The following is a 137,286-nucleotide window of genomic DNA, read 5'->3' on the forward strand; positions in this document are numbered from 1 at the left end:
GGACGACAGAGGACGAGGTGGTTGGATAATGTTCTCGAAGCAACTAACATGAGTTTGACCAAACTGCAGGAGGCAGTGGAGGACAGGAGTGCCTGGCGTGCTCTGGTCCATGGGGTCACAAAGAGTCGGACACGACTAAACGACTAAACACAACAACAAATGTGCAAGATTGCAGCTTTATTACCTCTGATTTTGACCCATTGCTTCTGCTGACTTTAAAATTATTTAACGACTTTAAAATTATTTATAGACTGCTCCAATTGCTTGCATCCTTATTAAAGAGCAAAACCGTGGCGTCTGCTGAGTCATGATCAGTCGACTGATGTCTCGAGAATGCAGCTGTTCCATAGGTTCCCTGTAGGCTTAATGGCTGGACCATTCCAATCCTAAATTAGAGCATGCAAAGGGAATTCTGCACAGCGATGATGCACAGGAAAATAAGTGTCAATTATACGGTAGAGTGCTTAGTGATGCTAGAGGGCCGCGGTGTGCCAAGAATCCTGCACACTGGCCCATTCCTCTGCTATTGGGTGCATCTGCCCATGAGGCTATTTCATTTCCAACTGGGGTGGGAAGGTGCCAGCCTGAGAGATGGCACAAATGATAATGACAGATCAGGAGGCGTCCCCCCAGCCAGTAAATGCCACCTGCCACCTGAGGGCACCTGCTGCGGGGCCCAGGGCGGGTTAAAAGCATGTGGCATAGGGAAAGGCCAGCAGTGAGTCAGAGGCTACAGGAGCCTGGCCATCGGCAAGGAGACAAGCTGCTGGGAGGTCCTGCCAACAGAGGGTTGCATCCCGGGGATTCTGCTTTTAAGCTGGTAAGCGCAAGGGGAGGTGTTACTAGTGATAGGGGAGAAATTCAGCTTTGTTTGTATTTCGGTGAGAAGCAACCTAATTTGAACTTCCAGAAGCAATAGGCAAACCAAAACCTTTGAAATTTGCACTTCTACAAATTCTGCAACATGGCTCTGCAACCAAAGAGCGTGTGTACCATTGCACGTGCTAATGAAAATAACTTACCAAAATGCATTATATTGGGGGGGGGTGCTTGCAAAAATGTGCTTTATGTGGAGTAATTCCCTCTAAAATGCTGACAATTTTCCTGGCAGATAATAATCCAGTGGTACCTCGGGTTACAGACACTTGAGGTTACAGATGCTTCAGGTTACAGACCCCGCTAACCCAGAAGTAGTACCTTGGGTTAAGAACTTTGCTTCAGGTTGAGAACAGAAATTGCACAGCCGCGTGGTGACAGCGGGAGGCCCTATTGGCTAAAGTGGTACCTCCGGTTAAGAACAGTTTCAGGTTAAGTACGGACCTCCGGAACGAATGAAGTATTTAACCCGAGGTACCACTGTATATTGAGGGACGCGGGTGGCGCTGTGGGTAAAACCTCAGCGCCTAGGACTTCCCGATCGCATGGTCAGCTGTTCGAATCCCTGCGGCGGGGTGCGCTCCCGTCGTTCGGTCCCAGCGCCTGCCAACCTAGCAGTTCGAAAGCACCCCCGGGTGCAAGTAGATAAATAGGGACCGCTTACCAGCGGGAAGGTAAACGGTGTTCCGTGTGCTGCGCTGGCTCGCCAGATGCAGCTTGTCACGCTGGCCACATGACCCGGAAGTGTCTGCAGACAGCACTGGCTCCCGGCCTTTAGAGTGAGATGAGCGCACAACCCTAGAGTCTGTCAAGACTGGCCCGTACGGGGTACCTTTACCTTTACCTTTTTACCACTGTATATACTATGTCAAGAATGAAACTTGAATGTCTCCCTCACCCCACTTTTTCTGTTCCTGTTTTTCTATTTCTCCATTTTCTCTTCTCTCTCTCTCTCCCTCTCTCCCCACCTCTCTTTCCCCCTCAACCCCATATTACCTACAACAACAAAAATGTTTCAAACTGACTGCAGTTGGCTTCTATGAAGGACTCTACAATTTGAAACAGAGACAATGAATGTACCTTTGTTACTTATGGAAAACCTTTCATTAAAAACATAGGGGGGGGGAGAGAGAGATATGACACGGATTGGCAGTGTTTCTCCAGGGATTCAGGCAAGGAATCTCTCTTGGCCCTAACTGGAGATGCTGGGAACCAAACCTGGGACTTTCTGAACACAAAGTTGGTTCTCTAGCACTGAGCTACAGCTCTCCCCCTGCATATCATTGCGCCAGGAATTTTGTTCCCCTCTTGCTCAGCTTCTGCACATCAGGATGCTGTTTCAAGGTGTGCAGGAGCAAGATGGAGAGCAAATTTGGCAACACATCCGCTCTGCCTCTGAGCTTCAGCCCTTCCCGCATGCTTTTCCACTGAGTCACGGCACCTCCTGATCTTAGGAACTGCCGCCTTACAACCTCCCACAAAGCTGCCACAAGCGGCGCTCTCTACAGCCAGTTTTCAAAGCCCTCCCTTGACTTGGTGCCCAAGCTATGCCAAAGTTTTTATTGGTGTTTTTTTTGGGGGGGAGACTCCTAGGAGTGTTTTTGGGGGGAAAGACTCCTAGGAGTGCTTGATTTGTAATAATAATAATAATAACAATAATAATTTATTTCTATCCCACCCTCCCCAGCCGAAGCCGGGCTCAGAGCGGCTAACAACAGTAAAATAATACAGCATTCAATCAATCAATCAATTTATTTATTACGGCCGTGGGCCCATACAGGAAAAAACATAAATAACAGCTTGTGCACGTGGGGAAAGAAAAAAAAAAAAAAGAAATAAACAGCCACTAAAGCGCCACTATAACAATAAAATACTATAGGATGGAATGGCATGGGTATCCTTATCCTGCAAGATTTGGGCAAGGTGGAATGTTGGAGGGGTACCCATTAGTTTCTGTATGATTGATCCCAGCAAATTTGCCCGTAGCACATTGAACAAGGGGCAAGAGAACATAATGTGCTGGAGCGACTCCGGCGACACCTTATCACATTCGCACATAGCGGGGACTTGGCCCTTTGAAAATCTATGTCTCAGGACATTGGAGGGAAAAACGTTAAACCTCGCTTTGGTGAAGGCCAGTCTATGAGCAACAGTCGAAAGGGAGGAGAGGTATGATGGAACGCAGTAAGTTAAAGTGATACCAATGCTCTGGGGCGAACAAACACCTCCCCCCAGCATATAATTTCGCTGTAAGTCGATATCATCCAGTCTTTGGCGGATCAGTCTTTGAGCTGTGATTTGATCTAATTTTAGGGAATCTGAGGGAGAGATTCCATAACTCAAGAGTTTGGCATGAATTCTACTAGACCAAAGGCTAGAGAATTCGTCTCGCCATAGGCATTGGACAAGGTAATGGTTTGGTAATCTATGCCACAATGATAACCAGTAATTGAAGACTTGCTTCCACAGGCAAGTTTCTAAGGATGCGATCTTCAATTCTAGTCACATGGCTGCGTTGCTTACGCACCGAGGGAGCATTAGGAGCCGACGTAGGAATTGGTTTTGCAGAGTCTCAAGGGGAGCAAGATCTGTCGACAGGGCCCAGAGCGGGGCAGCATAAGCGAGCACAGCCACCACTTTTGCCTTGAACACCTTTAGGGCCGAGGGAACATGCAAAGCTCCATCCGAAAAGAAAAATCGGAGGAGCGCATATGACAGAGTTTTGGCCTTATTAAGTAGGTGTTGAATTTGAGCTTTCCACCCCAGATTGTATTGAAAAATAACTCCTAGGTATTGAAATTTTAAGACTTGCTCTATTTTTGCTCCACCAAGCTTCCATATTCTACAGCATTCTAAAATCAATTCATTATAAAATCAGTTCAGCTCAAATTGATGGCAACCATTGGGCTAGAGTTCTGTGAAGAATTACCAAAGGAGAGGGTCAGGCACAACTCAGAGCACAACTACTTTATAACATGATCACAGGACATCCAGAAACAATTGTTCTGATATTAAACTGTGCCACACTGAAATGTTCAAATGTTTATTTGATTGTCCTTGAATCTTCCTGCCACACTTGCCACACCCTTTGAGAACTGCTGCCTTAGACCATGCAAAGGATGCAGCTGTGGCTCAAGAAGGCAAAATGTCTGGAGCCTCCTGAGCTATCCAGTCCAATGCAAGTCAAGAGAGTCCTCCTGATGATTCCGGATAACAAATGTTTGGTTCTCCTCCCTCCGCAGGACGGATCCTTGAGAGGTCTCCAGCCACACTCCACTTTGCTTGTGACAATGGCGGGCGTGAGGCAGCTGGCCGTTGCATTGCTCCTTGTCTCTGCTGGTAAGTGCAAAGTGCAGGCACAGCGAGGGGTGGGGTGGAACCAGTGGCCTCGGGATGGGGCTGGACCACAGCTCCCATCAGCCCCAGGCAGCCTGGCCAGTGATCAGGAATGATGGAAGTTTCTAAGCAGAGGTTGGATGGCCATCTGTCATGGATGCTTTAGCTGAGATTCCTGCATTTCAGGGGGTTGGACTAGATGACCCTTGAGGTCCCTTCCAATGATTCTGTGATGGGGTTGTGGCCCAGCAACATCTGGAGGGTTACAGGTTCCTCACCCTGTTCTCTGCCCGAAACTACAATTTCCAGACTGAATAATAATAATAATAATAATAATAATAATAATAATTTTATTATTTGGCTGGGTTTAACATTCAATCCCTCTTCCCAGGGGACTCTGAGAACGATAGCTCTGTGAGGGGGATAGGGGCATCCCAGCAACTCTCAGCACCATTAACAAACTACAGTTCCCAGGATTATTATTTTAAATGTGTAGTGGAGGTGGGGCCAATATTTCTCTTGACAGTTTAAAAGGAGCACCATGCTCACTTTTCTGGCTTTTTAAAATACCCAGACAAGAAATCCCAGCAGGAAGTGATGGATTGGAGCAGATAAGGAGTCCCCCCCCCCCTCCGCGAAGTGTAAGGACTGAGGAGCAAAACCCTGGCTAGATATATATCTATATAAGTTCTGAAAATGCTCTGCAAAAAGCAGTTGTAAAGCTCACAATGGAAAAATATCGTTGAGTTGCGATTTCAGCTCTGCAGCGCCATCTGGTGTCAAAGTGTTATAACACATTTTGACCAATGTACATCTGAGTCCCCTCTTTTCTCCAGCTCTTTCTCTCTCGATCCCCTACAGCAGGGGTGACCAACTCCCAAGAGACTGCAATCTACTCACAGAGTTAAAAACTGGCAGTGATTGACCCCATTTTGTGGGGTTCAGGTCAAAGATCTTGAGCTTTTTTTAGGGAAGCCAAAGTTGTTGAGGTTCTTTGGGGGGAGCCACTGATCTGCCAGTGATCTACCACAAATGTCCACTGATCTACTGGTAGATCACAATCTACCTGTTGGACATGCCTGCCCTACAGCAAAAAGCATCCTGGAACCACCTGATCCAGTAAAGATTCCATAAAAATGGCTAAAAAGAAGGTAGGGCCTGCAGCCTGATTGTTCCCTCCCTGTTCCTCAGAGTCTCCAACCCTACTTTAAATAATTTACTGATTGGAATAGAGGGACAGTGTTACATAGTGGTTAGGGCGTTGGGCCTAGGACATGGGAGATCAGGCTTCAAATCCCCACTCAGCCCAGAAGCTCACTAGGTGAGCTTGGGCAAGACAACTCTCAACCTAACCTACCTCGCAGGGTTGTTGTTGTTGTCGTGCAGAGAATACAGAGAACCATGTATGCCCCTTGGAGCTGCTTGGAGGAAAAGTAGGATATAATGCAATGATAATGTTGATGTGTTTTTGCAGTGTGCACCCAAGATGACGAGGGAAGGATCATTGGAGGCTATCCCTGCCTCCCCCATTCTCAGCCCTGGCAAGCATACCTGACTGGCACATACACTTGTGGGGGGACTTTGATTGCTGACTCCTGGGTAGTCACTGCTGCGCACTGCTATGGTGGGTGAGTCTGACCATGCACCGGAAATAGTCTTCTACTGAGTCCAACTGGCCCGTCTAGACCTGCCCAGATGACTGGGAGCAGACAGAGGCAAACGAAGGCGTCGTGGCACCCGGGGCAGGGCATCGCTACGTAGGGCGCATGTGCGGCGTCGCTACGTATGATGCATGTGTCATGCGTAGTGACGCCGCACATGCGCTGTACATAGCGGTTTGCCAGCGGCACCACTCCAGAGCCATACGGACAGTGCCGGGATATCTCCATTGCCGCTACAGCCGCAAATAGAGGGATCCCATCGCTTTAGCGGCGCCAGCAGCAAACCGCTATGTACAGCGCATGTGCACTGTTGTTACATACTGTGCATGCATGTGACGCCGCACATACGCTGTACATAGCGGTTTGCCGCCGGTGCCTGGATCCTCTGCTCACGGCTGCAGCTGCGAACGGAGGATCCTCCACATGCAGCTGCGGCGGCGCAATGGCTGCTTGCGCTGCCGTGAGCCCTCGCTGGGTGCCTTCTTGTCACCCTCCCAGACATGGCGCCCGGGGCGCACCGCCCCCCCACCGCGCCCCCATTGCGATGCCACTGGGTGCAGATCTCCAGGGACTCAGGGCAGATGTCTTACCCTGCCTTGCCACAACCCTGAAATCTCTTTAATGGAAGATGCTGGGGGATTGAACCTAGATCTCCTGTATGACAAGTAGTATGTGCTCTGTCACCGAGCTTTAATCCCACTCAAAGTGAGAAGAGGAAAGGACAGCCATGTGCTCAGCTTGATAAGAGGACAGCCCTCAATCTCAAGGGCTGTCAGATAGGGATGGGTGGCTCTGCCCGTTTCGGTTCTTTCTGTTTCTCTCCCCACACCCCACACCCCCATCTTAAATTCAGTCCCCCACCTTGATGCAGCAATTTGCAAAAGGAAGGAAGGAAGGAAGGAAGGAAGGAAGGAAGGAAGGAAGGAAGGACCTGGTCAATGGTCAAGGATGATGGGAGTTGTGGTCCAGCAACATCTGGACGGCCACAGGTTCCCCATCCCTGCCGCAAGGCTTCTTACCATTACAATCCTGCTGAATCAACCATGTGATGAAAAAGACACTGCTGAGAGCAAATGCAAAGCTTTTGCAAATAGGTCAGGCAGAGGGTTGTATTCTACACAGGCGAGCAGCGCCATCTGGTGGACTGATTTTTACATCGCAAATCGTTACATTATTATCCAAAGGCTTGCAATCCGCTGGGTTTGGAATATTTCATCGAAACATTCTGTACTGCAGTTTGCTACGTATTTGAGTGATTTTCAGAAAGAAACCATTTCCCCACAGAGATGTTCAAAAGCAGCAATTTTTTAAAGTTCCTATACTTTATGATTTGGCTTCAGGGTTTAGGGTGGTGATTTTTCCTTCCCTCTTTCTGCAATTTTCACTGGGACAGGAAGCAGTTGACGGTGGAAAAGAAGTCTCTCAAAGCCAGTTTTGAACAGGAAATAAAGCCACAGTTGCTTTGCAGGCGCAGATCTAATTTTTGTGGGTGAAGCTGTCGAATTTGCATTGGCTGCAATGCACATTTGAAATTCCACCTGCGTTCTTACACTGTAGCGAACTATCTCCTGTATCAGTCTGCCTTGGCTTTACGAACAGCCTCAGAGGTTAGGACCAGCCCTACTGTTAGGCAGAGCGAGACGGCTGCCTTAGGCGGCAGATGCTTGGAGCACTGAGCAGTTGTGAGATGTGGGAAAGGCTGCATTTCCTAAGCAAACATGGTGCCCTCAGGTGCCCTCAGTTGCGCCGTTATGCAGTGGCAGCTCCCGTCTTACATACTGCAACTAGGTGCAATGGAAGACACTGTCCTGGCACTAGATTTGAATGGCAATCCTTCCACTTCTGTAGGTGGACTGGAGTCTGTGGGTGCCCCTTTGTCCTTTGTGTCAGGCAGCAAAGAGTCTTGGGCCCTGCCATCATCCTGAGCCACCTGGAGAGTGAGCATGAAACACGGGGCCTCTTCAGTGGTGGCACCATAATTCTGAAATACCCCGCCAACAGAGATCCATTCTTGCCATCATTTAAAATCTTCTTACCAACAGGCTTTTCATGCTCAGTTGTAGTGCAACCTGGCTTGCAGTGTTTCAGACTTCTGCTTTTCATTTAATCTTTGCAATTTTATTTTATTTTTAATTGTTACATGCAACCTCCGTCTCTGAACAGTAATAAATCTCTGGGTTTGGTTTCCTTGGAAGGAAGGTCACTGGAGGGGGGTGGCATTAATAAGGGTTATTTACACTTATATGAAGGATGGGTGCAAGATGGAAGGTTCCCAGCATTAGCACCCTATCAGATCCTGCTCCCATTTTAGGTATTGGGGGAGAGCACTGGGTTCTCGCAGAAAGCAAATCTGGCTTCTTAGTCTCCTTCTAGCCCAGTTCCAGGAGAAGACTGCCAGGTTATTGTTGCTTCACATCCACACACCTTGGTGACCATATGTGGAAACAAAATCCATTTCCGGAAAAGGCTTTCTCCTTCCAGAAGAGCCCATCAAGGTACACATGCCATATATTTAAAGCACCTTTAAAGGACTCCCCCTTCCCACAAATCCTGGGAACTGCAGCTTGTTAAGGGTGTTGGCAGTTGTAGCTCTGCAAGGGGTAAACTATAGTTCCCAAAATTCTTTAGGGCGGATTAATGTGCTTTAAATGTACGGTTCGTGCACAGCCATAATCTCTAGCAGCCCTGCTGGCTCTGTTAAGACTATCCAATCTTAATCAAGAATCACAGAGCTGTAAGGGATGCCTCAGACATTGCATGGACTACACTCTATCCCATTTCCACCCCACAATGCACTTTAAAACATATTGATCCTATTGTGTACCTACTTGGGGAGCTTTATGCTGCGAGCAGAAAAGCGGGGAGAGCAATGCGATGAATGATTTACTGATGGCAAACTCTGGTTGGGAGCCAGGGACAGCATGTACAGTGGTGCTCTCTGTACAAACCAGCTTTTCTTCTCTCCTTGTTGCCTAGCAATATAATTGTGCGGCTGGGGAAACACAACCTGGCGGTCCGGGAAGAAGGGGAGCAGACCCGGAGGGTGGTCAGGTACTTCCGCCACCCGCGTTTTGACCCCCGTACCCTCAACAATGACGTCATGATGCTGAAGCTGGAGAGGCCGGTCCCCTTTACACAGAATCTACATCCTCTGGAGTTACCCAGAGGTTGCTCTGCCCCTGGGACGGAGTGCCTTGTTTCTGGCTGGGGCACCCTCACTACGCCACAAGGTACACGCACGGGCGCAAAAGAACCAACTCTTTTTGCTCACCTTCATTGCAAAGCTGGGGAACCACTGGGCCACCAGATGTAGCTGGACCACAGCTCCCCATCATCCCTAACCATTGGCTGTGCTGGGCTAATGTAAGGTTGCCATGTGTCCTCTTTTTCTAGGACATGTCCTCTTTTTCAGGGGTAAAATTTCTGTCCAGGTAGATTCTTTAAATTTTCCAAAATATGTCTGACTATACTTTCTGGATGAGACATAAGACACATAATTGGTGCTTTCCTCTTCTTCTCTTCTCCGGCTCCCCTCGGCAACATATCACAGCTTCTATAGCCTACATATAGTAGGGGTATTTAAAATGAGAGTCGTCATAGTCGTCTTCTTTTTTGCTCTTCAAAATATGGCAACCCTAGCTGATGGGAACTGGGATCCAGCAACATCTGGAGCGACAAAGGTTCCTCAGCCCTGCCTTAATGCACAGGCTGCCAATGCACTGCTCACAGGCACACCTGCAAGTGCAGAGACCTTCCCTGGTGCACAAAGTGGGGGGGGGGATTAAATGTTGCACTATGCTGATCATTCAATCATTGCAAGCATCTCATGGAACAATCTCCCCTCCCTCTACATCCTGTTCTGTGGGTTCTCCCCCCCCCCAAAAAAAAACCTAGAGCCAATTTCCAGGGGCACATAGGAGTGGGGTGGGGGGGACCCATTGAGCAAGTGGTCTTCCTTGTGTGGGCTTCAACTGGTGGGACTCATTAGTTAAATCTTGCCCAGGATCCCGACTCCCAGCTGAAATTAATTTTGAAAGAGGCCCCAAACCTAATTGTGGTGTCTGTGTGTTGGAGGTCCTGGAAAATGCAGCTGGAGAGAGAAGATTCATTTTGCAGGGAGATGGCCCTTCATTAACCACACACACACTTTTCTCCAGCCTAATTATTGGCAGGACGAAGAGAAGGGGTGTTATGTGCATGCGCGTAGTATATGGGGTGCCCCATGGCAGATTCTCCCGTTCCATGGGCCTGTAAAGGTTGGTGACCCCTTAGAGCTCCTCCAGACCATCTGCTTATACATCCCAATTTGCTTGCATAGTGTTTTCCGATCTCCTCATTCTTGAGAATTCGTTCTGGTTTGTTTACAGGGTGGGTTATGCATCCACAAGCATTCATCCCAATTTGGTGGCCAGGTGTTTACACATCTTCCCATTAACCATCCACCCATCCCATACTTTTCAGTGCATTGCCCGTCACTTTCCTAACTGAAAAAAGCACGGCTTTTTAAAGATAAGCGGATTTGCGTGTGCTAAAGCGACAGAAAGCTTTGATCCACTTTTACCGCGCAGACCTAAATTTTGGGCATGCGCTTGAACCAGTGCCGCAAAATAGTGCCGGTCCACAGGCACCCTTTGTGCGCAATCAGAAAATCACTCTGTCGTTAAGCGTTGGGGATAATTTGGACACAGAGCAGCTATTAAATGGGGAGCGGGTGGTGTTGTCTTTTCTACAGCCACTTTCCCAAACATCCTGCAGTGTGGCAACGTCAGGCTTATCAGCTCAGAGAGATGTTCAGCTTCTTATCCTAACAGCATCACGAATGGGATGGTTTGTGCTGGTGTACCAGAAGGTGGAGTGGACTCCTGTCAGGTAGGTTGGAGACATGGCTTTGCTACCAAAGGCCAGCTAAAGAGAATTCCCCCCCACCTTCCATTCTTGCATGTTCTGTGCCCATTCTTCTGTGTCATGCCTTGTCCTTGCCTCTTGGGCTTGCTGATCGGAAAGTTGGCAGTTCGAATCCCCGCGACGGGGTGAGCTCCCGTTGCTCTGTCCCAGCTCCTGCCAACCTAGCAGTTCGGAAGCACAACAGTGCAAGTAGATAAATAGGTACCACTGCGGCAGGAAGGTAAATGGAGTTTCCGTGCGCTCTGGTTTCCGTCACAGTGTTCCGCTGTGCCAGAAGCAGTTTAGTACTGCTGGCCACAAACGCGGAAAGCTGTCTGTGGACAAACGCTGGCTCCCTCGGTCTGAAAGCAAGATGAGCGCCGCAACCCCATAGTTGCCTTTGACTGGACTTAACCGTCCAGGGGTCCTTTACCTTTTAACATTGTCCCCCCCACCCTGGCCCTCCTGCTGACACCATCCTTTTCTCTCTCTCTCTCTCTCTCCCTCCCATCCATTGTTGTGCAATTATCTATCCGGCTTGCTTTCCCCTGCATTTTATTCGCTGTGCATGCTTTCATGTCTTGTCAATGATGCCAACCAGGGCAGGACTTTGGGGCAGACACCTGGGCTCACATCTGCAGGGCAGCATGCTGGCCACTCATAAGACTATGCTTATATTTCGTACCAGTGGTTTGCTGGTGCCCAGTGGGACTTGTAGGGCAGACCAGCAGTAGGTGGAGCCAGAGTCAATAACTGGCAGGACCACCACACACACATACCCCAACTGGCTGCAAAGTAAGATGGCAGGCAGGTGGGGACCGGCTGAGGGTACCCTGGTGTTGGTGGGCGATACTTCATTTGCCAGCCTGCCATAGCAATACCACTGTTCTAGCCAAGTGCCCTGCTCTGCCACAACGCTGCCCCCTGTAGGTCGGATGGCAACAATGCAATGTCAGGAACTGTGCTGCCTTTCACAGGGCGACTCCGGAGGGCCTCTTGTCTGCAATCAGCAGCTGGAGGGGATCGTCTCCTGGGGCTTGGAAAAATGTGCCCAGCCCAACCGGCCAGGGGTTTACACCAGAGTATGCAAGTATGTCAACTGGATCCAACAAATCATGTGGAACAACTGATCCTGAGGAAAGAGCTCGTCTTATCCACATTGGTGTTCCGGCAATAATAAACAATTTTTGAGTGCAGGGGTTTAAAGTCTCTCTTTCCATGAATTCTGCAAATATATATATTCTGCAAGTATTACAGCCAGTGGTGGGTAGAACAGGATAGCTTCCCCTCTTTGAAATAAATGTATATATTGGCTCTGCTTGTTTCTCTCTTCTCCAGTGCAATGCTTTTAAAGCATTCCTCCCCCTACCAGCAACTTCTGGAACTAATTGCAGAATACCCAAGAGACCTCCATGGCTTTGCTGGTTGGAAGTGCATTACAAGTGCATGAGAATGTAGGGTGTTCTTTCAGAAGCTATAACCAGGAGGAGTCATCATTTTACGGTGCTGTGAAGAACATACTGGTTAAAGCAAGTGTCTCTAACATTTCCAAACCCAGGACCCACTTTTAGTCCAAGGATGCATTAGGGAACCCATTTCCCAACCTTTTCCGATACATTTGCATGGTGGTAGGGCGCCTGTGGGGACCCACCTTGGATCAGGCTGTGACCCAGAAGTGCAGAGCTTTCCAAACTTTGCATGTTGGTGGTGCACTTTTTTAGACAGGAATCATTCCACAACACAGTAATTCAGTTTCACTAGCAAACCGAAGGTTAAACTTAACTTTTTTCCCCAAACCACAGGAGGAGCACAGGGAGCGTTTGTGTGACACACCTACACACTGCAGCCGACACGCTACTGTCACGACACAGAGTTTGGAAAGCTCTGCACAAGTGGCTCCCACCCATCAGCTGAACCAGTGGGTTAAGGGACCAACAGAGAAAAGGTGACTCTTGCGTACGGGTGTCAGAGGATTTTGACCCAGGCTAGATTTGCTGTGACTCCCCCAACTCACCATTCATATATCAAAAAGTTATTAAATTTGTATACCGTGATTCATCCAAAGAGCTCCGGGTGGTTCACAGCATAAAAGTACAGTGGTGCCTCGCAAGATGAAAAGAATCCATTCCGCGAGTCTCTTCGTCTTGCAGTTTTTTTCGTCTTGCGAAGCAAGCCCATTAGCGGCTTAGCAGATTAGCGCTATTAGCGGCTTAGCGGATCAGCTGTTAAGCGGCTTAGTGGATCAGCTGTTAAGCGGCTTAGCGGATCAGCTGTTAAGCGGCTTAGCGGATCAGCTGATAAGCGGCTTAGTGGCTTGGGAAAAAGGGTGGGGAGGGGAAAAAACCTGCAGGAACTCGCAAGACATTTTCGTCTTGCGAAGCAAGCCCATAGGAAATTCGTTTTGCGAAGCACCTCCAAAACGGAAAACCCTTTCGTCTAGCGGGTTTTCCGTCTTGCGACGCATTCGTCTTGCAGGGCACCACTGTACAAACAAAAGCACAAAATACATAATAAGAACAAAAACAAAACAAAACAATGCCACTCCCAACTGCCGTCCTCAGAATGAACCAAAAATCTGCCATTTAGTCCATCGAACTTAACAAGGTTAATTGTCCCCCCACCCCACTCCCCGGTGTTTTAAACAGTGCAAAGCTGCTTGGAGCAGCTTCAAAGTGCGGTACATCTGCAGTGCAGGGTAAAAATACTTTTTAAGATGCTGTGGGAAGAAACTGCACTTCCTGTGTAATTCTATACACAAAGGTCTATTGTACATACAACAAAATGGCTGCCCTCATTAGAACAGTAGCCTTGGTTCACTTTCTTAATGCTCCTTATTTGCATGTGTGTGTTTATGACTGCTTAGACGTGTGAATTTTTTAAAAAGGATTTCCCTGGAATTCTCCTTTATAAATCCACAGATATAGGACAAGGAGGAATCATTCATCCCTCAACTTTTGAGGGTGACGTAGACATGTTGGTCCTGTATATTTGCCTAAACACTCTCTTGTGTTTAATCCCTCACTTCATACAATACCAGCAGTTTATTTCCTTTTAAAATCTCAATTAATAGCCCTTCCTACACTAGGGCTTAGGTTCACCAAGATTTTTTTTGTTTTGTTTTTTAGGCCTGTGGGCATATTTTTATTTTTGTGCAAGTGTTGTGGGTACCACCTTCCCAAAAGGGACAAAAAAAAAGTGCACCTGCATGGCTAATAAGTGTGTATAATATGTAAGTTAGTATGTGCCGAGTACAACCTACTTTGTCAGATGCATCTAACAATGTGCATTCTAGTCTACAAAGCTTAATAAATCTGTTAAGTCTTTAGATCACCCCAAAAAGTCAGACAAAAAGTCTCACACACACACCCAAAGTCACCTCAAATGTAAAGGATGTTGTGTTGGCCCACAAGAAACATTCCTAAATCCATTAGGGCAAAACCCTTATTAAGCACCAAAAACGTCACAAAATAGACCCAGGCCAATTCCCCATTACCCACCCACCCCCCACAGAAGATGCGCTGCTGCAGCCAGTCAGTGAAATTTACTTCTTTTTAATCAGTGTAAATTCATTTGACTGACTTATGATACCGCCAGTTTACTGGCAATCAGCAGAGCAATCTGCTTTCAAGTTGAACCGGCTATATACTCCAAAAGATTATGACAGCTGCCTCATTTCCACCTTCAGCCAACTACTGCCCTGATTTCTAAGATTGTGTTTACCAGAATGAGAGCTAGAAACATGCTTCCCCCCCACCCCTTTCAAATAAAACCTGAGATTTATCAGGACATCACAAAAGCTCAGAACAATACACAAACTCAAGCCCAAACGGACACTAGACATACTCTGGAAGAAAGAGAGCATTTGCAACTTTAATACAGTCACTGAGCAATTTGTTTTATTACATTTGTTGTGTTTGCAGAACACATACAGGGATCTCAAAACAATTCTTGTGAGAGACAGGCAAAAAAAATCTATATAAAGTAAAAAGGTGTGTGTTTAAATAATAAATGCATTTAGCTTCCATATTCTGCCATCGCGGGGGGGGGGGGGGACATGCATACAAAAAGCAAATGATGGAATCAACTGCAATTCCACATGAGCTCAATTGATCAGGAATAGTCACACTGCACTTCCATGGAAATGTAACAAACACACACAGCTCACTGCTAGTGGATTTTTTTTTTAAAAGGCACAGCCAGATTTCTTTACAAGAGAAAATAATGTGAATTTATTTGTGCTATCTACATCTGGGGTGATTTAGGAAAGATCTAGTATCAAGGGGTTAAAAAATTGTGGGGTGTTATGCTATGTAACGTGTCCCCAAGTTAAAGTGTGTGTGGGGGGGGTGTTGTTAGCTATATTTCATTCCAGCATTCTTCCCTCCCCAAACGTGCTTGTTTACAGCATTACTAGAAAGCAGCAAGCATTATTTGCATACATTTGCATAGTGAAGTACATCCAGTGTTTTAACAGATTTATAAGCATTCGAGAGGGGCTATCTAACACAATCACTTTATGAATTTCTCTCCCTTCATACAGCTGTTGTGGGGGTGCCACCGCAGGTTGAGTGGACTAGCGGCAAACTGATTAGAGGAATAATTTTACTGTACCAACCCCACCGTTTTCATCACCCTATTTGATAGGGTAGCAAAAGTGTGGGGTGTGTGTGCGTTTTGGTTACTGGGAAAGGTTCAAGGGGCGCCCAACTCACTGGTGCTCCTTCTGCTTCCTGTGCTGCCGGCTGCCATTTTGAATTTCCCACAATGGCCCTGAAAGATGCCATGTCAGCGCAATGCCATCGGGGGCGGGGAGCTCACGTTGGCATCCCACGCCACGGGAGCCAGAGAAGCACCGGTGACTTTCGTATAAAGGGCTTCCCAATTTGCTCCTCCCCACCACCATGAAAGGGGATGCGATTTTGTGCACCCTCTTTTGTCGTGCCCTCAACCTCCTGCTCCCAATTCAGGCCCAAAGTTCTCTTTTGAGATCTTGTAGGCCAACCTAGAAAAGGCTTCCACTGATACACCTGAATGGTTCTTAGGCCAGGTGTTGGATGGGAAAATCCACCCAGCTGGTTGGAGGCGAGCGATTTGTGCGGCTTGGGTCAGTTTCAACCAACAGTATTGTCCCACACGGCAGGCCCTGAACCCAGAACCTGGCCAAAGAAAGAAACAGCAAGGTGATAGGCCACAAACAGGTCGTGTGATGAGGCCTAATTACTATCAAAGTTCGCAGGTCAGGGTTATCTGCTTGTCAGAGCTTAGGGGTGGGAGGAATCTTCAGTTGCTTTGGAAAAACCCTTTGGTTCATCTATCTCTATACTGTCTACACTGACCGGCAGCATCTCTCCGGGAGTCTTTTCCCTGCCCTACCCAGGGGATTGAACCTGGGACCAACCTGCTTGCATAGCTCTGTCACGGAGCTATGGCCCGTCCCTAAGCCCCTGCTCCCGTTCTAGCAGAAAATAGGGTCTGATACCTGCACATTCATGCCAAGCAATGGCGGAGGGAGAGGGCCATAATGAGTAGTAATAATAATAATAATAAAGGCCCCCAAAGGGACACGACTTCAGCCCTGAGAAGTGCAGAGAACCACCATTCAAAACAAGCAGCAGAATATACACACAGCAGCTTCATAAACGTATGAGGCGTCTCCCTGTGGTAACTTGGCAAGGCATTTTATTTCTTCATGCATTTTGCTCACACGCCTGGAGCAAGCAGGAAACAATTGTTGGGGGGGGGGGACAAGCAGTATAAACAAAGAGACGTAGAAATACATATATATATATATATATATATATAGGCACTGAAACTTAGGATTAAGTGAAAATTCTCCTAAGTGAAAATTCTCCCCTCTTCAGCACTGAGCACCGTGCAGATTTCCAAACACCCTGAGTGCAGATTAAGGCTTCAGCATATGTATGTGATGAAGAACATTATTGCTTCACGTGATGAAGAACACTGCATAAGAAGCTAGGTGTTACTGGATCTTGGTTAGATCGGCTTGTTTTAGTCATGTGAAACATGTATCCATTGCTATGTGAGAAGCATTCCACTCGCGCAATGCAATTGCCCCTTCCTCTACCCTCAGGAAGAAGGTCGCCTGACCCTCTGAAGCAGATTTTGAGGGTAAGGTCTGCAGGAGAGAGGAGTTGTTCTGCTTCACAAATGGAAATCTGCTGCGCGGGTCAGACAGATATATAATAAATACCGTATTTTTTGCTCTATAAGGCTCACTTTTTCCCTCCTAAAAAGTAAGGGGAAATGTGTGTGCGTCTTATGGAGCGAATGCAGGCTGCGCAGCTATCCCAGAAGCCAGAACAGCAAGAGGGATTGCTGCTTTCACTGCACAGCGATCCGTCTTGCTGTTCTGGCTTCTGAGATTCAGAATATTTTTTTTCTTGTTTTCCTCCTCCAAAAACTAGGTGCGTCTTGTGGTCTGGTGCGTCTTATAGAGCGAAAAATACGGTAATTGAGTTCGCTTGTTCTCAGTTCATTTCAAGATCTGCCAAGCAGGGCTGTGAATCTAACTCGCAGTTTTATGGGAGCATCTGATGTAACAATGCGCACAAATCCAGATTCCTGGGAATCTCAGCTTTTCAGTTTTAAACCATGTTCACAAGTTTCTAGCCCTTATGGGTGTGATGATAACACTTGGAACGCCGCAAGTCACGCCTGTTGGCATGCTGAGCATTTAAGTGAGAGGGGAAGAAACCCAGACTCATGTGCCATGGCTGCTTCTCCAGATTTCTCATCACAAGTTGGGATTCAAGGATACTATAGCCAGAGGCACCCATAAGCAGTTTTAATTTGTGTCATAAGTTTGGATAATGATTTCACTGACAAAAAAGAGGGAAGCAATCACCAGTGTAATTCATAAAAAATAGAAATGCGTATAGAATGGTTGGGAGCAAAAATAGCAAGTTACTAGCTATTTCATTTTAATTTTCCGTTATCTATTCAGGACTGCTGTAGTTTCCCAGAAAACATAAAAGCAGATCACGCTGCTTTGGGAAACACATTTTCTGTTAGCAAAATGAGACAGTTGTTCTTTGCACAGCCTGCCTGTCCTATCAAAAAATCACAATCTGGTAACACTTTTTCATTGTTTCAAATCACTGGTTTTCAAACAGCCATCTGGGAGAAGCCAGGGTTTTTTTGGAAGCTTGTCACTCAGTGAAAAGTGAACATGAAAAAGTCTCCTAATTTCATAACGCAGTTCTCCAGCTAAGCAATGTGTACAAATATATATATATATATACTGGGGTAAAGTGTACGTTATTATGCACTATATTAGGGGAAATTGCTCTGCAAAACTGTGTGTTTAAGGGGAAATTGCATGCAATTTTCTGCATATTAAGAGAAATCCACGTTAAAATGCTGATGATTAAAAAAGAAAAAATCACACACTGAAGTAGAAATGTGGAAAACTGAACCTAAGACTGGGAAAAAGTGAGAGGAACCAGAACTGTCAGATTTCCCCATCCTTACTCTTTGCATCTTGCTGGGACTCAAGTCTCCTACCAGCTCCAGCAGCCACTATGATCACTGATCAAAAATCCTGGGAGCTGTATTGTAATCTAACAATTTCTGGGGGTCCCAGTTTCCCCATCTCTACTCCCAAGACAGCTTACAATGAAAATCCTACTGAATCAACAATGTGATGGGAAAAAACACTGCTGGGAGTTCATGCAAAGCTTTTGTAAATACATCCATCAGAACCGGGGGGGGGGGGGGGGGAATCATATACCATGAAATAGAGATCATAGCAGAAATCTCCCAAAGTAATTAGATGAATTATGAGGTCGAATTCTGAACACCATTAAAATATATGCAGCAATTTTCCATAAATGTGCTCCATATGCATGCTTCCTTCTGCATTCCTGTTGAATTCTGCGACTTTTCCAGAATATTCTGGCAAACTAGCAGCTTAGAAATGGGAGATCGTCTATGAAGCGGGCCGTGGAGGAACATTTGGCAATGGGGAGGTTTATCAGAAATCATGAAAGACATCCATCCATTCTCCAAGCTCTGCAGCCTCATTTTGGGCATCTGTAACCATGACAGCTAGAACCTTGCATTTATAAAGTAATTTGAAGTAATAAAAACTAAGATCCTTAGGAATCCAAACTGCAAAATTCTACAGGCACAGAAAGACAAACTACTTGCAGCTTTTTAGCTGAGTTTGGCCAGGAGTTCCAGAATGCTATGCTAAAGACACGGTAGCTTCTGAACTCTGTAATCACAAAACCTAAACTGAGGGTGTAGGGGAATTAACCAGATAATGAGAATTTGCAAGCTCTACTAGTAGTTGCTATACTTTTACATGCCACTGTGTAATAATCTGCAGCAAGCGTGGTTTCTTTGGTTGTTTTAAAAAGAAATTCAAAATTCAGAGTTCAGTTGGTTTTCGAGGCACTAGACGAAGCCTGGATTAAGGCAAAAGAGGTGTGGAGTCAGGGAGAGAGGCTGATTATTATCCTAAATGAAGCCTCACATTTTCTTACCACCTGCAAGGGCTAGAAATTCAGCATTGGTTTAAAGGTTTGGGTTCCGTTCAAGTTTCTGGAGCCGGCTTCAGATGCCATTATTTTGTGCAGAGCTCCTATCAACAACTCTTGCATATTCTGGTTTATATAGACCATGTGCAGAGAAATGCTTTTTGTCTCTCTACGTGTGTGGGAAGCCTGTGGCTTTCCAAATTCTGTTGAATGCCAACTTCCAGCAGTCCCAGCCAGCATGGTCAATGGTTAAGGTTGAAAGGTGGTTGTGATCAAGCTATAGATCAAGGTCCACAGGTTCCCCAGCCCTGCTCTCTTCCATTCCTAGAGTTACAGATCTAAAGTTTGGTGACAGGAGTTTCACATACAGACACTGTCCCAGGCAGTCGCCTAGGCTCTTCCTGCTACAGAAGGACAGCAGTGTAACCTAAGAACAATGTACATCTCTTGAGTGTTATGTACAATTCCTAACTGCAAGGCAGCCAAAGATATATATACATATATATATATGTGAGCCTTGGTCTCACCCAAGCATGTACAGTGGTGCCTCGCAAGACGAAAAGAATCCGTTCCGTGAGTCTCTTCATCTAGCGGTTTTTTCGTCTTGCGAAGCAAGCCCATTAGCGGATTAGCGCTATTAGCGGTTTAGCGGCTATTAAAGGCTTAAGGGATTAGCGGATTAGCTGCTAAAAGGCTATTAGCAGCTTAGTGCCTTAGAAAAAGGAGGTGGGGAGCAGAAAAAAACCCCCCAGGAATCGCAATACATTTTCGTCTTGCGAAGCAAGCCCATAGCAAATTCATCCTGCGAAGCACCTCCAAAACGGAAAACCCTTTCGTCTAGCGGGTTTTCCGTCTTGCGAGGCATTCGTCTTGCGGGGCACCACTGTACATATGTGTGCGTGTGTGCTTGGGTGAGGCCAAGGCTGCAATCCTAAGCATACTTGCCTAGAAGTAAGACCCACTGATCTCAACAGCCTTCTGAGTTAACATATACAGGATCAGGCTGCAGCTTACACTGAGCAGCACAACTCAGTGCACACAGCGTGTGTTGACCTGCGCAGCCCTTGGAAAACTGTACAGCTAAACTCTCCTAGGCTTTAAATCAAGAGACTTGTGTCCTTATTTTCAATGCACAGAATAAGCTTCAGTACAGTAGCATGATCTGCTTGGATGCACACGGGGCTGAGCAGAGATCTCCATTCTTTCCTCTTAGACAGAAGTTTTAGAACCACAACAACAACAACAAAAGAAACCCATCCATTTTTCACACATCAATTGCATTATCAGGAGGGGGGTTTAGAAAACAACAACAACCTGCTGCCACGACCATCCTGCCAGCAAGAGGTTGCGCCCCATAGCGGATGGCTCTCCATGCTCCTTACATCCCCGAATGAGGTGGGGGGTTGCCTGGGGTAGGAGGAGCGGCAGCCGGAGGGTTATGCAAGTTGGTTTCCTTGTAGACAAACCAAGCGTTCCCTGCCCAGAGGATGAGGTTGAGGAAACCAATGACCTAGGAGCAAGAAAAAGGGAAAAGAGATGGAGGTTTTGGCCTAAGAAGGAACTAGTGCACCTGCCTGATCCTACCAGCTGCATCCCACAATTTGCATTTCCGACATGAATTCCGGGGAGAAAATCACGAAGTGTTAGAATCCCAGAACAGACCTGCTCCAGCCCCTTCCTCCCCATCACTCCCATGAGGACTACAACTCCCATGATCCCTGACCACTGGGCCATGCTGGCTGGGGCTGATGGGAGCTGTAGTCCAACAACCCATGGAGGGCTCCACATTAGCTGTCCCTGTTTTAGCTGTTAACCACTCAAGGTCAGAAGAAAACATTTCCCCCCGAGGAATGTTGTTTTAACCCCAAAGAGCTGCAGGAAGTTGCTATCCGGACTGGGTGTTTGCCTCGGGGCAGGACGCAATTATCTCTTTCCTCTTGGGCCAGTTTTCTTATTTTAAAAAATTAAGTCTCCCTTGAGCTTTTTGTCCTGCAGAAGAAGAGGTAAAGGTACTCTTGATAAGAAAAACTGTACGATTCACAGAAACGGGGGGGGGGGGGGGCACCTAATCTACCCAGATACTTCCGATTGAAACTGCAGCTTCCTGCAGCTGTTTTCTTTTTTTAACTTCAGGGGAAAATATTTCTGCCACAAAGCAGACTATGCCATTTAACCCAGAGTGTTCAGGAAAAGCATTTTACTGTATCATATTAAACGAGAACCTCCTCCAACTTCAAAGCTATTGTCACCAAGACCTCAAAACCCTAAAAAAAAACAGAGTCACGAAAGTTCAGAATATGAAAATTGACCGGTCCCAACACATCTTGCTCTGAAGAGCTGTGTATGAATCCAAACTGATGCACTGGGATTAATATTTTTTTATTTGAGGATGTTTGATTCCAAATCAATCTACAGGAAGTACGGCAGCATATATCACCCCTGAGGGATTTGGGTGTGCACAGAAGTGTTTTCAGCAGGCTGCAACAGGAAGAAGCATATAATATGGCATGTAAATCCTTCCAGGATGGACGAGTGGTAGGTCAAGGTTAAAACCCTGTTAGTGAATGTTGAATTCAGAGAATAGCCAGCCTACACTCTAGTGTCTTAGCCAAAAGGTTGAGATGCCAAGGATTGAACCTGCGACCTTCCGCACCTAAAGCAGAGGCTCTATCACTGAGCTATGGTCCTTCTACATGCTCTGAAGAAATTATGTGAAGCACAATTGCCTTGCTGGTTCCTCAAGACCAGGGACAGCTTATGTGGTGCCCTAAAGATGCTTGTGGGACCACAATATTCAGTGGTCCCAGCCAGCATGGCCAACAGTCAAGGGTGATGGAAGCCGTAGCCCAGTAACATCAGGAGGTCGCCATGTTAGCTATCCCCAAACTAGACCAGTATTCTGTCTCCTGGGGACAACTCTCAAAGAACGAAAACATGAGGATCGTGGCTATTTCTGGTTGCTTGTAGTCCCAGCATCTAGTAATGCATACATACCACAGAGACATTCAAGGAGCCCAAGCTTCTGATGTCATTGAATTGACATCGATTGGTTTTGCTCAAGCAAGGTTGAAGTTCAGTTATGCTGTGTCCGGTGGATGTTTTGATGTCTGTGAGGGCCTTAGCCCAGGCTGATGTGCTCACCAACCACAGGAAAGAGACGACTATTGTGATAACAAAGTCCTGCATCAGGAGAAAAGACAGGCACCCTTAGCGTTCTTTTCTTTTCTTTTTTTATTTATTTATAAATAAACTTTTTTATTTATTTATACTTTTCAAGTTTATACATTTCATTAGTTTTACAGTCAATTTAACATTTCAAAGTTTGACTTCCTTCTCCCTCTTTCTGCGGTTCCTTAAATTTATTTTTTAAAAATATCTTCTCCATATCCAAATTCATTTAATTTGGATTCATTTAATCATCTACTTTAGATATATACTCTTATGAAACTGCAGGTTATTACAATAATCCTGCTAATGTTTCTATCTGTTTTGCAATTTATCTGTAAATATTCAATAAACCATTTCCATTCTTTTATATAAAACGTTTGTTATCCTGATTTCTTAATTCTTCCGGTAAGTTTCGCCATTTCTGCATATTCCATAAGTTTTAGTATCCATTCTTCCTTTACTGGGACACCTGCTTCTTCCCACTTTGGGGCAAGTAGCATTCTTGCTGCTATAGCAGCATACACAAATTTCTATACAATTTTGGTAGTTCTGTCCCTATAATTCCCAAAAGAAAAGCTTCTGGGTTTTGGGTTTTTTTTTACAAAAGTTGTTAGCTGTCTGTTCTGGAGGGGACGGTGGAAGATGCACACAACTGGTCACCAAACCAGGTCGCTGCTAAGGGCTACCCAGGGCTGATCCACACATACACCTTTATTATTGCTCAGTGACACGGCAGCTGAACATGTGGATTGCTTGCAACCCTATGTGGAGATGCCAAGGATGGAATTTGGGGCCTTCTTTATGCAAAGCTGATGCTCTACCAATGCACTAAGGCCCTTCCCCATCGCTCCCTTTGACTGGAGAGGTCTAAAGACTGCACCTCGGACCTTGTACATGTTGAGCACCTGCCCTGCCACTGAGGAACAGGCCTTAACGTTTCTGTGCTTAAGAAACCCCGTAAAGAAGAAGGTTGGCAAGCTGGAGTGGGTCCTGTCTCGGTGTTCAGAATGCAACTCAACATGCGAAAGGAATGCCACACTCACCAGAGCTCCTGCAATCCCAGCGGCAAGGAGAATAGGAAGAAAGAATCATTGTATCATAGTTAGAACATCTGGAGTGCACCACACCTGCCCAGCTTCAAGGGTAACCTCTCGGATACATCCAGAGGTCAGGTATGGGCCCTGGATGCTTCACACCCGGGAAAGGCATATTAAAAAGTACAAAATGCCCATATGTTGTGTATTAAAATAGCTTTTAATTTAATCAAAAGTTAACTTTTGAGAGATCTCTAGGGTTTTAAAGAGAATTCCTATCTTCCAAAACAATCCACTTCCTAACACTTTTTATAATAAGGATTTAAAAGTGTTTCGTTTGGTAAAATATCCAGTTAGTAACCAAGAAGAACACAGAACAATCTCCAAAGCTGTGCAGACCCAGCTATGTTGACTGGGGCTGATGGGAGATGGAGTCCAATAACCCTTTGAGGGTCACCGGTTCCACCACCATCTACCACTAACAGAAATGGTCCACAAACAAGTGACAATCTGAATGTAATGATATTAAGAATAGGAATCACCAATTAAAATATTTTTTTGTGTGGTGGTTGGATTGTTCCAGACAGTGCTTTTTTCTGGAGGGACGCAGGGGTACACATACCCCTAAACATTTTGGGAATCTTTTGTCCATTTACTGTATTTATTTTCCCCAATTTGAACAATAAAATTGTGATTTTCTTGAGTGAAAATGAGAGTACCCCTAAACATTTTTTTTAAAAAAGCACTGGTTCTAGATATAGCAGCCCATTTACAGCTCTCTCTTGGAGCATGGAACACACAAATCAAGTACACTCAATGTATCAAGTAGACTCAATGCCCAACTGATAGGCAGCACACATATCCTTATTGAGTCCTATAAATTATGGGGAAGCAAGGCGTTGCCAACTTACAATCATGGGGAGTTTACCAGTGCCCCGATACAAGTGTAAGTAACCCACGTAGAGCACCAAGGCAGCCATGCAGTACAGGAACACGAAGACTGCAAAAGTGACAAAAAATTGAGCGGGAGAGGCGAAGTCTCCCACCAGGTAGTAAGTAGTGTTCCAGATGCTGAGACACTGCTTGCTTGAAGGAATGTCAAACGAAGACTGGTGCAACCTTGAGTTCCAGAGAAAGAGAGAGAGAGAATGCTGAAGCTCAATTCTCCAGTCACAAGAATCCCAACCAAACAGGGGGAAATGCAAAATCAACCCCCATGCAGCATTTCAGCTTGCGCTTCGTAGCTGACAATTGTTCTTTCCATCAACTTAGAAAACCATAGTGTCAGGGAACTGCCATCGGAGTGGGAGGCGGAGAGGAGGCTCCAGAGAGATGGTGGAGAGGGTCCCAGTAGGGCGAGAGGTAGCCCATCCGCTGGGGAAGGAAATCAGCGTAACACCAGTGGAGAAGGGGGGCAGATGGGGGAATCGGAGAGGTGGCTCCAGGACTCTTCGCCGGAGACCAGCGGAGAGGGCACGAGTACTCCGCTGCCCACACCCACTTTGCGCAGAAAACTTCCGCGCAGGCAAAGGGGGAGGAGACTGGGCGTCAAACAGCTTCTATGCTGGAAGAGGTTTAAGAAACGCCCACTGACGGATCCTGCCAGCGACTGAGGCAGCCACGGAACGTGAGGCTGTCCTGACAGAAAGGGTTCAACCAGGCAACCTAGCCAGGAGTAACGGCAACTTACGCACGAGCAACCCCTAGAACCATTACACATAGCAACTTTAAAAACTCTTTAAGTTTAAAGCAATCTTGCCCAGAAGCTCTCACTCTGAAGAAGATCCCCCTGACATTTCTCAGAGGAAGGAGGACGTTGCCTAGGTAGCAAAGAGCCTTGCTTCACTTGGTGGGTAGGTGGCCAAACTAATATTAAGGTAAACAGGGGTGGGAGGGAGGAACCAATTCATCATAGGGCTCTGCCATAGGACTGCAGCCTTAGTTGCAAAAAAAAAAAAAAAAAAAAAAGGATAAGAGCATCTGTAGTAGCTAATGTTGGGTTTTTAAAATTAATTTAATAATGTTAAAACACGTAAAGAGGAAAAGGATTACAGCTGTCAAAACAATACCATGCACTTCAAAGAAACAAACGCAAGGCTGCAGGCCAATAAAGTACTGAACACCTTTTAACACCACATATTAACCAGAGATGTGGGTGCTCAGGAATGATGTTATATGGTCTAAAATGTTGTATGGTGGTTACTCGCCCTCCCTCGCCCTCAGGGCCCACCTTGCTGCTGGACTGGGACCTCTTCTTTCTGGCCCAGGGCTCCAAGCAACATCGGACACCAGAATAATCACTGCCATTTGACTTTCCCAAGATGGCCCTCCATGATGCAACTCCGGGGGATTGTGGGAAACTGAAATGGCAGCCAGACCCAGCTGTCGTTGCTGCGCTGCTGTAAGAACTGCTGTGGTCTCCCAACAAAGTCAGCAAAAGGCAGTTTGCTGCCCGAGGCAGATCAGCAAATGGTGCCACCTTCCTATTGCCCAAAGCCAGTCAAGTTATTTTGGCACCTGAGGCAGAAAACCCCACAAGCCACCTCATTCTGCTCAGCAACAAGGCTGGCATTGCCTCTCACGGTGAAGTAAGCTCTGAAGGTCTTAACGACAGGTCCCAGCTTCGAAAGGCACCTTGCCCACAGCCTCCTCAAACCTGGAACCAGCCATTCCTGTCCACACACACGACATTCCCCAAGTCTAGGGCAGCTCTTTGGAGAGAGACGTGTTTGTTGCATGGAAAGTTAGAAAGGCCTCTCTCTTTGTGCCACAAGTGGCAGCGTTCCTCAAAGGGATAGATGCTCTTACCTGAAAGGATACGCAAAGTTGGCTTGAAGGGAAGCGTTTGTGCCATTGTAGCAGTTGAGGATAAGGGAGGTTTTTCCACTGTAACCTCCACAGGTGGCAAATGCAAAGATGGCAAAAATCTGCAAAGAACCAAGACAAAAGCAAATGTACGCATTAGTGCAGTTTTTGGGCGCATAGGCACGTACATCATGGAGGAGGGAATGCCCGCTTTCTGGGGGCCCTTTTACATCATAAAAAGTTCCTGTGCTCTGACAGGGTGATCACTAATGGGTGATCTTAAATTGTGGACCTTCTGGGAGCCTGTTTGTTCCCCTCCGTTTGGATCCACTGCCTCTCTGTGATGCTATTGGGCTCAAGAAGCTTTGCCACCCTTCTGCCTGATTATCAACGTGATTATAATTGTTGTGACTGTTAATTTATAAAGTTGCAGATCATTCTAAATCAGCTGGGGCTGATGGGATTTGAAGTCCAGCAACATCTGCAGGGCTGCAGATTACCCAACTAAGGTAGATAGACTCTTGGGGCACTACTACTGTGTACTCCAAGCAGGGGGAGACAATTCTTAATACTCTTCAGATTTATTTTATCTTAAAAACTACAATAGATTCTTCTGGCTGATCAGAAAGAAAGGCACCAGCCCATTCCAGACTCTTAATATTAACGCTATCGAACTTGAAGGGAGGATTTTTTTTTAAAAGAACTTTATTTTTTAAGAATTCAGAAAGATGACTCCCCACTTGCAGTCTGAAATGGTACAACGCATTCTACCGTTTCAAGAATCTTAACACTTTTATTTGACAAATTTATAGCAAATAAAGTGGTCTCAATTGCTGGTTGAAAGATAAAGTCCAGAAAGGACCAATAAAACAACAGCAATGAAACAATGAAACACTGTTAACGGGGCCGATGGAAAAGCAGCTGGCGTTAAGACAATATCTTACTCATAAAAGGGCTTCTGAGAAGAGAAAAGTCTTGACAGCTTGTTTATAAAAAGAAAAGAAAAGAGGCTAATCTTCTGGGTCCGCAACACCAGATTCACTGATTCGAGAATCCGATGGCTAACAGTGAAAGAGTTTGGGGTCATATCCGTACCCTACATTCAAAGCACATGGATACCACTTTAACAGTCATGGCTTCTCCCAAAGAATCCTGGGAACTGTAGTTTACACCTCACCATTCACAAACAACAGCTCCCAGGCTTTGGGGATGGGACCTCCAGGGAACCTCTCTTTGCCTCTACAATCCACCAGTTTGAAAGGAAGGTCTAACCTTGCAGAAATCAAGCTTCCTTTCTCATTCAAGAGGCCCTGAGCCTGCCATGATCCTGCTTGCAGAGAGACATATATATATTTTTTGTGCCACACAAGTTTCACATGAACTGCGCCAACTGGGTTGACCCACAGTCTGTGGCCTGCTAGGTGAAGCAAGCAGAGAATATCCTGGAAAGCAACCGTGGGCAGCTGTACCATGGAAGTGTGGTAATTAGCCTCCTAGAAATGCCAGCTCTTATTGTATAAACTGCAAATTTTATAGTCCTAGGTTGTTACACAGGATTAGCCTTCCTGTAATCTCAGCATACACACTGACTTGCTTTGGTGAAGGTAAACTGTCCTTCTCCACCAGTTTATTTAACACACAACTTACAGTAGCCTAAGACGAGCTTTTCCCAACCTTGGGTCTCCTCCACCTGTTGTTGAACTACAACTCCCATCATCCCAACCTAGCAGGACCAGTGGTCAGGGATAATGGGAGTTGTAGTCCAACAACAACTGGGGAGCCAAGGTTAAGAAAGGCTGGTCTAGACTACCTTATAGCAACACAATCTACATGGGACTAATTATGAAGTTCCTTTGGGAACTTCCATTGATCCCAGAATGCAGCAAGTAAGTAAGCGGGCACTGACTCATACTACACTGATCTTGCAGTAGCTCCTCTGGCTATCAGTTTCTGGGCACAATTTTAAAATGTTAGGAAATACCTTTTAAGCCCTAAATGGCTTGGGTCCATACCTAACGGACCACCTCCTCCTGCATCAGTCTACCAACTCCCTAAGTGCTAGTGAAGAGACCTTCTCTGTATCCCATATACACTGAACACATGGTCATCAAGGCCTTCTCAGTGGTGGCACCCAAATTGTGGAACATGAGGTTCAAGCGACCCCTCCTGAGTTGTCATTCAGGAAAGATCTCTTCATTCCATCTGGCTTTTATCTGAAGATGTTTTATCTAAAGATAAACCGAGTTATCAGCCAAGTTCTAGTCGGTGTCCATTAATTTCAATAGGTCTGCTCTGAGTTATGACCAATACTGGATATAAAGTTGTGCCTTATCTGCAATGCCCATCTCTACTTGACCTGTCCAATGCCACTTTTATTGAACAATCCCTGGCATGTCAAGGCAAAGACTCCTTCCTGAAACCCTTGAGATTAAGGCTGGGCTATATCTGGTTTTCAACATCCTGATATATCACCAGCTGTTAACTCAGTCGGCTCAGCTCTCCCCTGCCACCTGCATGGGGCGACAAATCACAATAGCAAGCAATGGCAAAAAACACGTTTTCCCATGCATCGTGATTTGTATAAATATTCAGTGTCACTTGGGATAGGAAGTGATGGCCCTAGATTGGCTGATTGCTATCAGCCACATGCTAGTTTGAAAATAAGCTATTTCCAGTTAAAAAAATTGGGGGAGGGGTTTTGTTGAAAAAGGCTGAATTCATTGTATAAATCTTTCGCAAAAAAGGAGGGTTTCTGTTTTGAAATCTTAACTGGCAGTCATCAGAATGCACTTAATGCCCTGGGGAAACTGTGGATTCAACAGACCAGGTTCAATGGAACTGCCTTGCAACCATTTCCGGCCTTGGGGGTGATATATTGCCCCATATCTCACTTTTTATGCAGGCAGCAGTGAAAGAGTCAATTCATTTCCCCATGTCTCTATGTACTTCCTCCTCAACCCAATAGATTTATTACCCAATGTCAGTAGTATTACTAGAAGCATGGAAATGGCATTTATGAAGAACACCACCAGCCTAGCCTATATCAAAAACAGCAGAGACACAAAAATGATAGCCTATGTTTGCAGAGCCCAGATCCAGCAACGCAGGCAGCAAATTAAATTGGCCAGATCCTTGCTGCCTTGCTTATTTCATATTTGGTGCCCCAAATGTTGCTGCTTACATGTTGCCTTTATGTTTAGCATTCCAATAGGCAGGATATTTTTGGTACTCCCATCACATATACCAGGGGTTGTTCAACCTGTGTCCCTCCAGGATGTTATTAGACTCCAACACCCATTAGCCCCAGTCAGCATGACCTATATGGACAAGGAGGATGGGACTTGGGTGTCAAGCAACATCTACAGAGTCAGATTTCCCAGCCCTGATGTACCCATACTGAATTTGACTCTCCCACTGCTCATCCTTGCAGCCAAAATGGTACAGTTCCCGAATGCCTCGTACGTTTTGGCTCCTGAACGCTGAAAACACAGAAGTAAATGCTCTGTTTTTCTAACGTTTTTCGGAACCCAAAAGTCTGACACGGTTCTGCTTGAGTGCAAGGAGCTCTTGCAACCAACCGGAAGCCACGCCTTGGTTGTCCAACATTTTGGAAGTCAAATGGTCTTCCAGAACGGATTACGTTCGACAACCGAGGTTTGACTGGGCCATTCATACATACACAAGAGAGAAACATCCAACAAGCCTGAGAGAAACCCAAGGTTTGTAAATGTAAAACTATTTCCAGGGAGGTGAGAAACCTAACAGGGGAAAGGAAACTCCCAAAACAACATAGTGAAGACTGAGCATTTTCAGTGGGTACAGAACACAGTATAATGTTGGACGAGGATGATGACAGAAAACGGGGGGGGGGGGGTGATAATGCAATACAGTATCCTGGACAGGAACACTTTGCAATTTACTGTAGGCCTCACTTGGTAAATTTAGATCTGATCTTGTAAATGTTACCCTATCCCCCATCTGTACATTTATTCCTGTAGGTGCTTTAGAGAGCTAGTGTGGTGTAGTGGTTAAGAGCGGTAGTCTCGTAATCTGGGGAACCGGGTTCGCGTCTCCGCTCCTCCACATGCAGCTGCTGGGTGGCCTTGGGCCAGTCACACTTCTCTGAAGTCTCTCAGCCCCACTCACCTCACAGAGTCTTTGTTGTGGGGGAGGAAGGGAAAGGAGAATGTTAGCCGCTTTGAGACTCCTGAAGGGGAGTGAAAGGCGGGATATCAAATCCAAACTCTTTTTCTTCTTCTTTTATCTTGGGACTAAGTGGGTTTTTAGTGTACCTCCACACCATCCGATCAGCTTAAGAATTTGTTTAAATCCTCAACAATTTTAACGACTGAGCATTGTCATGAGGAGGCCTAGCAAGGCTTCAATGGCCCGCAGCTCCTCCTCTCTCACACTCAGGAGGAGCCAGTCATTCAAGCCGTGCTATACTTGGTTCTGCACTCAGCCTCCCTGCCCTCACAATACTGAGGCATGGGCATAGCCGGGGGGGGGGGGGGAAGGGGCAGCTACTCCCCCTAATATTGTTTAAAGGGAGCGCTGAGCAGAGCCTGTATGCATCCCAGGCTCTGCTCAACGCACCCTTTCACGAGCCGCGTGGAGCGCACGTGCGGCGCTTGCAGGCTTTTCGTCAGTGATGGGCTGCCCTTCTCCCTCCTTGGGGAAAAGCCCCCAAGAGCCGCACACATGCTCTCCGCGGCTCGTGAAAGGGAGCGTGGCTCTTGGGGACTTTTCTGGGAGGTGGGGAAAGGGACAGAGCCGCACGCTCTGTCCCTTCCGCCACCTCCCACAAGAGACGCACGCTAAGCCAGAAGCCAGGACAGCAAGCGGGATCTCTGCACAGTGATCCCTCTTGCTTTCCTGCCTTATGGGATAGCCACACGCAGCCTCTCCCAGGCAGCGGGATGAAGGCTCCCTTTAAAGAGCGCACGGAGCATGTGTGCAGCTCTTGGGGGCTTTTCCCCGAGGAGAGAGAAGGGCAGCCCTTCTCCCTCCTCAGGGAAAAGCCCCCAAGAGCCGCACACACACTCCACATGGCTCTTTAAAGGGAGCGCTGAGCAGAGCCTCCCACCTGCATTCGCGCCATAAGACGCACACACATTCCCCCTTACTTTTAAGGAAGGGGAAAGTGTGTCCTATAGAGCAAAAAATACGGTAGCGGAGGTTCTGCCCCCTCCCCAACAAAAGGCCTGCCCCCCACTAACAAAAATCCTGGCTACATCCATGCACTGAAAGGGTCCAGGGCCCCCCCAAGAGATATTGGGGGAGACAAGACCCCTTGGTCCCAAAGAGCCCACGTCCCTGCTACCAAATGGTACCCCCACCAAAGGTGTGACTCTTACTCTGGTGCCTAAAACCCTTCATTCATAACTCAAAGCTGATTCAGTCCCTATACCAGATATAATTGGGACTGTTTCCATTCCTCTTTTTGGTATGCTCGAAATTCTACGTGGAATCCCAAGAATGTCAGCTTTCATTTGAGAAAGAGAAGCCTTGAGGAATCTGTCTGCTCTATCTGTTAACTGTTCTCCAATGACACCTGGAAGGAACTCTTGCAACCGTCTTAGTCACCGTTGTCTCCGAAGCTGCGTACACACAATATACTTAAAGCATACGCCCCACAAAAATTATGCAAAGTGCAGTTTACCTCTCATGGAGCTACAATTCCCAGCACGCTTAACAAGCTAGAGTTCCCAGCATTCTTTGGCAATGTGTTTTGAACGCATGGTGTGTACACAACCTTGCAAATTTTACTGTATGGTCAAAGACCCCGTAAAACAAATGAAAACACCAAGATCATACAGTTTCCAACACAAAGCATTAAACGGTACATTTCCTATCCTGCAGGAAATTGTTCTTAACGGAGAATATCCAGTTTCCGGTTCCTCTCTCGCGGCCACCTCCTGTTCTAACAAAATAGTTACCCCATCATGAAGCTTAAGCCTCAAAATGGCTACTTGTGGGGAAACAGGAGTCTCAGTCAGAATGGAGGGCAGGAAGCACTTCAGATTCCTATAGTCAAGAATCCCCTTTTTAAAACACCAGCATAAATATTTTCGCCTACACCTTTATAACTATGGTTTCTCAGAGGTCTACATTATTTTTGATCAGCCTTCATCAACCTGGTGCCCTCCACATGTTTAGGACTATGGGCACCTCCAGACTGTCAGGTTTTTTGCAGGAAAGATTCTAGCGTATACCAGAACTTTAGGCTTCCAAAGTAGATTAACGTGCTGGTGCCTTGTGCAACAAATCAACAACAACAACAACCACCACCACCTGTACTTTTTCCAGTTTAGAAAGTAAGGGTGGAATGCACTGAGAAGTGTGGGATAAATGATTAATAGGGAGGCGTGTTAGAGCGTGGTGCTGATAACGCCAAGGTTGCAGGTTCGATCCCCATACAGGACAGCTGCAAATTCAGGTTGGACTAGATGATCACTCTATGTCAGGGGTCAGCAAACTTTTTGAGCAGGGGGCCGGTCCACTGTCCCTCAGACCTTGTGAGGCGGACGGTGGACTATATTTTTTTTTTGGGGGGGGGGGGGGGGACGACGACGAAATCCTTTTCATATAAAAACACCAGGCAGGCCCCACAAATAGCCCAGAGATGCATTTTAACTAAAAGGACACATTCTACTCATGTAAAAACATGCTGATTCCAGGATCGTCCGCGGGCTGGATTGAGAAGGCAATTGGGCCAGATCCGGCCCCCGGGCCTTAGCTTGCCTACCCATGCTCTATGTAAACACCCTGCAAACAAAATACGAGGAATTCTCACTGCCTGGCAAACAAATCGGAGCAAATACTCAGTCAACACCAGACATTTTGTAACCGGCATGTAAGCTCTGTGCAAGCAAGATTCGGAAGAACGCTCAATAAGTAAGCTGCCTGGAAGAGCCCTGCCTCTCTCCATCAGCCACAGGCAACACGGCTGTGCTAGCTGAGGCTGATGGGAATTGCATGTCAAATTATCCAGAGGGCGCCATGTTGGCAAAGGCTGTTTTAGATGCTTTTGGCAATAGGGAGCTCCCCTGGCTCCAGCTCTTCCAGAAAAGTTGAGCACGAAATGCTACTATGCTGCAGAAATGAGACTTTTAATTCCCCAGCAGTGTAATTCTTTGGGGGGAGAACGTGCAGGTATTCATGCTACCTTCTGTCCTGAAGTTCAGACCACACAAACAGCAAATGAAAGTTGGGAGATGAGATGCCCTGATTCTTTTTACTTTCCTGGGTGTGGCATCTTCAGAAGGATCAAGAGGAGAGTCTCAGGAGACGTGTTAAAAGTCCATTTTCCAGCTGTTAAAATTGCTTGCGAAGTTACACCACCAAACGTACGAAGTACACGTCAGGCTTTTTTAAAAAAGACAAGCTGCTTAGACGCAACCATTCCGTTTCTTTCAACACACACAAAAGCTAAAACAAAACAGCAAAACAACAACACACCCTTCCCAGACACATTTAAAAGGCGGTAGAATATTAATCAGAATATTAATCAGCAAACGGCCAGGTTGAAGAGGAATATTTTATACAATTAATTCTATGGAATTCAAATTGTAATACCGCATGAGAAATAAGAGAAACAATAAAAAAATACAATTAAAAAGTCATTCAGCAGAGCCCTTTACAATTGTTATAACAGGCAGGAACATTATTAACCGGTTCAACCAAGGCCCGCAACAATATTCAAATGGTCACTGCGGGGCCGGAGGAGCTTGGGAACTCGTAATTTAAACTGAGGGAGTGTTGGCCCTTCCATGCATGCCAATGATTCAGCCAGAAACACCCCGATAGTCCTCTAACCTAGTAACAGTCTTATTCCTTTCTATTTATGCTGTCCTCTTCTTAATAAAGTTCTTGCCGGTTTTACCAGATGTTGACCTCAAACGCACCCATCTGCATATCTGGAAGAATTAATTTGTTTGTATGTTACATTTCCAGGCACTTAAAACATCTTGCACACTCTAATTTTCCAGCATACCCCATAAGTCTTTGAAAAGGAAAGACAAGGATTTTGGAATAAACCTGCCGCCAGCATTGCTCCAGCAACCAGAGAGGGGGAAAAGGCTATAGGGTGGGTGACTTTCAACAGAAAGCAAGGAGGGAAATCCCATTAATTCAACATTTCGTTCTGCCTACCTAAGCATGTATCGAAGAATTCGTGCTATTAAAACAAACATGTTGCAGCTTGAAAAATGTCGTTGCCTCCCCCTTTCTGATTGCTACTAGCTCTCTTGATCTCTCAGGGTACTTGGGATATTTTTGCACCAGAGCTGGCGCAAGACAATTTGCTGTCTGTGGCAAAGGCTAAGACGGCACGCTCCCTTCATTTCATGAACAGAAGCTGATTGGGCTGGCAGCTGAATCTTAGTTCAGCACTTGCAAGGAGACAGGCTAGATTAGGAGGTATAGGGCAGGCCATGTGGAACGCACAAATGCACGCCCTCCAACATTCCTCAGATGAAAATAGGGTCATTTCTTACTCCCCTCCCAACCCTCCATGACCTCCTCCTGGCCCACAGAGAGGCCATGAGATGCTCCCTCGCAGCCACCGTCACTCAGGCCAAACTCCGCCTCATCCTCCTCCCTGAGCTCGGCAGTGGCAGCACTGGCAGGGGAAACAGGGACATTCCGGAATAAATCAGAACCTGGGATGGCTTTCATAATTCGGGGACTGTTCCTGGAAAATCAGGACGTTTGGAGGGTATGCAGCCATCCTCAAAAACTTGCCAATGATCTCCACATCTGTTGACTGAGGCAACTGCAACACTCTACCTAACGGTAGGGTTGGCCCTGCCTTCTGGACTAGGAGGGCACCCTTGGCTACTCCAGACAGGCTGTCACAGCTGATAGGCCATTGGGCCACATCTGTGCCAGAAATAAATGCCCAGACTTCATCAATAGGCTCCACAATGCATACCCGTAAAAAGGTAAAGGCACCCCTGCCCGTACGGGCCAGTCTTGACAAGGGTTGTGCGCTCATCTCACTCTAGAGGCCGGGAGCCAGCGCTGTCCGCAGACGCTTCCGGGTCACGTGGCCAGCATGACAAGCTGCATCTGGCGAGCCAGCGCAGCACACGGAATGCCGTTTACCTTCCCGCTGGTAAGCGGTCCCTATTTATCTACTTGCACCCGAGGGTGCTTTCGAACTGCTAGGTTGGCAGACGCTGGGACCGAACGACGGGAGCGCACCCCACCGCGGGGATTCGAACCACCGACCATGCTATCGGCAAGTCCTAGGCGCTGAGGTTTTACCCACAGCGCCACCAGCGTCCCCAAATGTATACCCGGAAAGAGTTTCAAATACCCTCTGGCTTCTCCCCCGTCCCCTGCCTCGCAACCCTCTGTTAAGGGCTCACAAGAGGAGTAAGATGTCCGCGGTCAAACCAAATTAAAAGCAACTGGATTGCAGCATATAATACACTTCACTTCCCAGCATCTGACTTCAGCTCCAATTATCTACAATTCACAGGAGCTACGTTGTTTTTGTGCTAGATCCCTCAGGTCTGCCAGCTGGAGTCAGGTGCAAAATACTATCAAGGGGGGGTGGAGGCAGATGCAAAATGGTGGCCCGAGGCAAAGCCAACTGCCAGCTGAACCAGAATAGCTTGCATATGCAGGGACAAATCTATATCCAATTTGCAACTAGGGATGGATGAATCTGTCAATTTCAGGTTCTCCCAGTTTCTTTTTTCCCCCAGTCTTCAATTCTTTGCATTTCCAGCTTGTGCTTTTTTTAAAAAAAAAAAAGTCATGAAAATGCAGCAGCATTTTTAGTGTAAATTTCTCCTAATATACACGTATTTGTATGAAATTATGCTTAACATGTGCATTTTTGCAAAGCAATTTCCGCTAATGTGATGCGTTTTTGCATGTTAAATTTGCTAATATATGCATTTCCATGTACACTTTATCCCAGTCTATACATTTTTGTACCCATTACTTGGCTAGAGAACTGCACTGCAACGCTTGGAGAATTTCAATTCTCGTACTGTTTCATAAAGGTGTGATTTAGGCATGTTTGCATTTAAGCGCAAACTGAATCAAATTTATCCGCCATCCCTACCTATAAAAAGATCAGGGTTTCTAACAGGCCGCTAATTGGTAAGAGGGAAAATCTTCCGTGTTGCTGTCCTTAAACAACTGGGAGTCAGCAAGCTAGACTAAACTATTGCAAAATCACTCAGCTCTATGAGTAGATCTAGATCTGCCTCCCCCACCACCTCACTATGCAAACACTGTTGTGCGTTTCCATAGGACACGAAAAATTCAACCTCATCTCACAGGAGACTGAAAGTGAAAGTAGAAGAAGAAGAGTTTGGATTTGATATCCCGCCTTTCACTCCCCTTCAGGAGTCTCAAAGCGGCTAACATTCTCCTTTTCCCTTCCTCCCCCACAACAAACACTCTGTGAGGTGAGCCGGGCTGAGAGACTTCAGAGAAGTGTGACTGGCCCAAGGTCACCCAGCAGCTGCATGTGGAGGAGCGGGGAATCGAACCCGGTTCCCCAGATTACGAGACTACTGCTCTTAACCACTACACCACACTGGCTCTCTAGCAACTCTCTAGTACTTTCTAGCAAAGGTATACTTCATACAGTACTCTCATTATAGCCCTATTTGAAACTCAAACTTTCTTCCCTTTTTAATATTATTCCCTCCCCCCCCGGGTCATTTTTATGCAAAGTATTTTTTAAAATTAATTTTAATGAATTGGTACATAAACATACATTTGAGAATTAAGCTTACACTGTTGCAGAGCCCATCAATAATGTACACTCACATTAGGAACCATGTTTCAGTATATTAGAAATGAATGGGGTATAGATTGGATGCTGCATCCAAGTAAAATTTAATGGGATAATGTGATTCATTTATTTTTTTAAAGTGGATTTACCAGATCAAATAATAAGTGAAGGTAGGAGAATATTTATGAATTTTGCAAACTTAACTACACGTCTTACAATCCTATACAATATGTATACAATCCTATACATATTTACTTAGAAGAATATCCCCACTGAGTTCAATAGATGTAACTCCCAGGCTGAGCATATCATTGCAGCCCTAATGCTGTAAGGTTTGTATTTTTGTGCCTTTGCCCCAGTTTGCAGGCAACACTCAACCCAAACCATGGCTGAGCATGAATGAGCGAGCCAAGAGAAAAATCACTGCCACATTTCTCCTCCTCCAATCCTGTTGGCTGCTGCAGCTGTGCTTACACAAGAGCTAAGCCATGGTTTGTGACTTGTCTGTCCCAGACAAACCATGAGCAGTAACCCAAGAACAAACCTTGGCTACAGCTCATACAGTCATACCTCATGTTGCGTCCGCTTCAGGTTGCGTGTTTTCATCTTACGTCCCGCGGCAACCCGGAAGTACCGGAACGGGTTACTTCTGGGTTTCACCACTCGCGCATGCACAGAAGCGCTAAATTGTGATTTTTCCTCTTGATCTGTCCACTCACTCATTCATGTTTAAGCCATGGTTTGGCTTAAGACCACATATAAACAAGGCATGCATGTTTAAGCACCTACTAATTTAAACCTCAGATATAAAAATGCCTGCTGTTGCCAGACTTAAGCAACTGCCCACAGTAGCTAGAGACTCATAACCTTTCTCTCCTCCTTTGTACTGCAACTCCAAAGCGATCACAATCTATCGAACAACTTTGGGAATCCCTGGAAATGCCTATACAGTGGTACATCGGGTTAAGAACTTAATTCGTTCTGGAGGTCTGGCCTTACCTGAAACTGTTCTTAACCTGAAGCACCACTTTAGCTAATGGGGCCTCCTGCTGCCGCTGTGCCGCCACTGCATGATTTCTGTTCTCATCCTGAAGCAAAGTTCTTAACCCGAGGTAATATTTCTGGGTTAGCGGAGTCTGTAACCTGAAGCGTCTGTAACCTGAAGCATCTGTAACCTGAAGCGTATGTAACCCGAGGTACCACTGTAATCAATGTCATGAAAAATCAGTACTATTTTTCTAGAAAAAGAGGTGCCGGAACTCACCATGAACGCCTCCCTTGTTGTCTTTTAATAGTTCCTGCTGAAAAAACTCCTATGAAAAACTATTTAACCCCCTCCTCCCCATTAGTGTCCAAAGTTTTTCCAACTCCCGCATCTCCAAATAAAAAGCAAAGAATAGAGCTATTGTGCAAATTCCAGATGTTGGGTTTGCCAAAGACCTACAAGACGGCTAAGAGGTTTGGGGGCTGCTTTGTGATTTGGGGGTTTCTCTCTCTCTCTCTCAATTTACTTTAATGGATATTTATGCACACTTTCATGGGCCCGACCAGGAGTGCTTTTCATATTTTGAAAATAAATGCTCAAAATAGCCAGCGGCACCATTTATGCAAGCCTGCAGCACGCAAAATGCAAGGAGGAGAAACTGAACGATTGCATACTGCCTTGGGTCTAAAAACAAAACCAAACCTCAACCTTGAAAAGCCATGGTGTGTCAGGAAGACGAGTTGCAGACCAGCCTTGTTACTGACACGATTGTTTCCTATGCCCAAATGAGAATTGGTTTTCACATGGAGAAGCCTTCAAGCATGCCCTCCACACCTACATTCTGCAAGTCTGTACCTGTCAGAATACAGGTGAAATAACTGTGGTGGAGTGCTTCTCGTGATCCAATAACCCTATATATACAGTATTGTATGCATTTTCCTTAATGTGTAGATGACTTCTCTCCCAGTCTTGGTGAGAGGGAGGTATAGTGGTACCTTGGTTCTCGAACGGCTTGGCTCCCGAACAAATCAGCTCCCAAATGCCACAAACCCGGAAGTGGGTGTTCCAGTTTGCGAACGTTTTTTGGAAGCCGAACGTCCAACACGACTTCCGACTGAGTGCAGGAAGCTCCTGCAGCCAATCGGAAGCCACGCCTTGGTTTTCGAACCATTTTGGGAGTTGAACAGAATCCCGGAACGGATTAAATTCAACAACCAAGGTAACACTGTATTCCAGAAACCCTTGTGGAGTTTGCCCCCCATCCCCGCTCGTAAGGGGAAACAGTGCTTGATGCTCCCGTTGTTTTTTTTTATATATAATTTTTATTAATTTTAACATATAAATTATAATACATACCACAAAGCTTCACCACTTATACAATCTTTTTTTTTTTGGACTTCCATCAGCACCTCTGATGATCCACCATTTTAACCACTTCTTATGCATTTCTTAAATTCATATTGCCTTTAATTATCTTAACTAACCATCCTCCCCTTTATCCATTTTTGCAATAGTTCCAATAATTCACCTCACAAAACTTCTTGCAAACCTACAAACGTAGTCTGATCATCACAATTACTTTTCAAATACAGTGTTTTTCGCCCCATAGGGCGCACCTAGTTTTTTTTTTGGGGGGGGGGGAAATAAAAAAAAATTATTTCCCCCCCCCAGGTGCGGGGGAAGCCCGAGCTTCCCCCGACCCCAGCCCCCAGAATAGGCTGCTATCCCGAAGCCTGGGGAGCACTGAGCTCAGCACGCCCCAGGCTTCGGGGTGCAGGCAGCTCTCCGCAAGCCGTGGAAGAGCTGCGCGAGGTCGCGCAGCTCTCCCACGGCTTGCGGAGAGCTTCCTGAAGCCTGGAGAGCGAGAGGGGTCGGTGCACACTGACCCCTCTCGCTCTCCAGGCTTCAGGGAAAGCCTGCATTCGCCCCATAGGACGCACACACATTTCCCCTTCATTTTTGGAGGGGGAAAAGTGCGTCCTATAGGGCAAAAAATATGGTAGTCTGTAAATTTACACCAGTCTTCTGTGAATTTCTGGTCCTGCAGATTTCAAATCCTTCCTGTTAATTTATCTAGTTCTGCATAGCTCCCGCTGTTCTAGGTGCATTTCGCAACATGGAATTTCATTAGTGTGAGCCGTTACTGAGCTCTAGGCGCAGTTCTGCGCCTAAATTTTCAAATTAAAACTGCAGAGTGGAAGGAAAGGAGGACCTTTTTCTGCCTCCCCACTTCCATCTACTCTCTGAAGACTGGAGACGAGACTCTCTTAAGAATATTATGGGTGAGCAGGGGAAGGACTAGACCATGTGAAAAATGAACATAATTATTTTAGGTGCAGTTCATTCATTTTCAGCTTTGTATTCTTGTTATTTAAAAAGTGTACCTAGACATTCTGTTGTTGCACCCATAACCTAGGTTTAAGGTGCCATTTAGCTCCTAGCTTTCCTATCTTAGTTTCTAACACTGCTTACAGAGGCTCACATGCTGCACCTCCCCAGCGTGGGGAGCCTCAAGCGCCAAAACATCTCAGGCCACAACCTGTTCCTTCCTGCTTATAGGAACATAGAAAACTGCCTTTTAACTGATAGTTCAGGGTGGTCTCCTCTGATTGACAGCAGCTCTCCAGGATTTGCAACAAGGATATGCTAAGGTCCTGCATAGCACTTCCTTGAAGGGACTTGACAGAGACCGGCCTCTAGTACAGTCATTGGGTTCCCTTTTGCCCCCAGAGTAAAAACTCCTTTGAGCAAAAATAATCCTCAGTCTGCATTATGAGAGTGGGCCAGTTCCTGGTCCACTGACCTAAAGAGACTGGATCTCCTCCACACCCTGAAATTCACCCGCTGCAATCCCGCTAAAAGTTTATTACGTTGCAGGGCATAAAACTACAAGTCACTTTTGGCACACGTGCTGCTCCTTCCAACTTGACGCACGGAAGGAAAGAGTCCAGGTTTTGCACCAGTGGCTGAGAGCCGGAAGGCGACATTAACCTGCCTGCGTGAGTTTATGCGTGATCTCTCGCTCCCCACCCCCTCCAGCCTTCCCATGACCAGATCCCCACTCTGAAGCACATGGTTTGTTTGGAAATAGAACACAACAGACGTCCCCGCCCTGCACCAACTATGCAAGGGTGTGTGTGTGTTTAGAAGCGGCCCAGAATAGATCCCTGGAGCGGGGTGGGCTGGAAATACTGTACACGAGTCCCCTGCAAATCTAAGCGAGCTTCGAAAAGTACAGGCCGGAGGCCACGCCTGTGTTTATGAAGGGAGGAAGGCAGGAAGAAATTCCAGCGGGAGAGCCAAACAGGGCTCGCAGCCAATACCTGCCATGGGGGGGGGTTGGGGTGGGTAGGGTAGATCCTGCCAGGAAACGCGGTGATCAACCTCCCCCACCCCCACCCCCACAAAAACCGTTACCCCTCTGTGGCCACTGGCCCAGCCCCGCTCTCCGATCCCCCTGCCGTCGAGGACTCACCCACTGGAGGACTTTGATGAAGCCCAGCGGCTCCTTCACGGGTCCCAAGTTGATCTGCAGCCCGGACATTTTCTGTGCGAGGAAAAGAGAGGCGGCGGAGAGGTGGCTCAGTCAGTCTCTCTCTCTCTCTCTCTCTCTCTTCCACCGAGAGGGGAGGAGCGGAGCAGAAGGGGCGTTCACAGCCCGCCAGCCTCCTACCTGACTCACCCGCTCCAGGCTGGGCTTGGCCCGACGCTGCGCGCGCCCCGCCCCGAGAGCGCCCTGCGGCCGGAGTGCAGTCCCGGCCGCCCCAGGGGAGGGGCGCGGCTGCCCCGGCCCGCCTCCTCGGGGCGAGCTCCGCGCGCCCGCCCGCCCCAGGTTGCCATCTTAATCTCCGCAGGAGAGCTGCTTTTGCCCTCGACGTGGAGCGCAGCCGCCGGACGGGAAAAGCTGTTCTATGGCCGGCTTGACTTCCCTGGTGCTGCGGCGGCGGTTCTCTATGGCTGGCTCGCCTTCCGCGCTTCTTTCCTAGTTTTTGTTGTTGTTGTTGTTGCAACCGCGCGGTAGAAATCCAACAGGTGCTGCTGCTTGCCCAAAGTTGGAAAGACGACAAGGTCCCTGCCAGAGTGGACTGGCAGACTAAATGAATGGATTGTGCAGAGATGGCAAGAATGGCTGGGGAAATCAGAAACTAGGAGGACCAAAACTTCAAAGAATGGGAGAAATTTATACAGTATTATATTTGACATAGCACTGTAAACACTTTAATCCTTTGGCAGGTCTTAAATAACTCTTTTAATATTACATAGACTTTGGATATAATGGAGGACTGAAAAATTAGGAGGACTTATAGTATGCAGTTGAAAAGGTTAACTAAGAACCCAGGAAGGGCAGGAGGGAAGTCTAAAGATTCAAAAGAACCTTGTGTAATTTTTATTATTTGTGATTTTGAGTGTGAATGAATTTGTAAAATCAAATAAAAATCATTTTCCAAAAAAAGGGAAATAAATCCAACAAGGGCAGCAAGCTTTGCTACCTGTGGGATTTCAGCCTTTCCGAAGGTGCAGCCCTGCCCAAAGATGAAAGAGGCATCTGCTTGATGGTCTACAATTCTGGGCCAGGGGTAGGGGATAGCTGGGAACCTCCACATGTTGCTGGACTCCAACTCTCATCAGCCCCACCCATTGTGGCCAATAGTCAGGCATGATGGGGGCTGTGGTCCAATGGCGTCCATCCCTGCTACAGGAACATAGGAAGGTGCCTTGGCTCCAGTCAGGCTATTTATCCATCAAGCCCAGCATCCTGACTTCAAGATCTCTTCTTTACTACATAGTCTTTACTATGAATTCCTTCCTTCTGGAGATCCCTGCAATCGAATTTGGCATCTTCTGTATGGAAATCACATGTCCTTGTCACTGAGCAATTGATATAGGATCTCCTTTCTAAGCTGAGGCAAGGGTGTAAACTTGAATAAATTATTGGGGGGGGGGAGAGAAAGCACTACCCCGCATAATCCATCACATGACACTGTGCATGGACACCATTTGAATGGCAATGCCCATCAACTTTGTGGTGGGGGTGTTGTTGCTGTTTAGTCGTTTAGTCGTGTCCGACTCTTCGTGACCACATGGACCAGAGCATGCCAGGCACTTCTGTCTTCCACTGCCTCCCGCAGTTTGGTCAATCTCATGCTGGTAGCTTCGAGAACACTATCCAACCATCTTGTCCTCTGTCGTCCCCTTCTCCTTGTGTCCTCCATCTTTCCCAACATCAGGGTCTTTTCCAGGGAGTCTTCTCTTCTCATGAGGTGGCCAAAGTATTGGAGCCTCAGCTTCACGATCTGTCCTTCCCGTGAGCACTCAGGGCTGATTTCCTTAAGAATGGATAGGTTTGATCTTCTTGCAGTCCATGGGACTCTCAAGAGTCTCCTCCAGCACCATAATTCAAAAGCATCAATTCTTTGGCGATCAGCCTTCTTTATGGTCCAGCTCTCACTTCCATACGTTACTACTGGGAAAACTACAGCTTTTACTATACGGACATTTGTTGGCAAGATGATGTCTCTACTTTTTAAGATGCTGTCTAGGTTTGTCATTGCTTTTCTCCCAAGAAGCAGGCATCTTTTAATTTAATCTCTCTTTAATTTAATCTCTCACTGCCTCCATTTCTTTCCCTTCTATTTGCCAGGAGGTGATGGGACCAGTGGCCATGATGTTCATTTTTTTGATGTTGAGCTTCATACCATATTTTGTGCTGTCCTCTTTCACCTTCATTAAAAGGTTCTTTAATTCCTCCTCACTTTCTGGTGGGGGTGGCCCTCTCAAATATTTTAGGGGGAGGCAAAGGGACTTTGGCCCTTTGGAGTTGGCTCCTATGCACTGAGGCCTACTGTGTTCACCCAAAGGTGGACTGTTCCAGAAGCTCTGCTTATGCCATGTTGTTAGTCAAAATGACCCCGTCCTTAATTGGTAGTAGCTGTAGCACTTAGCTTAGCTTAGTTGTAGCACACAACTTGCTTTGATATCCACTAATTGGCCTGTTGGGATGGTACACTTATCTGTGGGCCTCGGAAGTTGGGCGCAGAGCCCAGAAAAGAGAAACATCGGTAATGTTTGAGGTATTGGCCACCTGTTTTCCCATGTGAAATATATGCTGTTCTATTGGACAAAGAACGGGAGTATCATCAAAAGAGTCATCTCCTTGCTGTGAAGTCCATCCCACAGGTGCTGGTTATCAGGGGCAAGGGGAGCTGGCAGATTGCTGTTGCTGTAAGCCTTTTCCTTTCTCTTTAATAAAGCACTAGAGCAGATCGCTCTGGTCTTTTAGACTTCTTCCTGGGTTCTTCTGCAAAATCCGAACTCCTGTGAACTCTCCAGCTCTGCAGGATGCAACACCTACCAGGTCCTAAACATGGTTCTTCTCCCACACTCGGGCCCAATGTTTGGCCTCGTCGACACCACACATTTAAAACAGTATCATACAACTGTAAACAGTCATGGCTCCCTCCACAAAGAATCCTGAGAACTGTAGTTTGTTAAGGGTGCTGAAAGTTGTTAGGAGATGCCTGTTGTTGATGATGATGATGATCAACTCCCCACAGAGCTACAATGATCAGAGTAGTTTAACAGTCAATTCCTCTTTCCAAGGGAATTATGCAAAGTGTAGCTCTGGGGGGAGGGACAGGGGTCTCCTAGCAACTCTTAGCACCCTTTACATTTCCCAGGAATATCTGGGGGAAGCCACAACCACTTAAAAGTGCTCTGATACCACTTTCACTGTACAGTGCAGACGGGGCCCTATACCTGAGCTCAGCCCTGAACTTCTTAATCCAGGGGTGTTCCTCAAAGCGTGTGGAGTCATTTCAAAGTGTCCGCGGGCATGTGCAGAGTGGTCTTCCCTCGCAGAAGAGTGACCACAGCTAGTCTGCCCCCTCCCACATATGCACACGCTCACATTGGTTTGATGGTGGTTTGCAGACACATAATAAGCCCCGACACCTCTCCTTTAGAGATCCGCACTTATTTTTCTTCATTTACTACATTTATGTACTGTTCTACAAGAAAGCTCTTTGAACAGTTTACAATAAGGTGTCTTTTAACAACAAGAAAGGGGAAGGAGAACAAATCTGAAGAATGGCTTTACACAATCAGAATGGCTCCCGTTGAACTCAGTGGCATTGACTTCCAAGGAAATACATTTTGTAAATATTTAGATTAGATTGTATAAGGTGACTTATACCACAATCTCTGTCTTTCCTCTCTGTCCTCTGACTCACACAGTGCTGGGATTCCCCCCCCCCCAGCCCAAGGGCCACATTGCCTCATGGGTAACCTTCTGGGGGCCACATGCCAGTGGAGGATGTGGCCAGATGCAAGAGTGGGCGGGGCAATGGATGTCACTCTTACTATAGGCTATATCCAGGTGAATGTCACAGTTCAAGAACACCATTAATCTCTGACATTCCCCTCCTTGATGCCATGTTAGTATACCCAAACCATCCTTTGGTAGGCAATTAAATACATTTATTTCATTGCACCATTTCCAGACATCTTTAGGGCTTTGTTTTCTTTTTACTTGCTTTGCTTGCTGGTTTCATGCCTATCAAAGCTTTATATTGTTTCAGTAGTTACTATATTTCATTTTCCTTCTTGCAAACTACTTTGAGAACCATGATGGTCGAGAAGCAGTATACAGTGTTACAAATTGCCTTCTCCTGTGTGAACTTCTCCAGTTAATTGAGAGAGCCTCCTCAACAATTTATAGTGTTTTTACTGCCTGCTGTTTTTAGTGTGTACAACTCCCCCAAAGTCTCATGCTAAAGGGTAGTCTAGATGTTTACTAAGCTGGGGCAACTAATGTAGTTTCCTTCAGATGTTTTGGACTGCAACTCCCATCAAGGAGTTGCCTTGAGATGAAAAAGCAGAATATCAGTATTTTAAAGGAATGCCTTTCTTCCCCCTGGTGGGAAAAGATTTGTGGGATTTTATCTCTAGGGCTGCAATCTTATGCACTCTTACTTCCAAATTGTTGCATCTGTTTATTATTTGTAGTGTTTTGCTTTAGTGGTGTATGGAAGTGAGAGCTGGACCATAAAGAAGGCTGATCACCGAAGAATTGATGCTTTTGAATTATGGTGCTGGAGGAGACTCCTGAGAGTCCCATGGACTGCAAGAAGATCAAACCTATCCATTCTTAAGGAAATCAGCCCTGAGTGCTCACTGGAAGGACAGATCGTGAAGATGAGGCTCCAATACTTTGGCCACCTCATGAGAAGAGAAGACTCCCTAGAAAAGACCCTGATGTTGTGAAAGATGGAGGACACAAGGAGAAGGGGATGACAGAGGACGAGATGGTTGGACGGTGTTCTCAAAGCTACCAGCATGAGTCTGACCAAACTGCGGGAGGCAGTGGAAGACAGGAGTGCCTGGCGTGCTCTGGTCCATGGGGTCATGAAGAGTCGGACACGACTAAACAACAACAAGTGTTTTGCTTAGCGGCATTGTAATGGACCGATAGCTGCTCTGATCCCATTTAGAAAAGAACTGAAGACTGATTAGTATTTTAAATAAAAAATAAAATAAGGTGTTTCAGAGGGCAAGTTCAAAGAGTAATTCTATGTATCTATTAAGACTTAGGAGTAACAATGTGATTTCCAAGAGGAGGATTAAAATGTAACTGGCACGTTATGTAGCAACCTTGGGTCTATCGGAAAAAGCCAGGTTAAAAAAGAAAAAAGAAAGATGACACAAAGGAAGCCAAACAAATTTTGGCAAACATGTCCTTAAACATCGTGGGAGACGTTCTGCTCAGGTAGAAAAATTAACAAAACGCTTAAACGCTCCCTTCCCTCTTTCAGTTTGACAGTGTGTTGGACTGGTAACTGTGCAGTCTGATTCTGTATGAGTCTGCTGAAACCGTAAACTTGCTAGTCTGCATCTGCATCATATATTTAAGGCACATGCCTTCCACCAAAGTATCATAGGAACTGTAGTTTATTAAGGGTGCTGGGAATGGTAGCTCTGTGAGGGGAAATCTACAGGATTATTCTCAGGATATTTCTCAGGATTATTTTTTTTTGGGGGGGGGAGTCATGTGCTTTAAATGTATGTTAGATACACAACCCTAGCTAGGGCTGCAATCCCATATACAAGCTTGCCTGGGAGTAATCCTCTAGGATTGTGCCGCTGGATCTGGTTTACGCAGACAGCTGGTGGAGATGGAGAATATGCGTTAGCATTCTAGGGGGTCAGAAAGAAATGTATGACTTCAGACGGCAGGTGGTGGTTGGTTTTTGTTTTGTAATGCTTCCTTGGGTTTTGTGTTTTTAAGCACCCTATGCCTGGTATCATAGCATATCAGGGAGCGAGGTGTGCTAGAAGCTTTCGCCCTGGGGTTTTCTTTCCTTAAAGAAACACTTGTAGGTCATGTTTTGTTTTTAAACAAAATAGCAATTTTTAAAGAGCAGCCTGACTTGCAGCCAAAGTGGTGCAGTGCATTCTGGCATCTTATTTGGCTTAGAGAGAGAGACAGCGATACGTTTCAACATGAGGGAAGACCGGTTTGGGAGTTGGCTGATCCTTTGAAACATAAATGCACTTGTAAATGTTTCATTCGGCCTGAACACGAAAGTGGCCAAAAACTTGCGTTTCCCCGAGGGAATTGGGAGGGATGAATAGACTGAAAGTGTCTCTCCCTCAGCCTCCACTCCGCACCTTCGTAAACATTCCTGTCCCTGGTTCGTGAAATCTTTTGTATATCCAACAACATGATAAAGATCCTGCTTTTTCAGGTTTATCTGCTTTTTCGGGGCGGGAGAGCTGTTGTACCATTTCCTCTCCAAATTCTCACTCTATCCCGCAGGACCTACTCGCGCGTGTCTCACTCGCACAGCCCCAAATCTAGCATGCAGAGGCATTCAGAGTTTGGGTTTGTCTATCCCGTCGCTGCAGCTTCTTTACTTCGTCGCGTTCAGGGTGCGCGCGCGCGATCTTCATTCATTCATTCTCCCAAAACTTCGGCAACATTTAAGTTCAGAGCGGGAGGGGACTTGTCGGCTTAACGTGGCTTCTCTACTGTCAAATGGAGGGAAACTGTCTGTGTTTCTTTCTCCCCACCGCGTTAAAGGGTCGCGGCGATGCTCTGTCTGCTGCAGGACGCTATTCCTCAGGGCTGCTCGCTGGGGCAGTGGCGCCCTTCTTTCATCGTCCCTTCGGGGATTTCTCTCTGTGACAGCATTCTATGGGCCGCGCCGTCCAGCCCCACCCCGACTACAGCTCCCAGGGTGCATTCCAAACGAGACCGGGCCTCGCGCTGCATGCTGGGAGCTGTAGTCTTGCCGCCGCCGCCGCGCCTTCCCTCTCGCCCCGAACGCGAAATGGACTCGTTCCTCATTCGCTCTTTCAGGCCTCCCACCTTCATTGCCCGGGCTGAACCCGACTCTTTATCCCTCAGGCACACGAGCGGACCCGCACCCCACTCTTCACCCCTTGCGCGAGCAGCCATTTACAGCCGCCTCAGTCGCCCACCACGCCGGAGGGCAGCTTTGCTCGGGTGTCGGCCGCGGTGCCTGACGGGAGATGTAGTCCCTCCCCTCCGCCCTCTTCGCTTCACGCGGCGGGGCTCCGTCCCAGCGGCGGACTTCCCTTCCCATGGTGCGCGGCGGCGACAGAGGGCCACTTCCGGGGCGCGGCGGCCGACGGGAAGCGCGGTCCCTTTCCCTCGCGCCCTCCCTCCCGTCGCATTGCACAGCCCCCCTCGGCGGGACTCGGGCTCCCAGGCTGCCCCGCGCTCGGCGCTTGAAGGCTCCTGCGGAGGATTGTTATTGTGGCGGCCCGGCCCCCCTGGGCTCCTCTCAGTGTTTAAAGATGGCGGCGGCGGCGGCTTCGGCGGGAGGCGGCGGCGGTAGCAGCGGCGGCTCGTCCGGGGCCTCGCAGGCGCGGGGCCGCTTCCCCGGCCGGCCCGGCGGGTGCCGCGCGCGGGGCGCAGGGGCCGGCAGCCGCGCGAGGGTCTCGCTGCTGGCGCCGCGTCTGCTGGTCTGGGCCGCTCCTGGGGACGGGGAGCGGGCCGCGACGGACACCACCCTGGGGATCCTCCTGGGCCTCAGCCGGAGCTGGCGCCGCCTGCAGGGCCTGCTGGGGGACAGCAGCAGCAGCAGCAGCGGAGGCGGCAGCAGCGGGGGCGAAGAGGAGCCGGTGAGATTCCCTGCAGCTGGTGGGGCTGGGAGGCCGGGGCCCCGTCTTGACAGGGGGCGCGGGAGGCGCTGCGGAAGCCCACGCACCCCGTGGGGTGGGGTCGCGCCGAGTGCACCCGAGCGATGGTGCTCAGCTGTTCAAGGGGGGGGGGGCGCAGACGCACTGGAGGAGTCCTCTTCTCTGGCTTGGACCGCATTGCTTTTTCACTCCCTTCATCGATGCATTTATTCAACAGGAGCGCGTGTTCTTGGTTGGTTTAGTTTCTTAATTGTAGTGGGGGGGCTTGTTGTGGCTGATGCGAACCCTGCCACAGAGCTCACCTGCAAAGTAGGGCAGGATCCCTGGAGTTTGCGCCCCTCCTCCTCTCCATTCTCCTGCTTCCTGGGCTGCAGGCTGGAAGCTGGCCTTAAGTCCCATGCTTGTGCTTCCTGGGCTGAGCTTAGATGCTCTTCACACCCCCCCCACAGGAAATGGGCTTTGGGGGTGTGTGTGTGAGGGTAGCGCTGGTGGTGGGAGTCTAGCTGGCTTGTGAGGATGAGCTGGGCCTCCTTGCAGGGGAGATAAGTTCGTCTGCTGGCACATGGTGACCCTGCGACGGCCCACTGGCAGTGTGGGATTTGAGGCTGCAGTCATGTCCAGGAGCAAGTCCTGTTGAGCACAGAAGGGGTGCTTCTGTGTCAACAGACCTGGACTATAAGGGGGTGTGAGGGATCAGCTTTGTTCAGCTGTCAGGATCGGCTTCTCCTTTATGCAGGCTGTGCCTCCCACTTTGGATTGCTGCATGCAACACTTTTATCAGGTAGCCATGGTGAACAGATGCTGCCCTCCTTGGGGGGAGAGACAGAGGAGGGACTGCCTTTGAGCTTCCCTGTTGTTTGCACACAGCTTCTTCAATAGGTGCTTTCAAACTTAAGGCGGTTTGGGCAGAATGGCCCTGTCTCTGGCTAGGCAGGGGTGTGGTGCGATCAGACATATGGGGCTTTTGTTCCTACCTTGGTCCTTGAAAGCAGAAAGCTGACAGCGCTTAGTCACCTGCTCTGCTGTCTCCTCCCTGCTCCTGTAGCATTAGACACATGGGAGAAACTAGCCTAACCAGGGATGGCCTTCACCATACAGAGATTCTTCCAGCAATTTGGGAAAATAACTTCACTCTTCGAAGGTTTCAAGCTGCATAGAGGTAAATTGTTGCTGTTCACCAGGGAACAAGGGGAATCAATATGACGGTGATGGAAGGCTTGTGTTGGAAGAATGGATCTTGGGGTTTTCTAAGGTGGGGAGGATGGGTGTTTGGGTGACTTTCGAGTCCCCGGAGAAATATGCTAGAAAGGATTGTAAAGAAATGTCAAGAAAGGAAGCAGTTATGACTGAGCTGGGCTGCTGCTTGTCTTTCACTATTGTACACCTATCTCAGCTGATTGCAAATGAGAGTTAAAAGTTAATCTCTTGAAATCTTGCTGCAGTGCAACATGGGACACAAACATTTAGTAGAGGCTGAGAGTGAAACTGAGGTAAGGGACAAGTTATCGGCTGACTGACTAGCTGGTATCTGGGCTTTATTTAAGAAACTATTATGTTTTGAGTTTTGTTCTTCTCTTAGTAGTTAACCAAATTTCAGACGCTGGTTTTCTCTTGAAGGATTTCAGTTTCTGCTTTGGAAGATTTGCATCCTATAGGTCTGACTACCTCTGCCACCAATGGGAAAAGCCTAGCTTCCAGAATTCAGTGTCTTTGGCCTGGATGAAGTTGCCAATGACTACCTGTTGTTTCATAACTGTAAAAGTGATGCTGTTTATGTATATTGCTAGCACATGGGGTGGTCCCTTCAAGAAAAGCACTGGCATTGCAATGGGGTGATCTTTTCTGTGTTCCCAGGCGCGTATCCATACTCGTTTATGTTGTGTGTCCTGGGACAGCTGTTTAGGTGTGCCTCATTTCAGGTACAGTAAAAACAAATTGCCAGTGCTTGGTCTGAGAGTCTGTTCAGTCTGTGATTTATGGAATAGCATAAGAAAGCAGGAAGACTTATTTGTGGTAGCTGCAAGTTTTTTCTTTGCCCTCAGTTGGAAAATCTGCTGGGTGGTGGTAGGGAGCTTGATCAACTCTCTGTATTAAAACAAAATACAAGTATATTTCAACAAAGAGAACTTGGGTATTTGGCAGCGGTGATGGGGGCAGTTTCAAGCCTTACCTATTCCCTGGCATGTCTTGTACATGTTAGGACTCTCCTTTTTTTTGGTGTATGAAGAAGCATTCTGTCATGTGAACCCCCATCTGCCCTATGAAGTGTCCACTGTAGATGGAAGTGTATTCACACTGTGATCACATCTTACATCAGGGTTCGGTTGCAAGGGTTCTGTGTATACATAAAAATTACACATACCCAAACCCTTGGAGCCACCTTGCGGCTACTGGGTGATGGGAAAAGAGAAATAACCCTCTCTGCCCCAGTATATTCCCATAGCTCGCACACCAAACAGGCCTTGCCTCGCAAGCAAGGCAGAGGTCTTAAAAGCTATTTTTTCACACTGGGTTACCCCCAGCGGACCCAGTTCCAAAGAGCTTTTAACTTTCCACCTTGCTTGGATTTAACTTGTGCAATTTCAGCTATCTATCTTCAACCATGTATGGTTGAAATTGTGCAAGTTAAATGCATGTAATATGCGATTGTACTGTGCTTTATCTATTCAGTTTATATTCTGTCCTTCCAAAGGAGCCCACCCCCTTTGTTTTGTAAGCATCTCATCTGACTAGACCTTTGCAGATTGTCTCCTTTCTGTTGTTCAAGGGAAAGCCCAGGATGGGTATTTTTAGATGGCAGATTTTGGTCCCCATGTAAGTTAAAAATTATGCAGGTTCCTAGCAGTTAGTTTTCCAGAAGATGCAAAAAGGACCAGTTTTGAAAGCGCCCTAAGCTAAGAGGTTTGAGAACTGTTTGGCACAAATTTGGCTTCTTAGGGTGAGATGGCCTATTTTCTAGGAAGACTTGGAATGTTTGTAGGAGAAAGGAAGAGGGCTACTCAAGGTAAGAAAGCTTCAGCTTGACCTGCCCTTAGCACTAGAAACTTGGCTGAAAGCACACAAGGACAACTAGTGACCAGAGATACATGTTTTGACACCTTGATAGATTTTGACTGGGTGGGCAGAATATACTGGAATGCCATCACCTTGGCAGGGAGTGACTTCAGCCTGTGGAAAGAGGGCTTGGTGAAATCACTTGGGTAATCAGCTTTCCTTGTGATTAAATCCATCTCTTGCTAGTGGCTGTTGCTGTCTTTGGTCAACATGGGGAACCTCCAGATGTTGCTGCATTTGCACTTCTGTCAACCACAGCCAGCATGCCCAATGGCTAGGTTATGATGGAAGTTGTAGCACAGCAACCTGTGGAGGGCCACAGGTTGCCACCCCTGACATAGGCACTGGAAACTGATATGTGGTTCTCAGCACTTGTTGGGCTACACAGTTTGGGTTCATCCATAGAAAAAGCATTGATGGCATTGTAAGGTTTCCTTGGTAAGAGGTTTCCGACAACCACAGATTGTCTTGTAAAGCATGCAGCCACAAAGGGAGTGTTGGATGCATCCTGGAGTACAGTTCCAGTCAACATGTCTTGGTGTGTGCACTCGCTTCATAAGGCTGGGGAACCTTAGGCTCAGGAGTCAAATGTGACCCTCCAAGCCTCTCTGGCTCTTGAGACTGTCCCCAGGGTGCACACCCCCACTGGCTCTGCCTGGCGCCCTCCTTGAGTGTGGTGTTTCTTGTTTTTTTGCAAAGTTGGAATGTGTCCCTGAACACAAGACCCTTGCTTGCCTGGGTGGAGAATAGAGAGGGAAGTGTGAGTGTAAAGAAACAAGCATACTGTACAAAGGGGGAAATGTGTATTCATTGTTCTGCCCACTAGGCAGGTTGTCTAGAAGAGAATGTAGGCCTCTGGCTAAAAAAATGGTTCCCCAGCTCAGATTTAGAGCAACAGGCACCTTGTGTAAATGCAGTGTGCCATAGAATGCACCCCAGAATCCTCTGCAATGTGCAGGGGATCCTGGGCAGACAAATTACTGTAAAAAGAAACTTTGGAAGCCTATGGCAATAAGAATTGGTCACAATATTTAGTGTACAGTGGAACCTTGGTTTTCAAACTTAATCCGTTCCGGAAGACCATTCGGCTTCTGAAAAGTTCGAAAACCAAGGATCAATGGGCTGGCTCCAAAATCAATGGAAAATGAAAAACGTGCCTTGGAAGCCATTCAGCTTCCGAAAATCATTCAAAAACAGAAGCATTCAGTTCTGGGTTGTCGGTGTTCAGGTTCCGAATTGTTTGGCTTCCGAAGCGTTTGATAACCGAGGTTCCACTGTACAGGGGACTTGCATGCTTCCTGATGACAAAGGAGATGTGAACTGGGAATAACAGCTGAGGTCGCTTTTAAAACACCCTCTAATTTACAGGCAGTGCAGAGAAGAGCAGATCCCTCCATCGTGTCTACAGCTGGGCATAAAATCACCGGCTTCTCCTGCAAGTTTAGGTAATCCCTACCATATGAGTACTAAGAATTCCACCTTCACCCAAGGGGAAAAAAACACCCAACCAAATACTAACCATAAAAGAACTGGTGGTATGTGTACCCACATATTTCTCCCTTGTTGAGTATAGAAGCACAGTTATTTTCTGTTTCTTTAGTTGGTTAAATAGCTAATATCTCAGTACTTTTAAGGAGAAAACACCACTAGTGGTATTGAGGGAAGGTGTTGTTAGTCACTTTGAGTTGTTGTGGCAAAATAATAATAATAATAATAATAATAATAATAAGTGTTCCAGTAAGCTATTAACGATGCTTGGTATACCAGTCCATAATGTGACCAGTGTCAGAAATGGCCATGGGAGGTTGAATGGCATTCTTCCTCGCAGCCAGGTAAGAGCTAGCTCCAGTTACTGCTGCCTTGATAACTATCGTAACAGACACATGGGAACTGTCAGGAAACACTTCCCCTGCTTGCTATTGTGTTGAAATAAAATATTCTTTAAAAAAACACACACCTGGGAAGCCCTTCAGTAACCTTTAGTGTACTAAATGTGTACTAAATGTGTACTAAAAGTGTAACACTGGCACACCTAGACAGGCCCTTGTTTGCCTCTGTTTCATCAATGCCTGTTTCCTCCACTTTCTGTGTCTGCAATGGACAATTACCCACAACAGGTCAGGGAGGGTATGGGTGGATTAAGACACTCTAGAGCAGGGGTAGGCAACCTAAGGCCCATGGCCAAAAGCAGCCCACAGGGGTTGTTTAACTGGCCTACGAGCTGCCCCCGAACCGAGCTGCCCACTCAGTGAGTCCCCGAGTGCTGCGCTAAACCAACGTGGCGCAGGGACTCGCTTCCGCAGTGCCGGAAATTGTGTCTGCGCATGCACTGAAAAGCGCTTCTGTGCAGACGCTGGAAATCGCATCTGCACAGATGCAGATGCCAGAAATCGCGGGCGCGCATGCAGTCCAGCCCATGAAGGGCTCTCCACTGGAGTGAACCGGCCCAGGCGAGGTAAACCTTGCTCTAGAGATCAGTAGTTGGCTTGAGACATATTTGTTGATTTTTTTTTTTTCAGAATCACAAATCAGGGATAGGGAAAAATACATTCTAGGATTGCTCCTCAAAATATAAGGATGGTTGGTTCGTCGTCTTGCTGTTCTTGAGTCCGGGTTCAAGCATTCAGCAGGAGGCGTTATGCTGTGTGTCTCAGCTTGAGCATGCATATGAGCGATAGCCTATATGGAAGCATCTTTGCATAATCTCCCTATTTTCCATCAGGGAAGGAGTTTTGACAGGCTGCCTGCCCTTGGAGTGCCAGTTGCATGCGTGCAAGAAGATTTCGACATTGCATTTAAGTGTGCAATATCCCTGTGCCTTCTGTGACAGCAGAGCCTTTGTGAACCCAGTCCTGCGTGTCCTCTGTGATCTGTGAACAATGTGACCTTCACATCATCAACTATGGAGTTAGCTGTTTCCCCCCCAGTAAAGCTGTCCACCCATTCAAATAAATGTTGGCTGATTAATTGGATGAGTTTTGGTTGGTTAATGGATTAAGATCCACCCCAGGGTACATGTCTGATGGGGGTCCATGACAACACAGCCACCTTGCTGAAGCTAAACTGGACGATGGCCAGGGAACCCCACAAACATCGCTTTGAGTTCCACGAAGGAAGGAAGGCAAGATACAGGTGTGCTAAAATAATAATAAAAAAATCTCAGAAACTGGTGTGCAAGAGGTCAAGCGATCGTTTGTAACAATAAGCAGATGTCTTCTGTTTCTAGATGATGTGTGAGCATACATTGCATCAGGTGTTCCAAAATGCATTTTTTCTTTCTCCCACTGGGAAGAATCTCATGGCACCTTGAAGGCTGGAACATTTATTATGGCATATGCTTTCCTGGACTAGCATCCTCTTCACCAGATGCCTGAAATATAATTGGGATTGTGTGTGTTTTAAGGTCCCAGCCACACCATACATTTAAAGCACATTTATGCCACTTTTAACAATTCTAGGAATCCTAGGAACTGTCGTTTGTCTCCCCCCCAGCTTACTAGTGCCAGGAGCTTTGCATTATTGCCAACCTTGTCTTGTAATGGTCACTCACTTAGGTTTTTTCATAATTTCTCTGTCTGTTATTTATGCATTTTGTTTCCTTCCGGCTTCAATGCTCCCTACCACTGCTCTCAAAAAATGTACATACGTCTCTACCAATTATTTAAAAAAATGCTTCATACATCTGACAAAGTGGATTCTAGTCCATGAAGGCTTATGTCTACCTTAGATTAGTCTAAGGTACTACAGCGCTCTTTGCTGTGTTTGCTGCCCTTCTGGAACTGCCCTATTGTGATGGTCATCTGCAATTTTTATGAACACGTGTGTTAAAGTAATATTAAAACAATTCACTTTCTTAATCAGGGGCACCTTTTTAAGGCGATTGTTCAGTTCCATTTCCAAAGTTTTAATCAAACGTTGCCTCCCTAGTGTTTTATATTGATAAATGACACATGTAGGGGGGGATTCGTATTAGGATGTGTGGGGTTTCTTGTCTGGAAGGAGGGCTTGCCAACCTGCCAGTGGGTGCTTGGCCATCCAGGTCTGGAGGTGCCCTTATTGTGAGGATAGGGAACCTTGGGGCCGATGTGCCCCCCACAGCCTTCTCTGTGTGACCTTCAAGAGTCTCACTAGGCCACACCTTTCGTCAGTCCTCCCTCATTCCTTCCTAAAGTACCTAATGGCGGATCTTGCCTGCCTGGGTGGAGGTAGCTATAGGTGTATAGACACCACTAGCTTTCATGTGTCTGGAACATAGCCTACTGTCACATCCATTAACATGCCTATTTTGGTTGCTGCTCCCACCCACCCCTAGCATGCAGTCCCAGAAGATTGTCCATTAGGAAGTGACTCCCTTACCTACTACCTTCCTGTAGGATTTAATGGCAACCACTCACTTACATAGGAGAAAGCCAAGAGGTGCCCTTGGGGACACCTTTGTGGAGGGGCCTTAGTTTGATCCCTGCCCCTGCTCCCCCCTCCCATCCCTGAGGCTTTCTTCTGTATCATACTAGAGGATTACCAGGACCCAAACCCTGGTATTTTCTAGCTATATAGTGAGAAGGAGAAAACACACTTCTCGAGAGAGGAAAGGCACCTTCCTCTTTCTCCCCCACCCCCAAATTCTCCAGGATACTTGCTGTAAGCTGTCAGGCCTTTGGCAGGTCAGTTGTCTTCCCTCTCCATTCTCAGTTTGTTATCAACGGACGCATGAACATTCCGCATATCAAGCTTCTCTCAGCCCTGGACTTCCTGGATAGACTTGCACAAGTTCTAGTCCGTCTTAGTTATGTGTAGGGTATACTGGTGTTGACGCTGGAGTGGGACAGGTCTAAAAGCAGAAGAAGGCACCTGCGAGTACCTGTTTTCATGCAGAGACTCTGCATGATTGGGAAGCCTAGTTGCATGGAGCCCTTCTCTATGAGTTGGTGTCTGCACACAGCATGTTGTTGCAGAAGGACAACTCAGCCGGGGGTGAGGGGAGACCTGCCGTGTGCATGAGTAACACCCTGAAGAGGGCGTTTCTGGCTGAATTCTGGTTCCTTAGACCAGGGCTTGGAAGCGTACACCCAGGGGCCAAATGTGGCCCTTGAGCTTGCCCTCCGAACTCTCCCTGGACCACACTCCTCACTGGCCATGCTATGCTCCCAAAGTGCTTTTGCTTGGCTGGAATGTTGTTGCTGCACCCACTTTGCCTCTGGTTCTGCCCACCAATTATATTTCTTCCTTAAACGGTGGCCCTCAGGCTGAAAAAGTCTCACCATCTCTGCTTTAGGGGTGTGGGTGTAGGTGTAGAGCAGTGTTTCCCAAACTTAGGTCGCCAACTGTTTTTGAACTACAGTTCCCATGATCCCTGGTCTGCTAGCTAGGGATGATGGGAGTTGTAGTCCAAAAACAGCTGGAGAACCAAGTTTGGGAAACACTGATGTAGAGGCTCAACTGCCATAATGATCCTCTTAAGCTCACAGGTTCATGTTATTAGGTGGTTTGGGTTCTTTTCTTTTCCTTCACCTAAAATGTCGTTTTGATCACAAACTTGCGTCTTCCTTTATCTATGGTTTTCCCCAAGTATGTGGATGCTGATGCCTTCTTTGTTGGTAGCCCTGTTTCTTTCCTAAACTGATAGACTCTCAGCCACCTGATTTTACTATGAGATTGAGAGAACAATGAGGCTACCTGAAAGCCCACCAGGTTTGGGACAGAGGAGAGGGTTGCAAGTTCCAGTTCTTGTCCTGACAACCCTGTTTGCTACCTCCAGTTCCCAGAAGTTGAAACCACCACTTGCTCCTATTGCTGCAGTTTGCACTAAAAACAAGGCATGTACTTGCAGACTAAAGCAAAACAAAGTGTTTGGTCCCGTTCCCCCCCGGCCCACCCCATTGCAGCAGTAGCAGTGCCAACACTGTAGTATGTACGGCTGTGGAACTGGGAAACCTTTTCTACCTCATCGCAACCCTCTTTCTATTTTTCTGGTGATGGGCGTTAAAATATATTGTTTTCCCTCTTCCTGCAGCCCAGAGGTGAGACCTGTCTGAGCTGCATGGATGAAGGGAAAGTTTTGCCCCCATTGTAATTCATTGCCCACATATAGCTATTTCCCCACCGGAATGTATAGCTGCCATTCATTTCCATGACATAAAGTATAGGGATGAACTGGTACTACACCTGCCCTGCTGATCTTTCAATTAAGAAGCAAGTTTGCATCTCACTGTATAGTCCTATCCTAGTTTCTGTTTCTTGGACAAATCACACCAGGTGCTATCATTGACATTTGTAAGCTGCTCTGGGGTCCTCTTTTTGACTGAAGCATGGGGTAAAATAACAGTTACCCCACCTGCCCTGCTGCCTTAGCTGAACACAGGTTTGGTCTCACCTGTTGGCTCAAACATACTGAGAATTTCGGAATGGAACCCAGAGTTCTGTCTCACACCATTCATTGCACTGAACAGAGAGCAACAGTTAGAAAATGAAGAACTCACAAGAATTATAAGGAACTTTCATTTCCTGGCTGGTTGCTCTCTACTGCAGTAGTAGACCACATGCTCTGTGGTGCATTTTGAGATGATCCTGCTGACCTCTGTTGGTGCAAAAGTGCTGAAAACTTTCTGGAGCAATGAGCAAATTCTGAATAGTAGGCCTTCCTTTGACAGTCTATTATCGCTATACTGTATGCACACAGTGGAGAGAAAGGAGGAAGCAATGGCTAGGTAGGTGTAGGAGGAAGCATTGGCTAGGTCGGTGTTACTAGGTTTACACATATGCCATATCCAAATCAGCACTGAATAGCAGCATCTAGCCCAGGATTGAGGAACCTTTGACTCTCCAGAGATTGCTGGATCAACAGATCCCATCATCTCCGACCATCCACTAGCTGGGGTGGTGCTGATGGGAGTTGGAGTCCAGCGACTTCTAGAGGACCAAAGGTTCCACAACTCTGATATAGACTAAAGCATATCTTGGTGCATGTGCAGTGCATATCCACAGCTTACAGTAGCTGTCTACTACCAGTAATGCTTCCCCTTTGCAGCACAGCTGCAGGGGGATGCAGAAGGACTTGAATTCGGATTTAGAAGCTGTTGAAGCAACCACCCACTTTGTAGCTGCAAATGTAATAGAATGTGAGAGTCCACGAAAAATAGGTAAATAAAGAGGAATAATGGCTCTCACACTTCCCTGTTGATCTTCTCCAGGAGTTGCTCCATCCATAATCTGATGCTTTGCATGCCATCTGTCACTAAGTGGCCATTACCTCCAGCCTTGCATGCGGTGCCTGAGAGTTCCCTAAATTTCTTTGGGACCTTCAGAATCAGTCCCCCAACATGGATAAATTTCTGGCTATGTCTGGGGTTTTTGTGTTTGCTGAGACCCAGACTCTCACCTTTCATAAGAGAAGGACAACAGGCTCAGGAACTTTCTCTGCACATCCAAAGATGAGTCCACTATGTGCTCAGATGTGGGTCTGAGGTTACTTTGTATAGATGTGGGGAAACTGTTACATAGCACTTGGGTTTCCCTGTAAAGTTACCCATGTGTTGGGCTGATACTCTTATACACAGTGTGTCACTTGTGAATGGATCAATCATCTGAGACCCTGCTTTGTGGAGTGCTCTCTCCAGGGAGGCTCACCTGGCACCTTTGTAAGATACCTTTAGGCGCTAGGCAAAAACATCCCTCTTCCCCAGGCTTTTGGCTAATTAAACCATCTTATGACCTTTTGAAGTGGGAATATTTTTTTTGCTTGTTACTGTGGTGTGTATTTTTGTGTCTTCATATTGTAAACTGCTCAGGGATTCTTGGGTGAAGGGCGGTATAGAATTTTCAATAATAGTAGTAGTAGTAATAGTAGTAGTAGTAATAATAATAATAATAATAAATGACTGACTTGCCCTGTAGTACTCACAGCAGCCACATACGGAAAAAGCTTTGATTGCTGCTCCTCTGAGAAGTGCAAACTGGCCATTTTGCACACAATTCCCAGTAGATGTACACATGTTTTGGTGTCTGTATGTTCATACATTTGAATAAGCTCTGTGACATTTCTCATCAAACAAATCTGAATGCTGCCAAGTAACTGCAGGGCGTATTTTTGAACATGTGTCTTGCTGCTCTGCCATTAACACTTTGTACACAGCCCTGCCCAGGTGTTTTGTTTATTGTACGCTACCCTGGAATCTGATTGAATAAAGTGTGACTTAGAAATGGAAATAAATCCTCCCCCTTTATTTTCAAATAATTGTATGGGCAGTGGTGGTGATGGGGAGGCACCCCAGAGTTGTGCAGCGGTGTTGGAAGAAAGGGGCTTAACCTTGGCTACATGGGTGGTCTGCCGGGTGGTTTCTTCCTTGAACGTGACCCTCACTTGTGACTCCAGTTCCTTCTCTCTTGCCTGGCAGAAGGAGTTCCTGGGCTTCCATTCAGAGGATGACGCCTCTCAGAGCTCGCTGCGTGCTGCTCTACGGTTTAAAAGAGGTAAGGGTGCCATTGCGGGTGCCTCTTGGTGGGTTTCTGGCTGATCTGACAGTGGTCTGGAGCATCTGCACACACATTTAAGTCCCAGCAATAGCAACATGGAAAAACAAGACATAAAAAACCCATTAAGAAATTCTGTTGAACAGAAACAAGCATAGCCAGACTAAACTAATAATAATAATAGTAATAAAGCACAGCATTCTGTCAGAGGGCCAGACTACATGTTGCATGTTAATAGCATGTTTAGATCATGTGCAACTCTCTTACAAAAAAAAAAGCAGGCACAGGGAGTCTAGATGTGATGTTTTCCGTTACAAGAAAGCTATCCGAAGCAAGCAATTCATTATATTAATTAGTTGCCCTGCTTGTGTGTCTTGATCTTCAGCTCATGGAACACTGAGATCAACTTTATGTAGTGAAAATAGACAGCTACATCTACCAATGCCATAGTACAAGTGAGAAAATGAAACAGTCACAGTATAAAAGCAGCACCCAAAATTTAAACTAAAACAGCAGCAAAGGTAGCCTTTGGCTAATTAAGCCAACTATGGTCTTTTAAACTGGGTGGGTAATTTTTTTTTGCTACTATGTTATGCATTTTTGTGTTTTGATAATGTACATGGCCACCCTGTGATCCTTCGATGAAGGGTAGCATAGAAATTTAATATGCGATGAGAAGCCCGGCTCTTTTCCCTTTTTTTTGGGTCATGCTGTTTGACTTAGCTCAGTTGCATGCCTACAAGATATGGAGTTTCACATTTGTTCCTAGCAAATTGCGTCTTTCCGTTGTTACAAGGGCTGCCAACCGATGGAAGAACGTTTAACTAGTTCATCATCTGACTTGCAAAGAGTTGATTGAGATTTTTTTAAAAATGTGTATTATCACAGCTTCCCTATAGGTGCATTCTGGGGAATACTGAAGAGAATCTGAGAGAACATTTATTTAACAAAATGTATAGACCACTTGATTTTAAAAGAAAGAAGTCTAAGCAATTTATATAAAATGGCATTTTCTTATTAATTTCTTTATATATTGATAAATTCAACAAACTTTAAAAGAAGGTCAAAATGTGGATAAAATCTGCAGCTTAAGGACAAGTAGACATAAAAAAACAAATAAAAATTATGTGTCTGGCTAGGCTTGCCTAAACAAAAGGGAGTTTTTAGTAGGCACCAGAAACAAGACAGTGACTGCCATATCAACAGGCAGGGTGCTGAAAAGTGGGGAATACACATGTTACTAATCATTGGTCGAAGAAAATGCCTTCTTCCGTGTCCTGCTATGTTTTCCTGCTAGTAAGGAATTATGGGTGCTGCACATGCTGTCAGTGGTGCCACATGTGCTCACCTGGAAGCAGTTGTTTGCTTACTGTAAGTGACCACTCCAAGTCTTTAACTGTTTCGACAAAACTGTCTGCAAGTTGAAGTATTGAGAATCCTTCTGCTCTCTGGAGGTGTGCTTCCCAGCATGTTATATCCAGGGCCTGGTGCTGTACACACTGCCCTTGTAGGTTGGAAACTCCAGAGGCATTTTGACAGCCAAGGTTTCCTTCTCTCCTTACAGGCGCAGTGCTGCCGGCACGTGGTCGGAAAAAAAGGGGGCTTGCTGAGGACGCCCTTTCCAAGCGGCTGTCGAAGCAGAGAGCTGTGGAATCCCAGCGGGAGCGGATGGTGAAGGCTTTGGCTGAGCTGCTTCAGAGCAACAAGGGGTCTCCAGCAAGGACAGATCGGCTGTCGGCTTCCAGCCCCCAAGCTGGCGGCATGCTTCCTGAGCAGCCTGAAGCAGACCCGGAGCCTGGCGACCCCACGAAACCCTCCGTCTCCCCTGCCCTCCCGTCCCAAATGGAGAAGGACCTCAACTCTGTTGTGTCGCCCAGGCCGCGAGGCCGGCCACGGGGCTCTTTCACAAAGAGGCTCGTTGCGAGACCCAAGCCTCCTTGTCAAAGCACCAAAGCTCCAGATTCCACCCTGGAACCCAGCAGCAGCAGCAGCCCTCGGTCACCCTCGCCGTGCCAAGCGGCCAGCCCCTCCCCTCCGCCCCAGGAGCCCCCGAAGAAGCCGCCACTCATCCTGAAGTTCTTCTCAAAGGCCAAGCGGCACAAGTCCGGCCAGCTGGTGGTGACCCACGTCCGGCTAAAAACTCCCGGGCACAGGAGGGGCCGCAAGAGGAAGTGGAGCGTTGTACCGAGGAAGGGAATCTCCCCACTTCCTTCCCGGTCTGTATCAGAGTCAGAGGCACCTTTGTCAGAGTCAGACGGGTCTGCCCCAGAGCCGGAACAGAAAGAGGAGTCTTCTACTCCAGAATCTCAGGCAGAAGTCCTTTTCCCAGAGCCAGAGCCAGAGCCCCAGCCAGAACTTGCTGCCCCAGAGCCAGAGCCACAACTGGAGGTGATTGCCCAAGAATCTGAGCAACTGTCAGAGGCTCCTGTCCTGGAGCTGGAGGCTTCTGAGCCAGAACCAGAAGCTCCAGCCCCGGGAGGTGGCGTTCCTGCTTCGCCCAGTGAGATAGCTGGCCAACAAGAGCACCAGCAGCCCTGCCCGCAGAGTGACGGGTCAGGAGTTGTTCTCGAGGAGGGGACTTCCAGCATCGCCCTTTCCACACGGGCGCAGTGTATGAAAAGGGGTCGCGGGCGTCCTCCCCTGACCGCTACGCAGCGGGCCCAGCGTTTGGCTTCTCAGCAGCTGCCGGCCAAAGCCAGGGAGGAGGCTCTAGCGGCTGCACAGCAGCCTGGCGGGCCTGGCTTCGAAGAGGCGCCAGGTCACAAGGCCAACTTCCTGAAGAATATCCGCCAGTTCATCATGCCCGTGGTGAGCGCCCGCTCGTCACGCCTCATCCGGACCCCCCGCCGCTTTATGGACGAGGTTCCGCAGAAGGCAGCCAAGCCCGTGGAAAGCGCTGCAGCGGATGGGCCTTGCGCAGACAAGCAGGAGACTCCCATGCTGCCGTTGCTGGAGACTCCCCTTCAGCTGACTCCCCCAGCCCCTAGCTCCCCTGATAAAGATACCTCTCGGGCCCTGTCGCCCCCGCCTTCCCCCAGTGTGCCCCTCCTAACCTCCTCCATTCCCGCCCTACCTGAGAAGCGCCGTTCCATCCTTCGGGAGCCCACCTTCAGGTGGACCTCGCTGAGCCCCCCGTCGCCCCCCAAGGATACGGGCAAGGCGCTCTTCCATCTTCCTTGCGAAGATTCGTCTCCTTTGCTCAGCACTCCAGCGCCAACCCCATCTCCCCCGGCCAAGCGGACCCCGCTGCTGCGAGCCCCCCAGTTCACACCCAGCGAGGCCCACCTGAAGATCTACGAATCTCTGACGGTGTCTCCTGAGGAATCTGATCTAGTGCCTGCGTCCCCCGAGCTCAGGAGGGACCTCCCCGCACTGCAGCAAGAGGGTCTCTTGCTCCCTTACGAGCCAGTGGTGACCCGCAGTGGCAAGAAGCTGTTGGGAAGGACGAACCACCTTGCCCTGCCCCTCTTCCCAGAGGTTTCTAGGCCTCTTGGGGCTCAGGGCAAAGAGCTGATCACCATGGAGGATGTCAATTCTCCAGGCGTAGTTCACAAGGTGGCCATCCGGAGGATTCTGCCTCCGTCGGCCCAAGTGGAAGAGGAGGAGGAGGAGGAGGATGAGGAGGAGGTGGCAGCTGAGAGTTCAGAGAGTGAGGGAGAGCCAGCTAGCCTGCGCTCGGAGGCACTGAAGCCCCCTCCAGAGGAGCCAAAGCCCCTTATTACCCAGCTGTCAAGCATGGATAAGGTATACAGCTTGCTCACTCGTGCCAAGGTGCAGCTGTACAAGATCGATCAGCAGAAGCACTTCAAAATGACGCCGGTAAGAGAAGCCTCAGGGGTGGGAGTGGCAAGGCTTTGGCATGATAGGCAAGGCTATGCATTTGTAGAAGGAAAGGCCGGTGGTCTTTGGGGCCTCGGTTAATGATTTTGCTTCATCTGTTTTGTTTTTAAGCTCCATGCCCCCCCCCACTGTGGTACTGTGTACTGTTCATCAAGAGACGTTGTGGGTAAAGTTAACGTTAACCCTGTATAAGTGTCCACATAGGTCATTTTTTCCATTAAAACAGAGAATGCGGTACTTAGAATTATAGAATTGGAAGGGACCCTGAGGATCCTCAAGTCCAACCCCCTGAAATGCAGGAATATGCAGCTGTACCTTACTGGGATTGAGCCTTCAACCTAAGCATTATCAGCACCATGCTCTAACCAACTGCGTTATTGAATTCCCATCAGCTGCATGCAGCATGGCCAGCGGTCACGACATTGGAAGGACCACAGGTTCTCCATCCCTGCATTAAAAGTTGTGGTAATTGGGCCAACCAAACAAGGCTGTGACCTAAGAATCTTTCTGGATGAGACCAAAGGGTCATCCAGTCCAACAACCTGTTCTCACAATGGCCAAGCTGGACCTGAGAGCAACACCAGGTCCTACTTAGGCTTTCCAGGAACAGGTAGGTTCAGAGAGGAATACAGCCTCTGATCCTGGAGATAGGGCACAACCATTGTAGTTGGTAGCCATGGTAGACCTGTCCTCCACCAAGTTGTCATCCAAACCGGTGGGCCATGACCAGTGTTAGAAACTGAGATATGAAAGCTAGGAGCTACGTGGCACCTTAAACCTAGGTTATGGTGCGCTTTTTAAATAACGAAGAATACAAAGCTGAAAATGAATGAACTGCAGCTAAAATGTTTTGTTCATTTTTCACATGGCCTAGTCCCTCCCCTGCCCACCCTCCTAATATTCTTAAGAGGGTCTCTTCTCCGGTCTTCAGAGAGTAGCTGGAAGTGGGGAGGCAGAAAAAGGTATTCCTTTCCTTCCACTCTGCAGCTTTAATCTGAAATCTTAGGCGCAGTACTGCACCCAGAGCTCAGAAACTGCTTGCACTGATGAAATTCCCTGTCGCAAAATGCGCCTAGAACAATGGGTGTTTCGAGCACTGGCTATGACTACATCTTGGGGCAGGAGATTCCATAGTTTAACTATGCTCTGTGTGAAGAAGCATGTCCTTTTTTCCTATCTCGATTCTTCCAACGTTCTGCATCCCTGAATGACGCTGGATTGAGGGAAGGAGAAAAACTTGCCTTTTCTAAACTAAAAGTCCCAAATATTGTAACCTTTCCTCATAGGTATAGTTGATACATCGCCCAGCACTGGTTTGAGGGCCAGAGTGTGATGGTGCCTTCACCTGGGGGTGTATCGTGGGTGAAGCTGCCATCGCTCCTGAGTTACACTGTCACCAGCGCCCGGAAGGAGAAACAAGCTGCATTGGCCAGGGGCCCATAAGACCCTGGGGTGAAACTGCTGGCATTCCTGCTGAGGCGGCTTCACCCCAGTGCATCGTGGGGCCCCCACCCAATGCAACTTATTCCTCCCTCTCCTTTTCAACATCGTGATGTATCACGATATCATGGTGTTCGATTGGTGATAAATTGCAACATTGAAAAGCTGATATCACCCAGCCCTTCCCATAGGTGAGTTGCCCCAGCCCCGGGATCATTTTGATTTAACTTTTCCGTGCCCTGTGATATCCTTTTTGAGGTGTGGTAACTGGAACCGTACGCAGTAATCTTGAGTGCAGGCACACTATATAGATTTGTATGACGGCATTAATACATTGGCAGTTTTATTTTCAATCCCTTTCCCTAACATGGAATTTGCCTTTTCCACACTGCTGCTTGTTGGGACTGCAATTGCATCAAGCTATTCCCCATGGCTCCAGTAACCCTTTTCCTGTTACTCACTGCTGGTTCAGAACCCCTTAACTATATATGTGATATTTTTTTTTACCCAAGTGTGTGCCACTTTGCCCTTGTTTCATCAAATCGCATTTGCCATCTTAATGCCCATTCGCCTAGCTTGGGTGCATCCTTTGGGAGCTCCTCGCAGTCCCTCACCGTGCTGCACACTAGGGTGTCATTAGAGAACTTGGCCACCTCATTGCTCATCCCTAAATGCAGGTGATTTATAAACAAGCAAAAATACTGATCCTTGGGGGAATCCGCTTCTTACAGTCTCCTCTGTCGCGAGAAGTTCCCTTTTATTTCTACTCTCTGCTCTGCCACTAAGCTTTGGCCCTTCCTCCAGACAAAAAAAGACGTGCGCAGCAGTTCTAAGAAAGACCAACACATGGCATGGCCACATCCAGGGCAATGTGCTAAAGTAATCAAAAGTCCTTTGCAAGGAAAATGGTGACCTGTTTAGATTATGCAGATTAAGCATAATCTGTTTTGCATAGCTTCGCTTCCGCTTGTCAGGGCTGGAGGCCAGGCAGGGTACTGAAGTCCAGCCCCTGGCCACGGCAAAATCTACATCTCTTCCCCACCATCAATTGATCGTTTTATGTGTATGTCACTTTCCCAAAGTTAAAACAGTGCTTGAGGCGGCTTGCAACATGAAAGCATTTCGTAACTACAAATATAACAGAAGTCATAAACAATTAATGGAACGTCAAAAAGTACACATTGAACAATTCCCATGTAAATCATAAGATCTAAAATAAAGAAATGAAAAATTGATATTGATAACGGCAGCAAACCTCCCTTCCCCACGAAACCTACTAAATAATACTCCAGCCAAAGAGTCTGTCCAACAGCCTCAGCTTTTGTAACTGGGGTCAGTCAAGGCCCCGCCCTCCCAGGGCAGGTGGAAAAAGGCCTGTAAGGTAGGGAGCATGTCTTCCAGAACTCGCAGCTGAAATGGTCCCCACAAAACACATAAACCTGAGATCTGATCAGTTGACCACACACCTTCAAGCCTCTGATTGTAATCTTAAGAATGTAACACTAGCTTTTAAAAGTCTGAAAGCGGAGAGTTTCTGGATGCTGAATTCTGCATTGTAGATTATGTTCTGTGCTTGACTCTTACTTGGGAATACCTTTTCTACTTCAATCTGTGTCTGGAGTTGTGTTTAAATAAGCTAAACCTTATATTCTTTGAACAACCATAATTTCTAGGTAAGTGAAATTCTCCATTTTGCATTCAGGAAGCACTCTTTGATTTTATTACATTAACATAAAGAGCAGTTGTGCATAAATGCATGTGCTTCCATTTTGAAAGCTTTGTTTCTGGTTGTATAATTAATGTTTGGGGTCCCCCCCCATAGCTTTTGATATTTTTGTGTGTGTTGGGGAAGAAAAGCCAAGAACCCTGAAATAGACCAGTAACGCATTGCAGGGGGTTGGACTAGATGACCCTCAGGGGAAGAAGGAGGGAGAGAGAGAGGCTGAGGCTGAAGATGGTGATTGAGATACAATAGCTATACTGAGAGTAGAAGTCACACAGCTCCCACTGAAGCACCTCTTGTTTTCACGAGTCCCACGCAAATGGCCTTCACTTTTAGGGAGCCAAGACTGTGGGTTTCCAGTGTCATCTTTGTTTTGCTTTTTAAAGAGAGTCTGAATTTTTAGTACCAGCCATTGGACTGTTCAGAGGGTGTGTCCCGTGCTTTGCAATGCAGTTGTGTCTCCATAAGTTAGCCAACATGGTGCCCTCCAGAAGTTGTGGACTAGGTCTCCCAGCATCCCTGACCATTGACCATGCTGGCTGGGGCTGATGGGAGTTGGAGTCTCAGCAATATCTGGACAGCACCATACATATAGGCATGTTCTGTGTTTGTGCAACTGGCATTACAGATCAGTTTCTACAAACACATTTGCAGGCTGAGAGCTGCCATTATGATGGGGGGCGGCCAGTGTTGCTTGGGACATTTGGTATACGCAAAAAGAGTCTCAAATGCTAACTAACCAACTAACTACCTTTCATCTGTGTGTCTCTTCTCTATAGGGGTGTCAAACAGTCAATACTGAGCTCTTTGAGACTCCAAAGGTTCCCGTTAAGCAGGAGGTGACTACTGAACCCAAAGTGGCAGAAGAGGACAGGAAAGAGGACAGGAAGCAGGTAACTATTTGCATGTATATACAGTGGTGTAGCTGAACTCCGGTTAGTGACGATGATTCTGGTTTCCAGAGCAATGGATCCTATGTAGACACAGGTATCCTCTGTGCAGATTGCCTTTCTTGGCCTGGCCTGCCAGTGGCTTTTAGCAGTGCAGTCCTTCTCTGTACTCCTGGCAAGCGCCGGGTGGTACAGGTTCACTGAGAACTGGGGGGTGGTTTTTCAGGGCCGGCCCTGCTGTTTACCATTCATGCCCATGGCCGATCCTAATTCTCTTCCCTTGCAGGGCCAAGAGTCCCCCGTGCAGGGCCCTCGGATCAAGCACGTGTGTCGGCATGCCTCAGTGGCCCTGGGACAGTCTCGTGCCATGGTGCCAGAGGATGTGCCGCGCCTCAGTGCCCTGCCGCTGCGGGAGAGGGAGGAGATCGCTGCATCGCCCACAGTAGAGGGTGAGTGGTTGTGTGGGGATGCCAGCTTGAAGCTTTCTTTCCTTTACGCTCTGTGGCCTCTTTTTAAAGGGTGAGCATGATAACGTGAGGAGCGCTGAGCTGCAAGATCACAGGGCTATTAATGGGCGCACTAATATGTGGCATCTCCTTCTGTAGCTATGTGGCAAAGATGTTTATTGATCCTCGGTGGGATAATCAGGGGATCGATAAAGAAGACTGGAAAACCAGTGTTAGCTCTGCACAGATCCTGGAGAGCACTGCCATCATGCCATATGCAGGGGACACTGGTTTTGGCTAGGACTGATGGTAGAGCTGGGCAATAGATCACTATATCATCCAAAACCGGTTTGAATTCCGTACCGTTCTATCGCTGTCATAATTTTTCACCTGGCAATATATTGCAAATCATGATGTGTGTTAGGGTTGGGCAATATAGCATCCAAAACCAGTTCAAAGTCCGTATTGTGATACCAGTTTCATAATTTTTGTCCTGCCAATATATCACAACTTAATATATATATGTGTCTGTGCTATGCAAACACCACTATGTGGGAAAAAAACCGGGAAGCCAGCCATTGCTTCTACATAGCCCCATCCTTATTTCAGACATTGTGGTATATCAGTATATCACGTTGTTTAGCTGCTGATATACCGCAGTGTTGAAAACCAGATACAGTTGTAGCTTGGATCCCGAACTCGGAACATTTTGGCTCCCAAATGCCACAAACCCGGAAGTGGGTGTTCTGGTTTGCGAACATTCTTTGGAAGCCGAACGTCTGGTGTGGCTTCCGCGGCTTCCAATTGGGTGTATGAAGCTCCTGCAGCCAATTGGAAGCCGTGCCTTGGTTGTTGAACGTTTTTGGAAGTTGAACAGGCTTCCGGAATGGATTCCATTCGACAATCAAGGTACGACTGTATTGCCCAGGCCCAGTTGATGGAGGTGAGGGCCAGGGCCTCCTCCGACAGAAGCCCCATGGGTGGGGACTTCCATGTGAACAGTTCCTCATTGCTCAAATTCGAACTTTCTTCAGGCCTCAGAGGTTGGTGCAAAGGCTCCTGGGATTGCTGGGTGCTGTTTCTGTGCCCTTTTTGCCCCTTCTGGGCTCTTCCAGGCCTGTTTTGTCATTTTAAAATTCACTTCCGTGCATTTGTGCAGTTAGGCATCAATCAGAGGCACGTAAACGAGGAGTTGCCTGTACTTTCTTTGGGAGGAGCAATTCCATACTTAAGCCTTTAGTGTCAAAGTGAAAATGCAGGAGCCTTTACACGGGCTGAGTTCCCTTCTTGCCAATAGCACACAGTCTTACCTAATTAAAAGTCTGACTCTTTGGAAAGCTGTTCGCCAGTGGAACGGTCTCCTTTGGGAGATCGTGGACTCTCCTTCCTTGGAGGTTTCTAAGCAGAGGTTGGATGCCCACCTGTCATGGATGCTTTAGCTGAGTTGGGGTTGGACTAGATGACCCCAGAGGTCCCTGCCAACTCGACAATCCTATGATTCTCTGACTTAATAAGTGAATGAGATCCTTTTGTGGCCTGGTCCTTTTTACATTGGCTGCACCGAGCTTTTCTTGCACCCATAGAAATATTTGGGTGACATAGAGAGATGTTCTCTGGGGCCTCGCAATGGAGCTGCATTTCAGTCATCTTTTTGAACTTTCCGTTCCGCAGAGACCTCCTCAGCCTCAGAGAGCGAAAGCGGCCACCAGAAGCAAGTGAAGGCAGATACGGCCGTCAAGGCCGCGCCACCCCCTGTGCGTCGCCACGTCTCCCACCATCACCACCACCACCACGGCAAGAAGAACAGAATGACGCGCTGTGGGAAGTGCAAAGGCTGCCTGAAGCTGCAGGACTGTGGGGAGTGCATCAACTGCCTAGACAAGCCGAAGTTTGGCGGGCCAAACACCAAGAAGCAGTGCTGCGTGTGAGTATGTCCTGGGGGGTTCCCAGTTCGTTGCTGAATTTTGCCCTCCGGCTTCTCTCTTCTGTGCTGCTTGGGAACTGGGAGCTATGGCCGAAGAGTTCTCTGCCCAGCCAAGAAAATAGGTGATGTCCAGTGGTTTTGTGGCTGAGGTTAGGTAGATGCTGGAGTTGCGCAGCTCCCGTGCAGAGCTCAGTTTTGGCTGCAGAATCTTGCCTGCTAAATGCCTTGGCAGCCACTACCTGCAAAACAAGTTCCCGGGCCTTAAGGCGGGGAAGATAGGCCTGTAAGTGTGTAGACGTTTGCCCCATTTTGACAATGGAGATTTGCATACTACAGCAGCTTGTCTCTTGTTGGATTGGGGAGCACAGGTGCATATTTGCCCAACCACGTGCCAATTCCACTGAAGTCTGGAAGTGGTTGGGTGGTTTGCTTATTTAGCATACTTACGTCCCACTTTGTAGGAGTTGTAAAAGCAGCTTACGCAGGATTCTTAAAATAAAATGGTGCCCAAATCGAGTGGAAGAACAGAAATAAAATGGTGGTGCCCATCTGGAATCAGGATTATTTGGGCAGTGTTTTCTGCCCTCATCCTTATTCTTCCCTTGCACTATATTTGGTAGCGGCTCCCATTCATTTCTCTTGAAATTCCATTAGGGAACGCAGTCCTCAGCCTGAAAAAGGTTCCTCACCCCTCACCTGCTTTTCATGGTCTACTCAACAGCTTCACCTTCTTGCATGCAGGTGAGCCAGTGTGGTGTAGTGGTTAGGAGCGGTGGACTCGTAATCTGGGGAACCGGGTTCGCGTCTCCGCTCCTCCACATGCAGCTGCTGGGTGACCTTGGGCCAGTCACACTTCTCTGAAGTCTCTCAGCCCCACTCACCTCACAGAGTGTTTGTTGTGGGGGAGGAAGGGAAAGGAGAATGTTAGCCGCTTTGAGACTCCTGAAGGGGAGTGAAAGGTGGGATATCAAATCCAAACTCTTCTTCTGGCAAAGGTGAGCTGTTTGGTTTAATCTTAAGTTGAGGTATCTAAACAGCAGTGGTAGAAAGCAGGGACTAGCAACTTTTTTGGAGGGGTGGGGAACCTGGAGATGTGCCACATAGCCTTGGGAAGCTGCATTCCCCTCTCTTAGCTTGAGTCATCCTCAGAAGGGTGGACAGGTGTCAAGGAGGATGGGCCTCCTGTGTTTTTAATAGCTATGCAGAAGAGGTTTCTGAGCCAAGGCAATTCTGTCATGCAAGAAGGTGAGAGGGTGGCTATCTGTTATACGGGCAGTAGGCTCCCCCAGGAACCTATTTATAGAGCACGCGTCCTGATTTGCTTGTGGGGAGGTTATATGACAATGAGCAACCATCCTGATCTGCTTGTGGAGTGCTTCATGCATCTTATTCCATGATGCATTTTCCCATCACATTCCTAACTCCAAAAAGTCTGATTTTTTAAAATAAAAAAAGTGAATTAGTTGCCCCTAGGGCTGCAGAGCACTTTAATCCACTTGTAAATTGTGCACACCAATCCCTCCCACAAAATATTAGTAAATCTGGAGGCGCCTACTGTTTCCCATAGCTGCGGAGATTATAAGCACGTTGTTTTAAAACAAGGACCTGAGTTACTGTCAGGGACGCGGGTGGCGCTGTGGGTAAAACCTCAGTGCCTAGGACTTGCTGATCGTATGGTCGGTGGTTCGAATCCCCGCGGTGGGGTGAGCTCCCGTCGTTCGGTCCCAGCTCCTGCCCACCTAGCAGTTCGAAAGCACCCCTAAGTGCAAATAGGTACCGCTTTATAGCGGGAAGGTAAACGGCGTTTCCGTGTGCGGCACTGGTGCTGGCTTACCAGTGCAGCTTCGTCACGCTGCCCATGTGACCCGGAAGTGTCTTTGGCCGGTGCCGGCTCCCGGCCTCTTGAGTGAGATGAGCGCACAACCCTAGAGTCGGTCACGACTGGCCCGTATGGGGAGGGGTACCTTTGCCTTTACACTGTGCATTTGTACATGTTATTGCTTTGTTGTTTTGTTTTACTTGTTTGTATCCTGCATTTTATTCTGGGAACTGCCCTGAGATCCTATGATGAAGGGCGGTATAATAATAATAATAATACAACCACAGTCCCATGGAAAGCTCTTCCAGCAGAGATTCAGCAGGCACCTTCTATTTTAACCTTCAGGCATTAGCTTAAACTTCTCCTTCCTACTAGGCTTATGCAGACAATTAAGAATACATCTTCTGTAATTGATAGCTGTGTGCGTTGGGGGGGGGGTTAATTTAAAAAACCACATGTATTTTATTATATATGCTGTAAACTGCTTTGATATTTTCAATGAAATTGCAGCAAACAAATCTTACAAACAAATGAATGCCACTGGCAAGAAAAGAGCCTTTCCTTTCTCAGATGGGGCTTCCTTCCCCACTGAGGAGTATTTGGCCAGCTGTCCACCACTGCTGGTGTCTAGCTCCACAGTCTTCTATCTGCTTTGAGCAAGACCACGTACTGTGGGCCCTGACCCTTTGCTGCCTTGGTGGGAGGGGGTGGGCCAGAGCTCCTTTGGCTCCTCCTGCGCTGGTGGACCAGATAAGAGTTTCTTTGCGGCTGATTTCTTTGCTCTGACCATGTCATGTCTGGCTAACTGGCAGGTATCGGAAGTGCGACAAGATCGAGGCGCGGCGGGTGGAGCGGCTCTCTAAGAAAGGTAACGATTGAGTGGCTGTACATGGGTGGACTGATCATGTGCTGCTGTGAGTTGGCTGTGTGATTATGTGTGGCCTCTTCCTTGGCGTCGTTACGATATGATACGATATCTTTATTGTCATTGTCCCATACAGAACAATGAAATTGAAAAATCTACATAAGACATTCAAAAGCCCCCCAAAACTCTGAAACCCCATTTTAAAATACAATATACTATAGAGACTCCTTATGCTGCGTTTAGAACCAGAATTGCATTTTCGTAGAACTGTTTCTCAGGCGGCTAGTCCTGGTCTTTATAACCCTATACCTTCTTCCAGAAGGCAGAAGCTGAAAGAGATCATTTCCGGGGTGTGTACTATCCTGCGTACTGCAATCTTCTGGTCCAAGGGCTCTGTGAACATATTTCTACCTGCGTGCAAACCTTTTGGGTCCAGTCCCATGTGTACAGTGGAGTAGGGGTTGGGTGCAGGAGTTCCGTACTGGATACCCAGCCGTGAATTGCAATAAGCACTGGTTTCTACATCGTGATAGAATGCATGATGACACTCAGCACTTCAAAGACATATTCTTGTTCTAACAGGCTTTTGATGTTTAGTGGTCCGTCACTTATAAAGTTTTGTGTTAGTCTGGGGCTGCTGTTTTCATTGTCGTTATCTGTGCATTTTGAAACTGTGTGTTTTGATATATCTTTAACTGTTTTTATCGATATGACCAGCTATGTTTGTTTTATCTTCCTGTAAGCCGCTTTGGGCAAAACCTTTCTGTGGGAAAGTGTGTGTGTGTGTGTGCAAATGGACTTAATTCTTCTGCTACTATTTACTTATTGTCCTTCACATTGTGTATTGGTGGGTTATATTTTGCAAATTCACGATTAAATTGTTACACGTTGTTAAACAAGCTCTGTTTTGTGGAGAAGTTGAAATTCGGTGTCTAAGCCTCTTTCAGAGACTGGGAAGAAAGGTTGAAGCTCGTGGATATTGGGGGGGGGGGGTGGAGAGAAAAAGAATGGGGTGTTTAGTGCCAGTCTTGTGTTTAATGACTCCCTGATAGCCCCAGACTACCAGAGAAGGGGCAGATCTCCCTGTCCCTCCACCATTGGGGCACTTGGCGGAAGGAAATATTTTTAGTAGCCTGCTAAGAGTCTAGTGGGCTGCATTTATTTCTGTGCTGGCTGCAGAGAGGAGGCTTTCCCCTCTTCTCCACAGCTAGCATACAACTAAAGGTTGGTAGTAAAAAGAAATCATAGGCTAGTGACATTTGTAGGCTTCTTTACAAGTCCAATTCACAAGCCGTGGTAACTGCACTGAAGGGAGGAGTTCTTCTCCCACAAATGTAAGACACTCTGCCTGCTTCTAGGGGATTTGGGGCGTTCCCTTTAAAAAAATGTTTCCATGCATCATTGACCAGTATACTTTTAGAACTGTGAAGTCAGGAACACATCTTGTGTATACAGAAAATAAATAGAATATTAATCAGAATGAACCCACTGGAATTTAATGGGCATGTCTAACTTAGGTCTGTTAATTTCAGCAGGTGTGCTCTGAGTAGAACTGACTTGAATGTAACCATCTGTGTACAGGATTTGTGCTAGCAGGTCCATCCTATATCCCGTGGCTTCATTGCACTTGTGCAGAACTCGAGGTGCTCTGTTCAGGTGGCTCCAACCTCACTTGGTGCCAGTGGATACTTCTTCCATAGCGCTGTAGCTGCTTTTGATCTCTCTCCCTGGGACGTGCCCCATGCGGTTTGGAACAGAGGTAGCGTCCTTGTTTTGACCTTCAGCGTATAGGAGGTTCCAAAGCATCCTTCAATAAGCCTCTAGTGCTACTTGTTCAGGAGTTATCAGAGTTGTGTGTATGTGTGTGTGGAAGAAAGAGAGAGCTCATGTGGCCACAGTGATCGATTGGGGCTCCTTTTGCAGCTTAGCTGCCTTCTGTGCCCTGTGGAAACTTGTGCAGATGGCATCCAAGCATGCTAGCAACCAGGCTCTTGGTGATTTGCTCCTTAGACACTCTGATTGTTCATTTTAGGGACTGGCTTTTCATTTGGCTGATTTAGATTTGTAGCCTGTCCAGTCCCAAGAGCTCAGGGCATATGAGAGAGAGAGAGAGAGAGATACAGTGGTACCTCGAGTTAAGTACTTAATTCGTTCTGGAGGTCTGTTCTTAACCTGAAACTGTTCTTAACCTGAAGCACCACTTTAGCTAATGGGGTCTCCTGCTGCCACCGCACGATTTCTGTTCTCATCCTGAAGCAAAGTTCTTAACCCGAGGTACTATTTCTGGGTTAGCGGAGTCTGTAACCTGAAGCGTCTGTAACCCGAGGTACCACTGTACAACACTTCCATAACAGTGGCTCTTTCCGCAAATTCATATTTGAGTTCCCGTTTGGAATCTGCCTTCACCTTGCAATGAAGGAGGGGACCCTGGGATGGGTTGCCTCTTCCATTCACACCACCAGGAAGGAATATGTAAACTGAGACACAGTGCCCTCCTAGTGGGATGGGCAACCCACTTCCTTGGCTCCTCTCCTGCTGAGCTCCACCGCAGGACTGGGGCATGTCCCATTGTGAGAGATCGAAAGCTCTGCAGGCTGGTAACCTCTTTTCTTTTTTCCTGATCATTCCTGTGGGTATTGTCAGATCTATTTAAAAAAAACCCTCTCTAGTACTGAGATAGGGGTCTTCTTGCAAAGTAAGGCAACTCTAATCATATGGAACATAGGAAGCAGCCTTATACAAGGGCAAACATACTTGTTTACTCTGGCTTTCTCCAACCTGGTGCCTTCCAGATATTGCTGGTCTACAGCATCCCTGACCATTGGTCATCCCTAGTGGGACTGGTAGGAGTTGTGGTCCAAAGGATCTGAAGGGCACCACGTGGTCTACTCCAGGGTCTCAGGAATAGGTCTTTCTGATCCCTCTAACTGGTGACACCAAGGGTAGACCCAGTGACCTTCTGTAAAGTAGGTGATCTACGTCTAAGGTATCCTCCATTGAGTAGTCAACAGCTTAACTTACTCATGACTTTGGTTGCACGCACACTATAACTGTAAAGCACATTCTTTCCCTCAAAGGATTCTGGGCACTGTAGTTTACCCCTCACCGAGTTGCAATTCCCAGCAGCCCTTAATAAACTACAGTGCCCAGAATTCTTTGAGGGGAATGTGCTTTAAAGGTTAGTGTGTGTGCTGCCTCCAAGTCTCAATTGACTCCTGTGTGTATTGTCTGCAGGTGCCATTCCACTGAAATTGAGTGGGGGCTGTTTTTCCTAGATCAGGGGTGGGGAATCTCAGTCCCACGAGCCAAAAGTGGCCATTCCTCCTGACCCACAAGTTTCTCCCACTACTTCTGCTGGCTCCAGCCTTTACTGGCTCTGCTCCAAGCCCTGCTTGAGTGCTTTTACCTGGCTGGAACTGATATTTTATTTATTTATTTATTGCATTTATATCCCACCTTTCCTCCAAGAAGCCTCAAGGTGGCATACGTGCATGGTTCTCCCCATCCTCATTAAATCCCCACAACAACCCTGAGAGGTAGGCTGAGGCAGCCCAAGGTCACCCAGCGATCTTTATGACTGGGTAGGGAATTGAACTCTGGTTCTCCCAGGTCCTAGTCCAACACTTTGACCACAACACCACACTGGCCATCTTTTCCACAGTGAGCTGTGTGCCCAAAGTGGCTTACAGCAAACATTCAGAATGCAAAGCGTAAAGGGAAGTCACCAGTAAATCCAAACAGGACAAAAACCGACAATTTTAGCAAACAGAATAAATTCAATATGACAGAAGGAATGATCTGGACTTAAATGTATAAGTTCAGAGCAGAAAGACAGTAAAGTTGTAGGGGCTGATCTTGCTTCACTCCACAGAGTCGTCATAATAATAATAATAATAATAGTAATAGTAGTAGTAGTAATAATAATAATAATAATAATAATAATAATAATATAATTTTTATTTATATCCCGCCCTCCCCAGCCAAAGCTGGGCTCAGAGTGACTAACAACAGTAAAAACAGCACAATTTACATAAAAGCACAGTCAATTAATTGAAATACATTCTAAAATCAATTCAGAATCAAATTAATGGCAACCATTGTGCTAGAGTTCTATGAGGATTACAGAAGGAGGAGGTTAGACTGTGCCTTGGTCAAAGGCCTGGTGGAACGGCTCTGTTTTTCAGGCCTTGCAGAAAGATGTCAAGTCCTGCAGGGCCTAGTCTCTTGTGACAGAGCGTTCCACCAGATCGAGGCCATGGCCGAAAAAGCCCTGGCTCTGGTTAAGGCTTGAATGCGTTCAGAGAGGGAAGGAGTGGTCTTCTTGCCAGGCTAGATGACTTGCAGCTGGATCCTACATCTGACTTCCAGGGAGTGGCTTCCTGCGATGAAAAGGAAATGTTGGGGAGGGCAATGATGGTGGAAGTTCCACTGCTAGTCTTACTGCATTCCAAAAAGCCCCAGCAGCCCATCTTAAATGAGGAGAGGGTCTAGATTGCTTACAGCTAACTCCCTCATCTCTCCACCAGAGGAGGCTGACAGCAGTAAATGGGAAATTCTGGGGAGGACAATGATGTTGAGTCCTCTTCCACTGGAAGTTGCAGGTGCTGGTCTTGGAATGTGTCCTTGAAGAGTGATTATTATTATTTCATTTCATCATCTGGTTGCCTTTTACAGTAAGAAATAAAATGCAGCAGCCTCCCCGTCCACAGTGTTAGGACGTGCAGGTTTATGTGCCTTTTCTCTTCGTCCTGTCCTCCTTCTGGATGCTTTTGAGTTCTTGGCTCTCATATAATGTAGTAATTTCTAATGTGGCTATTGTAATAAAGTGAATTTTTTTCCACCTGGGGGATGAGCACCAATACAGCTCCTTGCCAACAGTGCAAGGAACCCCAAGAGAAAGACAGTATCACCTCCCCTCACCTTTTGTTTTCTCAAATGAGGGATTTGAGAGGCAGGGCGGAAAGGGGGGGGGGGGGACAACTTTGCAACCTTGAGGCTGCTATACTGCTCTGTGCTATCAATGTGGGGGCATTGGAACCTGACCTGCAGTGACTCTTAGCCTTCGCTTGTGAGGAAAACCACAGCTATCAAATCTCCAAAAGGGGGCGGACCTTCCTTCTTCCACCATGTCTAGCCACAAGCTCTTCCTGACCCTTCTTGTACTCTGTCTCAGGGCAGATTTCTGTGGGACCCTCTGCCAATGTGGAAATTTTTAACTCTCTGAAAATGACTATTAAAATGCTGTTCTCCTTTATCTAGCGTTTGTATACTGCTTTCCAAGTGCTTTGCATCCGTTACCTTGTGATCGTTCTTTAACAACAACCTTGTGAGGTAGGGTAGCACGATCAGCCCCATATTGCAGATGGCAGGAGGGGCCCAAGGCCCAAGGGTCATCTAGCCCAATGCAGTACAGTCGTACCTTGGAAGTGGAACAGAATTCATTCCGGAAGTCCATTCGACTCCTGAAACGTTCGACCTCCAAAGCGCGGCTTCTGATTGGCTGCAGGAAGGTCCTGCAGCCAATCAGAAGCTGCGGAAACCCTGTCGGACGTTTGGCTTCTAAAATAACGTTCGCAAACCGGAACACTCGCTTCTGGTTTTCGATCATTCGGGAGCCGGAACGTTCGACTCCCAAAGCATTTGGGAGCCGAGGTACGACTGTAATCTCAACTAAAGCATTATAAGAAATATGTAAAGTTCCATAACAGATGGCCATCCAACCTCTGTTTAAAAACCACCTTCTGAGGGAGTCCGTTCCATGATAAAAACTTTGTTCGAATGGCTTTATATTTGTGTATATACAAAGGAAGGAAGCTGTGATGTCATTACATTACAGGAAGCTGTGATGCTCCATTAGCAGCAATCCCCCTCCCTAACCCGAGTTCCTATTCCCTACTATAACTAAGCCTTCTCTAAGATAATTTCTTAATTCAGATGATCACATTTTCCCCTTCCCCTCCGCCTCCCCTTCCTTCTCTTGCCTCTGTTTCCGAATAATAGAGTGTAAGCTTCTCAGGGCAGGGACCTGTCCTCTTAAAAGGCTGCATGTACACCATATATTTAAAGCACGTTATGTCCCCCCCCCCCAAAAAAAAGAATCCTGGGAACTGTAGTTCACCCCTTCCAATACCAGCACCCTTAACAAACTGCAGTCCCTAAGATTCCTCTTCTTTTGAGGGGTTGGCTTTAAATGTATGGAGTAAACACAGCCATGAAATGAGATGGCTGTAAGGAGAGCAATCCCATCATTCAAACAGGTTGAGAACCATTGTGCTATAATGTAGAAGATAATCCGCCCCCTTCCTCCTTCTCTCCCTTCTACTTTTTGCTGGGGGCAATGGAGGCTGCTAAGTTTTGAAAGTGCGTAGAGGGAGCACAGACAGACTGGGTGGAATTTGCTGGTCAAGGACAAAGATAGGTGGAGCCCTGCAAACCACAACAGATAGTTCCGGGACAATGGATTTGAGGATTGGGGGAATGTGATCTCTTCCCTGCTTGGGGATGGGGAGGGGGAAGTGGGCTTGCCTCAGGAAGAGGTGGGGCCTGGTTTTCCCAGGGAAGCCATTCCAGGTTGAACCAAGCAGGAGCCCTGCCTGGTTTATGTGTGGGAAATGGCATTTCTTGCCTGCAGACTGAAGAAGCACTGATTATGTGAGCAGATGATCTTGGGAAGAAGGCTGGGATTTGGGGGTGGGGGTGGGTGGCAGGGAGGGAGGGAGGGAAAAGCAAGGAGGTGGGCCGGGTTTTATTGGATCAGCTCTGGGCAGAAAGATGGCTGTAGCAGCGGAAGCCAAGACTCCTGACCTCTGTATACTCAGCGTGGGGGGGTGGGGGGAAGGGAAGGCAGCTATAAATTTCAGCCCCAACATTCGAAGCCCTGCAAGGGCGATTCCCCCTTTCCCTGACCTGTGTCTGTTCCTTCCCTGCCCCATCACTGCATCTAATATGGAAACTGAGGCAGGGGTCTTTACTAACCCCCCCACCCATGAGAAAAGGGGTCGATCTCTGGAGTTTGTAATTAATTTCACATGCAATGTAAGGGAAGGGGTGCAATGCAAAAAAGGGGGGATTTGGGGTGATGACTTAATATAGCAAAGACACCCAGAAAGAGTTTTGTAAGACTTAAGAAGACAGATTCCCTGCAGCCAAAGTTTCATGACTGTCTGCTTTGAGTACTGTGGTCTTTCAGGCTGTTAGATTTTAAGATGCAATTTTTATTTTTAAAAAAATGTTTGCTGCTACCAACCTGGGCTGCAATCCCCTTGTGCATACAAATGGGTGTAAGCTCAGAACTTACTTCCGAGTAGGCCTGAAGAGTCTTGTGCTGCATCACAGCTCCCCTTTTGGAGTTTGTAGGGAGGTTTTGCTGGGAACACTCAAGCTGCCTTGAAAGCCTTGTGATGGGAACAATGGCCCAGACCCAGTCCTGGCCAGGTGAATGCTTAACTAGCCTTTGTATTGGAAATGAGGTAGTTGAGAAGACTGCCAGATTCTCCCTGGGGGAAAAGAATCAGTTTTGCCTGCCTATTGAGAAAGGTAGGGTGGAGCCACAGCAAAATGATTACATCAGGAGGGACAGAGAGATATTCTCAGAACCAGATTGTTGGGAGGGAGGGGAGAAATAAATGAGCAATTGAAGAAGAGGGAAATATAAGACTTCTGTAAGGTAAGTGAGCTTATTAATAAGACTTTGCCAAAAGTGAAATCCTGGCTAGTATTGCTATTTTGCACCCCAGGCAGTGTTCAGAGCAGTTTCTGCGCTCTGGGCGCAGTACTGCGCCTAAATTTTCCAATTAAAACTGCAGAGTGGAAGAAAAAGAAGACCTTTTTCTGCCTCTCCACTTCCAGCTACTCTCTGAAGACTGGAGAAGAGACCCTCTTAAGAATATTAGGGGAAGTGAGCAGGGGAAGAACTAGACCATGTGAAAAATGAACATAATATTTTAGCTGCAGTTCATTTTCAGCACTGTATTCTTGTTATAAAAAAGTTCACCTAGACATTCTGTTGTTGCGCCCATAACCTACATTTAAGGTACCACTTAGCCCCAGCTTTCATATCTTAGTTTCTAACACCGACCCCCAGGGAGCTCAGCAAATTAAGAGCTGTTACGAGGTGTGTTATTTCTTTTGTTAAATTTGTAGCCTGCCTTTCCTCCAGGGAGCTCAAAGTTATTATTATTGCTATTAATATTAATAATTACCCACCATTCACCCTAAGGTCCTAGAACGGGTAGCAACCATTTAAAATACAGCTTGAAACAAATTGCAGTCACAATAATAGAGTGGATCTTGAAAATATTTATCTCAAGTGCCAAAGGCTAGGGTAAAGGGTATATGTGGTTGTTCCTCACAACAACCTGGCGAGGTTGAGAGATGGCGACAAGCCCAAGGTCAGGTAAGGAGCCTCATGACTGAGTGCCGACTTGAACTTCCTAATCCAGCATTCTAACCCCCTACACCACACGACACCAGCCTTGCCCTGCTCTGATGTGCACAATCCCTCCCACATCCCTTGAAATGATGGCAGCCCTTCTGTAGAGTGTGTGGCAGAGTGGAGGTAAATGGGAGAATCTGGTCCTCTCAGCCAGCCCCCGCCTCGTGAGACTGCTCACTCCATGCCTTTGTCTCCAGGCCGTACGGTAGTGAAGCCCATCGTCCCCTGGGATTCGGAGGATTCTCAAGAGGAGTTCCCAGCCCCCTGGGAAGTCATGCTGGGGGCCACGGAGACAGCGGAGCAAGACTCCCTGCTGCAGCGCAAGTCAGCCCGGCGCTGCGTCAAGCAGAGGCCTTCCTATGACATCTTTGAATCCTCTGACTCGGAAAAAGAGATGGTGTCCGGCTCAGCCACGCATCGCCGGAAATCCTCCCGGGACTCAGGTGAGAGAGAGGGGGAGAATTCAAGGCTGCTTTGCATTAATCCTGCGTGTAGATAGCCCCGTGCACCAATCCTACAAAGGAATAATGTTGCTGCATGCTCATTGCAACTTCCCATGACATTCGTGTGGCGGGCTCAGTGTGCCTTGCTGGACTTGCACCACATCAAGTTAACTTTTCTGGATGATTTTGGCTGTGTGTGAAGCAGCCTTTGTTGTTCTGTAACTCTGTGGTTGTGTGAGCCACCCTACCCCATTTAATGGGCTTAGCTGAACCCTGCCCACCTCTTCCGTCTCAGTGGGGAACGAATGCTCCGGGGATGTGCCATTGTCTGAGGCCTGCGAATGGAGTCAGGCAGGAGTTCTTGCCTGCTACTACTCATGGTAATTCCCAAGCATGCTGTGGATGGGGGATGGGGGAACCTTTGACCCTCTAAATCAGTGTTTCGCAAGCTTGGGTCTCCTCCTGTTGTTGCACTACAACTCCCATCATTCCTAGCTATCAGCACCAGTGGTCAGAGATGATGGGAGTTGTAGCCCAACAATAACGGGGGACCCAGGGTTGAGAAACACTGCTCTAGATTATGTTGGACTACACCTTTACCCATCCCTGGCCATTGGTCTTGCTGACCAGGGTGGATGGGAGCTTCAGTCCAAGCAGCTTGCGGAGAGCCAAAGGTTCCTCAGCCTTGTGGGAAAGGTAGCTGAGTTGCTGTGCTTTCGAGGACAAGAATAGGACCTTATCCAGTTTAGGACTGATCAAAGCTGACAGGGAAGAAAAGAGCTGGTTGACCGACAGTTCCTGCTTTCATTTCCAGATCTGCTTCCCATGGACTCTGAGGAGCAGAGCCGGCCCCGCAGGACCCCCCTCCAGCCTGTGGTGCAGCTGAAGGCCAGAAAAAGGCCAGAGAAGGTGAGGCTTGGGCAAGGATTAAGTCAGAGTGGGCAGGGACTATCTCACATTTGTTTTTTAAAATGCAGCAGTTTTATTGTGAGCCACATTGTATTCCACCATTATAGCCCTTTTTGGGCAGCGGGGGACAACTCAGCCCAAATATTTAGTGTAAAAAAGGACTCAGTATGACCCTTGTGCCTTTTGAGTGTGTGTATGCGTTCGTTCCCAGTATTCAAGTTGTTGTCTTTGGGAAGTGGCCATGACTTTGAGGGCCAAAACTGAATCTCCAAAGCAGGTCTTTAAAAACTTGCATCTTTCAGAAGTCTCTAGGCTGCTGAGGTAACCCATAGACCGTCCAGACTTTATTTGATGGCTGCTGAGGTTTGATGAGGGGTTTTTCAGTTTTGGTGTTTCCTTGCTGGTTTTTTTTTTTAAAAAATATTTTGGTATATCACTAGCTTTGCACATGAGGAAAGCAGCCTATAAATGCAAATTGGAGCTGCAGAAAAACACCCAGAATTGTGGGGTGTTTCTATTCAGGGTTCAGCCAGCTAGCCAACCATGCCTTCCTTCAGAATAACCTCTTCCAGGACTAGAAGCCCTCCAGCTGTCTCACCATCCCTACCTTTGGCTATGCTGGAGTTAGAGTCCAGCAACGACTGGAGGGACATAGAAATCGTGGTTTGTATCCAGCTAAGATTTGCTTGCAATAGACCCATTGAAATTGGTGGACCTCAGTTAGTCATGCCCATTAATCTCAGCAGATACACTCTTGTGTAGAACTAGCCTGGGACACAACCTCCTGTTTCCTTTTCCTCTTGGTCTGAACTTTCACCCTGTTTAGGAAAATGGCCGCACATTGCATTTCCTGCTGGACTCTGTTCACTTGCCTCTCTGCCCCTTCCTTCCATAGGATGTCCCATCCTCTGGCACACTCCCATCTGTCTCCAACGGCTGGAACGGGAAGCAGAAATCCACAGACGGCATCCACAGGCTCAGAGTTGATTTCAAGGTGCGGGGTGGGGAGTATCTTGTTTGAGAGATGCATCTTTGAAATGATGATATTGAAACACGAGACAAATAATGGGCCACAAAATGCTCTTTTGGGCACCCCTGCACATCTTCCTGCAAAAATAATCATCATCAAAGCCTTAATCTGATGTAACGCCTTTTTTAATATCTGCTTTCTGCTGGTGTGATTCAAGCTCAGCCAACTGCAAATGAGCCAGAACGCCCTAAAATCTGCCCCCAACCTACCCCTCATTCACAAATCACACATACCCATTGTACTTTGAAGAGCACAGCTATGTCTAACTTGATGGTACTGCCAGAAATGCTCTGGCTTTCCTAGCTGCTTGGGAGCACTGCTTTTGTGCCAGGAAGAGAGAGGAGAGGAGGCTGCAGTGAGCTTAAAGCGATGCCGTGGCCACAGGTCTTGGCAACCCCAGCCATTTGTGGCCAAAGGCTAAGAATGATGGGAGTTTCAATCCAGTAACGCTTAAAAGAGCCACAGGTTCTCCACCTCTGGGCTTGATGATCTCCAATCCCTTTCAGTTGAGAGATTTGCTCCATGTAGCTCTTTTCACAGCTATCCCTCTGCCCCCCCCCTTGTGTATCTTGTAGGAGGACTGTGACCTGGAGAACGTCTGGCTGATGGGTGGCCTCAGCATCCTCACCTCGGTGCCGGTCACCACGCAGGTGGTGTGCCTGCTCTGTGCTAGCAAGGGGTTCCATCAGGTAGGTCTTGAGGAATGGGATGAGGATACCTGGATTCTGGGATTTCCAGCATCTCAGTTGTGTGGGGTGGAGGGAACGGATTGCGTGTTGGGATACTGCCAGGGAGACAAAGTCCATCATGACTCCACGTCTCCGGACGTCCATCGATCTCCCGTAGACACGCAGTATCAGCAATTAGCGACACGAGCTCCAGAAATAGCTTGCCACATTCCAGAGCCGATGCACGCTCTATCAGCAGATAATGCACAGCGAAAGATGCATGCAGGAGAGCATATTTACAAGTTTATTCAGCGTTGATCAGAACAAAGAAAAACATGACTGCCTGCTTCAGTGTTCCGGCACACAGAGAAACGAAAGCAAAGACACAACAGAAACATCCTGTGAAACAGGAAATATGCAGGCTGTCACACAAACATCCTGCTCCCTTTTAAGGTGGATCAGACATATCCTAACATTGCGAGCCCCATTCAGAAGGTTGGGGAGGGGGGCACTTGAGGTCTTGTATCCAAACATAGATAAAAACCTGCTCCTTGATCTCAGGAACCATTATGCCTAATTGGGATACAAATGCACAGCAAATAGACCAGGCCTTGTTTTGTAGATGGAACAGGGTGGGGGCCATTGGGGTTGCTTCTAACTTGCAGAGAGTTTCCGGCTTCCGTGTGCCAAAGCGCATCTAATGCAGCTGCCCACCATGTGCTTTGCAGCTTGTGTTCTGCCAGGTGTGCTGCGACCCCTTCCACACCTTCTGCCTGGAGGAGGATGAACAACCGTTGCCCGAGCAGGAGGAAAGCTGGTGCTGTCGCCGCTGCAAATTCTGCCACGTCTGCGGTCGCAAAAACAAGGCATCCAAGGTAAGGCGGAGTGTTTTCCCCCCAGTGTGGGATCTGTGCAAGGGGAGGGTCTGTGGAAGTAAACATGGCTGCTTACAGGGGCTGCACACCCCTCCCATGTTCTCGTGATCCCTACACAAAACACAGCTGGAGATGGAAGGGGTGGCCTCACCACTTCAGGAATGCAGGTCCCAAGAGATTACCCACAAAGCAATGTAGCCCTAGGCATTTAAAAAAAGAAGAAAAAGACACCCCTGAACTAGAGTGTGAGCAAAGGTTTTTAGCAGCATGCAGGGAAAGGGCATATCTAAGTGTTTTAAAGAGGAACAAGGAGGGTTGGGCAGTATCTTGGTTATCGAATGAGAGGAATGCATGACCCCAAGATTTTACGCATTAAGGGCAGGCGAAGTTATATCACAACATCATGGGGAGAAATTTGGACAGGGATGGTAAGGAGAAGCATCTTTGTCATGATATCTGATGCCAGGTTTGAAAGGATCCCAAGAACCTGATTTCCCGGGTAGGTTCCTACATGTGAAACCAAGAGCCGTGGCCTGCTCTCTGCATTTTGGTCACCTCTGTAAAAGCAGAGGCATATACACCTGCTTTGCGTTGTTCTCTCCTGCCTGTCTTCTTTGCATTTCTCATTGGGATTTCTGTCGTACCTGTGATTAGTTGCAATGAATTCCTGCCCCAAAAACGTGCGTAATGGCCTACTTTCCCTCTCCTTGTTCCTCAACCTGCCGCAGCAACTGCTGGAGTGTGAGCGCTGCAGGAACTGCTATCACCTGGCTTGCCTTGGGCCCAACTACCCCACTAAACCTTTCCGTAAGAGGAAGGGCTGGGTAAGTGTCTTGCAGATTCCCGGCACCCCTCTAGTTCGGCAGACCCTTCCCTCTCTTGTGTTGCAGCTGCTAACCTGTCTCCTTCATCCTCTCCCTATTCAGATCTGTTCGGCCTGCATCCGCTGTAAGAGTTGCGGGACAGCTCCAGGGAAGAACTGGGACACAGAGTGGTCTAGTGACTACAGCTTGTGCTCTGCCTGCTCTGTGCTCTACGATAAAGGTGAGCATAGCAGAATTGCCTGGGAAATGCCATGGGTTTCAGTTTGAGCTGTGCCAAGTAAGGCATTGCGAGGGGCTGACATTCCACAAACAAGTTCACATATTTTGCTCACACAATGCGTGTCTTCCTTAGCCCTAGACTGCAAAGCCTTACACAGCACTGCGACCCAAATAGTTGTTGTATTCTTTCTTTCCTACATGTTCACCCATTTATTTACATTTTCATCTGAAACTTCTCTTTCAGGGGCCTCTCCTCTTCTGGGATTTAATGGGCAGCTACTGGGGGGGAGAGAAAAAGCCTTTTTGGGGGGTTGGCCCCTCACCTTTGCCATGGCTTCCCCAAGGAGGCTTGCCAGATCTCTATTCTGGTGATGTTCAGATGGCAGGCAAATATGTTTTTGTTCTTCCTGGACTTTTAGAAATCCTACATTTTAATTTTGCTTTTAAAAATTATGCAGTTGATGTAGAAGCTGTCCTGTTTGAGTTTTTTATGTTTTACAAACAGCCTTGTACCTGGATTCTAAGAAACCAGAACATCAGTGGAGTTTTGAGATTGGTGTTTAAGATCTGTGCCATTTTGAAAGCTTCAGTTTTAACTCAAAATTGTATCCAATCATAGACAGAAACCTGTTCCTTGATCTCAGGAGCCATCATGTCAAATTTGGATGCAGTATCTGAAGAGGTGTCCTGATGCATAGCGAACAGGCAAACAACTTTCCAAAGCGTAGATTGATGATGCTGTTTATACTACAATTCATTGTTTTATATTGATTAGCTTACCTGATTTTGGACTCAGAAGGTGTTGGATATATACGGAGCAAATAAATAAAGGGGGAACGAATACACAGCTCATTTTGGGAGGGCTGAGAGAGGGCTTTGAATCTCACCTGACCTGCAGAAGAAGATTCCATTAGCTTGTTCTCTGCCTCCCTCTTTTCCCATCCAGGTAACTACTGTCCAATCTGCTTGCACTGCTATGAAGACAATGACTACGAGAGCAAGATGATGCAGTGTGCCAAGTGTGACCACTGGGTTCATGCCAAGTGTGAGGGACTCTCAGGTTTGTTCTGCTGCATCACAGATCCCTCTCCCTCCTTCACACCTGCCTACCTGCTTACATCTCAAATGGCAGGGAGGAGAAATAATGTGGGGGAGAGTTGTGGCAGAGTCAGGAGAAGACAGCAGAGGCAATTGAGAGGCGAATGCAGGCCGCAGCCTCTGTTAAATTGCCTATGATATGCTCCCCTTTTTGATCTTCTGGCTAGGTCTTGCCCTTGACGGCATACGCCTGCCCATCTTGCCTGCGTTGGTGTGCGCAGCAGGGTGGCCTGAGAACAGCATGACAGTCTTTGGGCTAAGATTGGGCATCTCTGATGTGTTTCCACCCCCTCTCTTACAGATGAAGGCTATGAGATCTTGTCCAACTTACCCGAGAGTGTCATATACGCTTGCCGGCCCTGCTGCGGCAGTGACAAGGCCAAGTGGCGGGAAGTCCTCACCTTGGAGTTGCGCAAGGGTCTCCGGCAGGTGCTTCAGGGGCTGATGAGTTCCAAGTGTGCCACCCCGCTGCTTCAGTGCACACAGGTATGTTCTCTCCAGGGCATGCATAACAGCAGGGAGTTGTGCTTTTAAAATCACCGTTCTTGATCTGGCTGCCCTACCGAAGGAGATTTTTCTTGGCCCCATTCGCAGGCACACTTTGGGTCTGGCTGGGCTGGACACATCCGTGTCCAGCACTCTTCAAACACAGTCTCACTCCTTCCTTTGATCTGGTTGCTCATTCCTTGGCTAGGTGGGAAGATGCTGGGATAGCTCAGTCGGTAGAGCATAAGACTCTTAATCTCAGATTCTCAGAGTCGTGAGTTTGAGCCTCGTGTTGGGCGAAAAGATTCCTGCGTTGCAGGAGGTTAGATTAGATTACCCTTGTGGTCCCTTCCAATTCTATGACTTCAGCTTTCCATGATATTTGAGTCTGTAGGTTGCTTACCATGATAAAGGGGGGGGGGGTTGTAATATCGAGTGACATCCCTAAGGATAAAAGGAATGTATTCCTTTACACAACTGCAGCAGCCAGAATCGTAGTGGCAAAAAATGGGAAAACTGATAAAATACCAGAATTCTTAGAATGGGGAACCAAATTTCTTGAATTCGTGGAGATGGCAAAATTAACAGCATCAATTAGAGGCTACACTAATAAAAAAAATAATAAAGAGTGGGAATCCATTAAGGAATACATGAAAAAAGTTGGTGCTGGAGTTTAAAAATTAATATGCAAAAGTTTAAAAGGTGCAAGGAGATAGGATAATAATATATTACGGATGGAATAACAAATAAAGTGAATAACGCAACAATAACAAAAATAATACTAGGTAAAGAAGATCGCACACAGGTGAAGGGAAGTACTGGGCTGTGGGGGAGGGAAGTGAAGGGATTAATTGAAATTGTTAAAGATTTAAGAGATTTAAATTTTTATAAAGATTCTATAAGGAAAGCAGAAAGCAGCAAGAAACATCAAGTAAAGGTATCAGAGAGGAGATTAGTGTGGATGAAAACATGAGACTTATGGTTTTGTTACATATGGTTTTATTTTGGAGTTGTCGTTTGATGTTAATGTATATTATGTGAATAAAATAATAAAGGATATGACATTTGGGGGGAAGATAAGGGGCGGTAGAATCTTAGAGCTTATGGGAAATGTTTTGATTTATTGCAACACAGGACCTTTATGTCACAGAGTTCTTTGCATGCTGTAGGCAGGGGTGGGATGGAGGCTGCAGAACAGGTGGCAGTGCCCCATTTTCCTCTGTCCTTTGCCAGTGCTGCCCAGATGACGGCGTGAAGGTTCACCTGCGGCCCTGTGACCTGCGCACTGTCAACAAGCTGTTTGAACAGGGTCACTACTCGTCCGTGGTGAGTGTTGGGAGCAGGGCTTCCAGCCTGGCACGGGAGCAAGGCCTCTGACCTCGGCTGAGCTGCGTTCTCTCTTTGCAGCATAGCTTCAATGAGGACATGGTGGGGGTCCTGCTGGGGCACACGGAGGAAGACCAGGCTGGCCTTATGGCAAAGGCACTCTACATCGAGGTAACTCTGTACGATCTGGGTTTGGTGGGGAGGAGGGATGTGTGGTCTGGATTGACCTAACGTAAAACTAACTTGAGTGGGAATTGGGGGGGGGGGTGCAGGTGTGTTTGGGCACGTGCTCCACGTTGGGAGCACTCCCCCCCCCCCCCTGCAATTCGGCACAGCCTCTCTCCCTGAACAGCCTTGTGATTGCCTGCTTTTTATCTTTCCAGCTGATGGAAAAGTTCTTCAGCTGGTTTGATGCTCAGGATGTAAAGCACTGGACCCGCAGCAGCACCCTCCCCAAGTGAGTGCTCAGTAGCTGAAAGCGCAGAAGTCATACCTCCCCCTCACCAACGGTGTCCATTCAGAGCCTCTCTGGTGCTTTTTGGGGGGGGGGGGCGGAATTGCAGGCTTCAGACGCACCATGGACCGCTGTGTGCAATTCAGTATGGAAGTTCCAACGACATTTTGGGAATCTGTAGGAGGGCTCAAAATAAGAGCTGTGTACAAACTACAAAAACCACCCAGGCCCAACATAATCTGTTTTCCTTGAAATTTGCTGCTACTCCAAGTGAATAGAGTGGGAATTTGAATTGGTTATGGGCATGGAATATGCACAGCCTGGTCTCCTCTTCCTTTTTGTCACACTTTTTGTTTGGTAAAGTAACAACAGAAATCTGTATTCTCACCACAATCTAATCCCGAGTCTAAACCATCATAGGTGCAGATGAGAGATAAGAGGGTGAGATCACAGTAAATTCATGGGGATGGGGCAGACTTGGCCCTGTGTCTCCCAGTGGCAAGACTTTTTATCTGTTCACAGCTCCCACAATTGGCTTTAGATCCTGTTCTTACCACCTCCCCTTTTTATTTTTATTTTTGCATTTCAGTCACTTGGCTTCAAGCCTGTTCTATATCTATTCCTGCAGCCTGTTTCAAACTCCGAACTGGGGTTGCCTTAGAACCAGAGCTTCTGCAGCCCCTGACAACTTCTTCTTTTCTCCCCAACAGTGGCATGCTTCCTAACGCTGTTCTGCCTCCCTCCTCTGACCACATCTATGCTCAGTGGAGGCAGCCTGAGGAGGTCATCCCGGCTGCCAACAGCCACCTGGCTTCTACTGGGTCTGAAAAGACAGGTGAGATTTTGGGTTTCATCAGGCATAGGCAAACTCAGCCCTCAGGATGTTTTGGGACTACAACTCCCATCATCCCTGACCACTGGTCCTGTTAGCTAGGGATGATGGGAGTTGTAGTCCCAAAACATCTGGAGGGCCGAGTTTGCCTATGCCTGGTTTTCATGGAGTAGAAGCTGCCTCTCTACATGCAGACTCCCTTGGTTTTTACAATTGCCCAGGAGAACTTTGGCTGCTGCCGTTCTCCTGCTAGAAGGGAACATAAGAAGCTGCCTTATACCAAGTCAGGGCATTGGTCCAACTAGCTCCATATTTTCTATACTGACTGATAGTGAACCTCCAGGTATAAAATGGGTCTCTCTTAGCTGTACCTGGAGATGCTGGGGATTCAACCTGGGATGTTATGCATGCAGAGCCATGTGCACTATGCTTGAGGCTTGTCACTCTGTATTTCCTTCTTTCTCTCCTGGTTCCCTCTACATCAGGGTTTCCCAGACTTGGGCCTCCAGCTGCTTTTGGACTACAATTCCCATCACCCCTAGCTAGCAGGACCAGCGGTCAGGGATGATGGGAATTGTAGTCCCGCTGTTTTTGGAGACCCAAGTTTGGGCAACTGCTCTACGTCAAAGGTTGGAAACCCATGGCCCTCCAGTTGTTGCTGGACTCCTAACCTCCAGCATGGCCTCTGGGGATGTGTGATGGGAGTTGAAGTCCAGCGATATGCAGAGGGCCAGAGATTCCCCACTCATGCTCTGCACAGAAGATCTCTGTTTCCTTTCTGGAAGATGCTCTCTGACGGGATGTTGGGGGTGGGGCTTCTTGCCCTCCAGCTGCTGAAGCTCAATGCCTAACCGCTTTCCTTCTCTCCCTGTAGGTGGGAAAGACTCGGAACATGCCGTGCTGCAGCAGCCGTTGGATGACCCTGAGGACAAGAGACAGTGTGCCTTGTGCCTCCAGTATGGAGATGCTCCTTCCAAGGTGAGACTACACCCTTCTGCTTTGATAAAAACATAAGAAGGACCATTTTGGATCAGACCCAATGGCTTGTGCATCCTGGCATCCCTGTTCCCCACAGTGGCCAGTTGGGAAGCCCAAATCAGGATATGTGCACGATAGAGCCCTCCTGCTGCTGTTGTTCCTCTAGTGCAGGAGTTGTCAACCTGGTCCCTACCACCCACTAGTGGGCATTTCAGGATTCTAGGTGGGTGGTAGGCGGTTCTACGGCACAAGCCAAATCCTCCTTCCATCTAGCACTGGTGGGTGGTGAGGAAATTTTACCATCAAGAAAGATGCATTAGTGGGCGGTAGGTATAAAAAGGTTGACTACCCGTGCTCTAGTGACTGGCATTCTCGGGCACACTGTCTCTCAGCCTGGAACTATGTAGCCATCGGGGCTAGTATCTTACCGATGGAAAGTGTCCTAGCTGCACCTTTTTGAGGCTATATTGAGAGAATAAGGGGAGAAGTGCGGGAGAACCAAATCCACTGGCTTTGTAGGGTGGTTTTGTTTGTTGTTGTGGAGGAGGCAGCTTAAGTGGAGGACTGGACAGGGCCAGGAAATCTATAACCCCTGGATCCTGTCTCGTGTCCGGGAGGTGATCATCTGAACCCCTTGCAAATCCCTTCCTCGTGGCTAGACCTTGAGGTGTTGCCTTCCCCCTCCCTCTTCAACTTGAGCTCTCTTCCTGCCCTCCAGGACGCAGGGAGGCTGCTGTACATCGGCCAGAACGAGTGGACGCACGTCAACTGTGCCATCTGGTCAGCCGAGGTCTTTGAGGAGAACGATGGCTCCCTGAAGAACGTGCATGCTGCCGTAGCCCGGGGTCGGCAAATGGTGAGTTGGGCTTCTCTCCATTCAGCTCTGTAGAAGAGGGGATAGGACCAGACCCTTCTTGTGGCCAGTGCCGGATTTACGTATAAGCTAAACAAGCTATAGCTTAGGGCCCCACTCTCTTGGGGCCCCCCAAAAGATTTAAAGGGAAAAAAACCTGGATGTACATTTCCAAAATATAAGATAACAAACAAATAAAATAAAACCTACATACAGCAAGCGTGTTTTGTGCTGTGCATGGACCTATTAGGTCCATAAATTACCATATAGCATATATTTAACACAAAAAACAGCAACAATTTGTTGTTGACAAAGGACAGCTGGACATAGAAAGGGCCCCATTAACTTCAGTAGCTTAGGGCCTCATCAAACCTAAATCCGGCCCTTCTTGTGGCCTCAGTAGAATTCCCACTATGAGCGAGGGTCCTGAAAACACTGCACTTTACAAAGAAAGGCCCTGCTGCATAGGGGCGGGGAAACCTTTATGCATCCGCATTGCCACAATTCAAAGACACATTGCAGCCAGGTATTCAAGGAAGAGGGCATGGGAAGGGAGCCTCGTGAGAGTTGGAGTCAGGGGAGATGGGGGCAGAGCCTAAGGAGGGTTCTGTGGGCCAGATAGAGGGGACTGGGGGCTTTTGCTCTTGAACCCGAGCCCCACCCCACCCCTGCTGTAGAGGACCGAACTAGCCTGCTCCTGAAGTGACCCACTGAGATCCACTCTGGCTTCACCAGGTGCTGCTCATATTTCAGCCTTAGTTTTGCAGTCACTGCTGCTCAAAACCTTTCTTTAAAAGTCGATCTCTGAGATTCTTGGTATCCTGAATTTTGCTCCAGTAATTGAATTTCCACAATTGCACACAGCATATGAATAGCGATGTGGACGTGATGGTTTAATAGCTGTCCACTTTTTTACATCAGCCGGATCTTATGTTCCCTGGACCCGCTTCATACTTAGAGCCTCCACTCAAATTGGGAATCAAAACTCCTCTCCCTCCCACCCTCTGGCCAGGGTGGAGCTGAAAACTCCTTCCAAGTGTTCACTGCTGTGAGAACAGTGCTTGGATATTACTGCAGATCTTATCAATTAAATAGAAAGTCCCAGCAAGACTGCATCGTCGACATGGCTGCTTTCTGCATCTGATTGCATTGATGTGTAGGGTGATCTTGGTGATGAGGAAAAGAGAGGAAGGAATGTGGTGTTCAGAGTGCATGTTTGTCTCTATAATGTGTGTATAAATGCCCTCCCCAAATTACATCTTGGTCAGAAATGAATGCAGACTGATGATTTTGCTCCTCGGGGACATTTTGGCCCTCTGCGTCTTTGCTTAGTGCCACACACTTTATCCCTTGCCCTGCTGCAGTGGCGTTCCTTCCACACCTTTGACATACCTGTCTCTCCCCCCCCCCCCTTAGCGCTGTGAACACTGTCAACGTACGGGGGCCACGGTTGGCTGCTGCCTCTCCGCATGCATCAGCAACTACCACTTCATGTGTGCTCGCCTCTGCCAGTGCACCTTCCAGGATGACAAGAAAGTCTTCTGCCAGAAGCACGTTGACCTCCTGGATGGGACGGTAAGTGGGGAGGGCACCATCAGGCTTCCTGTCGCCTCTGGGATGAGTGGGTCGTGGGTGGGACAGTTCTGTTAGGCCTGGCATCTTGAAAACCAGAGTTATGTCGTTGTCCCCCAGCAGCCCAAACATACGTACATGCAATTTTGCAGAGTTTTGTCTTCTGATGCTCGGTCACTGCAAATTGAATTTAAGAGGGTCCCTTGGCCATGTTGTCTGCCTTTTTAGGAGATAGTTGCTGAAGATGGGTTTGATGTCTTGCGCCGCGTCTACGTTGACTTTGAGGGCATCAGCTTTAAGAGGAAGTTCATGGTGGGCCTGGAGCCAGACACCATCAACATGATGATAGGTAATTATATGGGGACAGGGCAGGAGAGCAGCACTTTGCTATGCAAACACTGTGGTCCAGATTAGATGGGATTTTCTCCTCTAGCAAGTGGGTGGTTCTGCAGTTGAACATGCAGGGAATAGGAGGGACCAGCTTGCTTCAGAATGGAGCGGAAGAAATGGATTCATCACCACTCTTTGCTCCTTGTATCTGTCACGCCTCTGTTTTGGCAGGGTCTGCGCTGGTTATCTCAAACACCAGCAAATAAGCTTGTTGTTAATACTTAATGGGAGCAGGGAGAGAGAGAGAGGGAGGGCCTCGTCTAAAAGGGAAAAAGTAAACTCTGAAACCATTGGGGTGGAGAAACATTTGTCCCCTCTGAACTATATCTTAGATTGTCCCATAGTGCCAATGCCGACTAAGCCAACCCCTGTCTGCGTGCCTACACCTTGAGTTTCTGCATCTTGGCTAGGCCCATTCTGGGAACCCAGAAACTAACTTTCTTGGTTCCCTTGTAGACAGAGTGTAGGATGCCCTCATTTAGCCTCTCCAGAGGTGCCTAAAAGGCAGAAAATCTAAGCAACTATTCTTTATCCTTTCCCTTTGCTCATGCACTAATTTACCATGGGGTGCCGTCCATTGGGACACCCTCAGGTACAAACTCTGTTGAAACAGAGGCTTCTGCAGCAGAACTCTCCCCAGTGGATTGTATCCATTAGGTCTGATAGGTTTTTCTCTCTCTCATGCTCTGCCATCCGTAATAGCCTCTCTAACCCACATCCTGAGACAACTGCCTTTCCGTTACCCTCATTTTTGCTCCGTTTCTGGCTCTCTGCTCAGTGTGTTTCTGCTTCCAGGCTCCATGAAGATCGACAGCTTGGGGATGCTGACAGATCTGTCGGAGTGCGAGGGACGCCTCTTTCCCGTAGGCTACCAGTGAGTATCTGCATTAAAGTTGGTAGCAGCCTCACACCCACCTTAAGTGACAAAGGAAGAACAATCCCATGCTAGCTGTCCTGAGGATCGTCACCAGGGGAGCCATTATTGGGGGGGGGGAGGTGTATGGATACGAGATGGCTTTTGGCAGGGGGTACCCAGAAGAATTAGGGACGCGGGTGGCGCTGTGGGTTAAAGCCCCAGTGCCTAGGGCTTGCCGATCGAAAGGTCGGCGGTTCGAATCCCCGCGGCGGGGTGCGCTCCCGCTGTTCGGTCCCAGCGCCTGCCAACCTAGCAGTTCGAAAGCACCCCTGGGTGCAAGTAGATAAATAGGGACCGCTTACTAGCGGGAAGGTAAACGGCGTTTCCGTGTGCGGCTCTGGCTCGCCAGAGCAGCGATGTCACGCTGGCCACGTGACCCGGAAGTGTCTTCGGACAGCGCTGGCCCTTGGCCTATTTGAGTGAGATGGGCGCACAACCCTAGAGTCTGTCAAGACTGGCCCGTACGGGCAGGGGTACCTTTACCTTTACCCAGAAGAAAAGGACTGGGCAACTGCTTCTGTGCCACACTGCTTCAAAATTCTCTGCCAGCTTTAGGAGTCCTCACAGCATTTGGGGCCGTTCCTTCAGCTCTGATCTGGTCAATCAGGAAGAGCAAAGACCCAGTTTCCAAAATCGCATTGAGACCATGTTTTCCTCTGATCATACTAAAATCACATTTACTGAGCAAACAATGCTTGCCTGTTGCATTTGATTATGAGGTCGAAAGACCCTGAGCTCATTTTTAGGCAGTCAAAATCACTGTGTGCCCAGGAATCCTGGATTTCACCCATGTGAAAAAGGGCTTAGGTGTCCTGGGTGGCCTTTAGACAGGCTGCTGCATTGACTGTCCACACCTTTGAAGCTAATTGCACTCTTTCCAGGGGGCTGCACTCAGTCCTGGCTCCTGGATCTTACCTGTGTGGTGCCTGCTTTTGCAAGCACTGGTTTGTTGCATTCACACTCCACATATTTGGGTATGGATGGATCTTGAGAGAGACTATCAAGAATTGAAAATGCACTTTGTGTCTGAAGCATCCCTTGGTGGTTTATGTACTGAACATTTTGAGTGTTTAATAGGAAGGGAGGTGTGTGTTAATGTCGCTCTTCTCTTAATACAGTATTAAATTAATGGTATCAGAAAAACATTTCCACTGTGGTTGCTGCTGTGCGGATGTTTGCAGCACTCTGCATCCCTCAAGTAACCTCTCCAGAGGAAAAATTGCCCACCATTTGCCTTCCTTAAAAGGATTGTCATACAGTTTCCCATTTATAATAATTACGGGCTAGTGAAATAATAGAAATACATGTTTTGAAAAATCATTTCGATCCTTATTTTAGTCTAAACCCATTCATTTTATCTGGCATGAAGGATTCTACTGAATAGATGCTGAAGCAGATACTATCTTAGCAGGCATTATTTTACCGTTTATGCCATCCTCTTGGCAGGGTGGCTCGAGAAGGGAGGGACTTTATCCTCCTCATCTCCTTGGGAGCTTTCAGCACGTTTCTTATGGTTAAAGCATCACCTGCTACGGTGATGGCGAGTGTGAAACCAGAGTGTGGTCGTTATTCCAAGTGGATTAATGCACAGTGTGGTGTGTTTAGGTATCTGCACACATGGCATGGGGGATTATTTGCAACCACTCTTTTCCTTCCCTCCCATTTTTTTAATTTTACCAATTGGAAAATGCTTGTAAATGATCTGTCCCCCCCCCCCCCGCTTTTAATGTGAATGAGGGCTGTGTAGGATGCAGTTCAGGATGCTCTGCATCTCACAGCAGCCAATCAGATACTGCGTAGTCACCTGTAACGACATACGAGATTTGTAGCATAATGCAGCTACATGGGTCACAGCAGCCTTTGCCAAGCTGGTGCGCTCCAGATGTTTTTAACTACATCTCCCAGCCAGATGCTGGGCGTTGGTGACGGCTGGCTTTCAGGTCCCTACCCAGAAAGCTTCTAAATAGCTAACATCTTTTAAATTTGCTGTTGCAACATTTATTCCCCAACTTTTCTCTAGAGAGCTCAACTTGGAGGACACGGTTCTCCTTTTTATCCTCACGACAACTCTCTGAAGTAGATTAGAGTGGGAGTTGGAGACACCCAGTGAGCTTCATGGCCTAGTGGGGATTTGCACTCTGGTCTGCAAGGTCCTAGACCCAAAATTCTAGCCGTCACACCACATTGGCACAACATCTTCCCCAGCTGTCAGAATCCACTCTTGCAACTGTGCAGAAGGATGGGCCTTGGTTTGATCAGCTGCCATGTAGATTCTTTAAAAGCTCCATAACAACCAGAACCAGAAAGCCACCTTTCTCCTTTGCCCTCTCCACAGTCTTCTCTCATTTGCTTCTTGCTGGGTTCTGTCTAGCAAGAGCCATGGAAGTGTCTCCCATTTAATTCTGCAGGATTTTGCCAGATTTGGGAAGAGTTTCCCTGCCTTTGAAAAAGGACAAAAGATCCTTGCGATCTTCTGCAGAAGCACACACAACCTGGGAAACTTGTTTTTCAGCAGGGATCACTTTCCCTTTCTTTAAAAGGGCAATGCATGTCTCTACCTGAGGCCTGGGTGCCAACATGTCTGCTTCCACTTCTGAGGTGTTCATATGAAGGTTGACAGCCATTCTCATTATGCCAGTGCCCTGCAATTGTGGACTGTGATGCACAAAGACAGCTGCTCTTTACACAGCCTCTGAAAAGGTTTTCCTGGTTGTGTGCCTTTTCTTCCCTCTGGCTCTTTAAATGTTTGCTTTCTGGAACTGCACTTGGCGTCCATCTGGCAAAAGCAAATCAAATGTCACATGAAAATCTCTGATGCTTGCTTCCTCTCTGCTGGTCAGGGATGCAGAGATGAGAGAAGTTCTTTTTCTTCTTTTCTGAAGTTGTGTGAATTGCTCTCTCTCTTCCTGCCTTCCCCAAACTGGTGGTTGCCGGATGTTTTGGACCAACTCCTATCAGTCCCTGACCAGCACAGCTGAAGGGATATGCCTTCTGAAACATCTGGAGCCCACCAGGTTGGAGAAGGCTGAATTATCTGCTGGAATGTGCCAACAAACATTCACAAATCAGTTTTGCAAAACCTTGTTACCTGTTTATGGATAATCTGCTCCACCCATGGTGAACCATCTAAAGGCCCTACCCAAAGAATGGAGAACCTGTGGCCTCATCTGTGAGGTCAGGCTCCAACTCCTATCATCCCCAGCCAGCGTGACCAGTGGTCAAGGATGATGGGTGTTGTAGTTCAATAACTTCTGGAGGGCCACCAGGTTCCCCGTCCTTAATTCAAATGCCCTAACTGCTAGGCATTTGCCACCAAGGATAGGTGGCCACTTGGTTGCAATGGGGGCTGGTCCATTGGGGCAAATGGGGCACTGCCTCACCAACCTTCACCTTGAGGTCTCCTAGCCCACCTGTGGCCTTGCTTGCAACCAGTCCAAAGGGTGGCTCTGGCTGTCTTGCTTCTTGCACCTTTGCCTCGGCGTTACCCATGTACAACTAAGTAGGGGCGGGTGCAAAACTTAGTTGGCTCTGCTAGTCATTGGTTCCACTTACTGTTAGATTTCTTGCTTTCCTCCCAGCAATCCTGCGCCACTGCTTTGAGCAAGCAGCCCCATGGCAGCTAGAAGGCGATTCTGATGAGACTGCCTTTGTGTTCCTTCTACCCCCCAGGTGTTCCCGTATTTATTGGAGCACGGTGGACGCCCGCAAGCAGTGCTGGTACAAGTGTCGCGTCCTGGAGTACCGGCCGAAGCTGAGTCAAGAGGAGCCTGATGCCTCGGGAGTGCAGGAGGAGAACCACACGATTGTGCACAGCCCAGCTGCCCCTGCAGGTAAGGGGATCTGGGATGTGCAGCTGGGCTGGCTTTTGGATACCATCATCCTCTCCATCTGCAGTAGGAAGTCTGGGTGGCGATAAGTTTTCCTTCCCACTTGCATGTTGTGGGGGGACGCTCTGCATCCAGCTTGGCCTGACAAAGAGGTTAAAAGCCAAACCCTTTAAGCCAGTTTAGTGGTTAATCTACTTCTCTGGGGCAAATAACGACCCTTTATTGGAGCTTACTAGTCCATCCTTTCTGCTCAAAATCAGAATACAGTTTTACCTTGGTTGCTGAACGCCTTGGAACTCATACATTTCGGCTCCCGAACAATCAACCGGAAGTGATTGTTCCAGTTTTCTTTCTTTCTTTCTTTAAATAATATTTTATTAAGGTTTTTACATAAAAGGAAAAAACAAAAAAGAAGTACAAAAATACAAAAGTACAAAACGACAAGAACAACAACACAAACAAAAAAAAAACATCTAAAAACAATTCCATTTTTGTAATATTCCTTGCGTTTACTTATTTCCCAGACTTCCCCACACCTCCCCTCACTGTATTCCAGTTCATATATTTAATCAGCAAATCCCTTCCCTCTATCTTAACTTAATCTTTATCTTAATATCTTAATATATCCTAATCTTTTCTTAATATCTTAATATGTTAAACCTTTTAATTTTAGACCTTTTAACCTTCGAATTTTCCATACTCCTTCACCACTTTGTTGCTAATAACCTTTTAAGCTCAATCCGATGTCATTCTAACATTCATTAATCTTATAATATTTCTGTAAATAGTCTTTAAATTTCTTCCAATCTTCTTCCACCGTCTCTTCTCCCTGGTCTCTGATTCTGCCAGTCATTTTTGCCAATTCCATGTAGTCCATCGTGATTGTTCCAGTTTTCAAATGATTTTCAGAAGCCGCCTTGGTTTTTCAATGGTTCCGGGCTCCCGGAATGCATTCTGTTTGAGAACCAAGGTTTGGGGTTGGGGCCTGTTGCCCTTCAAAGTTTATGGGCTCCAACTCCCATAAGTGGGGGGGGGGGGGGCTGGGAGGGAAAAATAAGTGCAAATGTATATAAGAGTACAGGTCTTCAGTCCGTGTAGACCAAATGGGCAAATAATCTGTTCTGGAATAAGGCAATTTTCTTGGTTCTGTGCTGTCTTTTCTCAGCACAAAGCCCACAATAAGGGTTGCCGGCTTCTGGGCCCTGCCATTGCCATGCTTGGTCTCTTGTCATGTGCCTTTTCATGTTTTCAGATCCTAAACTTGGGAATGAGCACCTTCAGGATGTGCCCCCTCCACTGCCGCCGCCGGAGCGCCACTCACCCGCGCAGAACCCAGGGCCTCTGCCACCCCCGGAGTCTGCGGCCTCCAAACACAGGTCTCTCACTGGAGCTCGCATCAAAGTGCCCAACTACTCCCCTACTCGACGACCCATAAGTGGGGTGTCATCCCGCCCGCTGCCTTCTCCTGGTGAGTAGCTTCAAGGCCACGTAGGCAGAGTGGGCAGCACAGAAGCAAGAGGGTCTGAAACGGAGGCCAGCAGCTGGATGCTCCAAGGCCAATTCTTGCTTTGAAACAAGGCTAATGGAACAGTAGAAGCAGGAGAGGAGCATTAGCGAGCGCAGGGAGAATGGGGCATGAGCCCATTGGTGCTTCAGAGATGGGGAGAGGTTCTGACACGCCTGTGCTCCGCTGCAGTCCTTTGCATGTGGGTTGTGATATTGTTGTGTTTGAGTGGTTGGCTGATAGAGAGGGTGTTTGAGGTAGACCCTGGGAAGCCCTGGCCAGTCAGCGTAGACCAGGGGTGAGGAACTGCCATGGCTGCATTCCTGTCTGGGCAACTTTCCGAAGACCACACAACTGGGGTTGGGGGGCAGAGGCAAATAGGGGCAGAGCAATTTTGCCTTTGTTCAGTAGGCCGGTGTCTACATACACAAACACCTCTTTCTATCCAGAGGCCTCACCAGAGTCTAAGGGCACATTCCAGCTGGGCAAAAGCACTCTGGGTGTGGAATGGGGCCAGTGATAGAATTGTAGAGTTGAAAGGGGACCCCGAGGGTCATCAAGTCCAACCCCCTACACCCATGACAAATGGCCATCCATGTGTTGCCTGAGGAGTGTTCCCAGAGCCAGAGAGAGAGGCCTGGAAGGTGGCATTCAGACCCCCGGCCTGAGCTTCCCCATCCCAATACTGAGCTAGACAGACACAGTGCTCTGACTCCAAACATAGGAAGCCGCTGTCTACTAGGTTCCTCAAAAGCTGCAAGTTATCCCATGGGGGAGGGAGGCGAGTTATCCCCTGTGTGGCCAGTGCATTTGTGCGTCTGCCTGTTTTGCTTCCCACCCCCTATTGACGTGCTCTTCCTGTTCCCTCCACCACAGGGAGCGCATCATCCATGTCCCACCACATCTTGACGGTGGGTGACCCCGACTTCCCCCCTCCCCGCCGCACGCAGCGCCTCAGCCCCCTGTCTCCCAGCAGCGTCTCCCACGCCCGCCGCTCCCCCCTCCCGCCACAAGCCGCGGCTAGCAACAGGACTAGTCCCCCCAGCACCTCTCTCAGGGCCATGCCGCCTCTCCCGGACAACCCCCTGGTGGGGAGCGGCTTCAGGCATACTTCTACCTCTGACGGGCAGCGCCCCCTACCTACCTCACCCCCTCCCTCGCCCCCGCCCGTCCCGCCAGAGCTGGCTTTCGAGCTCAACGTCTCCGACCTGGAGTTTGACGACAGCCTCCTGGACGAGCCTTTCCAGGAGGAGGAGCTGGGCGTGCCGCGGGCCTGCCCCTCGCCCAGCCTGGAGCTGCCCCAGCTGGACGGCCTGGGCGACGGCGAGAGCGAGGAGGAAGGGGAGGCCAGCCGCTACTTCCGCTTCCCCCGCACGGTGGTGACCCGGGAGCCGCCCCTGCCTCCCTACCCACTGGACCTCCCTCTGCCCCACATCCACCAGCTCGACGGCATCGACGACGGGACCGACAGCGAGGCGGACGGGGCAGGGGGCCACCCTCCGGCCAAGGGCAAGCAAGCGGAGCCCAGAGTCGAACGGGAGCTGGCTGGCCCTGCTCCTGCGCCGGAGGACCTGCCCTCGGACATTGTGGACTTCGTCCTGAAGAATATGGACACGCCGGAGAGCAAGGCGCCGCTCTCCTCCTGCCTCAACCAGGCGGCCTCGCCGCCACCAGCACCCCCTACCTCTGCCAGCCTCAACGGCACCGAGGCAGCCCACCCCAGCCCCGCTCCAGAGCTGGCCCCGACCCTGGGTTGTGCCCAGGTGCCAGGCACCGCTGAGGTCAAGCTGCTGGGACCCGAGGGGCAGCTGCCCGGCTCCAGAATCATCCTCGTGAACAAGCTGGGACAAGTGTGCATGAAAGTGCAGGGGGAGGAAGGCGCCTTGAGCACCCCGGACGGGGAGCAGGCCTCCGGCTGCAAGGCCGTGCCAAGCCCAGCACCGCCACCCCCTGCACCCGTGCCCAACCTTGGCGCGGTCATATTGCGAGCGCCCCTGGGCCTCGCTTCCAGCCCTTTGCCCACGTGGACCATCCGGGGCCCGGTGCTCAGCATGGTGCCCATGATGAACGTCGTGGGCGCTGCTCCTCAGGCCGTTGGCGGGGGCCAGCTGGCACTGGGCACTCCGGCTCTAGTGACACCCTCGCTGGGGATCCCACAGACGTGTCTACTTCAGCCAGTGGCTGTGAATTCCGGCGTGCTCAGCATCCCCGGCTTGGTGTCCTTGCCGGGCCCCCGGCCGGCCATCCGGGTCAAGAGGGTCTCCACCTTTGTTGGAAGCATGCCTCTCAAGAAGGCCAAGGTGGACGGTGCCAACGAAGAGGAGCCGCTGCCCGTGTCGCCCACCGTCACGCCGGATCACTTGCTGAATAACTGCATTTCTGGCAGCACGGCGGGCTCAGGGTAAGTGCAAGCATGTGCTCTCCACACTCTTAAGCATGGGAGGGCTAAGGCGAAGGGGCGATCCTTTGTGGGTTTGTACTTCAGGCCAAGCATGGCTTCTCTGGGTAGCCCCCAAGCTGTGTGTTTTGTTTGTGCCCGTGTTCACAAGACCTTCTTCCCCTGCAGCATGGGAAGGGTGCGGATGAAGACCCCCACAGCCAAGGGCGTCCTTGACCTGGACGCGCTCAAAGAGGAGGCAGGCGCTGTCGGCGAGAGTGAGCTGTGAGTGTGCAGTTGGAGGCTGCGGGATCCTGTTCCTTGCCTGCCGCAGGGTTTTTAAAGCAGCCCTTCTTTCTTTCATGCCCCGCAGGTCTCCGATGGACCATTCGCCCTCCTTCGCAGCGTTACATTCCCATCCTGGAACGCCAGAACCAAACCAAGAGGCTCTGCTGGAGCCAGTCTGGCATAGATATGCAGGTACTGGGATCTCTTGCCTGCCCCGCTCTGCCTTCGAAATAAGGGTGGTTGGTACTTAGCTGGGAGGCTGTGGGCTGAACCAGGGATTAAATGTCCACATTTGCTGTATTGGGCAAATCACTGTGCACATGGTACCAAGAGCCAGGGTGGTGTGGCGGCTGAGTGTGTTGGATTAAGACCAGGGGGACTTGAGTTCAGATCCTCACTCATCCCTGTAACTTGCTGCAAGTCATTCTCTCTCACCCTAACCTACCTCACAGGGTAGTTGTGGAGATTGAGAGTGGGACGAACTTGAAGGAAGAGACAGGATAGAAATATAATAAAGCATTAAGCAGCTATGTACCTCTTGTTCATTTGTTTTTAATGGCATGGGCAGCTACCCCTTTCAAGTTCCTTTTAGAGATGTGTATCTCTGATCCCTACATTGCACATCAGATTTTATTCACACCAGGTTTCTCTGGTGTGAAGTCCCTCCCCAGCTGTCTGCACCATTGATCAGCATAATATAATTTTATTCTCAATTTTATATTTGTTATGTCGTACAAGGCTTTGGTGCGTTTTATGTTAAGCAATATATAAATTTGTGCAATAAATAAAAATAAAATAAATGGCGTTGTATATACAATTGCTTTTTGTAAGCTGCTCTGGGAGACTGCAACAAAGGCACGGAATATGAATGCTGTAAATCAGTTTCTATACAGAAAGTGGGTTGTATCCAAGCTCTGCTCAATGTAGACCCTTCACAATGAACGGATCTGTCTAGTCATGTACATTAATTTCAATGGGGCTACTCTTAAATGTGACTAAAGATACGGACTGCAGCGTTCCAGCCTGCATACCAGAGTTCAGAAAGTGAATCCTGGACCTGACAGGTCTCTGCTTTGTGAGCTTGGGTTTTTAGTTTAACCCTGCTGTAAGTCTATTCCTTCCTGTGAATTAAGCCCTTTCTCACAGATGACGACTCCACGACAGCAGAGCTAATACGCCTGGGCCTCCTGCTCTCCCCCCCCCCTTTCTCCCCTCCCAGGGGATCTCTCCAGCTCAGACGAGGACAATCTGAAGCAGGAGGACAAAGAGAATGAGATGCCCCGCAAAACGCAGCCCCACCTGTGCTTCGAGATCACCAGCGAGGACGGCTTCAATGTGCAGGCTGACAGCATAGATGGTGAGAAGGAGAGAATTGCATCGGTGGTAACGTTCCTTTGGACCTCTAGCCTCTCAGCTGGCTGGCTATAGTTGTGCTGCTGATGCTGCTGGAAAGAGGGACACTCTCCACAGACAACTGGGGGATTGTTTTTCTCCCGGGTACAAGTAGGAATTGTGTTATGCGTTGCTCAGGGAAGCCATAAGAGACTCTGGGGAACAGCAAACACCTTGGACCTCCTTTACCCAGTGATACCCTTCTGATAATTATTTTGCTTTGGGTCAGATGCCTGCCTCTTACAGAGTAAATCACGGTTGCCTTCTCCATATTTAGGTGCCTGGAAAGCAGTGATTGAGAAGATTCAGGAGGCCCGCACCAATGCCCGGCTCAAGCACCTCTCCTTTGCAGGTAATAAGGTCCTGTTTGAAGGCTTCCGGTGGGCATCTGGCTGGTTGCTGTGGATGTTGGACTAGAAGGGCCTTAGGCTAGATCCGGCAGGACTCTTACTTGGTTCATAGGTTGTTCTGTTCTGGTTGGAAATTACTTTGCAGCTCCCAGGCTAGCCTACCAGTCTTTTGGCTTTTTCAGTTCAAGGCTCAAAGACAATAGAAAGGGGAACAATCTCTGGGAGCAGAAAACTGCCCAGAATAGCTGCTCCAAAAGAGGGAAGACTATAAGCATAGGAGCAGTACAGAGGTTGTATGTTCCAAGTAAATAAGAGAGCAGATGATGTAGAAAAGCAGAAGTGGGGAAAGCACATCAAGAAAGGAAAATGTCGTGATTTTTGTTGGGGAGGAGGTTTCTGGGGCTCTGTTCGGAGGCGTTGGGATAGGACTGGTCCTCTTGTACTGAAAGGGTGACTGGATGCTGAATCTTAGGTATTATTGACTTTCCTGACAGGGATGAACGGGGTGCGGCTGTTGGGGATGCACCACGATGCCGTCATCTTTCTGGTGGAACAGCTGTATGGTGCCAAGGCCTGCCACAAATACAAGTTCCGGTACCACCAGCATGAAGGCGAGGAGGAGGAGCTTCCGCTCAACCCTCATGGCTGCGCCCGAGCTGAAGTCTACGTCAGGTGAGGAATGGCCTTGCTTTCTCTCTGGGGAAGAGGAGTGGACTGCAAATTCCTCTACCGCCCTTCATCCGTAGATCACAGGGCAGTTTACAATGTACCAGTTGGATCACACACCTCTCTGGATTTTGCAGGGCAGTTGCAGTGTGCAAAAGGTGTGTGCAATTATATATATATTACATAAAAGAAGAGCAAAATGCATATTTTACAGATGAATGCATTGAAAAGATTGATACAGATGCATTAATTTGTATAATTTGTTGTGAACTGCCCTGAAATCTATGGGTATGGGGCGGTATACAAATTGAATAAATAATACAAAAGTAATCAAAATATTTGTGTTCTTTTAGATAAAATGGGGTTTTTTTTTGCATTTTTACACACTGAAACTACTGTAAAAGTGCATAGAAAAGGCATACAATTTAAATGCAGACAAATAATAAATAATAATAATAATAATAATAATAATAATAATAATAATATAATAATAAATTGCACAAAACAGGAATGACCTATAATTGAGCACCAGCTGCCCAGAATTTGGCTGCCCAGTCCATCCCTTACAGTTCCCATCATGCCTGGTCATTTGTAGCTGATGGGATTTGTAGTCCAGAAACATATGGTGGGTCACCGATTCACTCCTTATTCCTAAATTGCATCCTTGCCTGGGTTGTATTGCAGCCAAAGGAGTTCTTTCTTGAGTAGGTGGAAATACAGATCATGTTACAGGTAGTGTTTAAAAGAGAGAAGAGCAGGGAACCCCGAGGCCTTCTGAGATGGGCAGCCCTCCACTTCTTTTGCAGGAAATGCACTTTTGATATGTTCAACTTCCTGGCATCGCAACATCGTGTGCTTCCTGAGGGAGGCCCTTATGACGAAGAGGAGGATGAAGTGCAGCTCAAGTCCACCAGGTAAGAAGATGCCTGGCTTCTGCTGTCCTGACGTTGGTCAGTCTTGACTTTGTCCCTTCATATGGTAGGCTGTGAAAACTCAGCATTTGGTAATATGAATCTGATTAGATAATACCCATGCTGCGTGTACTGCCAGGGAAGCTTTTAAAAACCGAAGCTTCTCCTCTTCAGCCTGTGAAGCTTATGAGTTATAAAATTTCCAAGAGGATCGTTTTTCTCCAAAGCACTTAGAAGTAGGGGCCCGTGTTTCCTTACCCAGATCTCATTTCTACTTGATTAAAATGCATTGCTTTCTTGTAGTCGGTTGTCTTTCGGCCCTCTAGCCAGGTTTATGTAATAAAGGTGATTACCTGCTTTCCACCACCAGCTTTTTTGCTGCCAAGGAAGCCCGGTGAGCCCAGTCCTCTTCTGTGCACCAGAGAGCACACTCAGGAAGGCAGCAAATAGTCCAAATTAGCATTGACCCAAAAAAGAGAGAGCTCACATACTACTTCTGCTCCCCGCAGAGAATATCCTGGGGAGGGCCAGTGATAGAGCATCGGTTTTGCATGCAGGTCCCCAGTTCAGTCTCAAGGCATCTCCAGCTAGGGCGGGAAGAGACCCTTTTCTGAAATCCTGGAGAGCTGCTGCCAATCAGTGTGAGCAATATTGAGTTAAATGGACTGATGCATAAGACAGTTTCCTACGTTTCAGGAATTCCTCCCTCCAGAAGGGAAACTTTACTGTCCATTCCCACAATTTGTGCCATGATGTGGTGCTGCTGCTGCTCAAGTTTCCTTCTCCATCACTTTTAAAACTGTCATGCTGCACCCTAAACTTCTGATTTTCGTCCTTGTGATTCTTGCTGGGAATCTGTCCATCTTGAATCCATTTTTACACTCTCTTTTGGCATAAGCTTCTAAGTCTAGTCTGGCCTTCGCTTCTTCCTTAGGCGAGCCACCAGCCTGGAGCTACCCATGGCCATGCGGTTTCGGCATCTGAAGAAAACCTCCAAGGAAGCTGTGGGCGTGTACAGGTAACAAGGGCAGCTGCTGCTGCTGCTTGCTTGAATCCTTGGCCATGGCCTTCCTAAAGAGGCCACTTTGTACAGAGAAGCAGCCCTGCTCTGTGCTCGCCTCCAGGATGAACCTGAAAAAGAAACAGAGAGTACCCAGTGGCTGGCCCATCTTTGGCCTGCCTTGTTAACTCTCTTAATGCTGATCTGTATCTTTCTCCCCACTCCAGGTCAGCCATCCACGGCCGGGGCCTGTTCTGCAAGCGGAATATCGACGCAGGCGAGATGGTGATCGAGTACTCTGGCATCGTGATCCGCTCGGTGCTGACAGACAAGCGTGAAAAGTACTATGACAGCAAGGTACTGAATCAAGAGAATTGTAGAGTTGGAAGGGACCTCCACTGCAATGCAGGAATCTTTTGCCCAACGTGGGGCTCAAACCCACAACCCTGAGATTAAGAGTCTCATGCTCTACTGAGCTGATGGTCAAGGGAGCAGGGAGTCCATGATTGAGTTGAGGACAGGATATAAATCAGGCATTCCCGAACTCGGCTGTCCAGATATTTTGGGACTACAACTCCCATCATCCCTAGCTAACAGGACCAGTGGCCAGGGATGATAGGAGTTGTAGTCCCAAAACATCTGGACGGCCAAGTTTGCCAATGCCTGGTATAAACAACAACAACAACAATTCTTGTTAACAGGACCAGTGGAGGAGGGAGGAGCTGGGCTCCCCAAACCGTCTCACTAATCTGAGCTCTCTTTTTCTCATCCCGGCAGGGCATAGGCTGTTACATGTTCCGCATTGACGACTTTGACGTGGTGGACGCCACGATGCACGGCAACGCCGCCCGCTTCATCAACCACTCCTGCGAGCCCAACTGCTACTCGCGGGTCATCCACGTGGAGGGCCAGAAGCACATCGTCATCTTTGCCCTGCGGCGCATCTTCCGGGGTGAAGAGCTCACCTACGACTACAAGTTCCCCATTGAGGACGCTGGCAGCAAGCTCCCTTGCAACTGCGGGGCCAAGCGCTGCCGCCGTTTTCTCAACTGAAAGGCATTTTTTTGACCCATGACCTGATTCCTCAGCTCTGTACCTTTCTCCCAGCCTGGCGTCAGTGAGGGGGGGACACCAAGAGGCATGCCGGGAGCTTAACCACCTCACTGTAGCTTTCCAAGTGGACTGACTCATCCCCTTAGGTCCCTGAGGCTTGGAGATGGCTCATCTCCCAGGAGCATCAGTGATGCCCGTTTTGTCTGGGAAGAGGGGATGCTCTTGGCAGTGGACCTGTCTGTGGCTTGAAATTATGGCAAGCAGAGATATGGGGCAAGAGTGGGAAGGGTAGTCCCCCCTGGTCCCTTATCTGTGCCCATCTGCTTTGTAGACCTGATTTTCTTTCCCTCTCCCTTGTGGGGTGAGAACAACTTTTTCTTTAATTTTGTGCTTCTAACTTTTGTGATTCTCTTTCCTTTCCCGCTAAGGCTTTCTGTTTTAAAGTTAAAAAACAAAACAAAAAAAACATCAAACCCAGGAGGATGTAAATATTTGTACAAATTTCTAAACCTGTTTATTTTCTATGCACTTTTTTATTTAAGATGCTCAGTCAACTCAGACGGTAAAGGGTTGGATTCTTGTTGGTATAATTTTAAATAAAACACAATTTTGACACAAGACTGTCACATGGCTTCCGTTGTAGCCTGAAGGAGTGGGGGGTTTGTGTTTGCGTGTAAACAACAAAGCCCATCCATCTGGAAACAGAGACAGCAACCATCTAGTGATTTCATATCAAAACTCTTTGATTCCAAAATGCAAAGGCACAGGCTGTCTTACATATTCCAGAGCTTTACATATGAGCTCCCAAAAAATATAGTGGTCCACTGCCCATGTTGGTTATCCATTTGTACTGCACACATTAATGGTGGAGCCCACATAGATCCATATCTAATGGCCTACTCCTTTCCAGAAGAGTGGCCAAGAAAATAAAAATAGAACCATTTATAGAGCCCCTTACGTTATTTGTTTGCTGAGTTCCTGTAGAAAGCACTTTGAACAGTCAGGTGGGGTACCTCCAGTTCATTGGCTACCTCCCCATTTGGCCCGAGAGGCTCTTTTGTGCAGGCCACACACGCACATTCAACACCTGACATATCAGACTTCAGGTGTGAGGGCAGGTAAGAGCAGGATTTCAAATGAAGAACTAGGAGCTTAGAGAAGTCCTTGCAACGTGGACCTCAAAGCGCAGCATCACCTGCCTGGACTGCCAGGGTTGAAGAGGGAAAGATCGGGCCCAGCAGCCAAAAAAGTGCCCTACAGAGATTGTGGTGGGGGATACAAAGGCAGCTTTTCTAGATATTTGGTGTGGGAGAGAGTTAAGTAGTCAAGGAACAGGCCCTGCCAATGTCTTTTTTTTTTAATAATAATTTTTTATTAACCGACCAATCACATCAAATCAAACCAAATTACATAAATTCCAAATTACACAGCCGAATTTTAAATTTTTGTTGGGGGTACCCATATTTCAAGTTCCGAAGGGGATCTAATCAACTTCTTGCTTCTTACTGCTGTTTTAATGTCCACAAATCTAACCTTATGATGTTCACAGTACTATCCAGTCCTTTCTTTATTATTTTTCCACATCTCTTGTTGTTATTTTCATATATTTTTCCTTTCTCTTTGTGACCTCTGATAGTCTCTGCAAGCTGGTTAGAACAATTTGTAATCCTACGTGGATATTATTTTATTTTTTTTATCCAGTAGCCATATCCAGACGTTTTCCATATAACATCACTTCCATACATCAAAACAGTCTTAGCGTCATTAATCTTCACCAATCTGCCTCCTTTCTCAAAACCTCTGAGGAGATTCACTAGGAATGCAGTCTGAAAACAAGTCCGTTCTTCCTCCCGGCTATAAATCCTTTGGCAAGATGGCGACTCCGAATTAATTGCTGCACCATTCCCAAAAGCTCTTATTTCTTGTCGATCTCCATAAAGCATACTTTTGGTTAAAGTTTATCTCTACACAGACCTTAGTCATCCTGCTTGGGTCAGTTCAACCGACGATTCTAATGAGAAGGGGTTCTTGTAAATCACATAGAAGGAAAGTAAAAAAGGTTTCTCCCCCCATTCAGCCCCGTTGTCAACATACCCCGCCTTTGGTGTATCTTCATTGTAAAATATTCCTGTTTCTCCAACCCGTCTCCTTCTTTCGCAGAGGTCACTTAAATTAGCAACTTCACTCCCCTTCTTCACTTGAAATATGTGCATTTGCTTCTTTTGTAATTAATTATTCCAAATTGCTGCAACTAGTGCGTGATCAGAGACAGCATCCAGGAGAGCCGAGGTCCACACGGGGGCATTCTGCCTAGGGCCCTCACCCCCTTCTTTCAAATTAGGGGGTGATTTATGGGCACAGCAGGCAAGGGCAGTGTTCCCCATTTCCTTGGGGCAACAAGGGAGGCTGTCTACTCCCATAACAGCCTCTTAATTACCCTGTGTGGGTCAGAGAGATGGTATTGTCGGCCATCTTCCAATGCGCCCCCCAGTGCCCCCCCAGGCCCTGCCAATGTCTGATGCCTGGCGTGGCTGTGGGGTGGGGAATGCGGGTTACGCCCTAAAGAGGTCCCTCATAAGGAACTTAACTGTGAGACTTTAGAAAATGATGTGTTACCTTAACCATACTTTGCTTGTAGTATAATTCATTCTCAAAATTATGATGCACCTTGTATCTAACGTGCATCAATAAGGAGCAGGTGACAAGTGTATGGGGAAGTGCACTTTACACATGCTCAGGAACATACTTCCTATCTGAAATCTGATTGTGAGGCAGAAGCTGGTGAAAAGGCAATGGGTGTTCTGGTTTTGCCTCTTTGTTGGCAAAAATGTGGCATAGTAAGAAGCAGCTTTGGCCCTGCACAGCATTTTACCTTTAAAATCACAAAATACAGAAAGGAAGAGCTGCTTGTGTCGCTACTTCGCCATCTGGCGGGTTGAGGCGGTAGGGCTTTGTTGTTGTTTAGTCATTTAGTTGTGTCCGACTCTTTGTGACCCCCTGGACCAGAGCACGCCAGGCACTCCTGTCTTCCACTGCCTCCCGCAGTTTCGTCAAACTCATGCTGGTAGCTTCGAGAACGCTGTCCAACCATCTCATCCTCTGTCATCCCCTTCTCCTTGTGCCCTCCATCTTTCCCAACATCAGGGTCTTTGTCCAGGGAGTCTTCTCTTCTCATGAGGTGGCCAAAGTATTGGAGCCTCAGCTTCAGGATCTGCCCTTCCAGTGAGCACTCAGGGCTGATTACCTTAAGAATGGAGAGGTCTGAGCTTCTTGCAGTCCATGGGACTCTCAAGAGTCTCCTTTCAGCACCATAATTCAAAAGTACCAATTCTTTGGCAAGCAGCCTTCTTTATGGTCCAGCTCTCACGTCCATACATCACTACTGGGAAAACCATAGCTTGAACTATACGGACCTTTGTTGGCAAGGTTGGAAGGGCATTAAGGAACTACAACTCCCTGCAAGCTCTTGGCCCCGGCTCCCTATTATCCGTCGCAAATAAGTATATCCCAGCATGCGCTGCGACAGGGCGTTGTTTTGAACATAGACTTAAAATTATAGACCAGCGTGTCGCATCTGAACGCTGTGAGCTCGTCTTCGGAGGTCGGGATGCCGCAGCTTGCAAACTAGGGAAATTTAGGAATTGAGCAGGCTGCTTTCCCTCAAGCAAAAATGAGCAGCAGAGATGAGAGTTCGCGCTCTAATTAACTCAGGTCTTATTGTGTGTAGGGGTTTTATATATATGTGAGTCTTAGGAAAAGCGCAATGCATCTGCATGCAGGTCCCTGGAGTTAAAAGTCCTGCTTGCAACGGAATGCTGGATTCAATAGATTTCACCGTGGAGGGCCCCTCAAGGGGATCCTTGATACTGGATTCAGGGGGCTCTGCCTGCTCCTCGAGGTCCTTGTCTTTTTATTCATCCCCGGAGATTTCAGAGTTTGGCACCACCTCAGGGCTAGGAATGGTCCCCCCCTCTCCAATCACAATTATTTTGGAGAAGGGTTAACAACTGTGTTTGATTTCCACATGGGTTTGTGCCTTTCCCTATGCAAGTCAATGGACAGCTCTACATTGTATTTCCCCCTTTAAAAATCTATGGGAGAAGCTTACTCCCACCCACCACCAAAGACCTCGGGGAAACACGAACATTGCAATAGGTGCAACCCGGGGGGGGGGGCGGGGAATCCAAGCCGTTCCTGGCAAAGCTGTCACGAGGTAACACTTCTCGCAAGCACGCCTCAGCCCTTACCCACCTACCTACCTACTTGCAAGCTGGCATAATGCAGTCCAACGACATTCTGAATTATTATTTTTTCTGGGGGGCGGGGCAAGAAAAAATCAAAAGGACCCTTGCACTCTCGAGTGCGGCGGGGACCAAACGAAAGAGCAAGCGAGGGATACCCGCCACCGACTACTCGTCGCGCTGCTCTTGGCGTTTCCTATCTCCGCGCTTGGTGAGAGCGCGGACGTTTTCCCAGCAGTCCGCGGGGCGAGCTGGTGACCAGGAACCGCGCAAGTTCCGCGTTGGGGAAGCAGAAGCTGCTCTGCAGGAGGAGGAGGAGGAGGAGGAAGGGGTGAGTCGTTGCGGGAAGGGAGGCTCACCCACTCCACAATTGGGGTGGGGGGTGGGGGAGGGGGATGGGCCCTGCCCTCTCAGCCAGAGGAGGGTTGGGGGGGGCTTAACCCTGAGCTCCGCCCTGATTGCGAGGGTCCCTCTCTTCCTCCTAGACCCCAGTCGCACCATGAACCTGGAGCGGGTTTCCAACGAGGAGAAGCTCAACCTCTGTAGGAAGTACTACTTGGGTGAGTGGCGGGTTCCGGTGAGAGGTGGTGGTTAGATATTTATTGACACCCGGCTTTTCCTCCTGACGATCATTGGGGTGGGGGGAGAGAGACACACACAATTAAACGTTAAGAAAATAGAAGGCACGCGGCTTATTTCTTTCTGCGTCCAGATTAGTATACGCCAGATGTTGGAAAAGAAAGTGAAATCCCCACTAAGGAGCAATGGTGATATCAATTGACAGAATTTCCATTGCTTCCCAATAAGACAGCCGAAATAAGAAATTTGGGTGGAAAAACCGGATAAAGGGGTGAGTGGGAAAGCTTTGGGGAGTACCTCAATAAGAAGAAGATACTAAATTTAATGTACCAGTAGGGGTGATCACATGAGCAGCCAGTCAACTATAATTAAGGAGTAAAAGGGATGAAAAGAAAGATGGGTGATTAAATGGAGATGCAGCACACCTTGGGTTTATTATGAATGCCGTGGAGTGCTAGGTTGGGAAGTCTGTACATAAATATTTAGCGTGGAGGGAATGCGATGTACAAAGGGAAAAATGGAAGATGCATACACACACACACACACGATTGCTTAAAGTTGTTTTTTATTTTAAAAAGCACTATTTCGCCCAGGTGCATAGAACTTGTGAATTTCTACTGTGGTAAGAACTGGTGTGTGTACATTTTGGTGCCTTATTAGAAATGTTATGTTTTTGCCAACTTGCTTAGATGGTAGGCAGCGGTTTTTTCAGTAGGCAAAGTGAACCTTTTGGAAATATACAGACCTTTTTTTTTTCATTTTTGCAGCCCCTTTTAAAATAGGAAAGGTGAAGGGATTTAAAAAAAACACACATATAAATGAGTCCTTTCTTTCCTTTGTTTCTCCAGGTGGCTTTGCTCTGCTGCCTTTCCTGTGGCTGGTGAACGTTTTCTGGTTTTTCCGAGAGGCCTTTCTGGTGCCAGCGTACACTGAGCAACTACAGATAAAGCGCTGTGAGTTGTGGTGCAAATCCTAGGAAGTGGAAGGGCAGGGGGCAGGGCAAGTGTGGGCTCCCTCCACATGTTGCTGAACTACAACTTCCATCAGTTCCAGCAAGTATGACCAGTGACCAAGAATGATGGGAGTTATAGCTCAGCAACTTATGGAAGGCCAAAGATTTCCCACTTCTGCGCTAGGAAGAGAGCACAGGCCTCCTATTTGGGCAGTGCCAGATAGCATAAGGATCTATGCTTAAATGGAGGTGACTGTGATCATGGTTTTCCATCTGTTTCCATCCCAGATGTCCAGCGTTCAGCCATGGGGCTTCTTTTCTGGGTGATCGTGCTCACCACGTGGATCAGCATCTTCCAGGCGCGCCGGGCAGAGTGGGGCGAGCTTGGCGACTACCTCTCCTTCACCATCCCCCTGGGCACTCCATGACCAATCCCTCCTCCCTTGATGTCACCAGCGTGGAGCTTTTAGGGTTGTATTTTTTTCAATGGACTCCCTGGGTGGCATGCTACTCTCCCCTTTTATGGAACCAGAGTGGGATCGCGCCATGGTGAACTCCGGTGAGGCGGCCTCTTCTTGCAGAATCCTCTGTTCAGTATGCCCTGATCACAACCTGGGGCAGAGGTGATTAATAAACCTGGGGTTGCCTACGTCTGCTTGCCCACAGTGTGGTGGTATTGGGAAGAAGTGAGATAAGACCATTAGAAGAGCCTGCCAGATCAGGCCAGCGACCCATCGTCTCTCTTAGGCATTGCATTAGCACCAATGGCAGTCCTTGCCCACAATTTTAAACATCTGTCCTCGGCTGCATAAAGCAGGGGTACAGTAGAAGGGCAAAATGAATTATTTCTCTGTGGACATTTGGGCTTTTAAAAAAACTATACATATCTAAACATATAGCAAAATAAAAAAATTCCTTCCAGTAGCACTTTAGAGACCAGCTAAGTTTGTTATTGGTATTAGCTTTCGTGTGCATGCACATTTCTTCAGATACCTCTTTAGTTACCTGCCTGTAACTAAACATATAGCAGGATATTCTTAGACTCAAGTGGTTGGCCGTCAGGGATTTATTCTTCCCAGAAAAAAACTTCACTTTTCTGCCTCTTGTGCAATACTAACAATTTCCCACTAGAAGACACCCTTTTGTGTGTGTGTGTTTGGTTTCTAAGTAAAATTACTGTGTTTAATTCAAAAGAAGTGATTTCTTAGCAAGTCTATCTAGTTAGATGATAACTATGGGTCTTTCCCCCTACCTCAGACAAATCTCCCCAGCACACCCTTGTATAGCTAGGGACATCCCTTCGGTCGTAGTGGGGGCTGGTAGGTGAGACCCAAGTCAAATCACAATGTATCTCCCCCTGCCCCACTTCCATTTAGCAGTGGTGGCCCTCCCCCCCCCCCCATTTTTTTACATGGATGCTGCTTTAGCAGTAGTAGTGCCAGGATGGTTCTCTACCTCCTCCCTCCCTGCCTTGTCCCAGGAAAAAATTGGGCAGGGAACAGTGGGGTTGGGGCTGCCAGTGCCAGGCAGGGGCACTCCAAGCATGGAACACAGGGCAGTCATCATTATTTGCCTTCCCTAGGGACCGCCCTGTTTCCAGACTCTTCAGTTCCCATCATTCCTGTTGTTTGCCATGCTGGCTAGGCCAATGGAAACTGAAACCTTATCAAGGTCTGGAGGGTCACCTGTTCTTCATCCCTGTTGTAAAGCATCACGCACCTAGGCAATCCACCCGTTTATTCAAACCCAAAAACGATGGAGGCTTTACGAGGTAGGTGTCACGCTTTCTAAAGCCTGCTGCTTCCACGTTACATCCTCCTGTGTATTCAGAAACCTAAGAAAAGCAGCCAGAAAATTGCCAGAGAATCATCTTTGAAAAGATGGTGGTGACCAGGGTCGCACACAGTATTTGCATGAAGGGGATCGCTGATAGATCTATATCAGGTTTTTTTAAAAACTGTGTTCCTGTGTGCTCTCCATAATGTGTGACTTACTGTGCTTACAGCGCAGGAGGCACTGTGGTCTAAACAACAGCCTCTTGGGCTTGCCGATCGGAAGGTTGGCAGTTCAAATCGGCATGACAAGCTCCCATTGCTCCGTTTCAGCTTCTGCCAATCTAGCAGTTTGAAAGCATACCAACACAAGTAGATAAATAGGTACTGCTGTGGTGGGAAGGTAAATAGTGTTTCCATGTGCCCTGGCTTCCGTCATGGTGTTCCATTGCCCCAGAAGCAGTTTAGTCATGCTGGCCACATGACCTGGAAAGCTGTCTGTGTACAAACACCACCTCCCTCGGCCTGAAAGTGAGATGAGCGCCACAACTCCACAGTTGCATTTGACTGGACTTAACCATCCAGGGGTCCTTTATCTTACCCTTCTTGCATTGTTGTAGTCCAGCAACGTTGGGAAGGCCATAGCTCCCCCGTTCCTGTTAAGCTCTGTTGATTTCCATGAAAAGGTGTGTATGTGTGTGTTTATTACAATGATAGTATTTTTACATAAATATTTTTAGATTTCTTGCTGGGCCTAGTTCTGCTCTCCTTTGCAATGGTTGCTGAACAGCAACATGTTTACTTGGAAGTAAATCCTATTGCGTTCAATGGGGCTTACTCCCCGAGTAAAAATGTGTATAACAGGATGGGCAACTGGATGAATTCCAGCTTCCATCAGTCCTAGCCAGCATGCAGCAAAGGGAGATTTAGCCCGACAACGCATAACATGCCACAGTTTCTCCCTCCCTGTTCTTTTAGGATGGCGACTTCAAGGGCCTCGTTCTTCCTTTAATGAGCAGCCCCCAACTGCTGCAGTTTAAGCCTGTGCCGTGTTCCCCCAGTGCAATATACAGTAGACACTGGAATAGATCAAGGTCTCCTGGCATGGAAGAAGACTTGCATAGAGAGAAAAAGCTTCACTTGGAGTCTGCATGCTGAGTTGTTGTTTTCAAGGGACAGGCGTGGGGCGATGAAAGGAGGAGGAAAGTTGGCTGCTGTCCTAGGAGAGCCTTTCTCCTACACCTCCATCAGCTGATTGGGATGTAGGATGGTGCGATAAACAGTGGAGGAAACAATGAGCCCAATGTTTCCCTGAGCCGCTGCAGCTTGCTCTGCAATTTAAATTGTGTCATTCCAGCAGGCCGGTTACAGTCCAGTGTCTCTGAAAGGGATGGGGGATCCTCCCTGCTGGTTAGGCAGCAGCGCCTTCTGTACCTTCTCCCTCCTGCGCAGGCTGGGTGGGGAAGGGGGCGTGAGCTGAAGGTGATGTCAGTGGAGCAATGAAGTAGCCTACAGCAGGTGTTGGCCTGTCTTGCATGAGGTCACTATCTTTTCCATTGTGCTAAGCGGAGGGGGGAGGCACAGGCTTCCTTCCAGCCATGAACTCATTGCAGGTGTCCCCAACCTTTTGGGGGGGGGGCAGGACATTTAAAAATCTGAGCGGAAACTTGTGGGCATCACAAAAGAACCATTTCACAAAAGGAAAAAAGGTGGAATTTTGTATCCGCTGCCTCACATCAAGGACAACACAGACATGAAAAGCAGGCGACTTTCCCCAGCTAAACAAAACGAAAAAGCCCCTCCAACCTCAATTTTACAAACCAAGGAGAGAATAGAAGGCTATGTGATGCCAATTGAGATTTCAGAAGGCCTGTATGTACAACGTTGGGGACCTAAAGCTCACTGAATGTTAATTGCAACCAGTCTCCCAGAATTGCTTCTGCCTTGTTATTTTTTTAAGTGCTCGTTTTCTAGGTGGAGGTAAACCTCTGGAAGCAATTCTGTAGAAGCTCTTGGGGGCCACATGGTTGTGCCTAGGACAGGCGTGGGGAACCTTTGTCCCTCCAGAGGTTGCTGAACTGAAGCTTCCATCGTCCATAGCTTTCCATGCTGCTTGGGGTTGATGGGAGTCGTAGGTCAGCAACATCTGGAAGGCCAAAAGTTTGATTTTTTTTAATTTTTTTTTTTGGTTTCCGATATTTATATGCCGCCTGACAACAAAAGTCCTATGGGCAGACTTAAGTTAAAACCTTAAAACGTAAAATGCAATAGGAAACGAAAATCTAACAGAATAAAAGCAGCAATAGAGAATGGCATCCAGTACAACAAAAATAAAAAGCAGTAAAAAATATATTTACGACTGAAAATGCTTTCACCTCTCTGGGGGTGCCAACACTTGTAGCCAATCTCATTTGTTTCCTTTTGTCCTGCATCCATACGTGACACAACTTGCAGCAGAGAAGTTCACAAAAGTTCCTCAGACCTGCAAGAAAGTCTGTGAAGAGCAGCAGTTGAGCCAGGTGATTTGTGAGGTAGGAGGCCCAGCTGTTGGAACAATGGCTGATAAGGCCATTGGGGTGGAGCCATTCTAAGTTATCTGAACAAGTCCCATTGAAAATCCAACCCATTGACTACAAAATATAAACCACCAGAAAGCTACACTATGGCCATCTTGTTTGCTGCTTCCTCTTCTATCCTTTTGTTTTGTTTTGTTCTTATCATTGCTACCCTTTATTTTTCTTGGTTCCACCTGCTTTGTTATCTCTGGAGCTTCTGGCATAAATATACCAACTATCAGGTGTGGCTAATACACGCCCACGGAGGCTTCACATCACCTTCTTCCTGCCCCTGCCAGAGAAGTTTGTTGTTAAAAGTGGAGCCGAGATGCCACCCAAGGTGGGTGCAAATGAATGGAGGTATCTCGTCTGACCTGAACTGGCAGCCTCTCTAGCTTTTCACCTCCTTTGCCTTCTTCATCTGATTGCTGGAGCTCCTCGCCCCGTCTCCTTTTTTCCATCCCTTCCTTGAAGCCTGCTCAGGGTTGCTTTGGCGTTGAAGGCTGTACATGCACAAAAGCACATTTCACTTTGGATTTAATTTACCTCCCTTTGACAAACCAATTGCTAATTCAGATTGAAACCAGCGCTTCACAGACCAATCTGTACTTCTAAAATGGGAGGGATGGAGCAAACATACTGTTCTTGCATCCGTATGTGAAACAGTAATGTACCACTTGGCCATGAACTTCGTGTCCCAGGTATTCAAACCCTGGTCTCCTGGGTCCTAGACCCATCAGATGTGGGATGGATGTAGGGGGAGTTTGTCTATGTTCGCCTCTCTTTATTGGGAAGCAATTCCTGCTGTTTGAGGAGCTGGGATTTGGAAGTCATTTCAGTTCATCTTGTTACCGTCTGTATCTGCTGCATATACAACATACATTTAAAGTACGTGACATTTATAGCCCACCTTTCTCTCTTGAGCATCTCAAGGTGGCAAATGTACATGTTTCTCCCCCTCCTTGCTTAATTCCCACAACAGCCCTGTGAGGTATGTTAGGCTGAGAGCCCCAAGGTCACCCATGACCTACGTGGCCAAATGGGGATTCAAACCCTGGTCTCCCAGGTCCTAGTCCAGCACTTTAACCACTGCGCCACTTTGGCTCTGCCTCAGTCCTTGCCTTGCCAAATGCAAGGTGGTTCTTTAGAAAAGAGATTCAGACGCAATACAAAACACAAGTGAGTGAGAAGATTTACGAATTTATTCTAAACAGCCAGCAATATATACACACCAAGCAACATCTTATACTGTATTTTATGCTGTTATTTGTTGCATCAATTAAGTGTTTTAAATTTGTTGTTAGCCACCCTGAGCCCAGTTTTCTGAATCAGGAAGGCGGGGTATAAATAATAATAACTATTATTATTATTATTTTATTAATAATAATAGATTGCCTGAGATTGCACAGCCCCATGGCCACCAGTCCATATACAAGCTTCTCTGAACTCTGCCCAAAATAATCTGATTTATAGTTAGCTAACCTGCTAGCCTGTGGCTTGCCTGACTGACCACATGCTACTAGCCACCTGCAGATTATTCATTAGCCACTTCTGCCAATGCCTCACTTTCTTCAAACTATGTCCAACATCAAAAGAAGGTACCCAGCAATATCACTTCCTCCCAGCAGGACTAGGAAATTAAAGGCTGTTCTCAGCCATCATAGAGCTTAACTAAAGTTAGGGAAAAGGAAGGAAGAGGGGGCAGGAAGAGGGAAACTGAGTCACTCAAAATACAAATATATTCCGAAGAGATTGCCCATACAGTCCTTTATCTACATTACATAACATAAGACAAGTCAACCTGGATCAGACCAAGAATTCATCAAGAACCCTGGTTGGGGACCTCAGACCCAGGGCCATGTGTAGCACAGCAGACCTCTCTATATCTGGTCCATGGGACTCTCACCAGGCCTTGCATCAGCCCACCAGCCCTGCTTTTCATCCTCCTAGCATGTTTTTGTCTAGGGTGCAATGTGCTTTTAAAGTCGGATAATGCCTCTTGCTTGTTTGGATACAGGATAGAGCAGCACATGAGCATGTGGAAAGTAGCCTGCTGAACAAAGGTAGAAATTACATTCCTTGCTCTGTCCCTTTTGGTCTCTGGCTCCACCTACCCCTGGCACCTAACCTTCCATCCCTGAAGGTGTCCTAGAAGGAAAAACAGACCTTGGAACAAAAAAGGATTCCCAACCCCTGATCTAGGATCTACAGCAGCGGGGAATGAAGCTGACAGCCTTCCCTTGTCTCTTCTCCTTCATGCCTGGTATTTGGGGGCTAAACTGCCTCTGCATCTGGAGGCTCCATCTGCACGTTACGTCTAATACTGCCCCCCCCAGTATAGCTGCCCACGCTCCATAAATTCGCCTGATCCCATTTGAAAGCTGCAGCCATCACTGCATCTTGCAGCAGCAATTTGCATTAATTAATGACAATGTTTAGGGGACTGTCTCTGCCAAACGAGAAAACCTAGAGAGGTTTGTCTGGCGTCTCTTTTCCTAGCAGCGCCAGGCGAAGGACTCCCCACCCACCCCCTCCACTACCACCAAGCTTTCTGGCTGCAGTTTTAACCCCCTTGGCTGGTCTGTGCTGCTTTCATGATTATCTGGCTTTTAGCTTATTTTACTGCTTTGCTTTGATGCTTTTAAGTATTCTGCTCCTTTTGCTAACTGCCATGGGAACAGGATACAAGAGTAGCATAAAAACCGTATTTTATTTTTTAAAAAAAACAACTGAGAAATGGGCTAGCAGTAGAGAGAAAATCCTTCTTTTCTTCAGGGAAGGGAGAAGTCTTGTCGAGGTTCTACCTGGAACGGCAACACACACCTGTTATCCAAAAGAGTTGAGAGCAGCATTCCAGCCTTTTGATGTAATCCAGAAGACGCTTTGGAACAGTCCACACCCTGTCCCTGTCCCAAGCTCAATAGTCTGACTATGAGCTACTCTGTTCTTCCGAATGCTTAGCTCCCACTGGAGCACCACTGATCTCATGGGGTAACTGCCCCACCTACCCCCAGAGGCAGCTGAACAAATTGTGCTGCAGCTCATTTTAAAATCCTTTGAGAATATGTGCGTGGCAAGGTTCTGACTGATGGAAACAGCACGTGAGCTTTGCGAGCAAGGAGGTTGCAATATGGCATTATCTAAAAGCGTGTGGCCTAGTGGTTAGAGCATTGGACTAGGGAGACCAGGGTTTGAATCTCCACTCATCCACAAGGTCCCTGGGTGTCTCTCCACTTAACCAGCCCCGCAGGGTTGCTGTGAGGATAACATGGAGAAGGAGGGGAACCCTGTGTCACCCTGAGCTCCTTGGAGGAGAGATGGGATATTCGTATGATAATAAGCTGCCTCTAAGCTATTTGTTTTATAAATAAATCATTTTAATGCATTTTTCTTAAAATGGAACATTCCCTACAAACCAGAAACAACTCTGGACATTTTAAAAATATTTTTATGGTCAGGCCATGCCCCACTACTCCAATATTCTGGGTTTCAAAATGCATTGTAGCCTCATAAAGTTGGGTGGGGAAAGAGTCTCTGTCCTCAAGTAGAATCAATTAAGTTACCCAGCTACCGAGATCAATAAGTGTTAGCGTACAGTGCCCTAAATGGCTTGGAACTCCAGTCCTGAAAGGAGTAACTCCCCAGCCAACTTAGGCCCTACAATGGACAGAAGAGGACCTCTGGCCGCTGCCCACTTAGTATTGACCCATGGCAGGGCCTTCTCGGTGGTGGTTCCCCATTTGTGGAACGGCCTCCCTGGAGCAGCAAATCTGTCTCCCTTGGTATTGGCCTTCAGGAGAAATTTAAGGACATTCCTGTTTACGCAGATCTTTGATTATCAGCGATTGCAGTATCTATCCACTACTGCAATTGGTTTTAGATGTTTCTAAAATAGTTTTTAAAATGCTTTAAATATGTGAGCAGCTTTATGTTTATAATGTGTTGTATTACTATTCTGAGATTGAGTTCCTTTGGGAGGAAGGGTGGCATACAAGTTGAGTAATAAAGTAGTGATGTTTGTCCCCCTCCCAAACATATGCAGACAGAACATAGTTCATAGAACACGCTTTTATCATCTCCTCGGGCTAGGGAAAAAATATCCCCTCCCCTTTAACATATTCCCTGCCCCTGCTGCTTCTCAACTCTAAATTATCTTTTCCCCAGGCTGCTTTTTCACTTTAAAAAATTGTGTTGGGGTTTCACAGCTGCATTCATTTGCAGGTAATGTGTAATTAGCCCCTTCTAAATAAATATACTTAAGGTCAGGGGCACGTGCTAAGGATTTCAATAAGAATGTTTTAAGTATACACTGACAATTCTCCCAGTTGAAACTGAGAGCAGCTAACAGTGCCAAAAGATTGGAACTTTTGTGCTCATTATACCACAGATGTTAATTTTGTAAATTACTTTTCAGGGAAACAAAACAGCTTTACTAGTCTCACATCAATTAGCCTAATAAAGGCCTTGAGCAGGAAGCTGGGCTGCTATCCCTTCTGCTTCAAAGGTGATTTGGCATATGAAAGGTGTGTCTCCCTAACCCAATCCCATGGCTTGCTATAGGAGGCGACATTGTATGCTCAGCAAGAAAAGTGTGCTTGTGGTAGGGAGAGATGACTGCTGTATGTAAACTGTGCCTTAGAATGCCATTTAGTATAGCTTTCAGCTGGTTCCTACACTTGTGGACTAAACACCATGGAGAGAAGTTCAAGCAAGTCAGAAGGCCTGATCCTGCAGGCTTGTTTCATATTACAGTACTTTCCAACCAAGGTTATTATTGCATTCACCTGTGAGCCAGGTGTTGACCAGTTGTGTGGTCTACATGTCAAGATCCCAGGCTGCATATTGAAAAAGCTGAACCGCAAGACTCTTGTTTGTGAAAGCCTCCAAATCTTGTTCTTCTATACAGTGATACCTCGGGTTAAGTACTTAATTCGTTCTGGAGGTCCTTTCTTAACCTGAAACTGTTCTTAACCTGAAGCACCACTTTAGCTAATGGGGCCACCTGCTGCTGCCGCGCCACCAGAGCACAATTTCTGTTCTCATCCTGAAGCAAAGTTCGTAACCCGAGGTACTATTTCTGGGTTAGCAGAGTCTGTAACCTAAAGCATCTGTAACCTGAAGCGTATGTAACCCAAGGTACCACTGTAATATAGAGTCCCTTCTTTCCAACTACCTTTGCTTATAAAGGAGCGAAATTTGCCGTGTGTGTTCTCCCCCAGAGATTTGGATTAGAGGTGCAAAATATTTCCTAAAATGGTGACTTGAGGGGAAAACCTGTACTGTCGAGAAACTACAGGACTTCTGCAGTAGGTGGAGGTGTGAAGAAGAAGAAGAAGAGTTTGGATTTGATATCCCGCCTTTCACTCCCCTTCAGGAGTCTCAAAGCGGCTAACATTCTCCTTTCCCTTCCTCCCCCACAACAAACACTCTGTGAGGTGAGTGGGGCTGAGAGACTTCAAGGAAGTGTGACTAGCCCAAGGTCACCCAGCAGCTGCATGTGGAGGAGCGGAGACACGAACCCAGATCCCCAGATTACGAGACTACCACTCTTAACCACTACACCACACTGGCTCTCAGTCCCTTTAGCATGCTATGTCCCATTAAAACAAAGTGGGGTGATTTGTGAGCCTCCAGGTACTGCTGGACTCCAACTCCCATCAGCCCAGCCAGCTTGGCCAATGAGACAGGGATTATGGGGTTGTAGTCAGATAACATCCGGAGGGGGACAGGTCCTGCAGTAAATGAATGAGTTAAGCATGTTTACATCTTTTGGAGCAGACCTCCTGGGTTTCATGTATCCCTTCCCCAGTTGGCATTCTGGATTGTCCTGCTTTGTGAAGGAAACCCCCCAGGTCCTTTGCAAGCAGTGCTACATAAAGGGAGAAGCTGCTGAAGCAGCTAAGCATGCTGGGTATGTGCTGCCTCTTCCATCAATCCATCACCTGGTCCTTGCAGGGTTGGTCCAGTGAGCTCAGGGTTCTGCTTTGGGCTGAGGAAGGGCAAGCAAGTATCTACATGTTGTCAGGCGCAACAGGGATGCTTCCTCTTGCGCTGAAAGGCAGCATAAGCATTTTAAATACCGTAAATCAAAATAATGCTTTGTGAGCATTTCCAAACTCCTTTATTAGGTCATGTCACTGACACACACCATATATTTAAAGTGCATGGTTTCCCCTCCCCAAGGCTCCTGGGAGCTGTAGAGCTACGATTCCCACCAACACCCTTCACAAATTACAATTCCCAGGATTATATCAGGCTAGAAGGCAAAGCCAGGAGGAAGGGAAGGAAACAAGTGAATGTGGGTTGCAGGAAACGGTGTTAGGGACATAAATGTGGAGAGTAGTTGTTTTTTGTAAAGATATTTTATTGCATTTTATAATGTATACAAAAACCAGAAGAACTGATGACAACTAACGAAAAAAAATCATCAGCACATAGAATATGTACATTTACTTCTGCAGCTTAAGTAACAAAGTCCAATTCATGAAAGAAAAAACTGTTTTCACAGTTAAAAAACAACAACACCCAGAGAATACATTTAGTATTTGACTGTCGTGAAGTTCAGATTTGGCAGGCTTGTGTCCATGTCTGTCTTCAAAATGAAGGTTGTCCTGCCTATGTGACAAAGGAATGAATGCCAAATGATACAAAAAATGTCTGGGTTTGTGGAAATCTCAAATTATAGCGTACTTTCCCCTATGATAGTTTTATTCCACTGCGAGTGGTGAAAGCGGAGACAAATCTTTAAAAGATCTGTTAACGCGCGCTCTCTTTCAAAGGGAAACAAGGACTCACATTTCTTCCCTCGGTGTATTTCCGGCCCACCATCGTTTTGCTTCTCCCGTGTATAAAGGTAACGTCTGAAATGGGGCCGGGGGGGCGGGGCAGCACCGACCGACGGGAAGAGAAACGATGTGCTTTTCCCCCTCCTCCCCCATCTAACCACCTGTCCCCAATTCAGACGTTACCGTTACACTGCCCTCCCACTTTGCGGCGTCGCAGCAGGGCCGTCGTTCAACGTGGGAACGGGCTGGATGGGAGCTCAAAGCCGGGGAAACGCCGAGAGAACCTTCCCGGCTCCCTCCTTTCCAGAATAGAATCCTGATGACACGGATGATCCAGGCACGCCTTTCCCCGCTGAGCCGCGCCTCCGCCCATCGGTTCCCACGTGAGCCTCGAGGCTAGGCGAGCACTAGGCCCCGCCCCTTTTCCCGTGGCCCCGCCCACCCGGGCGCTTCGCGGGGCTTCCCGCTCCGTCCCGAAGGCTCTTCTGCGTTCCAGCGGCTTCCAGGGGGCGGAGCCGGCCGGGTATAAAAGGCGCGGCGGCGGGCCGGGCTCGGCGTGCGCTCCCCTGGCCGCGCTCTGTGTTCTGTGCGTCTCCGGCTGCTCGCCCGCCTGCCTTCGCCTCTCCGCGTCATGGACATCGCCATCCACCACCCCTGGATGCGGCGGCCCATGGGCTTCCCTTCGGCCTTCCCATCGCTCTTCCCGCCGCGTCTTTTCGACCAGAGGTTCGGCGAAGGGCTCTTCGAGAGCGACCTGTTCCCGGCCACGCTCAGCCCCTATTACATGCGCACGCCCAGCCTGCAGATGCCTGCGATGCCGCAGATGCCTGCGATGCCGGACACGGGGCTTTCGGAGGTAGGTGCGCCTTGCGTTAAGTTGTGGACGCGTCTGGGGCTTTTGTGCGGAATTGCACCAGAAAAGAAAAGAAAGATGACGGGAAAAGTTAGCTTTCAAATCCCTCCCCCCATGTATGTCGTGATGCCTCTGGCCATGTGAAGAGTGCTTTTTTGGCCGAGCAACAGCGCAGCAGGTCCCCCGCCTAACTGGAGGCTGCTGAGGGGGGTTGCTTAGTTTTAAAAGGGAACAGAAATGCCCGAAGATGGGTAGCGCTCGGTGTCTGGACCTGCGTCGTGGGAATGGGTGTGCCTGCGTGTCGGGAATTTCTGACGCTTTCTGCGGGGAAACGGTCCGCGGACTCGAAAGTAGCAGTGGTGCTGTTGCCAATTGGTGAAGGTGCGCGCTTGAAAGAGGAAAGGGTGCCAAGGGGCTGGCGGGCTGTGCTTACCTATTATGGTAACATTCTTCAGCCTCCCCAGCTGGCCCTATGGGGGAGCAGGGTGGGGAGACAATGCCAGCTGGGTTGTCTTGCCCTGCGGGGAAGGGGCTGGCATGCAGGGCTCAACCCGCCCTCTGGGCTCTTGCTATACAGAAGACGCACTGTCTTGCTGGCTCTCTGCCCACAGCTGCCTGGAGTTACTTACCAGCATGGGGGCATAAGAGGTGGCCTTGTCCCAGATCAGATTATTTGTCTGCCGAGCCCAGCACCACCTGCTCTGACCGGCAGTGGCTCTCCAGGGTCCCCAGGGAGATCATTTCCCCACGTTGCTGCCAGATAGCTGATCCCGAACTGGAGGAGTTGGGAACTGAACCTTGGACCTCCTCCATCACCCCAGATAGTTGCTGCCTATATTAGAGATGCTTCCTCGCTCAGTCGGACATTGGCTGTTGTTCTTGCTGTCCACACTGGCAGGGAATCCAAAGAATTCCCCCCACCCCCAAGTCCCTTCTGCTTGTTGTTAGAATGGGAGGTGCCAGGGGGTTGAACCGGGGTCCTTTTCTGCATGCAAAGGAGCTGTAGTCATCGGCTCCATAAATAATAATGACTAAATAATATGTAATCGGACCTGGGAAACGAGGGGTTCTTTTAAGGACTGTGGCATTAAGACCCAACTGTTAGAATTCATCCTTGGGGAGATTTCAGCGCAGCCTTGTGCTACTGCTGCCGCTGCTGCCGCCGCCACTTAACTCCCCATGCATGACTGGCATACTTGGGCTTTTTTTGTCTTGCGCCTGCTTTTTCCAATGTGCTTCATCACACCCCTTGGCAGGGAGATTGCTCCTGTGTTCTTGGCGCACTGGCTCTAAATATACAGCGGTCCTACCTAGAAGACCCTGAGGAATAGCTCAGTCGGTAGTGCCTGAAACTCTTCAGTCTTGGGTTCGAGTCCCAGATTGGGCGAAAGATTCTTGCATTGCAGGGGGTTGGACTGGATAACCCTCGTGGCTCCCTCCAACTCTACAATTCTATGATATTCTTAGCTAGCTACAAAAGGGTGTAAAATACAGAGCACTCTCACCCACCCTTCTTTAGGTGGAAAGAAGATTCCACCTAAACATTAGGAAGAACTTCCTGACAGTAAGAGCTGTTCGACAGTGGAATTTGCTGCCAAGGAGTGTGGTGGAGTCTCCTTCTTTGGAGGTCTTTAAGCAGAGGCTTGACAACCATATGTCAGGAGTGCTCTGATGGTGTTTCCTGCTTGGCAGGGGGTTGGACTCGATGGCCCTTGTGGTCCCTTCCAACTCTATGATTCTATGATATCGTAAAGGGTTGTGTTTAGCCTGGAGGGGTTGTTGCTGTGTTGGTTTCTGTAACTCCTACCCTGTGCTCATAAAGTGGCTTCATGGTGGCTCTAACTTATTATTTAACAATTAAAATGGCTAATTTCTTTCCTAAACACTGTGCATATTTTAAGATAATATCAGAGGCAGGGAACTTTTGTCAGCCCAATGACACACTTCCCTTCTGGACAACCTTTTTTGTTGGCAGGCGAGGCCAGAGCCGAGAATGAGCAGAGAATGTGAATTCTGCCTTATGCAGTCAGCTAGTCTCTGCACACCCTGGCATACCTGTTTGGTCCTCCATCCAGACAAACGAGAAGCCTTAGCAGAATTCAATGACGTATTTCACCCAGGCACAAACCCTCAAAGAGGGTGTGGTCTTGGAAGAAGGGTGTGATCTAGGGAGAGTCTCGGGGCCAGATACAGACCTGGAGGGCAGCATTTGGCCCCTGGGCCTGGGCATCCGATCCCTGGATTAAGACAGTTGCTTCTCACAGTCTGGTAAGGCATGATATAAAAGGAAGAAGGAATGGTGAGGGAAGAGGAAAGCAAGCGCTGCGCCTTCACATGTATAGTGAGGTGGCTGTCCGAACCCTTTGACTGCGTATGTTACTAGAGCACTTACTTTCTTCCCCACGCTTTTGATGGACTGCGGTGGGGTTTGCTATTAGTTGTGCTTCTGTTTTGGGGATGTCCCCCCCTCCCCGGTAGACGTGTTTTTATTATAATGTACAGTGGTACCTCGGGTTACAGATGCTTCAGGTTACAGACTCCGCTAACCCAGAAATAGTACCTTGAGTTAAGAACTTTGCTTCAGGATGAGAACAGAAATCGCACGGTGGCGGCAGCGGGAGGCCCCATTAGCTAAAGTGGTACCTCAGGTTAAGAACAGTTTCAGGTTAAGAACAGACCGAGGTACCACTGTACTTGTTTATTGTGCTCTCAGTATCTATTTTTTGGGAGACTTTGTTCAGCGGGCAACTAACAAGTTCAATGAGTTATAATCATCCTTGCTAAATATGCCCAGTGGTGTTAGTGCCTACCCTGTGGCTTGTTGAAGAAAGCAGTAAAAGGGTGTTGACTTGTCCACAACAGCACCCCTGGGTGCAGTGGCAGCTGGCCCGCAGAAGATGCTGTCTGTTGAATCCAGTTTTTACTTTGTTTTCCCCCTTCCACCCCAGGTGAAGATGGACAAAGACAAGTTCTCTGTGTTGTTGGATGTGAAGCATTTTTCACCTGAAGAGATGAGCGTGAAGGTGATTGGGGACTACATCGAAGTTCATGCCAAGCATGAGGAACGGCCGGTATGTGGCTTCGTGGGTTCTTTGTGGGGTGGCCCTGAACTCAAAGATCCCTGTGGTGGTTGTAGGCCAAAGTTCTTCAATCTTTTGTCGTTCAGCAAAATCTGGGGAACTGCCATGCTTGAGCTGCCATCAGCTGAGCTGCCTGGGAATGATGGGGGTTGTGGTTCAGCAACCTCCAAGGACCCAGGGTTGAAGAACACTGGCATTTGCAAAAGCAGGAAGTTAAATCTGCCTTCCTAAGTCAACCCCGGAAGCAAATCCTATTGAATTCTGGAGTCCTCTTAGTCTGTACGCAGAGATTTGGAAACCTCAGTAGCTGGAACTGCCTGGAAAAACATCTGCTGCTGCACCACCAGTGTCCAGAGCAGAATCTGTGGCCCTCCAGAGGTTGTTGTAATCGCAGCTTGCATTGGTCCCAATCAACAGGGAATTATGGCCAGGGGTGCAGGGAATTATAGTTCAGCAACATCTGGAGGGGCCGCAGATCCAGCCCTACCCACAAGCCGTGCCTGAAATGTGCGAAAACTACATGCATCAGTAAAGGGGAGCTTTTAATGTTTAATAGACTATTGTATTTTAATATTCTGTTGGAAGCCGCCCAGAGTGGCTGGGGAAGCCCAGCCAGATGGGCGGGGTATAAATAATAAATTATTATTGTTATTATTGTTGTTATTATTATTATTATTATAAATAAGGCATGTGTTGCCGCCTGAACTTCCTATTTGAGTTGCCTTGGGCAGGCAAGATAAAGCAACTAACCAATTTAATAAATAAAATAATTAAGAAGTAACTTTGTAACTCCCTGTCTATTGATATGAAGCAGGTGCCTTCACTGCACACGCTTTCAGTGCCTGCTAAAAACATTCCTGTTGAAACAAGCTTACCTGGATACTTAGAAAGCTGAGGCGATTTCAGTGTTTTAGTATTTTATCTCTAGAAGTAGGGTTCTAAAATTTTACATGGGGTTGCTGGTTTATCTTTCCATAAACTGCTTTGACCTTTTTTCCTTTTAAACAATCAAACAGCGTATAAATTTTGTGAAATAAATGCATAAATTTCCTGGCGGGAGTGCTGGTTTCTGGACCCCCTTTAGTCACTTGCCTGTTTTTGTGTCTCTGCTCTTTGTAGGATGAGCACGGCTACATTTCCCGGGAGTTCCACCGCCGCTACATGATCCCCAAGGGGGTTGATCCAGCAGCCATCACCTCAGCCCTGTCTCCCGACGGGGTGCTATCCATCACGGCACCAACTACCCAGGCTCTTCCCGGAGTGGAGCGCAGCATCCCTATCAGCCGCCAGGAAAAGCCTGCCGTCACCGGAAAGTAATAGGGTAGCAGCCTAGCTTGGCTTTTTGCGCTCCGTTTTTACCAGAAGCCAGCAAGCATCTCAGGCCTGCTCTCCCCTCGCTAGTAGCTGCAAGGGCTGCTCACTCTTCACAGAAGTGACATTCTCCTCTGCCCGCTCCCTGCTGAGGTTCTGGCAGCAGAGACTATATATTGCCTCTAGGGTGGTGATCCTTTAGTGCAATTTCCTTACACTCCAGTAGGACCTTCCTGGAGTAGAGATTGTGCCCTTTCTTCTTCTGGCTAGGAGTACCCTTCTGTTGCAGGCTTACTCTGTGCACCACTGTTTATGCCAGACTCCTTGCTTTGTATAAATACAGATGCCACTTGGGTACATGTACTTGCTTAAAAAACAGATGTTACATTGATACTTGCTAATAAACGTGATGTTTCGGCCTTCTGAGTGTGTGATTGCATCTGGACGTGGGAGGGCAATGAACCTTAAGGCGGCACCAGCCAGGAAGGTGGGTGGTAGCAAGTTTCCATATCACTGACTATTGCATTGACCGCTGTATTCCAGATTAGAGCATAAGAGCATGGCAGGATCAGGCCTATCCAGCAGCATATTCCTTCAAGTGGACATATCGGAAGTGAAGGAGCAAGACATGGGCATAAGCGCCCTCTCCCTAGCAAATCCATAAAACACTCGAAAAAGGATACTTATTTTGCAGAAGCCATGCTGATTCTTCTCTAGCAAAGCTTGTTCTTCTATTTTCTTGGTGCTTTCCACCAGTTTTCCCAGGACAGATGTCAGGCTAACTGGTCTGCAACAGCCCAAATCTCAATATATTTCCCAAATAATCTTACTCTAGCCATTTTCCACTCTTCGGGTACAAAGAGACAAGCTGCATGTTCTTGTTAGAGCTGCAGTTTTGCATTTGATTTCTCTTAAGAATGCTCTGAGGGCTGTCATCTGGACCCGATGACTTCTTTTGAATTGGTTGAGGATGCCTAGATCATCATTGCATTACAGCAATATTTGCAGTAGAACCTGGCAAGAGGGTTTGGTTGTTAAACCCCTGGGAATTGTAGCTCTGTGAGGGGAGTAGGAGTCTCCTAACAACTCTTGGCACCCTTAGCAAACTGCCCTTCCTAGAATTCTTTGGGAGAAGCTATGATGATTCAAAGTGCAAAGCGCAAATGGGACCTAACAAAGACCCATTAATTTGAGTGGGTTGTGGGTGGAGCTGTGGGTTAAACCACAGAGCCTAGGACTTGCCGATCAGAAGCTCGGAGGTTCGAATCCCTGCGACAGGGTGAGCTCCAGTTGCTCGGTCCCAGCTCCTGCCAACCTAGCAGTTCGAAAGCACGTCAAAGTGCAAGTAGGTAAATAGGTACCACTCTGGTGGGAAGGTAAACTGTGTTTCCGTGCGCTGCTCTGGTTCACCAGAAGCGGCTTAGTCATGCTGGCCACATGACCCAGAAGCTAGCTGTGGACAAATACCAGCTCCCTCGGCCAGTAAAGCGAGATGAGCGCTGCAACCCCAGAGTAGTCTGCAACTGGACCTAATTGTCAGGGGTCCCTTTACCCTTTACCTTTACTCTCAGCAGAGCTTATCTCACACTCTGGCTTTTGTAGCACCATGAAGCTGTGTTTTGTGCAGCTGCAGCCATGTGAACCTGAAGCTTAACAGACTACTTTAATTACTCCTCAATGCCCAGAACAAAGGTCTATTGCCTCCGTCCTAATTGCCATTCAAGCTTTTGATTTTGAAACTGTAATTACAAAACAGCTTTGCATTCAGTGTTTAAGACACGTGAATCCTTCCACATTTCCAGATGTCTCCGCATGTATAGGCAAGTAGCAAATGTGCTTAAAATGTACCGTGTCTTAACATCTGTGGGCACTGTAGTCGCGGCAGAGACACGCAATACGCATTCCACAAACGACAGAAACTTGGCGGGCTGCCTAATCCATTGCACCGATGGATTAAATATATTTCTTTTTGCAGAGGAGTCTTGTGGGGTTAGGCTTTTGCAGCAAAACAGTCATGTCAGTTGGCATGTCTTAACAAATATAGCGGAAGTTTTTTGCGGGCTACAGTTCCAACTTTATTGGGTGCATCTGACATTCTGCTGAGGGGCGGCTCCCTGGTTCTGTCTGGATGGCTATCACAGGTACTGGGTATGACAGGAGTTTGGTGTGATTCAGCAGGGATCTCCTAGGTATGGACTTATTTCAGCCATGGAAATAAGTGTTGGAAACATGCCCTGGGAAGGCTACCAACTTCCCAAGTCTTCAGAGCGTCTCTCCGGTGGTTCTCCCTGGCTGTAAATCACCCTCAGTCCAGAGAGACCGGTGATAAGTGACCCTTCTCTTCTGAGAAGAGCACACTAGTCTTCTGGTACAGTGGTACCTCAAGTTAAGTACTTAATTTGTTCTTAACCTGAAACTGTTCTTAACCTGAAGCACCACTTTAGCTAATGGGGCCTCCTGCTGCCGCCGCGCCACCGGAGCACGATTTCTGTTCTCATCCTGAAGCAAAGTTCTTAACGTGAGGTACTATTTCTGGGTTAGCAGAGTCTGTAACTTGAAGTGTATGTAACCTGAAGCGCATGTAACCCGAGGTACCACTGTATTTCATGGCAGAAGAAAGATTTGTAGTTCTAAAACTACTTTATTTACAGTCTATGCTCAAAGACTCCATCAGCACATCTGTGCTCTTTGAACATCAGTACAGAAAACTGCAACACATACAGAAATGAAACTAACTTCCAACAGTACAGGAAGAGATAATACAGACTTTCTTTCTCACGCTCTCTCAGACACTCACATGATGTCCACAAAACATAGTACAATAGTACCACTCGCTGGAGCAGCTCAATAAATAAAAATCCTAACAATAAGTTCCCCAGAGTTAACCAGGTTGCAAAATTTTACTACTCTCTTTGCTCTTGCAGATGAGGGACAGAATCTGCTTCAATGGCTGCCTGCTACATTTCTGTGCCCTGGTACTGAGGAGTGGGCTTTCTTGTCAGTCCACTCACTTTCTCTAGTAAGCATGGAGGAGAAAGTGTTCCACCTCTTTGGCCTGCCTGCCTCTAACTCCTTGCCTTCCTGTGGCGAGTAGTCTAGTATTTAAACAGCCTAGCACAGCACCCTTAGACTTGTTGTCGTTGTTTAGTCGTGTCCGACTCTTTGTGACCCCATGGACCAGAGCACGCCAGGCACTCCTGTCTTCCACTGCCTCCCACAGTTTGGTCAAACTCATGCTGGTAGCTTCAAGAACACTCTCCAACCATCTCGTCCTCCGTCGTCCCCTTCTCCTTGTGCCCTCCATCTTTCCCAACATCAGGGTCTTTTCCAGGGAGTCTTCTCTTCTCATGAGGTGGCCAAAGTATTGGAGCCTCAGCTTCAGGATCTGTCCTTCCAGCATCAATTCTTTGGCGATCAGCCTTCTTTATGGTCCAGCTCTCACTTCCATACATCACTACTGGACCCTTAGACTAACATCTGTTAATTTGCTTAGTTTGTACTGACTTCGCCATGATGGTCAAGAAGACAGGGCCTTGAAGCTCTAATCTCTGCAGGTGGAGAGAATCTCTTCCTTAGCCCAAGGGCCACATTAACCTTCCGGGGGCCATATTGTCATTCTTTTTAGAGGGACTTTACATGCAGGCTGCCTACAGCCTCCCAGATAAAGCTCTACAGCTTTGTCCCAGGTTTCTGTGTTAATGCTGCAAAGGGTGGTATTATTTTTTTTAACACTGCTAAACTAGATGGTAATCTTTATTGATGGAAGAGGAAGTGTTGTAGATTTTCCCAAGCAATTTGAGGAGGAAACACAAGACTTCCTGCACTTCCCACAACCAAGATATAATCGGTTGGTTCAGCCAGGCTAGCTCTCTGTACATAAGCCAGTAAGTGAGCAAATCTAGATGCAAAGGTGGGCAGAAAAGTGAAAATAAAATTTAACTTTGTATAGAAGGCTAGCTTCTACATCTACACTCATGCTCTCTTGTCCGCATGGCCCTCCCAAGTTTTTTCCAGGGACAATTCCTGGATTTACAGAAACCGTCCCGGTTTCTGATTTGATCCCAGAATGTCCCACTTTCCTTGGGACGTCCCTATTTTCATCAGAAAAATGTTGGAGGGAATGGAGTTATGCGACCCCCGAGCCAAGGAGATAAGTAGCTATACAACCTTTAGAAGATATCTAAAGGCAGCCCTGTATAGGTTTTTAATGTTAAATGTTTTATTATGTATGTGTATGTATGTATGTATGTATGTATGTATGTATGTATGTATGTATAGGAAGCTGCCCAGAGTGGCTGGGGCAACCTAGTCAGATAGGCTGGGTAGTATTTTATTTTATTATTTTTATTATTATTGAAATGTTGGAGGGTATGCCCTACTCCTGCACCCTGGCAAGCAGGAGGTATCAGAGTGCAAGGATGTATTCTAGCCAGGCAAGAAGGAGGAGAAACAGGCTAGTTAAGTCATGTAGCTCAGGGAAAGAGGGTGTGACTTCGCAGTGTCCCCTGGCCCAGGTACAGATATTTGGAGGCTTACAAACAACAGGGCTTTCTTGCCCACCAACAAAGGAGGTGGAGGTGTGGGCTGTGGCTCCGCCAAGCAAACATGACAAATCTTTCACACTTGACTTTTCTTTCTAGCGCCACTGTGTCGTAAGAAACAGACTTTTTCAGCGAAGGCAGTGACCACAAAATAGCAAATAAAGAGAACAACGCTTGAGCAGAGTCAAAAGTACCATTACAACTAGTTTGGACAGAAAACCCTCTGCACCAGCGTGTAACTCCCAAAGAACGGAATAAAAAGGGACACATTCTTCAAGTTGTCAGTGCTTGCCTGTGTTAAAACTTAATGAGCTTTGGTTCAGAAAGCAAGTTAAAAGAAGGGGGGAAAAGCTGGCAGCCACCCAAATGAAAAACCACAAGTTTCCTCTGCTTTGCCTTTTCCAAAAGCAAAGGTTGCCAATGTGGTGCCCGCAGAGTCTCCTCGCCCCATTGAAATTAGGCTTGAAAGAAGTACGCTATTGTAGCCAAGAGAAAATAGGTTGTGGTGTGTGCTTGGCTGCAGTATCTCTGCCTTGCAAATGTGCCTACTGGCCCAGAAAACACTGGCAACCCCTGCCCTTATTGCACTGTGTTCTGCTACATGAATACAGGGATGTTTCTGCAGGGCAAGCTGGCTGTGGATTCATAGAATCCTAGATCATCCCTGCTTATGCACACAAGTTGTTTTTGCAGCCTCTACATATCGTCGCCCTCAAAATGCCATTCCGCTCCCCCGCTCCCCCATGTAATCTGGATTTACTTTTGCTTACTGAATTTCCCGCAGAAGCATTAAAACCACATTAAATGGGGGAATCTGGGGTGATGTTTTGAAGGTAGAGGTCATTTGGACGCTGCACAAAATTCCTGGAGTGGTGGAGCATCTGCTTTGTGTGCAGAAGGTCCTGGGTTCAAATCCCGGCTTCGTCAGGGAGGGCTGGGAAAGAATCACTGTCTCAAAAACCATGGAGGGTTGCTGCCAGCCAGAGTAGATAGTATTGAACTGGATGGACCAATGGTCTCACTCAGAGGTGCTGACTTGTGCCCCAGATTGTGGGTGCCCAGTGGCACGCATGCATTTGACGCGACATAATGATAACAGGTGCCCGTGGTCTGCACTTTCTGGAAGCAACTGAACAGTTTGGTTCCGAAAGGCTTTCCCGGCTGGGTAACTTAGTGACATGTGTCTATTTTGTTTTAATTCAAATGCATCTGCTGTTTCCTTTTTATTGTGCATTGCCTTGAACCACAGTGCAGAAGGTGATTAATACTACAATGGTACCTCAGGTTACATACGCTTCAG

The 137,286-nt window shown here is 47.7% G+C and overlaps 5 protein-coding genes and 1 long non-coding RNA gene across 6 annotated transcripts; 4 read left to right on the forward strand and 2 right to left on the reverse strand.

Moving 5' to 3' along the window:
• The first annotated feature begins 780 nt into the window (after positions 1–780).
• LOC310682699 (trypsin-like) lies at positions 781–11,951 on the forward strand. Its single transcript, XM_083451774.1, has 6 exons — positions 781–820; positions 4,119–4,215; positions 5,687–5,840; positions 8,850–9,103; positions 10,606–10,742; positions 11,735–11,951. Exons 2-6 carry the CDS (start codon positions 4,167–4,169, stop codon positions 11,885–11,887), a joined length of 747 nt encoding a protein of 248 aa, XP_083307900.1. The 5' UTR covers positions 781–820; positions 4,119–4,166; the 3' UTR covers positions 11,888–11,951.
• A 2,675-nt stretch (positions 11,952–14,626) lies between these two features.
• Positions 14,627–41,706, reverse strand: LOC310684059 (synaptophysin-like protein 1). The gene is made up of 6 exons (XM_083454508.1): positions 41,488–41,706; positions 26,269–26,387; positions 24,372–24,579; positions 22,253–22,438; positions 20,148–20,768; positions 14,627–19,805 (listed from the first exon to the last, which is right to left on the reverse strand). Exons 1-5 carry the CDS (start codon positions 41,554–41,556, stop codon positions 20,637–20,639), a joined length of 714 nt encoding a protein of 237 aa, XP_083310634.1. The 5' UTR covers positions 41,557–41,706; the 3' UTR covers positions 14,627–19,805; positions 20,148–20,636.
• Positions 41,707–47,449: 5,743 nt separating this feature from the next.
• KMT2B (lysine methyltransferase 2B) lies at positions 47,450–109,935 on the forward strand. Its single transcript, XM_083454663.1, is given in 38 exon segments — positions 47,450–48,778; positions 48,780–49,157; positions 60,620–60,695; positions 62,260–64,514; positions 68,478–68,591; positions 68,875–69,037; positions 70,706–70,958; positions 73,590–73,645; positions 82,274–82,519; positions 83,334–83,428; positions 84,324–84,422; positions 85,034–85,147; positions 85,855–86,001; positions 86,730–86,825; positions 86,928–87,045; positions 87,991–88,104; positions 88,444–88,628; positions 89,862–89,954; positions 90,036–90,125; positions 90,338–90,411; positions 91,119–91,243; positions 92,115–92,218; positions 92,937–93,074; positions 94,488–94,646; positions 94,872–94,992; positions 95,829–95,907; positions 99,619–99,779; positions 101,029–101,244; positions 102,157–103,681; positions 103,847–103,942; positions 104,031–104,137; positions 105,165–105,302; positions 105,615–105,689; positions 106,182–106,359; positions 107,160–107,267; positions 108,199–108,282; positions 108,492–108,621; positions 109,042–109,935. Coding segments are annotated over 38 exon segments (9,264 nt in total). The 5' UTR covers positions 47,450–48,100; the 3' UTR covers positions 109,318–109,935.
• Positions 51,132–53,588, reverse strand: LOC310684930. Its single transcript, XR_014514978.1, has 2 exons — positions 51,346–53,588; positions 51,132–51,260 (listed from the first exon to the last, which is right to left on the reverse strand). It is a non-coding gene; the product is annotated as an uncharacterized lncRNA (long non-coding RNA).
• Positions 109,936–113,784: 3,849 nt separating the features above from the next.
• Positions 113,785–115,739, forward strand: PSENEN (presenilin enhancer, gamma-secretase subunit). Its single transcript, XM_083456394.1, has 4 exons — positions 113,785–113,889; positions 114,044–114,118; positions 114,986–115,090; positions 115,378–115,739. Exons 2-4 carry the CDS (start codon positions 114,058–114,060, stop codon positions 115,515–115,517), a joined length of 306 nt encoding a protein of 101 aa, XP_083312520.1. The 5' UTR covers positions 113,785–113,889; positions 114,044–114,057; the 3' UTR covers positions 115,518–115,739.
• Positions 115,740–126,426: 10,687 nt separating this feature from the next.
• On the forward strand, positions 126,427–131,864 carry HSPB6 (heat shock protein family B (small) member 6). Its single transcript, XM_083456266.1, has 3 exons — positions 126,427–127,057; positions 130,003–130,125; positions 131,254–131,864. Exons 1-3 carry the CDS (start codon positions 126,833–126,835, stop codon positions 131,449–131,451), a joined length of 546 nt encoding a protein of 181 aa, XP_083312392.1. The 5' UTR covers positions 126,427–126,832; the 3' UTR covers positions 131,452–131,864.
• The last annotated feature ends 5,422 nt before the right edge of the window (positions 131,865–137,286 follow it).

The sequence above is a fragment of the Podarcis tiliguerta genome (genome assembly GCF_965153285.1).
Source record: "Podarcis tiliguerta genome assembly, chromosome: 8".
Lineage (NCBI taxonomy): Eukaryota > Metazoa > Chordata > Lepidosauria > Squamata > Lacertidae > Podarcis > Podarcis tiliguerta.

Bases quoted from the DNA above. Each gene is read 5' to 3' on its own strand.
- LOC310682699 (XM_083451774.1), top strand. From the start codon at position 4,167: ATGGCGGGCGTGAGGCAGCTGGCCGTTGCATTGCTCCTTGTCTCTGCT. The intron at 4,216-5,686 runs GTAAGTGCAAAG...GTGTTTTTGCAG, and splicing joins ATTGCTCCTTGTCTCTGCTG to TGTGCACCCAAGATGACGAG. The intron at 10,743-11,734 runs GTAGGTTGGAGA...TGCCTTTCACAG, and splicing joins GTGGAGTGGACTCCTGTCAG to GGCGACTCCGGAGGGCCTCT.
- LOC310684059 (XM_083454508.1), bottom strand. From the start codon at position 41,556: ATGTCCGGGCTGCAGATCAACTTGGGACCCGTGAAGGAGCCGCTGGGC. The intron at 24,580-26,268 runs GTAAGAGCATCT...CTGGAACTCAAG, and splicing joins AACTTTGCGTATCCTTTCAG to GTTGCACCAGTCTTCGTTTG. The intron at 22,439-24,371 runs GTAAGTTGGCAA...CTCCTGATGCAG, and splicing joins CTGGTAAACTCCCCATGATT to GACTTTGTTATCACAATAGT.
- PSENEN (XM_083456394.1), top strand. From the start codon at position 114,058: ATGAACCTGGAGCGGGTTTCCAACGAGGAGAAGCTCAACCTCTGTAGG. The intron at 114,119-114,985 runs GTGAGTGGCGGG...TTGTTTCTCCAG, and splicing joins CTGTAGGAAGTACTACTTGG to GTGGCTTTGCTCTGCTGCCT. The intron at 115,091-115,377 runs GTGAGTTGTGGT...TTTCCATCCCAG, and splicing joins GCAACTACAGATAAAGCGCT to ATGTCCAGCGTTCAGCCATG.
- HSPB6 (XM_083456266.1), top strand. From the start codon at position 126,833: ATGGACATCGCCATCCACCACCCCTGGATGCGGCGGCCCATGGGCTTC. The intron at 127,058-130,002 runs GTAGGTGCGCCT...CTTCCACCCCAG, and splicing joins CGGACACGGGGCTTTCGGAG to GTGAAGATGGACAAAGACAA. The intron at 130,126-131,253 runs GTATGTGGCTTC...TGCTCTTTGTAG, and splicing joins CCAAGCATGAGGAACGGCCG to GATGAGCACGGCTACATTTC.